The sequence below is a fragment of the Macrotis lagotis genome, chromosome 2 (assembly GCF_037893015.1).
Source record: "Macrotis lagotis isolate mMagLag1 chromosome 2, bilby.v1.9.chrom.fasta, whole genome shotgun sequence".
In the NCBI taxonomy this organism is placed as follows: Eukaryota; Metazoa; Chordata; class Mammalia; order Peramelemorphia; family Peramelidae; genus Macrotis; species Macrotis lagotis.
Window position 1 is genome coordinate 242164020 of NC_133659.1, and position 120940 is coordinate 242284959.

At 39.8% G+C, this 120940-nt stretch overlaps 4 protein-coding genes and 2 pseudogenes across 8 annotated transcripts; 3 read left to right on the forward strand and 3 right to left on the reverse strand.

The window, feature by feature from the left end:
* The first annotated feature begins 1557 nt into the window (after positions 1-1557).
* On the forward strand, positions 1558-7636 carry CHRNB1 (cholinergic receptor nicotinic beta 1 subunit). 2 transcript variants are annotated; one of them, XM_074225489.1, is made up of 11 exons: positions 1558-1637; positions 1757-1896; positions 2253-2297; positions 2989-3098; positions 3288-3396; positions 3739-3886; positions 4089-4298; positions 4793-5016; positions 5842-6017; positions 6323-6473; positions 6850-7636. In XM_074225489.1, the coding sequence occupies exons 1-11, from the start codon at positions 1583-1585 to the stop codon at positions 6988-6990; spliced, it is 1509 nt and encodes a 502-aa protein (XP_074081590.1). In that variant the 5' UTR covers positions 1558-1582; the 3' UTR covers positions 6991-7636. The 2 variants fall into 2 exon arrangements, with proteins under 2 accessions (XP_074081590.1, XP_074081591.1); XM_074225490.1 differs by having other exon boundaries at positions 6285-6473; positions 6850-6940.
* On the reverse strand, positions 7510-30776 carry ZBTB4 (zinc finger and BTB domain containing 4). Of its 4 annotated transcripts, none has more exons than XM_074225487.1 (4): positions 30652-30776; positions 15071-15129; positions 13037-14154; positions 7510-12589 (listed from the first exon to the last, which is right to left on the reverse strand). In XM_074225487.1, the coding sequence occupies exons 3-4, from the start codon at positions 14143-14145 to the stop codon at positions 10627-10629; spliced, it is 3072 nt and encodes a 1023-aa protein (XP_074081588.1). In that variant the 5' UTR covers positions 14146-14154; positions 15071-15129; positions 30652-30776; the 3' UTR covers positions 7510-10626. The 4 variants fall into 4 exon arrangements, with proteins under 4 accessions (XP_074081588.1, XP_074081589.1, XP_074081587.1 ...); XM_074225488.1 differs by lacking the exon at positions 30652-30776 and adding an exon at positions 29857-30009; XM_074225486.1 differs by lacking the exon at positions 30652-30776 and adding an exon at positions 28658-28827.
* On the forward strand, positions 29912-33133 carry SLC35G6 (solute carrier family 35 member G6). The gene is made up of 2 exons (XM_074225495.1): positions 29912-30156; positions 30809-33133. Exons 1-2 carry the CDS (start codon positions 30154-30156, stop codon positions 31844-31846), a joined length of 1041 nt encoding a protein of 346 aa, XP_074081596.1. The 5' UTR covers positions 29912-30153; the 3' UTR covers positions 31847-33133.
* A 121-nt stretch (positions 33134-33254) lies between these two features.
* POLR2A (RNA polymerase II subunit A) lies at positions 33255-68490 on the forward strand. The gene is made up of 29 exons (XM_074225484.1): positions 33255-33770; positions 49590-49722; positions 49882-50018; positions 50106-50279; positions 50521-50802; positions 50907-51068; positions 51304-51524; positions 51826-51958; positions 52192-52316; positions 52429-52639; positions 52895-53104; positions 53190-53358; positions 53596-53690; positions 53860-54063; positions 54239-54461; positions 54925-55108; positions 55982-56153; positions 56281-56386; positions 56496-56701; positions 63139-63363; positions 63611-63857; positions 64435-64535; positions 64696-64800; positions 64881-65063; positions 65557-65760; positions 65942-66128; positions 66240-66353; positions 66642-66791; positions 66888-68490. The coding sequence occupies exons 1-29, from the start codon at positions 33678-33680 to the stop codon at positions 68042-68044; spliced, it is 5913 nt and encodes a 1970-aa protein (XP_074081585.1). The 5' UTR covers positions 33255-33677; the 3' UTR covers positions 68045-68490.
* A 21170-nt stretch (positions 68491-89660) lies between these two features.
* LOC141511525 (10 kDa heat shock protein, mitochondrial pseudogene) lies at positions 89661-90295 on the reverse strand (annotated as a pseudogene).
* A 790-nt stretch (positions 90296-91085) lies between these two features.
* On the reverse strand, positions 91086-92022 carry LOC141511526 (peroxiredoxin-2-like; annotated as a pseudogene).
* Between the last annotated feature and the right edge of the window lie 28918 nt (positions 92023-120940).

Here is a 120940-nt window from a genome sequence, read left to right on the forward strand (position 1 = left end):
CTGAATAACCACACGCTTGCTCTAGGAGATGTTTTAAATAATGGATCACCCTTCTTCCATTAATGCTACTTGGGGTCCAGAGAGAATTACATTATATATGGACCAATCATTTTTTGTCTGTAGAAAGTTTTCTAAAAATCTTATTCTTCCATGTAGGAAAACAAAACAAAACAAATTCATCTTTTTAAATGCACTTTCTAAAGCTTAGGATTCTATCTTTCCCTAAACATAGATACTTGCAGGGCAATAGGCTGGGGAGTTTAGGGGTAGAGGGAAGGAAAGAAAAGCCATGTTTAGTGAATTTCTTGTTGGAGGAAGGAGGAAAACATTTGAGGGTGTGGTGGAAAGGTGAGGGCTATGGGAACTGTTTCTGAATTCAATAAAATATGAATACTTAGCTACCTCACTAGGGACTCCTTAGGGTCCTCCATAGATATTATGGAAATAGTAAGCCATGGGTAGAAGCTTTCCATAGGAGACCAAATAAGAAACCCTCTGAATCAGGAATAATATTCTCATATTGGTAATGAAGGGGAAATTCAGTGAAAATTTTGGTTCTAGATCTCATTATCCCCAGATTTTTAACCAGAATAGAATAACTGGTTTTTCTAAGAATTTTGCCAGAGAATCAAAATCTTTGGAAGGTCTTACCAACCTAGAAAGACTTCAAGTAACCCCCAGAGACAGCTGTCCAAAGATTTTTCTAGCTGAACTCAGAAAAGTTCATCATCAGTTTGTTTCAAGATATGAACTTTTAGGCTAAGACAAGTTTAAAAGACTATTTACTAAATTTCAGGGTAGTTTACAATCATGTTTGTGGAGGGAGTGCTCAGACTGATATCACAAATCCTTGAAGTTTTGAAAAGAGAATATGGTTTTAAGGCACAATTCAACTAGGTTGAAAGAAAGAAAGGGATACTTGGAAGATGGAATAAATAGGAGGAAGATGAGACTAGAACTAAACAGTAGTGAGTTGAAAAGTATTTGAGGGGTGGGGTGGAGGGTTGTACTGGGACTCCCTGGGAAACTAGGGAAAAACTAAGGTGATAGAAGATTCAGGAATAACCCAGGAGGAATTGGGAGAGAACTGGAATCCACTGGAAAAGAATTTAAAACACTGGGGTCAGGATAAGGGATTATCTCTCAAAAACTATTTCAACCTCCCCATATTGTTGCATGATTGATAGAACCCCAATCCTACCCCAATTCCTACCAAGAAAGACTCTACTGCCTGTGGATCCTCCCTCTCCAGAGAACAAAGGCCCTTCCTCTGCTTATTTCCTCAATTAAAGGCAATTTGTACAATCTCTATGTTTTTTCTGGGATTGGGAAGATTGAGTACCTGAAGTTTGAATAGGAGAGGTAGCTGAGCAGGAGATAAAATTAAGTTTTTAGAAAAGGAGGCAGAAGATAGACCAGAAAATGGAAGCCAGACATTTAGATTTGGGGTTAGGGTCCCAGCAGCTGCAGGCAGACAAACAGGTGCACATTCCTCAACGCCTAGTCATTTCCTCTGTCACCGGATCCCAACTCACTTGGGCTGTGGAGCAAACCAAGGGAGAGCAGAAAGGCGCTGGCAAGCATGACCCTAGGAGTGTTGCTGCTGGGGACCCTAGGGGTCCTATTTTCCATGGACGGTAGATAATGGGTTTTTGGGTGGTGGAATGAGTTCCTTGGGTCACTGAGAGGTGAGATTGGCAGTCGTTTTGGGGTAGGTTTTGATATGACTGGGGGGGTCTTCACGGTCCATTCTTAGGAGCAAGTGGCACTTTAGCTGAGGGTCAGCTTCTGGAAAAGCTTTTCTCGGGTTATGATAGCTCCGTGAGGCCCGCCCGGGACCCTGGGGACCGCGTACCCGTCAGCATCGGTCTAACACTAGCACAGATCATCAGCTTGGTGAGCTAGTGGTCCGGGGCTAGGGTTGGAGGTCGGGGTAAGGAAGAAGAAGGTGAAGGGCCTAAGGAGTGACAGATTAGGACCCAGGAACAAAGCCCCCGAGTTCTTGGGGGAAGGATCCTTAGGACCGGCTTAAACTAAATAAACATAGTAGGGTGGAGCCTAAAATCAGCGATTTTCAGAGACAAGGGATGGAGTTAGCTAGCTAGGAAATGAGAGGGGCAAGCGAGGCTTTTGGGGTGTGGAAAAGCTGAATGCGCGAGCAGAAAGTAAGGAAGGGGATTCTAAGAGGTGGTAAATTCACCTTAATTGGTCCTCTCCTTTAGCCCCTTTAATGCCTGATCCTTCCTTTACAGAACGAGAAGGACGAGGAGCTAATCACCAAAGTGTATGTGGACCTGGTACGAAGGAGACCGTAGGGCAAGTCTGTGGGGGTGGGGATGATTTTACACTGGAGGTGGGACTCTTAATCTGGGGTCTAGACTTGGAGGTCCGCGGGGAGATCTCAAGGGATTCCATAAGGGAAAAAAAATCACATCTTTATTTTCACTAACCTTTAACTGAAATTAAGCATTTCCTTTCATTGCTAATGTAGGCAACAGCTGTTAATTTGCGAAGGGGTCCATAAGCTTTACCATACTGCCAAAGGAGTCCATGAGACAAAAAAATGATTAAGAACTTCTGCACTAGAAGGACCCAACCAACCAACAGCCCCCTTCCCCTTTCTTCCCCCCAGATCATTTATCCAACAAACATTTATTGAGTTTTCTAGTGAGCACTGAATTTGGGGGTCAGGATACCTGCAATCAAATACTGATTCCAACACACAAGCTTCATTTCTCTGGATTTTTTCCTTTTTTTTTAAAAAGGGAATAATAATTGTACTTTGTATCTCTGAGGATTGTTGTGAGAACAGGTTCCCTGTACTTTAAAATTCGCTCTAAATGTGAGTTAAAAATTACTATGTGCAGAGTACCATAAACTGAAAATCAGAGAAGATACAAAATGTAGGTCCCTGTCTCCAAGAACCTTATAATCTGGGACAAATTGGATGCCCAGCGCACACTAAGACATCATCCTCCATGGCCCTAGGTATGGACAGATTACAGGCTAAGCTGGAACCCTGCGGAACACGAAGGGATAGACTCATTGAGGATTGCATCGGATTCCGTGTGGCTCCCGGATATAGTGCTCATGAACAAGTAGAGGATGGGAATGGAAAGAGGGGGCACATAGTTGGGGGGGGACCCAGAGGGTAGGGTAGTTGGGAGGATTCCAGGGCAATATTTGTAAATATATATATATATATATATATATATATATATATATACATATATATATATGTATATATGTATATACACACTCCGTTGATCTCACTCCCCCACCTCCAGCAATGATGGAAACTTCGATGTGGCTCTAAATATTCACGTGTTGGTGACTTCGGATGGCTTCGTGCACTGGCTCCCCCCTGCCATTTACCGCAGCAGCTGTAGTATCCAGGTCCCTGACCTCTGGCTCATTTTTTCACAGGGATGAGCAGTGATTCAAGAGTTAATCTTCTAGTGACCCTCCCCAGCACCTAATTTAGTCTCCCCCAACTAAGTTCAAGTCCTTCCCAAGAACCAGCTCCAGTGATTCTCAGTCCTTCAATAACTTCCCCTCCAAGCTACCAGGCCCTCTCAATAATTTTTCCTTTATTCCTCTCCTTCCAAGTGACCCTTCCCAGTGACCCAGTGACCCTTCCCTAGTCCCAGTGACCCAACCATCTCTTTCAGTACTTCCTACCATTCAACCTGACTAGCAGCTGGGGAATATCTCTCTGATGTTTCTCTCACCCTTCAGGTCACCTATTTCCCCTTTGACTGGCAGAATTGCACTATGGTCTTCAGTTCTTATAGTTATGACAGCTCTCAGGTCAGCTTGAGCCCAGGTCTTGGTCTGGATGGACAACAGAAGAGTGAGATCTACATCCATGAGGGAAACTTCATTGGTTTGTGTTTGGCACAGATATTAGGGAGGAATACAGTGGTACATATATCACATATGCATGTGCATGACCCATGTGATAGTGCAGATATGATTTTCCTAAATGAAATAGCTCACACAAATGTTAGTGGGAGAGATCTAGCACATGTTATATAGTTATCCACAACTGCTATTGCCTATTCATCTTTTCCCATGTTCTCCTCCAGAGAATGGCCAGTGGGAAATAATCCATAAATCCTCAAGATTGAATAGTCCCTCAGGAGAGGGACAAGGAGGGAAGGAAGGAGAGCGAGAGGATGTGACCTTCTATCTCATCATCCGTCGGAAGCCACTCTTCTACCTAGTCAATGTCATAATTCCCTGTGTACTCATCACCCTCCTTGCCATTTTTGTCTTCTACCTACCCCCAGATGCTGGTAAGGGGATTCTGACAGTTGGGGGGGGCAGAGTGAGAAGAGAATATTTATGATCATCTTTTCATCTCTAGATTCTCCCCTTTCTCCAATTCAAACTTTCTCTCTCTGGACTATTCAAGGATTCTTCTACTATAATCCAAACAACTAAATCCAGCCCACAGACAACTGAGATTTCCTTCCCATTGTGCCAGCTCTCCTCCCCCACCCTTTTGAATGTCCCAATGCTCTTCCATCACACAATACAACTATCTGGGCTTCACAACAGGACTCTACAGCTCTCTTACTCCCTGTGAGACCAATGTCTCTTGCCTTCTCCCTCATAGCTCTCTCAAAATTGAGCTTCTTTAGCATCTTCCACCTAAGAAAGAGGAGAGCTGAAATTCTGAATTCTTTTACATGGAAAACTGCTCTCCCCCTAGAACTAGCCACATAACTTCCTTGGAATGGGGTGGCCTAAACCAATTTGTTCATTCCATCTTCCACTCACAAACAAGGGGAGAAGATGACACTCTCAATCTTTGCTCTGCTGACCCTGACGGTATTCCTGCTGCTGCTGGCCAGTAAGGTTCCTGAGACATCTCTGGCTGTCCCCATCATTGTCAAGTACCTCATGTTCACCATGATTCTGGTCACCTTCTCGGTCATACTCAGTGTCATTGTCCTCAACCTGCATCACCGCTCCCCTCATACCCACCAAATGCCACTCTGGGTTCATCAGGTAAAAAGATTTCTTCCTCATTAATTCCTATCCTTGGGATTTGCCATTCTGCTCTTCAACTTGTGTGAAACTGTGCAAAAGGGTAAGGGGTGGTGGGAGGAGAATAGAGTTTAAGACCTGAGTCTAGCATCTAATTAATTTCAATAAATAATCATTTCAAATGCCTTCTGTTAAGCAACAGAGGACCTAAAAGTTTAAAAATGACACAGTCCCTGCTCCCAAGGAATTTGTAATCATCAATCAATATTCCATTTATTAAGCTACTCTTGTGCCAGGCACTATGCTAGGTGATGAGAGTGCAAAACCAAAAAATGAATCAACTCCTATTTTTGAGTAGCTTTACATTCTAGAACATGCTAGAAAATAATTAAGTGGGGGGGGGTGTTAAATTATGTGACATAAAAGACTGAAGGAAGTATTGCTGGCTATAAAGCTGAACCCGGGTTCAGATTCCACTTCTGCCACTTATTATCCATGTAACCATTATATAAACTCCATTTCCTCATTTGTAAAGTGAGGGGCTGAATTAAGTCATTTTTTGAGGCTCTCAGTTCAGGGTTTTATAAGTGAAGAAGTGAAACTGGGCCTTAGAAGAGTAAATTTTGAAAATCAAGAGATGGAAAGAGGGAATTCTTTCAGGAATGAAGTTGGAGGTAGGATGAGATTGAAGAGCAATTGGGTTAGAACATGGAGGGACCTGTCAGTGTGGTCAGGAGCCTCCTCCTCTCCGCTACCTCTCTTCCAATTCATCCTCATTTTCAAAGTACAGAAACAGCTCGGAACGGGCTGCACAGGGGCTGATGCTCGGACTCCATCCCTCTCTAGATCTTCATCCACAAACTCCCCCGGTACTTGGGTCTGAAGAGGCCCAAGGTAGAACGAACCATGAAACCTGAACCTCCAGTGCAGGCTCTCAGGGACTCTCCGGGAAGTGTGTGGGGTCGAGCCAACGACGAATATTTCATCCGGAAGCCTCCAGGGGATTTCTCTAAAACCAACAGGTGAGATCTGAGTCCACCTCGTCCACGGCCTTAGAAGCCGCCGACGCACGGAATCATGGGTGTTGTAGTTTTGGGGGTAGGAGGATGGGCCTAAGCCTGGACCCTTTTGTTTCCTTCCATCCTCTTCGGGCTTTTGGGACGGTCCAGAGTTTCTCCGGGGTGGAGGCGGGGGCAGGGGAAGGTCTTTTGAGAGAGCGCGTGTCACGGCGGAACAGATGCCCAAAGAAGCCGGACTGACAGACCTCTGAGGCGCCGAACTTTGGGCAGCTGTTCAAGTCGGACCAGCCTGCCCCCTGCCCGCCCAGGTTTCACCCGGAGCATTCCCCTTCCGACCTCCGGCGTCTTACCAGCGGGGGTCCGAGCGGGAGCAGGAGGCTGCCCCCCGAGCTACGCGAAGCGGTGGCCTCTATAGCCTACATCGCTCGTCAGCTGCAGGAGCAGGAGGACTACGAAGACGTAGGTCTGAAAAGGGGGCGGGTGGGGGGCGTATGGGTCCCAGGCACAGGCGGTCCGGAGCCAGAAAGACCTGGGTGCAAATCTTGTGCTGAGATGGTTACCATGTAACGTTAGTTCCTTGTGTCCTCCTCAACAAGAGGTTTGTCCTTGCTGGCCTCGATGCCCGCGAGCTCTCGGTCTCGGATGCCGGAATGTCCTTTTCCGTGCCCTCTCTCCTAACTTGGCAGCCTAGTTGGCTTCTGATGGGTCCTCCGCGTGACCCGAGGCCCCGCCCCCCGGGGGCTGGGTTGTAGTTGCCCACCTGGGGGGAAGTGCAGACCCTCGGTGCCCGAGCTTGGGGGGGAGCTTGACTCTTCTCCTTACCCGCTTGGTCCAGCTGAAGGAGGATTGGCAATACGTGGCTATGGTGGTGGATCGACTCTTCTTGTGGACTTTCATCATTTTCACCAGCGTGGGGACACTCATTATCTTTCTGGATGCCTCTTATCATCTGCCCCCTTCCGACCCCTTCCCCTAAGAGCCCAAAGAATAATTGCTGTGGGATGTTCCCTGGGAGCCCCGTGTGGTTTTCTTCCCCTTCAGTTTTCTGTTGCGAGCCAGAGCCCCAAATTAAAACTCCTTACTGGGAAATGCCCCAACATATTTTTTTTTTCTTTTTAGTTTTTGCAAGGCAATGGGGTTAAGTGGCTTGGCCAAGGCCACACAGCTAGGTAATTATTAAGTGTCTGAGGCCGAATTTGAACCCAGGGACTCCTGACTCCAGGGCCAGTGTTCTATCCACTGTGCCACCTAGCCACCCCCCAACATGTTTTCTCTCCAGCTCTGCATAGAGCATGTGCTTAATAAATGTTTGTGGCATGACAAATCTTTTTTATTTTCTTTAATTTTCGATTTACGAATGGGAGGCGGGTACCTACTTGTTGGCTTTGTTTTGGGGGTAAGATACAAACATAAGTATATTTGAAAATGCCTTTTTCTTGAAAGCTTTAAGTTAGTTGACACTAGAACATATAAAAGAGCTGGTCAGAGGAAAAGGTAATAGGAAGTCCTAGGACTTCTCAGTTTTATTTCTGAAGCAATGAGGGATATTCATGGAGTAAGGAGAGGAAACTGAAAGGAAGAGGGCAAAATCTGGTACAATCTAGGGAGAAAATAGCCCCTCAGGCCACAGAAGTTGAACCTGAACTATTTCTGATGTGATCCAAATACCAAGGTTAGCTAAGGAAAGTCAGTAGAATAGTTAAAGGAGTTTACCTTTTTCCAGAGCCACTTTTCAGACTCAACTAGGATTTCTTAGTTGCTAGAAGTTCTAGAAACTAAAAACTGAGCAGTATTTTGTCAAGTGTTGCTGGGATTTGGCTGCAAACAATTCACTCTGGGTCAGAGATTGCAAGGACCTGCATTGGGATAGGCCCCTTCGCCCCTCAGGAAGGGAATGAGGAAGAGAGGCATCTTCACAGAACAATCAGTTTTCAGTTTCCAAGTAACTCAAGGGTTTACTGGGGGAGTTGTAGCATCTTCCTTTTTTCCCTGTGAACCTCCTGAAATACCCTAGGACCCAATTCCCCTTACCCCTTCCTATGGAAATAAGTGCAGGAGGCATTCCCAATGCAGAGCACAGTCCATTTATCTCAGTTTATTGACCTAGAAGGTAGAGAGTTGGACACACACAGATGTGGAAAGATAAATATAATCAGTTTTTCTAAGTCTGTTTCCTTAAAAATATAAAGCTAGAAAGTTTGTATTATCTTAAATCTTTCTTTTATGAAGCACTGATCCAGAAGCCTTGCCCCTCTTCACTACAATGGCTTCCCTCTCAGGGAGGGAGTGAAAGGGCTTGGCAAAAGGATCATAATCATTTTCAATCTAATATTTCCAATATCTGATATTTCCACAATTGCAAGATGCCCCATTCTAAAGAGAGCCCTTCAATTTCCTACAATCTTAATTTAGTCAAAGCTTTCATATCCTGGAATCTCAATTTTCCCAGAAATCAACATTGCCAAACCTTCAAATTCTAGACTCTTAATGCTTCCAGAATCTGTGTTTGGAATGTCAATCTATTTTGAAATAAAAATTATGTAATTTCTCAAGAGCTCCTAACTCTCCTTTTCTTTCTCCCTACTCTCTCCAGAGAAGGGTAAAGGTAAAGGGTTAAGAGGGGAGAGAAGCTCTTAGTGCATCTACTCCCTGCCTCCAGGTATTTTTCAGTCTCTTGTGGTCAGCTATATATACACACATATGTATAAGTACATACACATATATGTAATATATGTGTGTAAATATATATTATGTATTTTCCCACAGCTTTTCTCTAAAGTGCCAAAAACAAGATTTTTTTGGGGGGGGGTAATGTTTTCCTGTATTTTTAGTTTTTTTCCTTAAACATTGGGACTTGATACATTCAGTAGGAAACTCTTTACTTGGGTTTTGGCCAAGACTAAAAAAGTGCAAAGAGAGGGAGGACAGAGAGAAAGGAATGATAATCCTTAATGTACAGGGAATGAGGCAGACTTTTCACCCCAATGCCCCTGACTGTTTTGCTCATGGGGGAATAACAAGCAATTTGGGAACTGGGAGAAAAATCCATTTTCATCAAATCTACCTGCCTCCTTAGAGTCATTGCCTTGACTTCAGCATTAGAGCATGCTGAGGGCTATTATCTTGACCCCTGATTTTTGGTGACTGGGAGAAAGTCTGCCATTTTAAGAAGCAGCTTTTGCTCTTTTCAAATTACTTCCCATCCATCAAATTTACTCCCCTACCTGATTCTTCCTATTTTGTGTTTTCATTTTGACATGGATAGAAGTTATCTTTCAGCTAATCTGGGGGGGGGAGCTAAATTTGAGAGAAAAATAGGGTTTTAGCTCCAATTCCTCAGTAAGGAGCTGAGATTAGGGGCAAATTATTTTTATGGATTCAAGGGATTGGGAAATAGTACCCATTTTCCCTTCGGGGATGGGATACCCCTTAATGGGGTATCACTAGTGCAAATTAGAGGTTTTGGGGGGCTATTTAGGGATCCCTTATTCCTCATCCTTTATGTAGGCTTTTTGGGTATGGGGAATTGGATAAGGTGCTCTTTTGGATGGAAAGGGACCTCCTGAATAGGAAGGGTACTCTAATACTCATCCTGGGGAATAAGAGTTCCACTTGATCCATACCAAGAGTGTTTGTGGATAGGACATTGGGAAAAATGGAATTGTTGAAAGGGTGGGAGGGTGTGTGCAAATTATAGTACCTCCCATACCCAGACACTACTCCAGTAGTTTTCCTGCCAATTTGATCTGGTCTGAGTGAAACCATCACCAAAAAAAAAAAAAATGGAGGTTATTTTTATTATCCCCCACATCTGGCTGAGTAGTGAAAGAACCTTCTATATGGCCCAACCAGCAACCAATTCTTTTTACTTGAGTCTAGGAATGACCATCATTGAATTTAGGGGACAGAAGAACTATTGCTCTGGACAGGGAGAGAATATTCCCCAGCAGCACAGGAGTTGTTTCAGAAAGTCCCTGGGTGTGCAGGTGGTGGGTATTAACAATGGTTCTGGCACTAGGCCATACTACCCTGTCAACTGTACTGGGAATGAGGAGAGAAGTGCTATGGAATGTGCTGGGACAAGGTATTTTTGGAGTGATAGGAAGAAAACAGTAGAGGGAAAGTAGGTTACAGGGTGAGAGGTGGTATCCCCCTAGAGCTAGAAACCACAAGTGGCATTTCTAAAGGGGAATATACACACACATACATACACATATGGATATGCACATCTGTGTGCATATCCACATGTATCTATGTTGCTCCAGGAGCTAGGGATCTTGGTAACTACATTGATAAAGCAAGATACCTTTCCCATAGGGACCACCCTGGGCTGATCATGGTAAAGCAAGGGAAGGCATCTGAGTAAGGGGAAAAGAGATGGAGGGACCCACCAACTATCACTTCCCATGAAATGGGAAAATTACTATAAACCCCAAATCATCCTCAACCAAAAAGACCTCAGGAATCTTCTCTCACATTAGCACAGAGGCTACTTGAGATCTCCAGGGGAGTTAGGAGACAAGCTAGGGACAGTGGGGCAGGAGCAGGAGGAAAGAGGGTGGATAGAAAGCAAGGGTGGCTTCTGGTGAAAGGGGCTAACCAAGTAATGAGTTCATCCCACATCTCCCTTCTGGGCCCTCTCAATTCCTTCACCACTCCCATCTCCCTTGGGGGGCACTGGTGAAGGCATCGACTGAGGGAGAGGAGGTGTGGGGGGTGCTGTCCGAGGGTTCACAGCATAGCTGAAAACCCCAGGCAGGAAGGGTAGGGCACCACCACCCTTCTCATCAGGCAAGACCATATTGAGGGCAACTGGGAGTGCAGTTAGGTTACTAAAGTTGTAAGGGTAGGCAGCAAGGAGCTGAGGACCATATACTAGAGGGTAGGGCTCAGGATAGAAAGTGACTTTGGCAGGTGTGGTCCCTTCTACACCTCCCCCAATCAATCCCTCAGCTCCAGCCTTTTCTCCACCACCTGAAACCTCCTGCTTATCTTCAACCAGGGCCAAGGGGAACTCTTGCACTGGAGGATAGCTTCCACTTCTCACTGCTGAGGGTTCCTCCCCTCCTGAGATAACAGGATCCTGGAGAGAGGCAGCCTCAGGATCCCCACCACCAACTCCCCCTCCCCCACCAGCCTCACCACTGGATGATGACACCTGCATTTCCTGGGGGGCCTCTTCCTTCACTCCACTGTCACCTAATCCTAGTCCCGACCCAGCCCCAGTTCCTCCACTGCTCTTGGAATAAGCAATAACAGGTGTGGGGGTACCTCCTGGCTGCTCCCCAGTGTGCCTTTGCCCATGGCGGCTTAGGGCAGCTGCTGTCTTACACACCTTTGAACAGTGAGAACAGGCAAAGCGGGTCAAAGGCTTCCTGCCAGCCCGGGGTCCCTGAGTCCCCCCACCACCATGGGCTTCCTGGTGTTTGTGCAGCTTCCTCAGGGCTGAAAAAGCTTTGCCACAGTCTCCACACTGATGTTTCCATTCACTGCTGGCCTGTCCAGAGGGGCTCTCAGTAGATCTGGATTCCTCCCAGGCTCTTCTTTCAAACTTCCTTCTCCAGCGAGGGCGGCGGCACTTGGGAGTCCCACCACCACTGCTGGCCCCACTACTCCCCCCACCAGTGCCAACCAATTTTCGTTTAGGTTTATACGAATAGTATGGCCGCCAGAGTTGGTCCTCACTCCCAGCCTCAGTCTCCTCTTCCTCCTCTTCTTCTTCTTCCTCTTCTTCTTCCTCCTCTTCACTGTCCTCTCCTTCTTCCAGGCCACTAGCCTCTCCAGGGTGGAGGTCAGTCTCAGAAATTCTTCGAGTGACAATAGCCTCCTCACCTATACGAACTGTGATCTGGCATAGTGGTGGGGGAGGCTGAGGTTGGGAAGAGTCTCCACCCCAGCTGAGCCCCCCAGAAGGACCCATTCCCCCCCCACCAGCTGGTTTAGCTGTGTATGTCAGAGTTTTTCCTGCCCGGAGATTCCTACCCTTGGTCTCTTCTGCAGTGGCCCCTGTTGTAGTTGTGGCTGGGGTGGAAGGTGTTGCTGTGACCACTGCTACAGCTGGCTGAGGAGGAGGGGGTGGGTATTCACGTTTCTTGGGAGGCCTTGGTGGAGCTGTGTAGGCAATTACTGAGGCAGCCTGAGCTCCAGCAGTGCCAGTCATGCTACTACTTCCTGTGCTGCTGCTCCCATGTACAATAACTGACGGGGCTGGGTGGGCAAAGGTAATGACAGAGGGTGGGGGGGCAGGGGTGGGGGGTGGAGGAGGGACAGGTGGTGGGGGTGGGGTTGTGGGAAGGAGTGGAGGAGCAGTCGAAGCAGATGGAGTGGGTTCTGGTGACAAAGGGGCAGAAGCAGGGGCAGAGGGCGCCCCTTGGCTATAAGTCTTATAGGGTCGCTTGGCAGACCGCATAGGGAGAAGGCGGTATAGCTTGAGGGTATTCAGCTTGGGTTTGTAGCCACCATTGGGGGTCTTCTCACTGGCTAAGAGGCCTGGACTGATACCATGGAAGGCTCGTTGGTGAGTCTTCAAGTTGTAGTAGGTGACAAATGTTTCCCAGCAGAAGATGCACTGGTACCTGGACAGAGACAAACAGGTCAATAGGAAATAGTGTTACATGGGAAAAAAGTCCAGGTCGTTTAAGGCAATTTCCCCAGAGGTCAGATTTCAGATTTCTTATTCGTTTTTGTCTGAGCAAAGTTAGCAAAGTTAGAAGCAATCTTGGAAATTCTTTATGTCCAACCCTTTCATTTTGTAAATCAAACACACACACACACCCTCCCCCAAGCTTTGAATCTAGGTCCTTTAACTCCAAACAGGGCTATCTTTGAAATATAAAATCTTTAAAAAGTAAAACCCCAAGATCTCAGAATTCATGATATATAGAACCATAACCTCTGAGCTGGAAAGAAACCTCAGGATTATGGAGACCAAGTCTCTGTCCTAGATGTGGAAGAGTAGACCCAGCTTTGAGATTTCCTTCCCCACCCCTCACTCCCCAATGTCTGAAGTCCCTGGTACTCACCTTCGTTCCCCTGTGTGCCACACCTCATGCTTGGTCCGATATTCAGCCAGGGCAAACACCTTTTCACAGTAGCGGCAGGGATATTTCCTCCGCCATGAGTGCACATTACTATGCCGCTTCAGACTTGAGAGTGTCACATAGGAGCGTTCACAAGCCCCACACACATAAAGCACATGACCCCCCACTACCTTCACCACATGCTCTGGACCCCCTCGGAAACTTGTGCTGGGGGAAGCAGATGAATTTTGGATCCCTTCTGGACTCTCTTCCTGGGAGCCTCCATCCCCTTGCCCACCTGCTGTTCCCCGGGCCCCTGTCCCTCGCCTACACTGTGCCTCATGTGTCTGCAGTCGTTTAGCATGTATAAAACTTTTCCCACAGCGAGGACAGGGAAGAGACCTCCGGGGAAGGGAAGTCTGAGATGTAGGGACTTCATTTCCACTCCCCTGCCATTCCTTAGAAGGCCCAGTGGTAAAGCTATCAACCTCAGGTGGGACTGAGGGTGGTGGAGCAGGAGGAACCCATGCATCCCCACTTTCACTGAGATCCTGAAGTCGTGGGATACCCAGACGACGTCCCAAAGCCCCAATTTCTGCCATAGCTGCCCCGTCCCCACCACCTCCAGGCAGCGCCAGTCGGGCACTGTAGATGAAATTCAGAACGTCAGAAAAGGCAGCTGCTGGGACTCCTGGCAATTCTAGAACCCGGGGTGGATGTGAAGCTGTAGGAGAAGAGGAAGGTGGAGGTGGAGAAGAGGATGAGGAAGAAGAAGAGGAAAAGGAAGAAGAGGAAGATGAAGAAGAGGAAGAGGAAGAAGAGGAGGAGGAGGAGGAAGAGGAGGAAGAGGAGGAAGAGGAAGAAGTAGAAGAAGCAGAAGGGTTTGGGGCAGGGTCCCTTGTCACAGGTGGCAATGGTGATGGAGCTTGGGCCAGTAAGGCCTCTCTGAAGAAAGGACTGGAGGCAGCCAGGACACTTCGATGAGCAGGGAATTTGGTGTCTCCAGCAATGAGAGTGACGTCACAGAAGAGGCCACGAAGACGCTGTTCATTGAGTTGGTGCAGCACTGCTGGGGCATGAGACGGGTCTGTCACCTCTGCAGGGGGGGGCATGGCGACAGCCTGTAGAAGGAAGAGGGAAGGACAAAGAAGATTTAATCAAGGGCTGAATAGGTAAGGAGGATAAGTTAAATCAGAGGGGGAAGGGATACCAGGAGATCAGGGATGGAGTATAGGGATAAAAAAGGGAAGGAGATCATAGGAAGCAAAAGGTATACAATTGTCAAGAGACTGAGAACAAATATTAATAAGGAAAAAGGTAAAGGGAGTCAAAATTAATGAAGAGATAAATTGTGGATCCAAGGACAAATAAGGGGGAAAAATTCCCTGAAGCATTTGGTCAAAGGTGAATAAGAGGTCCAAATTTGGGGGGTTCTAAGAAACCAAAGAAAGGCTGGTCAGATGAAAGTCAAAGGTCAAAAAGTAGGAGAAATCTAGATTTTTAGAATTTGGACCTGGAATGGGTCTTTGAGATCTAGTCCAACCCCCTTTATCTTATAGAAGTGACTCAGAGAGGTTAAATAGTTTGCCCATGATCTCACAGGTGGCAAGTAGTAAAATCAAGATTTGAACTTAGGACTTCTGACTACAAATCCAATGTTCTTTAAATTGGACCACAATCTGATCTACTCAGAGACCAGTTACTAGGATGGTGCTAGGTCAGAAAGACAGGGGTTGGAGAGGCTGAGTAGTTGTCATCCGAGTTCACAAGGTCACAAGGGATGAGGATCACAGGCAATGACAATCAAAAGTCAGGGAAGTCAAAGGGCAAGGGAAAATAAGAATACCTGAGAAGCCCAATTATTTGGAAGTAGGAAGAAGTTTTACTGATTCCATCATTTTGTATATATCTCTAATTCCTAGATAAATTGCCCATTTGACAAACTGTTCCTTGCCTACCCCACTTTCCTATCCAAATTCTAGATTTTATACCAGGATTATCTGCCTTCTCTTGAAATTCCCCTAACATAACCTTTACCTGAGGGAGAGGTCAACATGGAGTGAAGGGGGTAGTTTCTTCAGCCTGGTCTCAATTTTCTGTGGAGAAATAAATAGATGAGAAATCAGTGGAATCTGATGAGCAGAGGAACAGAGAAGGGCAGAAATGCAAAACTACAGAAAGAGTTAGGGGTGGGAGTAGGGGGACAAAGTAGCCAGGCACAAGTTCATCTCTACAAAGGTAGCTCCAGTCAGATCATTTGCATAGCACAGTTTTATTGGCTCAAAGAAATAAGACAATTCATTTGCAGAGTTCCATTATTGGTCCAAAGAAAACAATTTATTTGCATTGTGCAAAATTATTGGCCTAAAGAAGTCTAGTCACTTAATTTGAAATATTATATCATGTCCCATATTGATTCACCTACACAGACCAAATTTGTTAATAAGCCTTTAGACAGCCTCACTGGATTGATTGATTATTTGATTTCATAGTGCTAGCCAAGTATTAAAGAAAACTTGAGATTTGTATTGTTGCCTTTCATATAACAGGTTTCTTTATATGCTGAAGATGATCTGCAAAATCTTTTTCATAGGTCCCTTCCAGTTCTAGAATTCAATGATTCCAGCCTTTAATTGGCTTAAAATAACCCTGAGAGGTGGGTAGTGAAAAACATATCATTCCTATTTTACAGCTGATAACCCTGGGACCCAAAGTGGTCAAGTGACTTCCCCAAGTTCACACTTAAGATTGAAGAAATTCTTTTGATACCAATTTCAGCTTTCTTTTTGAGAACTAGCTAGGTGACTTTGACTATACAAAAGACTACCTGCCCTTACTATATCAAAATTCCATGAAATAATATAAGTCAAAAGATTCTGAAAAACTTATGGCACTATATAAACTTGGAAGTATAATGATCCCTTATATACTACAGCACTACAGTACATTATGAAATGTGCTTTCAGACAAATGATCTCATTTCATCCTCAAAAGGCCCTTTCGAGATAGGTTGTACCAAAGTTATTATCTCCATTTTATAGATAATCAAACTGAAACCCATTCACTTACTAAGAAAGAATTCAGGGCTAGAACTCAGTCCAGAGTTTTATCTCTCTCACTTATACACACTTCCTTTATAAAAATATCTTTTGGGAGGCACTTTACACATCTCTACATACAGCTTCCTACCATCTGCTCATATGTACATATTATCTTACACACTTAAACACTTTCTGCACATAGTGGCTTATAGTTTTTTGCATACTTGTTGAATTAAATATTAAAAAATCAGAAACTCCTTACAAACTATATCTACGTATATATACATAGACAATCTCTTCTCATAGTTAGCCCAGCCTTCCTTACAAAAAGATACAACTTTCCAAAGAGATATATCACCCTTAGATGGAAAGGGAGAGAGACAGATGCAATGAAAGAACAATAGTCATATAGCCATATATTAGTAGAGAAGCAGCTAGGGACAGAGGCACTTAAACGTATACCAATTTAGGGTCTATAAGATCCTTGCAAGCAAAGATGGCATGTTATCTATCTTTATATCTCCCTTAGTGTCTAGGACAGTTTAGACTATCCACATTATGTTTAAAAAATTTTACTGAATAAATGCTATATCGATGTAGAGATTTTGTAATAAGTGCTTTTCTATGGTTATAAAATATTCCATTTGACCTTCACAGACAACTCTGGGCCAGGGAATACATTATTTTCTCCATTTTACAGATTAGGAAACTAAGGGCCAGATAAAAGACTTGGCCAAGGTCAAAGATTTGGTATGTGGCAGAGCCATGACTAAAACCCAAGTCTAAATCTAAATCCAGTGTTTTTTTATTCCTTTCACTCACACACAAAGAGAATGTGATACTTATTCGAGTATACTTTTTTTTGGCAAGGCAATGGGGTTAAGTGACTTGTCCAAGACCTCACTTCTTGATAATTATTAAGTGTCTGAGGTCACATTTGAACTCAGTGTGCCACTTAGCTGCTCCTAAGTGTACTTTCTCTTGTATTCCTTGAAAGTGGAGGTATTACCCAAATATAGGGCAGCTAGGTGGCACAATGGAAAGAGCACTGGCCTTGGAGTCTAGAGGACAGGAGTTCGAATCTGACCTCAGACACTTGACACAAACTAGCTGTGTGGGCAAGTCACTTAATGCTGACTGCCTTGCATCCAGTATCATCTCCAGTCATCCTGATTCATATCTGGCCACTGGACCCAGGCGATTCTGGAGGAGCAAGTGAGGCTGGTGACTTAGTACAGCACCCCCCCCACTAAAATCCAATTTACTTGCTTGTCATGGCATCACCTTCCTGTCACAGTCTTCTTTGAAAATGAATATTATTATTGTTGTTGTTGTTACCCAAATGTTCACAATAATTATAGAAAGCCATCATTATAAAAGCCTTGTGATAAATGATAGGTATGCAATATGTTAAGGGGATAGCTGTTAGGCTTCTTCTATCTTTGGGCAAACTGAGTTTTTGTGGACTACTAAACTTAATTTTCTCAACCTGTAAAAAATTTGGACTACCTTTAAGGCAAAAGGTGGAAATCAATTCGTAAGTCTCAAATTCTTCAGTAGATCTGGGAACTCATTCATGCCTTCTCACTCTGTTTAATTCTTGTCCATGTAATTCATGTAAAATCTACCATAAAAAGACTTTTGATGTTCTATTAAGTACCAGTACAGCATTAGGTTGCCTATTGTACCTCAATCATCATATGATTGTCCCACTGCTTTTTTCACATCACACATTTCTTTAATATTTTTATACCATTTCTGGTGCATATGTCTTTGTTGATAACATGCTGTGAGTCTATGTTTGACATGTATCTCTTCATTCACCTTCATTGACTTTAAGGTCACTCAAATTTTGATTCTTTATTTATACCCATATATTATCACTGGAAAAAACTGCTGTTAATAAAGATGTGATTGTTGTGCTAATGAGCAATTCAAAAGGATTAAAAAATTACAGCACTTTCTAGCTTATTCTCATATTTCAGTTCCCCCATTAGAATGTGAGCTCCCTAAGAGCAGGAACAGTTTTTTGCTTTCCTTTGTATCCCCCAGTACTCAGCATGGTGCCTGGCAAATTGTGGCTGCTCAATAAAGACAGGTTTACTAATTCAGTGGTAGGATATGTTGCCCTGTTTTTCTGAGATATTTGAACTGATTAACTAATTCAGTGTAATTCAATTACATATCATAAATAGATATTCTTCATTCCCTTGGCTTTTCCTATGTAGATTGTTAGGCAAAACTCTTTTAAATCTTTGAATCTCAAAGGAAAAGTCTCTACTTTATTAGAAAATAATGCAGTCAGTGCAATGTCATTTATAAACAAGAACATCTGGAGGAACTTACCATGTATAAGGAATCCTTCTTCTTCCAATTAAACTCTTTCCAGGACATCCTCTATAATTGACAAACAACTTTGGCAAGCATACATATTCCTGTTTTATCCCCTGATTGATTGTATGATCAATATAATCAAAGGTACATTTATCTCTGTTTCATCTATTTTGTGATTTTTGTATCATCTTAACATATATGAAAAAACAAGTTGTTGAAGTAAACCTCAAGCATGCAATTTGCTTTGACATGTAAAATATGTCCTCATAATAAAAAAATAAAAGCAAAACTTTAAAGCTTAAAGCTCTGCATATTTTTCACTTGTTTTAAAGATGTTTTATTATTTTTTCAATAACTAATAATTTTATAACTTTGATTTGTCCCTCCTTCCCAGACTGAACAAATTTTCTTAAAAACACCCCCAGTGTTTTTAACCTAATAAAAAAATTAACCCAATTAAAAAAAGAACCTAAGGGGCGGCTAGGTGGCGCAATGGATAGAGCACCAGTCCTGGAGTTAGGAGTCCCTGAGTTCAAATTCGACCTCAAAGACTTAATTACCTAGCTGTGTGGCCTTGGACAAGCCACTTAACCCCCCATTTGCCTTGCAAAAACCTTAAAAAAAATGAGAGAACCTAATAAAAAATTAAAGAGTAATAAATAAGTTGTATAGTTGGCAAAACAAAATCTTATATTAGCCATGTCTGAAAATGTATGTCTCTTTCTACATTTAAACTTACCACCTCTCTGTCAGGTGAGTATCCTGTTTCATCTTTATTCTTGTAGCCTCATTGACCAGAGTTCTAAATTCTTTCAAAGTTGTTTACTACAGTGTTATCATGATAAATTTGTCCTCCTAGCTCTCCCCACTTCACTCTGTATCAGTTCAAAAAGAGTTTTTCCCACTTGCCTCTGAAATTGTCCATTTCATCATTTCTTATGGGTAATGTTTTATTTTATTAATATTCAATTCAATACAGTTGTTTAGGAATTCCCCAAAAGGAGGACACTCTTAATTTCCAAATTTTGGCAACCATGAAAAGAGCTGCTACAAATGCTATTGCACATTTATTTTTCTCCTTTTATTTCTTTGTGGTATAAATGGTTCAAAATATATGCACAGTGTGGTAATTTGGAGAGCTTCCAAACTACCGCTGTATTTGCATTAGTCCCTGCTCTGCCACTTACTTGCTGTGTGATTTTGGGCAATTCACCTCCCCTCTCTGGGGCTGAACTTCTTCATTTGGTTGACAGAGAGAGTGAGAGTGAGAGTGAGTGAGAGAGAGAGAGAGAGAGAGAGAGAGAGACAGAGAGAGAGGAGAGAAAGAGATTAGACTCTCTAATGATCTCTAAATTTTTTTCCTGCTCTGAATCTATGATACTACAAATCTGAGTTTCTTCAAACTCATTTTAATATGGATCTGTAATTAATCATATCCTACTTGGGTTTTCCCTGTCTGTCTTTGGGTTTTCATGCTTACTAGACTATTTCTTGATTCTCTACCAACAGAAGCTACATGAGGAAGACAAATTTTAGCTCATCAGCTCTAGGTAAAAAGCTGGGGAAGCAAGGGGAGGTGGGAGAGGGTGAGAGGGTAGAACTGGTAATGGAATGGCTTTGTATTATCTTTAACTTTCAATATTTCAAGTTCTTCTAGACCTCTCCCTCTATTTTCATCTCCACTTTTCCCAAGTAAGGTATATGAAAGAAGAAATTGTTACAAAGTGAGAAATTAAAATAATTGCTCTAATTGGGGGGAGGGGAAAACCAAAATTGAAACACCTAGGTTCAAAGTCTGACCCATGCAACCCTGAGTTAAGTCACTGTATCACTCTGGGCCTTAGTTTCCTCATCTGTAAAATGAGATAGACTGGATACATACATACATATATATATATATATATATATATATATATATATATATATGTATATATGCATTTTAGATTTTTTTTCTCAAGGCAATGAGGTTCAGTGGCTTGCCCAAGGCCACACAGCTAGGTAATTATTAAGTGTTTGAGGCCGCATTTGAACTCAGGTACTCCTGACTCCAAGGCCAGTGCTCTATCCACTGCGCCACCTAGCTGCCCTTCACGATATATATTACTTTAAAAATAACTTTCTCTTGAAATAGGCAGTTTAAATATTATATCCATTTTGTAAAGGAGAAAACAAGCTCAGAGAGGTTTTCATTTCTTGATTTTAGTCTGATAAACATTAACTGTTTAATAGGCATTGTGCTAATGTTTGTCCTTAATTTTTTTTTTAGGTTTTTGCAAGGCAAATGGGGTTAAGTGGCTTGCCCAAGGCCACACAGCTAGGTAATTATTAAGTGTACTCCAAGACCAGTGGTCTATCCACTGTGCCACCTAGCTGCCCTGTCCTTCATTTTCAAAGGAGACCATGACATCAGGGAGATAATAGCATGGCAAGCAGATGAATGGATTTTAGTAAGGGAGTACTTTAACAAGTTACCAGCCTCACTTTCTCCTCCAGGGCCATCTTAATCTAGTGGCCAGATATGAATCAGGACAACTGGAGACAGCCCTGGATGGGGGGGGGGGGTAATGGGGATAAGTGACTTGCCCAAGTATGAGGCTGGATTTGAACTACCGGCCTTCTGAATCCAAGGCCAGTGCTCTATCTGCTGTACCACCTAGCATTGTGCTAAGCACTAGGGACAAGAAGGAAATAGTTCCTGCCTTAAAAGAGCCTACATTAAGGTAAAAATATCACTTGGATAAAAATATTCATAGCGGTTCTTTTTGCAGTGGAAAAGAATTAGAAATTGAGTGAATGTCCATCAGTTGGGGAATGGTTGAACAAACTGTGGTATATGTATGTTATGGAACGCTATTGTTCTATTAGAAACCAGGAGGGATGGGAATTCAGAGAAGCCTGGAAGGATTTGCATGAATTGATGCTGAACAAGATGATCAGAACCAGAAGAACATTGTACACCCTAACAGCAAACATAGAGGTGATGATCAACCTTAATGGACTTGCTGATTTCATCAGTGCAACAATCAGGGACAATTTTAGGGTATCTGTGATGGAGAATACATCTGTATCCAAAGAAGGAATTGTGGAGTTTAAACAAAGACTATTACCTTTAATTAAAAAAAAAAGATATCTTATTGTATGATGTTGCTATCTCTTATATTTTATTTTTTCCTTAATGATATGATTTCTCTTAACACATTCAATTTTGATCAGTGTATAACATGGAAACAACATAAAGACTATCAGACTGTTTTCTGTAGGGGGGTAGGAGAAGGGAGGTGAGTTTGGGGGAAAAATTGTAAAATTCAAAAAACAATAAAAAAAAGCTTACTTTACCTTGGACTCTTGTCCAAGTGAGAACTCAAAATTAAGTCTCCTTGTGTCCTTTTCACAATATGATGCCATTTTGCTAATTTCACCAGAATTTTAAATGTGACCTTATAAGTGCCCTGAAGGGACAACCAAGACTAGTAAATGTCTAAGGAAGCAGGGGTGGAAACTGGAAAGCTAGAAGGGTATTTTTCATGGAGCATTAGGGAAGAAACAGTGAATGGAGGGATAGGGTAAAGTCCCAATTTTAAGCCAGTTCAACTTGGGTTCTATTTACCCCTTTCCCTCATGATGGCAGCATGATCTCTACTTATTTTCCGATCAACAAATATACACTGAGCAACTACTGTGCTCAGGGTACCATATATAACATTCTGAAAATACAAGTATGAGGGCTGAAAGTAGTCAAGAGTTTTGTGGAAGAGATGGTACTAAAACTGGATCTTTAAGTAAGGATAAGGCTCAGACTATGAGAAAAGGGGAGAGTGGATAATACTGCAGGCAGAGGCTCCAAAGTTCTTCTAAACTTGGCCCTGTCCTACTTTTCAAGTAAACCTCATTACTTCCCTCTATTCATTTCACAACCCAGCTAAACCGGCTCTCACACTTGAGTCATCATCTCCCATCTCTATGCCTTTCCATTGGCTGTCCCCCATGCCTGAGATGCATTCTTCTTCCACCTCTGTGTTAGAATCCCTAGATTCTTTCAAAGTTCAGCTCAAAAACTACTTCCTTCGAGTCCCTTCTTGGTTTTTTCAGCTAAATTTTCCATTAATTTGCCTTTCCACCAAATTATCTTTGCAACTGGTTTAAGTTTAAGATACTTAGATTATTGTTACTATATGGAAAAGAATCTTGGTGAGGAGTTACAGGTTACATATCTTAAGAGTTAACTTTCAGGCAGCTAGGTGGCATAGTGGATAAAGCACTGGCCCTGGAGTCAGGAGTACCTGGGTTCAAATCCGGTCTCAGACACTTAATTACCTAGCTGTGTGGCCCTGGGCAAGCCACTTAACCCCATTTGCCTTGCAAAAAAAAAAAAACCCTAAAAAAAGACCAAAAAAAAAGAGTTAACTTTCATGTCTGAAATACAACTGTGTGAGTTACTGAGAGAACAATGAGAACATCTTTCCTAAGATTGAATTAAATGATATCTTTGAGGAAGATTGAAGAGTTATTTTGAGAGAACTTCATTTAAATCATCCTATGAAGAAGACATCCTGTGAAGAGACTACTGCCCATCTGGGAGAGCTGTATGGTGGGTGTAGCCAGTATCAATGGAGAAGCCAGCAATTGATGACTAGAAGTGACTCTTTATCTCAGAGCAGATACATTGTTGAAAACTCTAAATATGTTATTTCATTGTTTTATTTCTTTTTTTTAGGTTGTTGGGTTTTTTTTGCAAGGCAAAAGGGTTAAGTGGCTTGCCCAAGGCCAGCACACCTAGGTAATTATTAAGTGTCTGTGGCCAGGTTTTTTTTTTTTGTTTGTTTGTTTTTTGGTTTCTCGTTATTTCTGAGGCCAGATTTGAACTCAGCTACTCCTGACTCCAAGGCCGGTGCTCTATTCACTGTGGCACCTAGCTGCCTCATTGTTTTATTTCTTACTAAATTGTATTGGCAGTAGCGCTGATGTTTAAGCAAGCCTATGAGAGGAGAGTAAAGGAAGCAGGAAAAGGGGGAGACAACTTATTTGATTTATAAACTGAGGTAGGGAAAGGGAAGGGAAGGAAAGGAAAAGAGGTTTATCCATTTTATAACCTGTGGTAGAGATTCAGACAGAATGAGATCATGCATTTCTATTGGATTTTTTTTGAGTAAATATCAGAAAATTTTTACTTAAATTGCCTTAGAATCTCAGTAGAAAATAAGGAAATGATCCAGTAGCAACTAGTGAAGGGTGATGACTAGTATGGTAGTTGACAGCCACACCATAATATATCACACAGCCAATCTGACTCCACAGGCCACACAAGGATTGCTACACCTAAACTTGTTACATCTTTTATTTTACATATATTGTTTAAACTTTTTTGTATTTATTTTGACCTTTGTAAACCCAGTGTCTAGCACTTACTGTGTTGATTTACTGATGGAAAGTATGCTTTGTGGAAGAGGTAGGGCAAAACTGGTCCTTAAAGGACAAATAGTGCTTAAACCGAGAGAGGGTAATGGTAGTAAAAAAAAGCATTGAAGATAAGAAAAATGGTTAAGAAAGCAAAGCTTTATTATAAACAAAGTCTATGAGGGAATCCTGCCATTTTTCTTCCTGGGGTAGGGATACCTGAATGGTGATGGAGCTCAGAGCTGGGAGTTCAAGGAGAGGGCTGATCCAGAATAAGGCAAATACATTCATGTGCAGGTTAGTAAAACCTTAGATTTATGTAACATTTCAAACTTTACAAAACCTTTTCACCCTCACAACTTTGCTGCATTTGGCAAGCAAGGTATTATATCCTTTGTTACAAATGGAGAAATTGAAACATATAAGTGGCTTATTCACACAGTTAAGATAGCAATCTAGTATGAATGAGCTTGGTCTCCTGAGTCAGTCCAAGTCCTGTGTTTATTCCCTTTTACTCTATACTGGCTCACATTGCTTTTCACATTCAAGATACTCCTCTCCTACATAAATAGGCATACCAAGTATATATTCAAATTCACATCACAGGATTGCCGCAACACATCCTCCTCAACACCCATCCAGTAATGTATGTACACTATTACCCAGAGACTTATTAAGTGTGTCTACCATCAGATATTATTATTGCATACATATGCACTCATGCCCCTCATATGAGTCTTCATTCACACACACGTTCTCACATACTCATGCATATAAACCTCTCCCACACTATATATATACCTAAATAAGGAAGACCAATCCAAAGATCTAAATACAGACTGTAATCAGGAAGTGAATTCCTCTTCATGTCCCTAAAGGCTCAAGATTCTGGTTGGTTATTATTCAGAAGAGACTATATAGACACAAGGAGAGACAATTACAGGGCTTTCCACTTTGATGACAAACCACATTAAGCATATAAACCCAGAGATCTACAAATGCTAACTTATACCCACCCCCCCACCCCACGGCCACACACATCCCTACCGTAACCCCAAACTTCCTGTCCAACTTTCGCCAGAGTTCATTGCTTTTTACCAGTTGAAAGGCCAAACATAGGCAAGTTCATAAAACACCGTATACAAAGGTGATAATAGTCACATAAATAACACTTAGCTCTGTTTTACTGTTTCTCTTAAACACATATCTATATCTGGACAGCATTCCTTTTTTTTTTTTGCAAGACAATGGGGTTAAATGATTTGTCCAAGGTCACACAGCTAGTAAGTATCAAGTGTCTAATCCTGGATTTGAACCCAGGTCCTCCTGACTCTAGAGCTGGTGCTCTATCCACTGGGCCACCTAGCTGCTCCTATAGCATTCTTTAAAAAATACCCACCATCCCCACCCCAAGAGTAAAGAATAACACAACAAATATAAATATATACAAAACAACAAAAAAATTACTTCCATCTCAGAAGCATACACCCAAACCAACCTAATCATTTTCCTTCTCTAAATGAATATCCATCAACCAACAAGCATTTATTAAGTTCCTATCCCGTATCAAAAACTGTTCTAGCACTAACTCAGCACTGGGGTTATAAAGACAAAAATGAAATTGTCCTAGCCCTCAAATTTATTTTCATAGGGAAAAACAACATGCACTCATAAAAATATAGAAAACATAGAAAAATGCAAGTTGTTTCTTTTATGGCAAGAAGATGATATTTATAGCCCTGGGAAATCAGACTAGGCTTTATGTAGAAGATGGCACTAGCTGAGTTTTGAAACAAACTAAGGAATTGAAGAGACAGAAGTGAGGAAGGAGTGAATTACAGGAATATGAGGGATTAAAATAGCATCTCTTTTGTAGAAAACTTCCAGATCTATATTTCTTGCCCAATTCTCTTTCCTGAACTCTAATTTCACACCAATAACTTCCTCTGAACATTTTAAACTGAGTGTTCTATAGCCATCTTAAACTCAGCACAGCTTCTCTAAGAGCTGCTCTTTGAGAATGAGAGCAGGTAGCAATAGAGTACTAGACATGAAGTCAGGAATACTTGGGTTCAAATCTTACTTCAACTATTTATAAGTTGTGTAACCCTGGATGAGCTCTTCACCTCAATTTCTCATCTATAAAATGAGGGGGCTTGGCCTCAGAATCCCTTATAGCTCTAAATTTATGAACCTATGTCCAAAACTGAACTCATAATCTTGTAGGCCCCACCTCCAGTCAAAATCTACCCCTATACTGATCTTTGCTATTCTTAAATAAGACACTATTATTCTTCCAGTCACCCAGGTTTACAACCTCATCATCATCCAAATTCTCACTCTCACTCACCCCACATATCCAAAGAGTTGCCAAAGAATACTTCTATTGCCACAAAATCTATTATAATCTTTTCTCTCTACTCACAAAGCCACTACCTAATTCAGGTCCTCATTCCAACTCCTGAATTACTATAATAGCTCTCTCCTATTCACCTCCTACTTTTCCAGTCTTATTATTCCCCTTCACAAATTCTATTTAAAGCTAAAATGACCTTCCTGCTGTCCCATACCCACAAGGAACTATTTCCCTTCTCTGTACCTTTTTACTATTTCATATGACTCCAAAGCACTCCCTTCACATTTCCTTCACTTCATGTAACTCTGATGTCTTTTAAGACTCATCTCAGTGTCATTTCTGCTCAATGAATCATCTCCTGGCCCCCAATTGCTACTTATCTTGTACATATGTTTTGTATATACTTATATAAACATACATGATTATCTCCTCTCTTAGAATGTAAGTCCTTGAGGGCAGGGACTGTTTTGCTTTTTTTCTTTGTATCCAGGGGCTAGCAAAGTGCCTAGCACATAGAGACACTTCAGTGCTTGTTCACTGAGTTGCTAAAAAAGGAATCAAGTCACTAGGGCAAATCACCTCTCTGTGCTTCGGTCTCCACATGTTAAATGTGAATACTTTTATATAGGGCTATATTGAGAGGCTCAAATGAGATAATATATATGGGAAACCATAAAGTTCTGTGTACATATCAATTATTCATGATATTCATTACATCAGTGATATTACAACAATCACAACAATGATATTTGTTATACCACGAGGGGACTTAGGAACATACAAACACTAAAAGCAATACATACATACATACTTGAAAGGTGCACAGAATCACAACAGATCTCATCACAGACACAATGCAGTATTACAAACTGGTTCAAATATGTCCTTGCTCAATTTCTTTTCTGCACTATGTAGGATTTATATTTGTATATAAATAACACAGGAGGCAATGAGCAAGGTGCTTTGGTGGAATTAAACGAAGTTGAGTTTGAATACTGGCTGCTTGATTTATTTCCTAACCTAGTGCAATTAACTTCAATAAATCAATAAACAATATTAAGCTCATATACCAGGCACTGTGCCAAGCACTACTTAACCTCTCTAGGCCTAGGTACCTTCACTTGTAAAATTAGAAGGTTGGACTAGATGACCTCAAAGGTCACTTCCAACTCTAGATGCTAGATCTTATGTACAATTCACAGAGACAAATCACATAAGGCATCCATCCTTGGTCGAAGTCAAACGTGAAGTTTTGAGACACACACATATACGGTAATAGCCTAGAAACACACATTCTACTTGTATGACAAAGTATGTTGGGTAATGTCACATACTCTGGCACACTGTAATATAGCCACGCAGCACTCTATATCACTCCACCCTCCCCACTCGTGGGGGGGGGGAGAAAAGGAAGGAGGGGGAATAGCAAAGACCCCCCATCCCTCCACCCCACCCCCAGGCTATTCCTCCTCCTCACCCAACAAATCCTAGGGCTCTCAGTGGCACAGCAGAGCAGCCACTGCACACACTGGGCAGCCCGGCCTAGCAGACCCCACCTCTGGCTGGGGCAGGCCGGCCCCCCACTTCCCAACGCGCCCGCAGGCTCCGGACTCTGCGCCCCCTCCCTCCCTCGGTTACTACGCCATCGCTCTCCCAGCCCCGCCCCGCCCCCACCCTACCCCCTTCGGAGGAGGGGGACCAAAGGGGGAGGAGAAACGCTAGGTTGCATAATTAACCCTTCCTCAACCAAGTCCCCCTTTTAATGGGGGGAGGGTCGGAAGCCCCCCACGACTTCCATACAAAGACGCGCCAGGGGCTCTCTCCCGGCGGAGGGGCTGCCCACCAGCTGCCGCTAACTCGGGGTCCGCCTTTGCGGTGCCCCGGAAGGGAGGTGGGCGCTCCCGGCGGATTCGGATCAAGAGTTGCGCGCCGCCCTGGGCGGAGCCTGGAGGGGGTCCCGGGGTCTTCCCCGCCAGGACCCCCCTCATCTGGGGCCCACGGTCCTCCAGCGCCCCGCGGCCCGGGGGCTGGGGAGGGCCGGCCGTGCGCATCCGCGTCCGGGGGCCGAGGCCCGGGCCGGCCGGGGTGAGGTGAAGCGGGCGCGGGAAAGGGGCCCAGGCGTCCCTGGCTCCGGCCCACCTGACTGTGATGGCGCCTCGTCCGCCAGGCCCAGTTCATCGCCGTGGCCGCCCTCGGCCACTCCGGCTAAGGCCACTTCTCGCTCCTGCTCCGGCTCCTGCTCTGACTTCGGTTCCGGCCCAACCCCCCCCACCCCCCCACCCCCAGTGCCCGGCCCGGCCCCGGCCCTGCCGCCGCTGCCGCCACCGCCGCCGCTGACATCATCGGTCCCCCTCCCCCTCCCCGGTCCCCCTCCCCCCGGAAGCACCCCCCGACCCCCCCCCCAGACACACCGTCCCCCACCGCCGCCGCCGCCTGGCCTGGCCTGGAGAGAGGGAGCGCATGTGGGGGGCGCTCGGCGCACGCAACCTACACACTCACCCCGGCGCGCTGGGTCAGCAACAACCACAGGGACACAGAGCTACGACTGGGAGGAAAATGTAACATGTTACTCGTGGTGACAGGCAGCTGTGCCCCTAACAACATTACACAGCAGCACCCACGGTGGAGCCGCTCTGCGCTGGGCTAGGCCCGGGCCAAAAGACGCAAATGAGGGGCAGCACCGCGGGGATGCCAAGCAGAGTATGGGGAGGGGTGCGGCCCGCATGCATGCATACAGAGCACCAGGGTCACCGGAGGCCCCACCAGCAGGAAAAGAAATCAGGGAACCATCAAATGCACCAAACAGGACAAAGATGTACAGTGTATCGCTGCAGTCACAAAAACACAATATAATGGGATACAAAAACCAGGGCTAAGACTATATATCACCACTGAAGAACACTAGTATTGAGTTCTACAGTAAAAACACAATCAACAAATGAAGACCCTAAGAATGCCTTATAGGCTGGGGCACAAGGACACAACAGGAATGGAAAAAATAACACTTCTCACATTGAGGAAGGGTAAGAGGACTGAGTCAATACACTTTTATATTCCAATATGAGCCAGACACTCCTAACACCAGTGAGACCCTCAACAACTTGCCATCAGCCAAAATACAAAATAAACAGACTCATGTGTGTCTCTATACACAAACATATACCAGGATAAGTATTCATACATATGGACAAAATACTCCATGACTGAGAAACTCAAAATACTGTAAACACAAATTCCCAAGCCAAAAAAAAAAAACAACAAACATACAAATTCAGACATTATGGCACAGAGAATAAGGGTCAGAAGTTGAGAAACTTAAAGGCTAAAGTACACTTGTAAAAAATTTATAGAATTAAGAAAGACACCTTATAGTGGAAAAAGGTGGCCCAACAGTACACTCATTTTTCCAGAAACCTGGGAACAGCAATAAATGACTTAGAGATAAGATGCAGCACTCTGAAGATGGATGAAGACTCAAGGAGAGACAACAAATAGAGATGTATACTTATTTAGACATTTAGAGGTCAGGAATGACAATAATACTTAGAGATGAGAAGGCAGTCTTAGAAATTGAGACAGTTACAATTAGAAACAAACCTCATAAAACATAGAAAATATTAGGAAATAGATAAGAGTCAGGTTTAGGGGGTGGCTAGGTGGCGCAGTTGATAAAGCAGGGGCCCTGGAGTCAGGAGTACCTGGGTTCAAATCCAGTTTCAAACACTTAATAATTGTCTAGCTGTGTGGCCTTGGGCAAGCCACTTAACTCCATTTGCCTTGCAAAAACCTAAAAAAAAAAAGAGTCAGATTTAGTCACAGAGGGACAAAGATATCTCGTCTTTCAGGAATGAATGCCTCCCCTCCCAACCCCCACTCTAAGGAGATTCCATAGAACTTGATCCCCAGCCTGAGGTCATAATGGCCAATGACCTGACCTCTGAGAAGCCAGGAAGAGCAGCAGAAGGCAGAGAGCAAACTATGGTGTCTAGAGAGCCATGGTGAGTCTGAGGGCCCAGTAGAGTGCATATTAACACCCATTCCCCTTTGGGGCTGCTTCCCATCTTCCCCCAGTCCTAAACTCCTTTACCACGCAGCACTCTGATATATTACACATATCCCTGAATCAGATTGTACACACAGACACAAGATGTCCCTGGAACACATATGACATCACAGATACACATGACATCCAGGGTCCTCCTATAATCAAGAAAGCACAATATTGAATACCCCACTCATCTAAGGAACCAAAAGGCACTACCGACTTTTTGACTGACTTTTTCACCTTCCTCAGTCATGATTATAATCAGCACAATAAAACATCACGACATGCTCTATCCTCTAGGTTCTTCCTACTCTGAGTCCCCCAGTGTCCCAAACCCCATTTCCCTGCCCCCACAGCTCTTAAGCCTTCCAAAATCATACATCAGTTACAGGGTTATTGTCACAGAAGACCTTGGAGATTGGGGATGGGGGGGAAGGGAAGAACTCACCTATAAGGGCCACCTATTGCCTTCTTTGGCTTCTCCATGTCCAAAAAAGGTTTCCACCCAAAATATTTCCAAGTACCCCAAGGGACCCTCCTATTGCCTCTCTTCCTCTATCCTTCCTGCTCTCTCCTGTCCCCCCTCCATTTCCCCTCTCCCACAGGTTGCCATGTGCCCCTCCTCTTTGACCCTGGATGACTTCACCCAGCCATCACCATCCCCCTCTCCACCAGGGGAGGCAAGGGAGGAGAGCCCACCCTGGCACCAACGATGCCGCCCCACAGATGCCACCAAGGGGCTGCTTGTGGCACTGCTGGGTGGAGGCCTTCCTGCAGGCTTTGTGGGGCCCTTCTCTCGAATGGCCTATCAAGCCTCCCATCTACCCTCCCTTGAGCTTCTCCTTTGCCGGTGCCTTTTCCACCTTCCCGTCGCCTTGCTCCTCAAACTACGAGGCCGTCCACTGCTGGGGCCTGCAGGTAATCGACAAAGAGCCTGGCTCCATGCCCTCCTCAACGTCCTCAGCATTGGTTGTGCCTACAGCGCTGTCCTGGTTGTACCCGCTGGCAATGCTGCCACTGTCCGCAAAGGGTCCTCCACCGTCTGTTCTACACTCCTTGCCCTGTGTTTGGAGAGCCAGCAACTCAGTAGCTATGACTGGTGTGGCCTGATTGGCAGCACCCTGGGCTTACTTATCATTGTGGGCCCAGGGTTGGGCACTCTACAGGAGGGATCAGAAGGGGTCTACACAGTCCTTGGCTATGTGTTGGCTGTCTTGGGTGGCCTGGCCCTTGCCCTAGGGCTGATGGTTTACAGATCCCTGGACTTCCCTTCCCGTCTATTGACTGTGGCATTCCTCTTTGGTGTAGTAGGGGTGATGGGGGCCTTGCCAGGGCTCTTCCTTTTGCAGACACCTGTGATACCCCATGACCCACTGAGCTGGAGCTGTGTCTGGGCTGTTGGGGTCCTGGCCCTGGTTTCATTTGTATGTGCCAGTTATGCTGTCACCATGGCCCACCCAGCACTGGTGTGTGCTGTGCTACATTCTGAGGTGGTGGTGGCACTGTTGTTGCAGTACTATGTGCTCTGTGAGACTGTGACTCCATCTGACATCATGGGGGCTGGAGTTGTATTGGGTAGCATTGCCATTATCACTGCTCAGAATCTCAGTTGTGATGGGGAAAGAGAGGATCTGAAGGAATGAGGCCGAGTGTATATGTGTAAATGTGAGTGTGTAGGGGGGTAGCAAGTTGGGGCTTGGGAGATTTAAGACTCAGAAGTTAGTGGAGGGAGGAACTCAGGTGCATATAATAAAGGGCTGTTAACTAGTGTAATTGGGAGACAAAGTTGTGACCTTGTTACTGAAAAACAAAGAATAGTTCTGGAGGACCTGGGGAAGAAAGACTTAAAGGAATGTAAAGGGAAGCAGTCGATCTGCAACAGTAGCATGGTGGGGCCAAGGGGAGGGTCTTAAAAGGCAAGTGGGCAAGGCACCAGAAGCAAGCGCTTAGAAGCCAAAGAGCAAGAGAAATGAGAAATATCCAGGTGGGATAAGGGATGAAGGGCACACCTTCTGTATGGAACAAGGCAGGTGATCTTCGATGAGATTGGAGAAGGTGACAGGTCATGGCGGGTTACGCGGGATAGGGGTTGGTAAGGATTGACCTGGAAAACTGAATCACGGGAAAGACACGATGTTGACCCCGACCAAGTGGGGGTGGGGGAAAGCCATCAATCCTTTTCCGAGTGATCCTGAGTGTTTGTGGATCGCAGGTCCTTCGCTATCTCTAACAATAAAATTTCTTAGTGACAGATGGGAACCTCTCTGGGGTATCTCCATCCCTTTTCTTAGGGATATCTCCAGCATCTAATAATAGACCCTGAGGAATCCTGGCCTGATCTGCTACTGGAAGGCGCCTTTGGATAGCCTAGGCCTAGGCCCCTCGCTGAGGGGCAGGCCCCGGAGCCCCGGGCCTTTCCTGGTGTGGGACGGGCTCGGGAGGCTCGGGCTCGGCGCGAGCGGCCCCAGGCGAAGCCCGGGCAGGAAGGCTGGCTCGTGCTCCGAGGCCCCTGCGCCACGGCCGCCCACTTCCGGATTTGCTGAATCAACCCCGCCATCTCGCTCGGGCAAAACAGCTACGGCGTTGTTGAATATTCATGAGCGTGCGGTGGGCGGGGGGAGAGGCGACCCCGCCCCCCCGGGCCATTTTTTTTCCTCTGGGCGGAGTTTGGGCCGGGACGCGCCTACTTTAGCCTTCCCGGAATGGACCAATTTCGGTCCCGCCGGTGGGCGGTGGTAGGTGAGGGGGAGTGAAGGTGAAGCAGCGCTGCAGAGGAAGGAAAAAAAGCGCTAACTACTTCAGATCTCGAGGACTTAATGTTTGGGGGAGCACGAAGGAGGGGAGAGGGCGAAGGGAGCCCCAAGGAGACTGCACGCCGTTCTCCTCCCCCCCTCCGCTTTACTCCCATCCAGCAGGAAGGCGAGTGGCCCGGAAGAGAGCCTCAACGTCCAAAGCCCGCGCCCTCTACGTCGCGGAGCTGCCGCCTCGGCGCAAAGGAGGGCGGGAAGGGAAGGGGCGGGGGGAGTGAGGGGGCGAGTCTATAAAGGATGGTGCTCCGGGACGCTCTCCTCAGAAGCGCCGAGAGCGCGGCTGGGACGGTTGGCGAGGAAGGGGTTCCCGGAAGGCGAAGAGACAAACTGCTGTCGCTTCGGCCATTAAGGAGCCCGGTTACCTTATTTATTTATTAATATTTCCTTTTTCTGTCCCCAGGATTTTCCTTTAGCCCCTTAAAAGCATTTTTTTTTTGGAGGGAGGTTAAAAAACTCTGGAAAAGGGAAGGAGAGAAGGTTCCTTTTGCTTTTTTTTTCGTACTTCCCCAGGTCCTTTTCGTTCTTCCCTCGCCTGCTGGCATTTCCTCTTGACCCCGGGAGGTCTTACCCGGTGGCCGCCCCGGCGGGGACTGGGCACCGAGGCAGAGGCAGCGCCGGGTTTTTGTAGGGAGGTTTGCGCCTGCGCGGCGGGCCTGCCTCAGCCATGCACGGTGGGGGACCTCCCTCTGGGGATAGCGCATGCCCACTACGAACTATCAAGCGCGTGCAATTCGGAGTCCTCAGTCCAGATGAACTGGTAAGCAACATCCCTTTCTCGGCACTTAGCCTCGGGTTGTGGCGGGACGTGTGTTGAAACATGTTATATTATATTGCCCTTTATCGAAACCCTCATACATCGATTCCAGAGTACGAGAGTTGCCTTGAAGGTAGTGCTGTATCAAAACTTACTGAGCATTGATTTTGCTACCCTTTGTGAAGCTGGGTGGTGGTTTGCAGTGAGTGCACTGTCAAAATTCAGCGTTGCTTGGGATGGGATACACAGCCTCAGAACTGTGAATGTGGGTTGTGGCAGTGCATCTCACGTCGAATCCATTAGAATTACTGATTAAAATTTGGGGAATAGGGTTTTGTTATGACCTAGATTGTAAAATTAGGCATTGTAAAAACAGTGGAGATTCGAATCCACATGGTTATCAAAAAGTGTTAGCTAAGTTCAGGGTTGAAGTTTGTACTTGTAACAGAGCCTCAAAAATAAGGCAAGGAGGCAGTATGACAGTAGATAAAGTGCAACTTAGAAACTCATTTAAAGGAAGTAAACATGATTTATTGGCCCTTTTTAAGAGGCTGGGATAGAGAACGCCTTTGATTGGTGGTAGAGAATTTTTTGTTGTTTTTGACATGGTTGAGAGTTTAAAAGGGCTTCCTTTAAACTCCCAACCATCTCAACATCAAAAAGAAAAACAAAATTCTTCCTGGGTAGGTGGCAAGAGATTATTAAAATACATGGACAGCCATATACAGGTCGATACTGAGGAGAAGAATGAAAAAAGTGAGCAGAGGAACTGCTGAGGATTTTATATTGATTTGAAGGTGGGGTGTGGGGAAGACTTTTTTAAGAGCCTGTGAATTTATATCTATTTGTGCTAATAATACTAATAAAGTCATTTTTCTCCAAGAATACACAATGCTTAGACTTACAGGTCTTGGATAATTTCTCCAAAATGGGAATAATATCAGTAATTTTTATCTTAAGGCAGTATGGTTTAAGAAGGCTGGCATTGTAGTCAGTAATCAATCAATAGACATTCCTTGAGTCCCAGATATGTGCTTAGCACTGTGCCAAACCTTTGAGTATGCAAATACAGGAATCAGTTCCTGGACTATCTTAGAATGTAACACGGGAAGATCTCACAAGCCCTGCCTCATAACACTGTGATCACTGACTAGTCAGGCAAATCTTAAGATTTAAGTTGCAGTGGAGTTGATCTTAATGGGTAGAGGGACTCTACACAAAGAGTTCTCTATTTTTAGGGTTGTTGCAAGAATGAGATAAGAATGAACACAAAGCATTTTGTGAAGATTAAAACACTAGAAATACCTGATTTGTCTAGTTTTCATAAGAAACAATTTTGTCGAGGTCATGGGAAATTTCTAGTTGTCAGAAAACAGGGAAGACCATATATTGCTTATTACCTTCCTCCATGAAGATAATAATAATAATAATTTTTATTTTTAACTAGTGTTACTCTTATGTCTCAGCATAGCAAGAAAATGTTTGATGTCTGAGGCAGTTTCTAGGCTCTTTTTTTGCTAATTGATTTACATTGGTTAAACTTAGCAACATTCTCATATTTCCCATTTTTCTTAGTTAAGCATTTAACTCTCACTTAAGCTTTAACTCTCACTTAAATCTCACTTAAGCATTTAACACCTGCTATGTGCTAAGAAGCTCTCAAGGAGCTTGCATTCTAAAGAAGGAGAGAAGTACATATATAAGAATATGCCAAATAAACATTAAAATGATTTTAAAAAGAGGAGAAGGGAAGGCATTGAGGGATCAGGAAAGGCTTCATGCTGTCTGCTTAGACTGGGTCTTGGAGAGTAGAAGTTTTCTGGAGTGAATCAGAGGACAGATTACATACTAGGTTTACATTTCATCCTTGAAGTAATGGAGAACTACCTTAGCTTATCAAGTATGGGGGAAATGATATGATCAGATCCACCATTAAGAAAACTTTTGCAGTCAAGTGAAGGATGAACTGGAGTGGGGAGACAAGTGCTATTGTAAAAATCAAAGTGTAGGGGCGGCACAGTGGATAAAGCACTGGCCCTGGAGTCAGGAGTACCTGGGTTCAAATCCAGTCTCAGACACTTAATAATGACCTAGCTGTGTGGCCTTGGGCAAGCCACTTAACCCCATTTGCTTGCTAAAACCTAAAAAAAAAAAATCGAAGTGTTGAGGCCTTAAACTAAGGTAGTAGCTGTGTATGTAGAGAGGTCAGATGAGAGACACTTTGTGGAGAAACTAGATTTTGCAACTGATCAGATAATTGAGGATGACACAGACTTGAGAAATGGGTGGTATCTCTGACAAAATTAGGAAGATTTGGAAGAAAGGGGAAGGTTCTGGAGAGGAGAGAGAATTTTATTGTGGATGTAGTGGGTTTGAGATGTTAGTACATCCAGCTTGAAATGTTCATTAGGCAATTGATAACATGAGGCCATGTTATCCTAACAGGCCCAAGGATTTGTGGATTGATACCATTTGTCAGTAATCCTTGGTATCCAGTCTCTGGGAACAAAGAATTAATAATCATTAATTACTAGTTCTTTCTATGTGCTAGGTTCTAGGAATATAAAGACAAAAAAGAATCTTCAAGGGTTTAAATAGTACCTTCAAGGGGTCGGGGAGACATGCAACATTGTATGTATATATTTCAGGTTTTGTTTATTAATTTAGTAAGCTAAATATTTTATAAGAGTAGTGGGTAGAATAGAGTGATTGGGATAGAGATTTAAAATTTAGGTAAGGCAAGGTCTAGAAAAATACACAGAAAAATCTGGATTCAAGTTCTGCTTCTGACTAGAGGCTTTATGACTGTGGGCTGGTCACTTAATGTCTCTGGGTCCCAAGGAAACTATTTAGTTATAGAGCAACTACTGATGTACCTAGGTAAAGAGACTTTTGTTTACCAGGAGTTCCTCACACTAAATGAAGAGTTTATACTCTTGTGAGGAAATACAATAGGAATTTCTAGATTACAAAATAATAAAGCCCTTGTGAGAGATTTGAACACAGTGCCTTTTATAGTGGGGAAATTTGGTTTGGAATTGAGGGGATCAGGGAAGGCTTCATAAACTGGTAGAATTTTAATCAAGGAGGAAGGGGGAAATAAAGACATTTTGATTCTAGAGAATATAGTGAATATGAAGGCAGGCTAGCCAAGCATAATATATAATCTTAAAATTTTATCAAAAGTAGACAACCTAAAAGGATTTTACTTACCTGTTTAAGGATTTTATTTACCTGCTTAACCTATCTATGTGAATATTTTTTGAGTGAATCAGATTAGAACCTATCCATTTCTTCTCTTCCCTCCCACTCCCCATTCTATTTGATTCTTGTTTATTTTCACCAGGGGCTCTTACGCTACCTGACAGGGACCTTCTAGATCTCTTGATATTGCATGTATGCCAAAAGGTGTACCTTGTGCTTTCCAGTGGTTATTCTTTGCCCTGCATGAATTGGTTTATTTTCGATTTTGGTCTTAAATCCTCATAATAGTATCATTATTACACTTCTGTTGCTTAATTATTTATTGTAGCCTCTTCATTTCCGTCATTTGATGTCATGGTCATCTTTGAGGTCGAGGACAGACAACTTACTTAACTTTTAATTCTTTGAAGCCTATTCCGATCATACATAATCATATATAAAAGGTGGACATTGATTTCAGGGAGAGAGACTTGGGGTTATTAAATGCATACATTTTTCCCAAAGGTAATTTCATCTCTCTTCTCTGGTAATTCCTAACCAGTTTTTTGAATTTCACACTGTGTTTATTACTTGTTTTTTTTCCTGTATGAATAGGTGGGCTGAACTTTTTAAGTTATGAATTTCATTTAGGAAATTTTTCAACTTTCTGCAAAATTGGCACAATGACTTTTAGTTGTGTTTTTTTTTTTTTTGCGCAAGGCAAATGGGGTTAAGTGGCTTGCCCAAGGCCACACAGCTAGGTAATTATTAAGTGTCTGAGGCTAGATTTGAACTTAGGTACTCCTGACTCCAGGGCTGGTGCTCTTATCCACTGCCTCACCTAACCGCCCCTCACAATGACTTTTTTATTGAAATTTTACTTTTCCTATTACATGGTTTTTCAACAATCATCCATTTGCAAATTTATGAGTTACACTTTTTTCTACCACCTTTCCTTCTCTTTCCCCCCTCTCCATCTTGGCAGTCTTGTAATTGCACATGTACATTTGTAGCACAGTGTCAAACAGGATCATCTGTATGACCTTAAAATTTATAGACTCTTCCTCATGAATTTTAAGGTCAAGGGTAATTAATCTCTCTGTCATCTTCTTTTAGTAACAACATCTCAAATCATTTTCTATGTCTTTTGGTATTTGTTTTTTGTTTGACATTAATGTCCAACTCAGAATTGTATGCTTCCTGTTCTGGGTGGGTATACTCAATCTCCAGTCCATATGTTCTTCCAAACTTTGTTTTTATTAGTACCCTTCCTACTTCCTCATGTAAAAGTGATGTGATGTTAAAAATCCAAATATAATGATTTCATTAAATCTTGGACTCAAGTCCTTTGATTAGAAAAAATATATATTATTATTATTGATCTTATTTTAAAATTTTTTTTCTTTCCAGTTTTCATTTTTCATTGCCTTTAGGATAATTTAGCTAAGTTGGTTCTCCAAAATTTCTGTGAACACTTTTCCCTCCACTGATTCTTTTTTAAGTTTTTTTTTCTTTGCAAGGCAATGGGGCTAAGTGACTTGCCCATGGTCACACAGTTAGGTAATTATTAAGTGTATAAGACCAGATTTGAATTCAGGTCTTCCTGACTCCAGGACTGGTGCTCTATCCAATGCACCACCTAGCTGCCTCCCCCCACTGATTCTTGTAGTTTTATGAAATTATATTGCTTATTACCTTCCTCCATGAAGGTAATAATAATAATAATAATTTTTATTTTTTAACTAGTGTTACTCTTATGTCTCAGCATAGCAAGAAAATGTTTGATGTCTGAGGCAGTTTCTAGGCTCTTTTTTTGCTAATTGATTTACATTGGTTAAACTTAGCAACATTCTCATATTTCCCATTTTTCTTAGTTAACAACCAAAATGTCAGATTAGAGTTGTCTCAAAAGATACCCATATCTTATCATTTCTATTCTTGAACTTTAGAATTAATTTTGTTCTTCGGTCTAAAAATTTTCAACTCGATTATACAAAGCTATCTAATTTGGAAATAATTCCCATCTGTCATCTGTCAAGATAGAATTGATTCAACTATCTTCTCAGAGATACTCATTATATAGGCATGAAACTTTCTTCTGTGTAGTCTAGAAACTTTTGATTTCTTATCCCATAACTATATTTTTCCACTTAATTTTGGTGGTTGCTCCTTTGAATGGAAGTCACTTGTATATTGGAATAATTTGAGTAATTCAAAGAATTTTACCATCTCCCTATTTCTGATGAGTCATCATCTTTAGTTTTCTTCAATGGTATTTCTGCAAATGATCCTCACAAGAACAATTCAAGACGTTTTATGGAATGTTTTCTAGGAGGGAGAAAAAATTATACAAATGTGTATTTTTATTCTACCTTCATTTGTAATAGTGAAAATCTATAAACAACATACACACTTAAGTGATTGTAGAGTGGCTAAATAAATTGCAGCAGATCAAGGTAATGGGAGACCATTGTGCCATTTTAAAAAGTGTCCAGTATGAAGAATGCAAAGAAATATGGAAGAACTCTAGAAAGTGATTTGTAGCAAAATAACAGAATTATCAAACAATATACAGATTGATTATATAAAATGAACAAAGTCAATAAAACTTATACACAGAATAAATTATTTTGTTAAAATTGTTTTCTAACCAAAATGTAAATAATTTGGATAATATGGTTCTATTTGTTTTATTTGCTTCATTTCTTTATTCAATTTATTCACATTTATTGAGTGTTATATATTTTATAATGAGAAACTTTAAGTTAGGAATTATGGGAAGATGGCAGGGTATTAGGATCTAGAGGAGCGCTGATTTCCTATAAACAACTCAGTAAAATAAAAAATGTACCAGAAAGAACAATGATAAAGCCAGGGGAGGGCAGTAATTGTTCAAAGATAGCAGAGGAACCAAGACCACCACCACACCTTACCATGCACACATATATACTCACAATATCTTAAAGGTATTCCAATTCGAATAAGAATTACCTGTAGACTCCACTTAGCACATGGACACATGAAAGGAAAGCAGAGATCAACCTGGGATGACTGAGAGGCAGGAACCAGAATAAAGGTTGGGGCAGGCCCAGAAACCAGGGAGAAATGCTGCAGAGAGGAGCTTTTGGGTCCTGGGGCAAGAACAGAGTCCTAAGCAGAGCCCTTGAGTGCCTTGGAAAGAGCCTAACAATGACAAAGGGGAAGCCCCAGGGCTCCATGGCAGGAGTCAAGTTTCTCAGAAAAAAGAGCTGAGCCTTGTTTGATCTCAGTGAGGGAGGCAACCATAAGTTCTATAGTAACAGGTGAGAGATCTCTGTGAAGGCAGGTGTGGGGGTAACCTGGGAATTCTCACGTCCCAGGGGAGAAAATGGCAGTGCTGCCAGGAAACCTCTCCAAATAGCATCCAGGGAGACTGGCCCTGCACAGCAAGAGACAAGGCCAAACCATTCCTACAGAAGGGGAGGCCTGGCATGGCCCCCACATTCAGGAACAACCAGGACTTGTCTATGCCACTCAGTGGAACAAAAGCACATACCCTCTCTCCCACTCCCACCCTAGACACTAAGACTGTTGAGATTAGTGCTCCAAGTAAAATTATTGTGCTATCTCCAGTCCTGATTGTTATCTAGCCATTGGATTCAGATAGGTCCAAGAGTCTGGAGGAGAAAGTGATGCTGGTGACTTAGCACAGTACTCCCTCACTCAAATCTGGTTCATCTGCTTGCCATGGCATCATCTCCCAGATATCAGGGTCTTCTTTGAGAGTGAGGACAAACATCATCATCATTAGGCTGCTGTTAGGAAATACTTGGACTAAGAAGTGCCCTGGGAGAAACAACCCCACAAAATTAAAGCCTGGGGAAGAAAAAGCTACAAAAACAGGTCCTTGAGAATTATAAGAGTGCCAGGAAGAAGTGAAACAAGAGGCAGGCATTTGGAATACTAGGATTATCTTAACTATAAGATAAATAAGTTAAACATCTGGCTAGAATACTAGAAAAATTAGAAGTCAGTCTCTGGTGATTATGAAGGGAAATTGAAAAGAATTTATTTCTCAGCTGGTATATATTGTGCCTTAAAAAAATGATAGTTTTTGGACATCACCAAGTATGTATAGAAATAAAAATCCTAAATAATTTATTGATCATGATTCAATAACTGAAAATATTAAATATTCTAAAGAACTGGGGTATCAAAAACTTAATGAAAGAAACTAGAAAATTTCATGAAGAAAATGACAACAGACGTCATACCAAAACATAAAGGATTCAGCTAAAACAATTCTTAGAGCAAATCTTATATATCTAAATATTTCATGAAGAAAATAAAGATTAAATCAGTGACATGGACATAAAACATCTGAACAATAAATTAACCCCTTCTACTCCCCAATTTGAACAAAGTGGAAATTCTGCAAATTAAAGATAATAAAATAGCCAAAAAACCCCACTGAATTGATTTTTTTTTTTTAAGGAGCTTTTAGGAATGGGGAATGGAACCTAATAAAGTTGATTAAATCTGATTATTTAAAGGGGGAGCAGTTGTAACATGACTGAAAAAGGACAGCTGTCAGAAACAAATGTTTTACTCAATTACATAGTAACAAAACTGATAACATAGGGAAAATAAATATGCATGCTTACAAAAATTAAAAAAATACTCAGATTAACAAAAGAAAAAAAAACTTTATAAACTATGTCACCAAAGGGAAAAGAACAAACAACTCCAAGTCTATGTGAATTTTTAAAAAAAATTTATTTGGGGGGGGGTGGCTAGGTGGCGCAGTGGATAGAACACCTCCACTGGCCCTGGAGTCAGCAGTACCTGAGTTCAAATCCAGCCTCAGGAACTTAATAATTACCTAGCTGTGTGGCCTTGGGCAAGCCACTTAACCCCATTTGCCATGCAAAAAAACCTAAAAAATTTTTTTTCTTTTGATTTTTTTAAAGCAATGGGATTAAGTGATTTGCCCAGGGTCACACAACTAGGCAATTAAGTGTCTGAGGTGGGATTTGAACTCAGGTCCTCCTGACTCTAGGGCTAGTGCTCTGTCTGCTGTGCTCCCTAGCTGCCCTGGCCTATGTGAATTTACATATGTATTCTATCAGAAACTCTAAGAAGAATTCCATTATTAACATAAACTCTTTTCTGTAATAGTCTCTTTCTGTGTGCTAAATGTAGTTTTTATACCTCAACTAGTGAGAGTTGTAACATAACAAAATCCTAACAATCTTCATGAATATTAGCACAAACATTTTATTTATTTTTTAACAAAGATTTTATTTTGAATTTTACAATTTTTCCCCTATTCTTGCTTCCTACCCCCCACTCCCCACAGAAGGCAATCTGTTAGTCTTTACATTGTTTCCATGGTATACATTGTTTTTTTTTAAGGTTTTTGCAAGGCAAATTGGATTAAGTGGCTTGCCCAAGGCCACACAGCTAGGTAATTATTGAACCCAGGTACTCCTGACTCCAAGGCCAGTGCTTTATCCACTATGCCACCTAGCCGCCCCTCCATGGTATACATTGATCTCAGTTGAATGTGATGAGAGAGAAATCAAATCTTTAAGGATGAAAAATAAAGTATAAATTACATAATAGCAGGTTTTTTTTCCCCCAAAATGGAAGGAAATAGTCTTTGGTCTTTGTTCAAACTCCACAATTCTTTCTCTAGATAAAGATGGTATTCTCTATTGCAGATAGCCCAAAATTGTCCCTGATAGTTGCACTGATAGAATGAGCAAGTCCATCAAGGTTGATCATCACCTCTATGTTTTTGTTAGGGTGTATAATGTTCTTCTGGTCTGCTCATCTCTCAGTATCAGTTCATACAAATCTTTCCAGGCTTCCCTGAATTCCCATCCCTACTGGTTTCTAATAGAACAATAGTGTTCCATGACATACATATACCACAATTTGTTAAGCCATTCCCCAACTGAAGGACATTTACTTAATTTCCAATTCTTTGCGACCACAAACAGTGCTGCTATGAATATTTTGGTACAAGTGATGTTTTTGCCCTTTTTCATAATCTCTTCAGGGAATAGACCCAGTAGTCGTATTGCTGGATCAAAGGGTATGCATGTTTTTGTTGCCCTTTGGGCATAATTCCAAATTGCTCTCCAAAAAGGTTGGGTGAGTTCACACTCCACCCACAATGTATTAGTGTCCCAGATTTCCCACATCCCTTCCAACATTGATCATCGTCCTTTCTGGTTGGCCAGTCTGAGAGATAACACAAACATTTTAAATAAGTTTTGGCAAATAGGTTAAACCTAACTATATTTATTATACAATACAATCAGGTTGATTATATATCTGGAATTCAGAGTTGATTCAACATAAGGAAGACAAAAAATTTTAGTAAATAATCAAAACTACATGGTTATATTAGTATAAGGCATTTAGCAAACTCCAACACCTATTTTTATTTAAATACATTAGGATCATAGAAATCCAAGTTTCTTTAATATAGTAAATATTTAAAACCAAGGGTAAGCATTATATATCATGGGGGGAAAAGGTCTTTAAGATTATAGGTGAAGGAATTATCTAATAAAGAGTATTAAGTATTAAGAAAAACGATCAACCAAGCTCTGCCCCTGAAACAGGATTCTGGGGTTCTGACCACATTCAGATCCTGATTGCAGTCTAGCTCCCCCCCATAGAACAGCAGCCCCCCCCCACCTCAGCCCCGTGGCAGAGGGGGGCGCATATGGTCATTCACAGACCAGGAGAGAGGACAGAGCCTCATACACTGAGATCCTTGTGGGAGTGTCCCAAAAGCTCAGGAAGCACCTCAAAAACAGGCGAAGGCTGGGAAAATGAGCAAGCAGAGAAACAAGAGAAAAACCATTGAGAAATATTTTGCCTGTGAGCCCAGGAAGGATCAAAACACTCAGTCTGAAGATGAGGAAGCACAAGCTCCTGCATCTAAAGACTCTAAGAAAAAGAGAAATTAGGTTCAGGCTATGACAGAGCTCAAAAAAGACTTTGAAAATCAATTGAGGGACTTAGAAGAAAAACTGGGAAAAGAAATGAGAGAGATGAAGAAAAACATGAAAATGAAGTCAGCAGCTTAGTCAAGGAAATCCAAAAAAATGCTGAAGAAAATAGCATGCTAAAAACCAGCTTAGGTCAAATGGATAAAATAGTTCAAAAAGTTATTGAGAAGAATGCTTTAAAAAGCAAAATTGGCCAGATGGAAAAAGAGATAAGAAAGTTCTCTGAGGAAAACAAACCCTTCAGACAAAGAATAGAACTCAGGGAGATTGATGAATTTATAAGAAATCAGGACTCAATACTTCAAAACTAAAAGAATAAAAAATTACAAGAAAGTGTGAAAACATCACATTGAAAAAACAACTGTTATGGAAAAACAGATTTAGGAAAGATAATCTAAAAATTATTGGAATACCTGGAAGTCATGATGAGGAAAAGAGCCTTGGCATCATTTTCAAAGAATTACTACAGGAAAATTGCCCTGATATCCTAGAAGCAGAGGGCAAAATAGAAATGGAAAGAATCCACCAATCCCCCTGAGAAAGAGATTCCAAAAAACCAACCCCTAGGAATATTATAGCCAAGTTCCAGAACTCCCAAGTCAAAGAGAAAATATTACAAGCAGCCAGAAGGACACAATTCAAATAGTGTGGAGCTGCAGTCAGGAACACACAGGACTTAGCAGCAACTACATTAAAAGCTCATAGGGTTTGGAATATAATATTCCAGAAGGCAAAGGAACTCAGAATGCAACTGAGAATCAACTACCCAGCAAAACTGAAGTCCTCTTCTAGGGAAGAAGATGGACTTTCAATGAACCAGGAGGATTTCAAATGTTCCTCTTGGAATGGCCAGAGCTGAACAGAAGGTTTGATCTTGAAATACAGGACTCAGGTGAAGCATAGAGATGGGAGGAGAAGGAGAAAATATGAGGGACTTAATGAGGATGAACTGCATGTATTCCTGCATAGAAAAATGACACTGATAATACTCATATGAACCCTCTCAGTTAATAGAGCATGTAGAAGGAGCTTTTATAGATGAAGTACAGGAGAAAGCTGAATTTGAAGATAAAATATGGTGTAAAAATGGAGTCAATAGGAAAAAGGGAAATGGTAATGGGAGAAAGAAAAAGGAGAGGGGGAATAGGTCAAGATATTTCATAGAATTAAGATTTTTCCTTTATTACAATGAGCTATTGCAGTGATATGGAAGGGGGAAAGCAAGGGGGAATGAGGGAGTCTTCATTCTTATCGGAGGTGGCTAGGAAAGGAAACAGCATATATACTCGATGGGGTATAGACATCTGGAGTAAAAAAGAGAGAGGGGTAACAGGGGGAAGGGGATGTGAGTGATGGAGGAGAGGATGGACCATGGGGGGAGAGTGGTCAGATATAACACATTTTCTTTTTTACTTCTTGCAAGGGGCTGGGATTGGATGGCCTGTTTGGGACCATAGGGCCAAGTGGAAGCTGGGCTACCAGCTACGCTACAGCAGAATCAGTGAAAGGAGAGAGAAAATATAGTACATGGTAGTGGAGAAATACGAAAGGAGGGAGTTGCGATCAGCAATGGAAACGGTGGAAAAATATGGAAGTAACTTTTGTGATGGACTTATCATAAAGAATGTGATCCATCCGCCACAGATTTGGTGGTGTTGGAACACAGACTGAAGCACATTTTTTATTATTATTATTTGGGGGGGGGTACAGGGCAAATGGGGCTGTGTGGGCCTGCCTGGGGACGTATAGTAGGTGATCCTTGGGTGTTTGAGGCCGGATTTGGACCTGGGTGCTCCTGGCTCAAGGTCCAGTGCTCTGCCCGCCACCCAGCCGCCCCTACTATTATTGCTATTTTATTTTATTTTAGGTCTTTTATTTTTATGGTTTTTGCAGGGCAGTGGGGTTGGGGTGGCTTGCATGTCACACAGCTGGGTGATTGTTGGGTGTACAGGGCCGAATATGGGTTTGGGTGCTCCTGGCTCCTGGGCTGGTGCCCTATCCACTGTGCCACCTGGCCATACCTATTACTATTTTTTTTAATTTTAATTTTAGTTTTTTTTCTCTCCCCTTTACTTTATTGCTCAAGTGAGTCTTTTTTGGGGGAGGGAGTATTTTGTTTACTCTTAAACAAGAATATTTTATTAATGTATAAAAAACATTATTTGTACAAAATAAGAATAAATAAATGTTAAATTAAAAAAAAGAATCTAAGTCTGCATGGACTGCAGCAGAAATGTAATAAATGTATGTGAATTGAAGATCTCTGGGGAAACAGTAATTTGGAGAGCATTTTGAATTGTGCATAACATTTTAAACTTTCCAGTGTTTAATTATATTGTCTTGTGCTATTTAGTGATGTTTCACAGATGTTCATTTCTGCCCTCAGGGAGCTAACAATCTAATGGGGGAGATAAAAGACTTATCTTTGTATTTTCCTAAGTGTTAAGTTTATATCTTTAATTGAATGAGGGGGAAGGAAATACAACTTTAAGGAGAGATTAGGGTAACTATCCTTTTCATCAACAAAACACTTGGAAAGATCAAAAAAAAAGATCAAAGGAAGAAGGAAGGAAAATGGTCACCTTTTGCAGATGATATGACAGTTGACTTAGAACTAAAATGAAACAAATTCAGCAAAGTTGATGTGAAAATCCACATAAATCTTCAGCATTCCTCTAAAACCCAGCAAGAAGAGATAGAAAAATACTTATAATTGGGAGGATATCTACTAAGACATTCCTGAATCCAAGTATAAAATTGTTCAGAGTGGGCAGCTAGGTGGCACTGTGGATAGCTCACTGGCCCTGGAGTCAAGGAGAACCTGAGTTCAAATCTAGCCTCAAACACTTAATAATTACCTAGCTATGTCACCTTGGGCAAGTCACTTAACGCCTTTGCCTTGCAAAATCAAACAAAAACAAAGAAAATTTCAGAAATAAAGATAGACTCAATTAATTAAAAAAATAGTAGTTGATTTTGTGTAGGTCAAGTTAACACAACAATTGACACTGCTATTTATACTAATTTGCTTATATCAAACTACCAATATTTTATAGAGCTCAAAGAAATAATGCAATTTATATGAAGGCAGAAAAAATCTCAAGAGTAATAATGAAAAAATTAGGAAGGAAGGAATTTATATAGGCTAAGAAATAGATAAATCAGCAGAACATAATTACCTAACATGGAAACAAATGAGTACAGTGGCATGTTTGATAAGCCCAAGGACCCCAATTACTGGAATGAAGACTTTACTTTTTGACAAAAGTTCTAAGAAAATTGGAAAGCAGTTTAGAAGAAAAGTTAATAAATGAGGGGTAAAAGGAAGAAGCTACCTTTCAGACTTACAGGTAGAAGAAGGGTTAATGACCAATAAATGATAGGGGTCACAGAAGATAAAACAGATAGTTTTGATTATATAAAATTTAAAGAGTTTTTTCTATTTATTTTTCCAACTACATTCAAAGATAGTTTTCAACAATTTATTTTTTGTGGTAAAGTTTTGAGTTTCACATTTTTCTCCTTCCTTTCCCTCCTTTTCTCTGTGTTGGAAAACAAATGTCATACAAATTATACATGTATAATTGTGTTAAACATATATCCATATTAATCACCTTGTGAAAGAAGATTTAAATCAAAACAGGAAAAAAACATGTGTAAAACAACTTTTAAAAATTGAAAATAGTAAACTTTGGTCTAATGCAGTTAAAATTAAAAGGGAAACCCCATAACTGGAAAAACATCTTGGCAATCTCTGATAATGGTATCTTATCCAAGATAGTTGCCCCTCTAGCCCCCCAAAAGTGAGTGTTGCTCCCAAAATGTACACATACTTTACTGGGTTAGCTGCTTCATTTATTTTTTTTTTTGTAAAAAGTGAAAACCAAAATCATATTTGCAGAAGACAAACTCGGAACAAGAGACAGCCAGGATGCCCAAGGCCCATTACATTTGTGTTTAGGCCATTGAAGACCTGTGATAGATTTTAAAATTTCAGAAGTGTTAATATAACAGCTTACTTTATATTTATTTTGTATTCTGTACATGTATGTGTTGTCTCTCCTACTAGAATGTAAATAAATTCCTTGTCTTTATGTACTCATCACTTAGCACACTTGTTTTTGTTTTTTTAAATTTTAGAAAGGTTTTATTTATTTTGAGTTTCACAGTTTTTTCCCCCAATCTCACTTCCCTCCCCCTCCCCCTCACAGAAGGCAGTTTGCTAGTCTTTACATCATTCCCATAGTGTGGATTGATCTAAGTTGAATGTGATGAGAGAGAAATCATATCCTTTAAGGAAGAAACTGAGATATAGCAGAATTACATAATAAGACAACTTTTTTTTTTTTAATTAAAGGTAATAGTCCTTGGTCTTTGTTCAAACTCCACAATTCTTTCTCAGGTTCCAGATGGCATTCTCCATCACAGACACTCCAAAATGTGTCTGCTTGCTGCCCTGCTGCTATGAGCAAGTCCATTAAGGTTGATCATCACCCCCATGTTGTGGTTAGGGTGTATAATGTTCTTCTGGTTCTGCTCATCTCTCTCAGCATCAGTTCATTCAAATCTTTCCAGGCTTCCCTGAATTTCCATTACATACATATACCACAGTTTGTTAAGCCATTCCCCAATTGATGGGCTTTCCCTCAGTTTCCATTTCTTTGTTAGCATAACTCTTCACATACTCTTAATAAGATGCTATGGGTTGATTATCTCATTTCATTCTCACAACAACCCTATGAGATAAATAACAGGCTTTCTTGTTTTATGAGTGTGGTAATTGAGGCTTAGTAAAGGTAAAGGCCATAGAACTACTAAGTGTAAGCTACAGAATTTCATCTAAGTTTCCTATTTGAATTCTAAGTTTTTGCCACTCCATCATGTTTCATATTCAATATTTACCTTGTGGACTTGAATATGTGCCCTACTCTGTGAAAGGGGGGAAAGAGATGGGATGGTAAAGTGGGGTTGGGGGGGAAGGTTAAAGGTATAAGGGGAAGAAACATCCTCTAATAGAAAAATAACCAAAGGATATGAAAAGGCATTTTTTTTCAAAAGAAGAAATAAATCTGAAACTATCAACAGTCATGAAAAAAGACTCTAGCTTAATAATTAAGGAAGTGACAATTAAACCTTCATTGAGGTTCCACCTTCACTCATAAGATGAGCAAGAATACAAGTATTGGGGAAGATTTTCAGGGAAGATTTTTTTTTAAGATTGAAATGAAGGGGGCAGCTAGGTGGTGCGGTGGATAGAGCACCGCCCTGGAGTGAGGAGGATCTGAGTTCAGATTTGGCCTCAGACACTTAATAATTACTTAGCTGTGTGGCCTTGGGCAAGCCGCTTAACCTCATTGCCTTGCGCAAAAAAAAAAAAACAAATGGCACAGCTAGGTGGTATGGATAAAGAGAGAGAGAGTGTGTTAGACTAAGGACTACTAAGGCACTTTAAAAATTTCCTATTCATTTTTTGTGCTTTGTATATAATAAATGATATACATTCTTCTCAGGTCCCATTATCCTAAAGAACCTAATATAGAATTTTGTGCACTGATATATCCACCCACTCCTCTTTAGAAACTCCAGAAACCCAGACATCCTAATTATTATTATTCTCTCTTTCTTCCCCCAGAAACGTATGTCTGTGACAGAAGGTGGCATCAAGTACCCTGAAACAACAGAAGGGGGGCGCCCCAAGCTTGGGGGACTGATGGATCCCAGGCAAGGAGTGATTGAGCGGACAGGACGTTGTCAGACATGTGCAGGCAAGTGCTGGGAAATCAGAAACTGGGTGTGTAAATAAAAAGGAACCTTGTAGACTAAATGCATGCATGGGTTGTTGGGGGGAAGTTAAGGCTGAAGATCAGAGAACCTCTGAAAAGAGTGAAGTGAATTTAAAAGCTCAGTTTTATCTGGTCCTACAGGGAACATGACAGAATGTCCTGGCCACTTTGGGCACATTGAACTGGCTAAGCCTGTGTTCCATGTGGGTTTCTTGGTGAAAACAATGAAAGTTCTACGCTGTGTCTGCTTCTTCTGTTCCAAGTTGCTTGTGGACTCTGTGAGTAGGGGAGTGGGCTCAAGGGCAAGGGTGAAAAGGGATGATGGCAGTGCAGGCCCCTTGATCACACTGCTCTTTCATCCTCAGAATAATCCAAAAATCAAAGATATACTGGGTAAGTCAAAAGGACAACCAAAGAAACGACTCACCCATGTCTATGACCTCTGCAAAGGCAAGAATATCTGCGAGGGAGGTGAGGAAATGGACAACAAGTTTGGAGTAGAGCAGCCTGAAGGTGATGAAGATCTAACCAAAGAAAAGGTAACAGCTGCTTTCTGGAGATTCTGAGAGGGGCTTTGGGGGAGAAGAGACAGGATCTAACTAGCTACATGTGTAGAAGAAAGATGGGGATGAAGAATAGGAGTTGGGCAAATCCAGGGAGAAAGGGTAAAGATAGTGATGTAAATGAATTACAAAATGGGATAACCATAGACCCAGAGGAAAAGCCAGGATAGTTCATGTCACTTGATTCTGACCAATTTTCTTGTTACTTCTCCTGTAGGGTCATGGTGGATGTGGGAGATACCAACCTCGGATTCGGCGCACAGGATTGGAGCTGTATGCGGAATGGAAGCATGTTAATGAGGACTCGCAGGAAAAGAAAATCCTGCTAAGTCCTGAGCGTGTACATGAGATTTTCAAGCGCATCTCAGATGAGGAGTGTTTTGTGTTGGGTATGGAGCCACGCTATGCTCGACCTGAGTGGATGATTGTTACCGTTCTCCCTGTTCCCCCTCTCTCTGTGCGGCCTGCTGTTGTTATGCAGGGCTCTGCTCGGAACCAGGTCAGAATGTTACAGGGAAGGAGGGGTGGTGAGAGAAAATAGTGGGAGAATTCATTGATGTCTGAGTCCTCTTAAGCCTTAAACTTGTAGCCTCTTTTCTCCAGGATGATCTGACACACAAGTTGGCTGACATTGTGAAGATCAACAATCAGTTGCGGCGAAATGAGCAGAATGGAGCAGCTGCTCATGTGATTGCTGAGGATGTGAAATTACTGCAGTTCCATGTAGCCACCATGGTGGACAATGAGCTGCCTGGCCTGCCTAGGGTGAGTAAAACACATCATTTTAAGAGACTGTAGAAAAGGAGACTACAGATAACTACCTGGTAAGAGTTAGTAAAAGCTATTAGAAGATAATGTGGGCAAAGTGTAGACTCCTAGAGTTTGATAATTGAGGTGGGAGGGGAGAAGAAGCACAGAACAGTGATTTCTAGGAAGTATGAGTTGAGATAAAATATGAATTGCTTGATTCATTCTCCCCACTTTGATATCTTCCTCTCAGGCAATGCAGAAGTCAGGTAGACCCCTCAAGTCCCTGAAGCAGCGGTTGAAGGGCAAAGAAGGGCGAGTCCGTGGTAATCTCATGGGCAAGCGAGTGGACTTCTCAGCCCGCACAGTCATCACACCTGATCCTAACCTTTCTATTGACCAAGTAGGCGTGCCTCGTTCTATTGCTGCCAACATGACCTTTGCAGAAATCGTCACCCCCTTCAACATTGACAGGTGTGCCCATAGGAGCCATGGAAGATTAGGATCATGAATACTTTAAGAGAAGTACTTAAGAACATGTTAGGAAACTTGCAAAGTGTCCAAAGTGACTAACATAGAGTGTTTTTATAGAGGAGAGGACAAGGATGGAGCTGGGACTAGGACAGAGTCAGAGGGAAAGGCATGCAGAATTAGGGAGGAGTTAGTTAGTGTTACTCTCAGACAATGAAGATATCTTAGGAAAGGGAAACCTTATTTGGTAGAAAGAGAATAGAGAAGGCATTTAGACTGAGCCCTATCTTCCCTTGTTTCTTAGGCTTCAGGAGCTGGTACGGAGGGGGAACAGTCAGTATCCTGGAGCTAAGTATATAATTCGAGATAATGGTGATCGAATTGATCTACGCTTCCACCCCAAACCTAGTGATCTCCACCTGCAAACTGGCTACAAGGTACTTAACATACCACTGTCATTTTTCTCTATGTTTGAGATTATTTAGAAATTTGTGTCACCAAAATTACTTTGTGTCCTAGTATTTGGAAATAGCAATAGACAGTATTATGGGTGAATGTGAAGGAAGATCTGAACTGAAGGAAGCAGTACAGAGGAAAAAGTATTAGTCAATAGGAATTACAGATGGAAACAATGCTTTTTTATTGACACATATCCTACCTTCTTCCTTAGGTAGAGCGTCATATGTGCGATGGGGACATTGTCATCTTCAACCGGCAGCCAACACTGCACAAAATGTCTATGATGGGTCATAGGGTCCGCATCTTGCCTTGGTCCACATTCCGCTTGAATCTCAGGTCAGTCCAAGGATCAAACACTTGGGTCTCTTAAAGAAATTAGGCCTGGTGGTAAGAATTAGGATTAGAGTACTTTACTAATCCAAATTTTGAATCCATATGTGTTTCCCAGTGTAACAACACCCTACAATGCAGACTTTGATGGGGATGAGATGAACTTGCACTTACCACAGTCTCTAGAGACTAGAGCAGAGATCCAGGAACTGGCCATGGTGCCCCGAATGATTGTTACACCTCAGAGCAACCGACCGGTCATGGGTATTGTGCAAGATACACTAACAGCAGTGCGAAAATTCACCAAGAGAGATGTCTTCCTAGAGAGGGTGAGCTGACTTAGAAATATAAAACCTGGAGTTTCAAGAGTTGAATTGATGTTTGGCTCAAAACTACCTTCTCATCTTCTTACTTCTTCCCCTCTTTTTTTTTAATCAGACAGATTAATTCTAATTCCTACCTTAATCAGGTTGCCTATCTTTGATGTAGATTGAAAAGCCCAGGAATTTGGGGCAAAGCTTGTGGGTTCTAGACCTGTGGATTATGACTTTGGATTGTGCTTGAATCTTCCTTTTTTCTCACAGGGTGAAGTGATGAACCTATTGATGTTCCTTTCTACATGGGATGGGAAGGTACCTCAACCAGCCATACTGAAACCCCGACCCTTGTGGACAGGAAAACAGATCTTCTCCCTTATTGTGCCTGGACACATCAATTGTATCCGAACCCACAGCACTCACCCTGATGATGAAGACAGTGGCCCTTACAAGCACATCTCTCCTGGGGACACTAAGGTGGGGCCAAATGCCAGGATTCATGAAGGGTGTAGGACTTAAAAATATAAGGGACCAAATTGCTAAATACCTGGTTTGTTCCTAGGTGGTAGTGGAGAATGGAGAGCTGATCATGGGTATTCTGTGCAAGAAATCTCTGGGCACATCAGCTGGCTCACTTGTCCACATCTCATACTTAGAGATGGGCCATGACACTACCCGTCTCTTTTACTCCAACATTCAGACAGTCATCAATAACTGGCTTCTCATAGAAGGTGAGAATGGGGGGGGGGGCAGGACACAGTGCCCCAGAAACTGCTTTTTTATCTAATGCTGTCTCTCCTAATCTTTGTTGCTAGGTCTTTTTACACAACCTTTTTCTTCTTAGCTTCTTCCTGAGTTCCTTATATATCCAGGGTCTTAAAGGGTCTTCCATACTGATTCCTCAGACTGTATATAGCTCCTTTACCCCATGTGGGGAGACTGTCTCTGATACTACTCATGAATCTTAGGTCACACCATTGGCATTGGGGACTCCATCGCTGATGCCAAGACCTACCAGGACATTCAGAACACCATCAAGAAAGCTAAGCAAGATGTAATAGAGGTGAGATGAGGGGGAGGTTGAAGGAAGAAGTCTCTTTATGGAAATAAGGATTAGAGTCAGAGATTAAAGGAGAAAAATGAAGAAGGAAGTAGGGTCTGTTTCTTGTATGCCAGGGCACCTCTTTATTCCATGTCCTTTTCATCTCCTACCTCCAAAAAAATTTTCTTAGGTCATTGAAAAGGCCCATAACAATGAACTGGAACCAACACCAGGAAACACTCTTAGGCAGACATTTGAAAATCAGGTGAACCGAATTCTTAATGATGCAAGAGACAAGACTGGCTCCTCCGCCCAGAAGTCCCTGTCTGAGTACAACAATTTCAAGTCCATGGTTGTTTCAGGAGCAAAGGGGTCTAAAATCAATATCTCTCAGGTGAGAAAACTTTTTTTCTTCATATATAATGAACTACATTGATATTGGGGAGAAGGGGGAGGAAAGAGAGAACATAGACAGTTGAAGATAAGAGAGAAATAGAGTTGAAGATGAAAGTCCTTTTACAAAAAGGCCAAAAGACCTAATCTTACTTTTTTTTCCCCTCAACCCTCAGGTTATTGCAGTAGTGGGACAACAGAATGTTGAAGGCAAGCGGATTCCATTTGGCTTCAAACACCGGACCCTTCCCCACTTCATCAAAGATGATTATGGTCCTGAGAGCCGAGGCTTTGTGGAAAACTCTTATTTGGCTGGTCTCACACCCACAGAGTTCTTCTTCCATGCCATGGGTGGGCGTGAAGGTCTTATTGACACTGCTGTCAAGACAGCTGAAACTGGTGAGGCCTTCACCTAATCCAGAAATCTTGAGGAGGACTGAAAATTGTAACAACCCCCCCATGAAAAAATTTAATTTTTTTCACCCAGGGACTTTTTCCCAGCAACCCTGAAAAAAAATTTCAGAGGTTGTTTGAAGTTATTGCTGTGCTATCAATCTCATAGAAGAACATAAAACAAAGCAAAGGGAACCACTAGTCGTGCCGTGAATACAGTACAAAAAACATAAATATACTTTGGGAAACATTGAGGATGTATTCTAGGCAGTTTTGTACCAGAGATATTTGGAATACTCATTCTTGTTATACATCTATCTTCTAGAGTTTTCTTCTCAGCATACTAGAAAGATGTAATGGAGAAACTCTTTAATACACTAAGATTGTTGATGTTTGGGTCCCTAAACACATGATAGGAGTTGTATTTCTAGCTCAAACTTACCTTATGGAGTCCAATCTATATTCACAGGCTATATCCAGAGACGTCTGATCAAATCAATGGAATCTGTAATGGTGAAATATGATGCAACAGTACGCAACTCTATCAACCAGGTGGTACAGTTGCGTTATGGTGAAGATGGACTAGCTGGTGAAAGTGTTGAGTTTCAGAACTTGGCAACTCTCAAACCTTCCAATAAGGCCTTTGAAAAAAAGTGAGTAAGAAAAGGTCTTAGGCAGAATCCTAATTTTTCTGAATATTGAAAACTAGATATGGAATGAAATATTACTTGCTCTTTTAGAATGCTTTTGTTTCCAAATTTTTGTTTTTATTTTTAATTTAAGCAAACCTGAACATTTAATATACAAAGACAGAAAAGAGGATTGTGTATGAAACAATTTGTAATAACAGTCCTTTTCTTAAGGTATTTTAACACTATTAACAAAACTGCTCTGCTTGTTTATTTCTCTTTATGAATAAATTTTCAGTTCTCTGAAGTTTTTTTAACTTATCACTTAGAGTCTTCTTTATGTCACTATCATCAGAGTTAGTGTGACATAGTATAGCTATACCTCAAAGTCAGAGACTTGGATTAAAGTCTCTTTATATCATATAGAAACTAAACCAGAGGGGCAGCTAGGTGGCACAGTGGATAGAGCACCAGCCCTGGAGTCAGGAGTACCTGAGTTCATATCCAGCCTCAGACACTTAATAATTACCTAGCTGTGTAGCCTTGGGCAAGTCACTTAACCCCATTATCTTGCAAAAAATGTACTTCTCTAAATATTTTTGTTTCTGTCCATTCTTTCCCTCTGTCTTTATCCTCTTTGGAGGGTATGCTTCCTTTATGGCATCCTAAATCAGTCAATCCTTATTCTTTACAGCACATTTGCATTTCATTAAACCATAACTGTGTAGTAAGAAAATGTTGAGTGAATGAACCTTCATTCATGAGGCAGATAATTTACTCAGTGACCCGCAGAGGGCATTGATAATGCCAGTTTTCCCATTTCTTAGGATTGTTTGTCCTGAACCTCCTTGAGCTTTAGGGTGCATCAATCTCTTTGTCTTTGGTTCTGCTACACAGGTTCCGTTTTGACTATACCAATGAACGAGCACTGAGGCGTACTCTACAAGAGGAATTAGTGAAGGATGTGTTGAGTAATGCCCACATCCAGAATGAGCTGGAGCGTGAATTTGAGCGAATGCGTGAGGACAGGGAGGTGCTTAGAGTCATCTTCCCAACTGGAGACAGCAAGGTAAGATATGGCTTTGTGACTTGCTTGGTGAGGGCAGAGTTTGGAATAGGGAAATCTGGCTTGGGGCTAGCAACTAGTCTCTCAGCTTAGCTCATTGGCACTCTTGCCACCACCCTTTTCTCCATAGGTGGTTCTTCCCTGTAACTTATTGCGGATGATTTGGAATGCCCAGAAAATCTTCCACATCAACCCCCGCCTCCCCTCAGACCTGCACCCTATCAAGGTTGTAGATGGTGAGTGGTGAGTCCAGACAACTGAACTCATGAGAAAATGGGGTCTGAGAGCAGAGGGTTGAAAGACAGTTGTCTCAATTCTGATCATCTCCCTTGTCATTCACCTCAGGTGTAAAGGAGTTAAGTAAGAAATTGGTAATTGTCAATGGAGAAGACCCTCTGAGCCGTCAGGCACAGGAAAATGCCACGCTGCTCTTCAATATTCACTTGCGCTCCACCCTGTGTTCCAGACGCATGGCAGAGGAGTTCAGACTAAGTGGGGAAGCATTTGACTGGTTATTAGGGGAGATCGAGTCTAAATTCAACCAGGCTATTGTGAGTATTGCTACTGCACCTCTTCCCACAGTCTGCCTCTTTGGGATCTCTAGGACAAAGTTGTCCTTTAACTATATTTTGAGAGGTTTTTTTAAAAATTGAGATCCTTTGTCTTTATTTCACTTTCATTTCTCAATCTATTCCTCTGCCCTCCCCCAACTAGAGAGTAGGAATGAATAGATAGATACAGATTCAAACACACTTACTTATTCTGGTATAATATCTTTGACCACCCAAGAATATAAAAGAAAAGCAGTTCAGCAAAACTAACTCATATCATCCAAGTCCAATAATTATACCTTGTTCCACATACATAGTCTTTTCAACTCTGCAAAGAGAGAGAAGTATTCTCACATCACTTCTGATTATGACTAAATTATACAGCATTCCATTTCACTTTTTAAAATTTCTGTTTACACTATTTTCATTGTATATTAGCTTTTTCTATTTTATTTCACTTACCATCAGCCCATATAAGGCATATATCTCAGTAATGTTCTTTTTCAGTGAGCTTCAATTTTGTTCCCAAACTTCTGTTTTGTTCCCGTTCTCCTCCAGGTGATTTCACTTTTCAAAAGGTAATAAAACCAGCAAAAAGAAATTCTATTCTGGATCTGATTGTCATTAACAGAAAGGATCTGGTTGCTGAAGTGGGAATGAAGGAAATCCTGGGAGGAAATAACCGCTCCCTTCTAGAATTTGTGATAGAGGAAAGGATATTTGGGAATAGTTTTAGATGTACCTAAGATTTGAGGAAAGCAGATTTTAGAGAAGTCAGAAGATGGATGATGGACTAAAATTCTCCAATGAATTGAGTCCAGGGGAGATGGGATTGCTCAATAATTAAATTCTGAAAATGCAAAAAAAAAATTAGGAAGAGAAAATGGAGTTTGTCTAAAGAGACTTCTGTAGATGCAGATAACAGATGCAGTAACCAATGCAGATTTTTAAAAATGATACTTTATCTTATTTTCCAATTATATTTTATGAAAGTATGCATATGCATATTTTTAAGTTACATTATTTTCTTCCAACCTCCCTTTCCACCCCCCTCCCCTCATCAGTGAACAGTCATGTGAATATTGTATAGATACATATGTTTAACATTACATGTTAATAGTAGTAAATAGTAGTCATTTTCTGAATGAGGAATTAGGATTAAGGGAAAAGAGAATTCCATGAGATGATAGGAAAGAAATTCATAAGTGAAATTTTTTAAAAACTGAATGTAGTGTACATTCAGATTCTATAGGGTTTTGTTTTGTGGATAGCATTGTCTGTAGCAGGTCTACTAGGGTTGTCCTAGCTCTGAACTGCTGAGAGGAGCTGCATCCATCCATTGTGATCATCTCACAATATGTTTAATGTTCTCTTGGTTCTGCTCCCTGCACTCAGCATTAGTTCCTGTAATTCATTCCATGCTTTTTTAGAGTTTTGACCATTCAGGGTTTCTTATAGAACAATAGTATTCCATAACATTCATATACCATAACTTGTACAGCCATTCCCCAGTTGATGGGCATTCCAATTCTTTGCCACTACCAAAGGAGCTACTCTGAATATTTTGGAACATGTGGGACTTTTCCCATTTTTTTATAATTTCTTCTGGAGATAGGCCTAATATTGGAATTACTGGGTCAAAGGGTATGATCAGTTTTATTGCTCTTCAGAATGATAGAATCAGTTCACAATTCCACTAACAATGGATTAATGTTCCAATCCTCCCACAATCTGTCCAACATTGATTGTTTTTCCCTTTTGGTCATCTTAGCCAATCTGATAGGTATGAGGTGATAACTCAGTTGTTTTGATTAGAATTTCTTTAATCCACAATGATTTGGAGCTTATTTATATATCAATATATATGACTGATTTCTTCATTTGAAAACTGTCTGTTCATATCCTTTGACCATTTAGCAATTGGGGAATTACTTGTAACCTTAATTGGTTGAAATTCTCTATTTTAGAAATGAGACATTTATCAGAATTCTTAAACTGAAAATTTTTTCCCAGCTTTCATTTTCCTTCTAATTTTTACTGGCTTCATTAGTGCAAAAACTTTTTAATTTAAAATAGTCAAAATCATCCAGTGTGCAATTTATAATGTACTCTAATTCTTGGTTAGACATAAATTGTTCCCCTTTCCATAGATCTGACAGAGTATTTTTTGGTCTGTTAATTGGTCTGCAGTGAGGCACTTTATGTCTAAATCCCATACTCATTTTTGACCTTATTTTGGTGTAGGGTGTGAGCATTGTAGTTTTTTTTTGACAAGCCATTCAAAAGATGGAAGCCAGGGCAAGTAACAAAGGATGAACATAGGCACACTGGCCATAAACAGGATCTGGAGTATGTAAAAAGCAAGAGGAATGAAAAGACAGGACAGGTTGTAGGGTTGAAAGTTGCATTAAGAAAGATTATATGGCCCAAAAGGATACCAGTATAGTTTGTTTTAGGTGGATGAGATAATAATGACAGACAACAAAGGTGATTCCATTTTTATTTTGTTTGTTTCCTCTGTTAAGGAAAATGACCATTTACAAGGGAAATGACAGAACAAAAATGAACTGGCAAAGAGAATTGCTTAATTATTTGTAATATTTAGATAAAGACTATGGAATATTGGGAAATTGTGCTACAGGATTGGAAAAGGACAAGTTGCTCTACTTTTCAAAAAAGGGAAGAGAACACACAGTGAATTAAGAATCCAGGGAACTAGGTTTCAATTACTGAGTAAGTTCTAGAACAGATACAAATTAACAAGATGGTTACTAACCATCTAGAAAAGCCAGCATAGCTTCATCAGTAATAGGTCATACCAACCTGAAATTATTTCTTTTTGACAGCTTTTTTACTAACTTAGGCAGATAAGGGGAAATGTTGTATGGTCCATGATACAACTTTTTGTTTTAAAATGGAAAATCATTTAAAACCAGATTGAGGACTGTACAAAAATAGGTAGTCAAGATTGGGCTATGATTTGCTGACCCTTGTTGTAAGTCATATTCAGACAGGAAAAAGAGTTTAGTAATCCATAAAGTTCCCCTGCAGGTCATATTTTGACTTAGTTTTAAAATGTAATATTTTCTGTGATTTACTGTATTTTTATTTTTGTTATATATTTTACAGTTACATTTGTTTTTGTTTTTGCAAGGCAGTGGGGTTAAGTGACTTGCCTAAGGTCACACAGCTAGGTAATTATTGTCTGAAGTCGAATTTGAACTCATGTCCTCTTGATTCCAGGACCAGTGCTTTATCCATTGCATCACCTACCTGCCCTTCCCAGTTACATCTTTTTTTTTTTTTTTTTTTTTTTTTTTTTAGGTTTTTGGCAAGGCAAATGGGGTTAAGTGGCTTGCCCAAGGCCACACAGCTAGGTAATTATTAAGTGTCTGAGACCGGACTTGAACCCAGGTACTCTGCTTTATCCACTACGCCACCTAGCTGCCCCTCCCAGTTACATCTTAATCTGGTTCAGGTCATCAAAACTAGCTGTGGAAAAGAATGATGTCAACTACATACTATTTTATTTGAATGACTTCACAATTGATCAACGACGCACATTTCATACTAAGCTGGGAGAGATAGCTAACATCCTCAATATTAGGAGCCAAAAAGATAAGCCAAAGTATTGGGTTGAATTTATTTTACATGATATTAAGAAGGGATTATTTTTACAAGTGAAGGTATTTGTCTGGAAAAGATCTAAGAGTTTTAGTTGGCTGTTTAGGCTCAATAAGTCATATGTGGGGGCAACTAGGTGGCGCAGTGGATAGAGCACCGGCCCTGGAGTCAGGAGGACCTGAATTCAAATCCAGCCTCAGACACTTAATAATTGCCTAGCTGTGTGGTCTTGGGCAAGTCACTTAACCCCATTGCCTTGGAAAAAAAAGTCATATGTGGTATGATTTATTAGTGAGAAAAGTTAAAAGATCTTGGGCTGAATTCAGAAAAGGCATACCTTTCAGCAATAAGGAGATGATAGTTCCTTTGTGATCCCTGTTTAGATTTCATCCTAAAATTTTGTGTTCTGGGCACCAGTTGAAGAAGGACATTAAAAATCTAGAATGAGGAAAGGCCTTGGGTCCATATCATGTAATTGGTTAAAAGAACTGGGAATATTCTGGAAAAGAAGGTTTCAGGGAACATGATTGCTATGTTCAAGTATTTGGAGGGCTATCACATGGAAGGAAGGAATAGACTGTTCATTTTGAGTTAAGAGGGCAAAAATAGAAACAAAAGTGGAAGTTATAAAAGAGCAGATTTAGGCTTGATATCAGGAAAAAACTTCCTAACAATTCAAACCCTCCAGATTGGGGTGTACTGCCTCAAAAGATAGTGGTTGTCTGTCTTTAGATGTTTTTAGGTAGAGGCTGGATAACTATTTGTTAGGTATGTTATAATGGAGATTTTTTTCCTTTCTATTAGACTACATGACCACTGAAGTCCTTTTCTATTCTTAAATAATGTGATTATGTAGAATAGTACTCACCTAAATATTTTGGTATAGATGCCCTTTTTTTTTTTTATCTTTGACCACTTTGGATGTATATACTAGCAATGGGATTCATAAATCAAAAGTTATGGACTTTAGGGGCGGCTAGGTGGCGCAGTGGATAGAGCACTAGCCCTGGAGTCAGGAGTACCTGAGTTCAAATCCAAACTCAGACACTTAATAATTACCTAGCTGTGTGGCCTTGGGCAAGCCACTTAATCCCATTTGCCTTGCAAAAACCTAAACAAAAAGTTATGGACTTTTTGGTCTGGCTCCAAATTGTTTTCCAAAGCTTTTGGACCAATTTACAACTCCACCAGCAGTGTATTAGTGTGTCAGCCTTTTTATATAATCTCTCCCTCACTGAGGATCTCAAAAAATGAAAATAATAGAAATATGATCTTTAAACCAGGAAAGGATCTTTTTACCAAAGAGAAAACTGAGGCCCAAAGAGGTTTAAGTGTTTTTTAATTTAATTTAATTTTTTTATGTTAAATATCCATATTAATCATGTTGTGAAAGAAGAATCAAATCAAAAAGGATTGGGGGAATCATGAGAAGGGGAATAAACCCATAATACCCAAAGCAAATTTTTAAAATTTAAAATAGTAAATTCTACTTCAAACACTTGTCTTAACTTCTAGTTTGGGAGAAGGTGCTTATTGTCCTCTTTCATTTTGCAAGTCCTGCTTATGGAATAGAAATGTTAATTTCATTCCCTTCCTTATATCTCTTTTCCAAAATGACACTCCATAGTTCAAGTACACCGTAGTTGATCATCACACAGTGTTGCTGTTAATGTGTACAATGTTCTTCTGGTTCTGCTCACTTCACTCAACATCAGTTCATGTAAATCCATTCCAGGCTTTTCTGAAGTCCCATCCCTCGTGATTTCTTTTTCTTTTTTAATTTAATTTAAAATTTTCCAAATACATACAAAGGTAGCTAGGTGAATAGAGCAGTAGCCCTGAAAACAGGAGGACCTGAATTCAAATTTTGCCTCAAACACTTGCTACTTAACAGCCTTGTGATCTCATTGACCCCATTCCCTTGCCAAAAACAAAAAAAGGGACAAACATTCAACCATTTGCAAGTTTATTGAGTTCCTCATTTTTCTGTCACCCTCCCTGAGGTAAAGCAATTTGCCCAAGGTCACATAGGTTATGCAAGAAGAGATGGTATTCAAATTCAGGTCCCATGATTCTAAGTCCATTGGTCTTTATAATATACCATGTTTCCCCCCTTTGAGAGTTCACTTGTTGCAGAGTAGTATTTTAGATGCTAGTTGGAAATAGGGAATTGGAATCAGAAAATACTTTTCCTGCACTAGGCAAAACTTAATAATGACTTATGTATTCATAATATTTTGTTCTTCACTGTTTGATCTTTATTAAGAAATTTTATATTAAAACTCCATTTTATAGATGGGGAAACTGAGTTAAGTGACTTGTCCAGAGAAAACTTCTAATAAACTTTATCATTATCAATGTTATAAACTGTGACTTCACACTTCCTAGAACAATACCTTTGCTCATGGACATTTAATGTTTAAATGAAGCAAGCAAAAAAAATATGTCAGGTGCTAAAAATCTGCCGACAGTGTTTGGGGGGGCAATCCTTTTTTTTTTTTGTAAGGCAATGGGGTTAAGTGGCTTGCCCAAGGCCACACAGCTAGGTAATTATTAAGTGTCTGAAGCCAGATTTGAACTCAGGTACTCCTGACTCCAGGGCCATTACTCTATCTACTGTGACCCCCTTGGGGGACAATCCTTGAAGGCTTTATTTTATTAAACCCTTCATTCCTTCTAAACTCCAATTCCTGTTTGTTGGAGAATTTGAAGAAGAGGGAATGGAGAGCTACATCTGCTTCTCTCACTTGACAGTGAGATGAAGGATTAGTTTCCTGTTTCATCCTATTGACACTGATTTTCTCACCCACCAGGCCCATCCTGGGGAGATGGTGGGGGCTCTAGCAGCTCAGTCCCTGGGGGAGCCGGCCACCCAGATGACCTTGAATACTTTCCACTATGCTGGTGTATCTGCCAAGAATGTGACATTGGGTGTGCCTCGACTCAAGGAACTTATCAACATTTCTAAGAAGCCCAAGACACCTTCTCTTACTGTGTTCTTGTTGGGCCAATCTGCCCGTGATGCTGAGAGAGCTAAGGTAAGACTAGGAAACCAAGGAAATCACTGATTACAGCTCAGGTAGGGTAGCAAAATCCAACTGCAATGGAAGGCATTTGGAATTTTTTCCCAAGGATGGTGACTGTTGTAGACTTTTTGTTTGATGCTTATTCTGCCTCGGGGTTCTGTGTAATATCATTTTTAAGCTATTTTCCCATATTGGTGGTAGATAACTGGATTCCATGACTCTGTTATGGTAGTCATTCATGTGCCTATACTTTGTGCAGGATATCTTATGCCGGCTAGAACACACAACTCTAAGGAAGGTGACAGCTAACACAGCCATCTACTACGATCCTAATCCCCAAAGCACAGTAGTAGCAGAGGATCAGGAGTGGGTCAATGTCTACTATGAGATGCCTGACTTTGATGTTGCCCGAATTTCACCCTGGCTGCTGCGAGTAGAACTGGACCGTAAGCACATGACTGATAGAAAGCTGACTATGGAGCAGATTGCTGAGAAAATAAATGCAGGTGAGCATGGAAAGCAAAAGTCAAAATCCTTGCCACCTTCCATAAGTAGGGCTTGTGATAATCTCTGGTTAGAACCATCCAAGTGGGTGTCATCCAGGTACCATCATTATCCTTGAGATTTTGGAGTCTTCTTTGTATTAATTTCTAGTTTGAGAGAAGGTATTCAAGTCCTCTTTCATTTTGCAAGTCCTACTTATGAAATAGAAATGTTAATTTTATTTCCTTCCTCCATCTCTTTTCCATATAGTTTCTTCTACTCTTTAGGTTAGATCTTCCCCTTTATTTTAGTTTTCTATCCCATTCCAGTTTTCTTCCCAATTAATTGTTCACTTAATGTGGGGTTCTAGAAAGTATAAAAGACCTAGTTTTAAACATGCCACATGAAATATAAGGTTCAGGAAGAAGATTGAAAGTTACTGTTAAAAGAAGAAGCTCTGAGATGGAGATGGGGGGGCAGAACTGAGATGGCCAAGTAGGGGCAGGAGACATAGAGATCTATTAATAAAAGCGGAAAGAAGAGCAGATAGGAAAGGCAAATTGTAGATGAGAGAAGTCTTAAAGAGCTTTACATTAACAGGTTTCGGTGATGACTTAAACTGCATCTTCAATGATGACAATGCAGAGAAGCTGGTACTCAGAATTCGAATCATGAACAGTGATGAGAACAAGATGCAAGAGGTAACAGGGATTGAGGAAATGGCTATCTTGATTCCTGAGTAGGGCAAGGGTTCTGTGGGCTGCCAGAAATTTTAAGAGTATAGGGTAAGAGGGTTTTTGAGAAGATTGATAAGATAATAACAAAATACATAATGGATATTTTCCTTTATATTTCTCATAGGAAGAGGAGGTTGTGGATAAGATGGATGATGACGTCTTTCTGCGTTGCATTGAGTCCAACATGTTGACAGATATGACATTACAGGGCATCGAGCAAATCAGCAAGGTTCTACCCTAGGCACCCACCCCTTGTTGTTAATTTTCCCTTGGCCTGTCAAATTCTGATTTCACTCTCTCTTCCCCTAGGTGTACATGCACTTACCTCAGACAGATAATAAGAAGAAGATCATCATCACAGAAGATGGAGAATTCAAGGCATTGCAGGAATGGATTCTAGAAACAGATGGAGTGAGTCTGATGCGTGTATTGAGTGAAAAGGATGTGGATCCTGTACGCACAACATCTAATGATATTGTGGAGATCTTCACGGTAAGAACCTTCCTATCGGGGTTAACTCTTGACTGTGTTATAGAATTTTCAGTAAAAAAGATGATCTCCTATTACATTAGAAATCTATCCAGTTCTCCTGATTGACACTTCCCCCCCTATTACTAATGGCTTTCTTGCCCTTGTTTCTTTTCCTCCTTCACTTGCATTATTTCCCCAATGCCCCTGCCTCAGGAAAACTTTGTGACCTGATAGAGAAAGGGGTGCTAAAAGAAACCAGTGTTGTCCATCCTTCACTCCTATGACTAACTCGATATTCCAGTTGTCATTTAATAATACCTACTTAGGAATCTCTTAGTTTTGAATCTTGCTTGGTCTGAGAGGAGGGCAGGGCAGAACCAGATAGCTGATCAGTCCACATGGATTTATTAAATGATCTACTATATGCCAGGCACTGTATTAGATAATTGGGGACATAAAGACACAAGTGAAATGCTAGATGTCGAATTTTAATCCTGATTGTCTCTCCAACCAGGTACTGGGCATTGAGGCTGTGAGGAAGGCATTAGAGCGGGAACTGTATCATGTGATCTCCTTTGATGGGTCATATGTCAACTACCGCCATTTGGCCCTACTTTGTGACACCATGACCTGCCGTGGGCATTTGATGGCAATTACCAGGCATGGTGTCAACCGACAAGACACAGGACCCCTCATGAAGTGTTCCTTTGAAGAGACGGTAATGACTGATGTTGATGGGAAAAGGTGGAAGAATGGGTAGGCAGGAAGCCTTGCAGGTAGAATGCCTTGAAGAGAAGAGAGAACCCAGGGGTGGATGATTGGTCTTAGAAGTTATTAAGCTGATTTTTGACAGTGCTGTCAGTCCTGTGCTCTTAACCCACTCTTTGTTCATCTGTCAGGTGGATGTGCTGATGGAGGCTGCAGCTCATGGAGAGAGTGACCCTATGAAAGGTGTGTCTGAGAACATCATGCTTGGCCAGCTGGCTCCTGCTGGTACAGGCTGCTTTGATCTCTTACTGGATGCTGAGAAATGCAAGTATGGCATGGAGATCCCCACTAACATTCCTGGCCTGGGAGCAGCTGGACGTGAGTATTAGGGCCACCCCTGTTGGAGAGTGCCATAACACACTTGGATTTGGGTCAGAAGACCCAAGTTCTGGGGAGGACTTGAACCTAACATTTTTTATTTCTTGACAGCTACTGGAATGTTCTTTGGCTCAGCCCCCAGCCCCATGGGGGGCATGTCTCCTGCCATGACTCCCTGGAACCAGGGGGCCACCCCTGCTTATGGAGCCTGGTCCCCTAGTGTTGGTGAGTAACCCCAGTCCAGGGAAAGGGTTGAATGAATCTCTCTAGGTGGTGCACATCCCAATGCAACAGATTCCTTATTAATATCATCTGTGTTGTTTCCCAAAGGCTGATTTTAAATAGTTTAGGGAGAATGATAATAGTGGGGAGAGAGCTAAGGAGAGGTAATTGTGAAAGGAAAGAGGCCTAGAAGGTAGTGGTTGATAGATAAAGGTGGTGTGAAATTTGCTTTCTATCTGTCCCTAAACTCAGTTTTGTTTGGGAATGGGGAATGTTATTTTCTGAATGCAGGAAGTGGAATGACACCTGGAGCAGCTGGCTTCTCCCCTAGTGCTGCCTCAGATGCTAGTGGCTTTAGCCCTGGCTATTCTCCAGCCTGGTCCCCTACACCTGGCTCCCCAGGATCTCCAGGCCCTTCAAGCCCTTACATCCCTTCACCAGGTGAGTATGTATACCAGGATCCAAGTTCATATTTTTTATGCCCATTTTGGATCAGAATTTTCTTTGTACTTATCCATCTTGTCTCTTTTCCCACAGGTGGAGCCATGTCTCCCAGCTATTCACCAACGTCTCCAGCCTATGAACCCCGGTCTCCAGGGGGTTATACCCCTCAGAGTCCTTCCTACTCTCCTACGTCTCCTTCCTACTCACCGACATCTCCCAGCTACTCTCCAACCAGCCCCAACTACAGCCCCACATCTCCTAGCTACTCTCCCACATCTCCCAGCTACTCTCCCACATCTCCCAGCTACTCTCCCACGTCTCCCAGCTACTCCCCTACCTCTCCCAGCTATTCCCCCACTTCTCCCAGCTATTCTCCGACCTCTCCCAGCTATTCTCCCACATCTCCCAGCTACTCTCCCACATCTCCCAGCTACTCCCCCACCTCACCCAGTTACTCGCCCACCTCTCCCAGTTATTCGCCGACTTCTCCTAGCTATTCACCCACTTCTCCCAGCTATTCACCCACTTCTCCCAGCTACTCCCCAACATCTCCAAGCTATTCGCCTACCTCCCCTAACTACTCACCTACCAGCCCCAACTATACTCCAACATCACCTAGCTATAGTCCAACTTCCCCTAGCTACTCGCCCACCAGTCCCAATTATACCCCTACAAGCCCCAACTACAGCCCTACCTCTCCCAGCTACTCTCCAACCTCTCCCAGCTACTCCCCAACCTCCCCTAGTTATTCTCCCTCAAGCCCACGCTACACACCACAGTCTCCAACCTATACTCCAAGCTCCCCTAGTTACAGCCCCAGCTCCCCCAGCTATAGCCCCACTTCACCTAAATATACACCAACTAGTCCTTCCTATAGTCCCAGCTCACCTGAGTATACACCAACCTCCCCCAAGTATTCTCCTACCAGCCCCAAGTATTCACCTACCAGCCCCAAATACTCACCCACCAGCCCTACTTACTCACCTACAACCCCAAAATATTCACCTACATCTCCTACCTATTCACCAACCTCACCAGTCTATACTCCAACTTCACCCAAGTACTCCCCTACCTCCCCCACCTATTCACCCACCTCCCCCAAGTACTCACCAACCAGCCCAACTTATTCACCCACCTCTCCCAAGGGTTCTACCTACTCTCCCACCTCACCTGGCTACTCCCCAACCAGTCCCACCTATAGTCTTACAAGCCCAGCCATCAGCCCAGATGACAGCGATGAAGAAAACTGAGGGGTTGCTAGAGATATGGGAAGTCAGAGAGAGGGAGAGTTCAAGGCCAGGTCATCTCTTTTCTCTTTCTGCTACTTCGAAGATGACCCCCAGTAACCTCCCAGTTCCTACTCTGATTTTTAATCTCATTTTAGATGGGTATTTTTTCATTGGTTTTTTTGATTGTGCTTTCTTGATATCATCTATTTGCCCCAATCTTCCCCATATCCAGCTCTCTAGAGACTGAGGAAGAGTGACCATGGACACACCCCTGTGCTGTCCCCAATAAGAGCCCTAACTTAGTTTGATTGAAATGGGGAAAGAAAAGATAGGTTTTAAAACCTGAAGAGGAGGGGTAGTCCTTGTCCATGGGATCATATACTCTTCTCAGGTAGCATGAAGCTGCTGCCTCTTGTCTGTTTTATTTTATTGAAGTTTAAATAAAGTTATACTAATTTTGACCAAAAGTGTGTGGAACCATTTGATGTTTTTTCTTTCTTCAGTGACAGGAAGGAATTTTTAAAAATGAGGATATCATCTCTGATGCCTAAAAATAAATTGGACTCCCTGAACTTGTACTGACATCTAGTGGATAGGTTGTAATAGCCTAGAAGGGGTAGAATTAATTTGTACTAGATAAATGTAAAAAGTAACATTAAAATTTCATTGGACATGGAGTAATTTAATTCATGAATCTTGGAACTAGAACAGACTTCAGAGATGATCTCATCCAAATTTTTTATTTTACACATAAAACAACAGAGCCAGAAAAGGCTAATGAGTTGTTTTGGTTTTTGCAAGGCATTGGGGTTAAATGACTTGCCCAAAGTCACATAGCTAGGTAATTATCAAGTGTCTGAGGTCATATTTGAACTTCGCTCCTCTGGACTCCAGGGCCAGTCCTCTATCTACTGTACCACCTAGCTACTCCAAGTCCTTTAGCTTTTAAGGGCTTCCTTTCCCTTTTGAATTTTCTTGCATCTTATTCCCACAGTAGTCATTTAATAAACATTAAATATAAGTGGCAGCAAAGTGGCACACTGATAATCACAGACCAGGGTTAGGAATCTATATATAAGCTATAGATGATGAAGACTTTTCATTACAATTGTGGTTAGGCTGTACTACTAGATTACCAGTCTTAATCTACTTCTGAGACAGAAAATAGGTTACTGTCGGAAAGCATCAAAGAACCAGTTTTAAAATTTAAATGGTTAGAAGGTTGCCAATTCTGAGATCACATAGAATGCCTCTAAAGACTAGAGACATTTTAATGCATCTGACATTGCAAGAAGGTATGCAAGATGTCAAGTAGATACATTTGATGAAAAGTAGAAAGACCCATTGACCTTGGTGTATGGATAGTCTACCTACTACTGTTGCTGATAAAAAGAAGTGAGAAATGGACAAAGTCAGGAAGGAATGAGTGGGGAAAAAGACTTCAATATTAAAAAGCCATAAAAACAAATGTTCAATCACATCCAATTCTTTGTGACCCTATTCTGGAGTTGGCAAAGACACTGGAGTGTTTGACATTACCTTCTCCAGATCATTTTACAGGCAAACCAGGTTAAGATTTGCCGATGGTCACACAGCTAGTAAATGCTTTGAGGCCAGGAATATAAGTCTTCCTGACTCCAAACCTCAGATGGGCCACAAAGCAAGAAACTGACTTGCAATGATAACATAAATTTAAGACTAGGAGTTCAAGAAAGCCTGGTCAGAAATGGAATTGTAGAGAAAATTTCCATCTGGAAAAACACAGAATTAGGAGAACAACAAAGAAGTTAGCATATATCATGAGACAACATCACCAGCAGAATACTGCAATAAAGGAATTGTCTCGAGGCCTGAATAGTAGATCCATGAAGTCACTGACAATGATAAAGGGTTGATGTACCAGAAATTGATAAAGTGGTTTTAATTGTTAATTGAAGTTTTTTAATCTGTGAATATATGCCCATTGCATTTTTAGGCCTTTGAATCACATTACATTTGACCTGCAAGTAAGGTAGACCTGCCTCATAGAACATGCCTCAGGACAGCTATTAGCATTCTCAAATACAATGTACTTTGTCTTTGTACTCTAGAGGCCCTCCACTGAAGCATCACACAGGAAAGGAGGCATTTCTGGTGTCAACTCTTCCCTCCCTGTATAAACTTGAGTTCCCTTTCAATTTGAGATAGTAGGTTAGCACATGATCCTTTTATTTTATTTTTTTTGTAAGGCAAATAGGGTTAAATGGCTTGCCCAAGGCCACACAGCTAGGTAATTATTAAGTGTCTTGAGACCGGATTTGAACCCAGGTACTCCTGACTCCAGGGCCGGTGCTTTATCCACTATCCACTACACCTAGCCGCCCCTATCCCTTTTTTTTTTTTAAAGATTTTATTGACATCTTTTATTTTCACAGTTTATTTTATTGGGGGGATGCAACAACTTTATTGAAAAAAGTGCAGTGAAATTACTCCAAAACTTGAAAGTGCAGGGTGGATTCTTTCTGGATGTCACATAGGGTACTGTACATCTTCCAGCGGCTTTCCAGCAAAGATCAACCTCTGCTGGTCTGGGGGAATGCCTTCCTTGTTCTGAATTTTGGCCTTGACATTCTTCAAGGGTGATGATCTTGCTAGTCAACGTCCTCAAAGATTTACATTGTCAAGTGGTGGTGATGGCAACACCCACACTGAGCAACAGTCATCTCCTGTTCTTGGCAGATCTCCACATTTTATTTTTTTTAAATATTGATATCTTCTGTTTATCATCATAGTTTTCTGAAGTTTCCCTTCCCCATCCCTGGCAGCCAGTCCATAAAACAATATTTCTTAGAGAAGAAAAAATTAGCACTACTAATCAATCAAGTCTGAAAATATGTCTAATGTGTAACCTTTGTATTCCTTCTATCTGCACAAAATGGTGGGCTTGGGTCTCCTCTCACATATCTTCATTTATATGATATCTTTTTTTTTTTTAGGTTTTTGCAAGGCTAAGGGTTAAGTGGCTTGCCCAAGGCCACACAGCTAGCTAATTATTAAGTATCTGAGGCCAGATTTGAATTCAGGCACTCCTGACTCCATGGCCGGTGCTTTATCCCCTGTGCCACCTAGCTGCCCCTTCTCCTGATTCTAAGTCAAAATTTCTCTTTAGTATCCTGTCTTTCTTCAAGAATATACAAAAGTCGGCTGGCTCCTGCTGCTGGGCCTCGGCCTGGGCGGGTTCCTCCCGGGGCCAGCGGAGGCCCCGAGCCCTGCCAAGACACCTACAGAGTGGAGCTGGCCGTAGGCCGTGCTGTGCAGGCAGAACCTAGTGCTCATGGGAAGCATCTTCAGTATCCTGTTGGTCACTATGATCCTTATGGCCATTTGTGTCTACAAGCCCCTTCACCGTCGCTAACTGGAAAACAGCTGAACTCTACAGACTCCTGTCTCAATGAGAACACGACAAGCAGTGGCACGTGGGGACCACTGAGGCAGCTGGGATCAAAACCCAAGTACTTGAAACCCACACATTCTCTGAAGGAGACAAAAGGAAGATAGAGAAGAGCTTCTGCTTACAATCAAATAGACCAACCACTAACAAGTATTTTTTCCTCTCGTTCTGTAGTATGTAAATAATCAGATACTTGAGAGATTTTTGCTTTGGTGTAACTAACAGAAGACAGACTTGAATTATTCAGGTATGTACTGTGAAGACAGCAAGTTTACTTTTGGCATAGTGTATGTACAAGCCCTCTTGGAAGGTATTAATCCTTAATTTTTACAGATGTTAATAAGAATTCAAACATAACTTTGTTAGGTTTCATGTTCTGTCAGATGGAAATGAAAAATGAGAAGAGAAAATTTCTTTTCAATGGCAAAGTTCATGGTTGACCTGAGAAAACCTAAGAGTGCAAAGCCTTTTTCAGGGAGCTGGTACAACTGTGCACGCTTAACTATTGCTTCAGCTTTTCATTCTCAACATAGCTCTGCCCCTTAAAACCAGTATCTTAGCAAGGCATGTCCCATATGCCTAAAAACACTGTTGTTTAACTGGAAATGTGTATTTTTGTGTATGTTTGATTCGGCTTAAAGCACTGAGCTATATTTAATAACTATCTGAAAAAGCCAAAGGTCCCACTTAGAAAAAGGTGCTCAGGTAGGCACTCTGGTGATGCCCCAAAACCAAGGGCAACACTTTGCATATGGAAAGTTTTATCTTAAAATCTATCTAGCTTTAAAATGTAAATGTAAAAGCTAAAGCCCAGAGACTCATTACAAACTGTGCCCAAACAAATCCTATAGATCTTTTAAAAAAAAAACTGGAGCTCCAGCCATGACCAGTCCTGAGTAGAAAGGGTAAATCAAGGCTTCTCAAGGGCAGCTTTGCATATCCACTGTGTATGGTGGACCTGAGTGTTTACACAAACTAAATCTTGACTAGTAAATGCTGCTATTATTTTGCACTGTTGGAATAAACTGGAAGGTTTTTTGTTTTCTGTTTTTCAAATATGACAATTTAAGTACAGAAGTATACCTAGTATTTATTTTAGAAGTGCTAGATTTAATTGTTTGGTTTGTCCAAATGTTTCCTTTATGTCCCATTCAAATATAATACTGGTTTTGTGTAACCAGGGTCTGGTGAAGTAAGTGCTTTTTCTGTGTGTGTGTGTGTGTGTGTGTGTGTGTGTGTGTGTGTGTGTGTGGTGTGCCCACACATACATTTGTGCATTAAGCCTTGGTAATGTATCACTTGATACATTGTTATCCATAATAACAATTAATTTAGGTGGCCAATTTTATGTTTTCAAGCAAAATTTGAATTAAACTGAAATCCTACATTAAAAAAAATATACAAAAGTCTTTTAGTTCATTAAATATCCATTTTTTTCCTTGCAGGATTATTTAACTTGACTGGGTAGATTATTCTTGGTTGCAAACCCAGTTCCTTTTGCTCTTCAGAATATTATATTCTTTTAGTCCTTTAATGTAGAAGCTACTAAATCTTGTGTTATCCTAATTGTAGCACCTCGATAATCAAATTGTTTCTCTCTACTTTCTTGCAGTATCTTCTCCTTGATCTGGGAGTTTTGAAACTTAGCCATAATGTTCCTATGAGTTTTCATTTTGAGATCTCTTCCCCTCTTGTTCTAATACTTCAAGACAATTTTCCTTTTTTTTTTTTTGGTTTCTGCAAGGCAATGGGGTTAAGTGATTTGCCCAAGGTCACACAGCTAGGTAATAAGTATCTGAAGTCAAATCTGAACTCAGTTTCTCCTGACTCCAGGGCCGGTGCTCTATCCACTGTGCTGCCTAGCTGCCCCCCAATTTTCTTTAATTATTTCTTTATTATTGGATCAAGATTATTTTTTTTTTGATTGTAGCTTTCATATAGTCTGAGTATTCTCAACTTTTTTCTTCTTGATCTGTTTTCTAAATCTATTGTTTTTTCTTATGAGGTATTTGACCTTGTCTTCTATTTTTTCAATCTTTATATTTTATTGTATTTTTGATTCATAATGTCACTGGCTTCCCCTTGCTCAATTCTAATTTTCAAAGAGTCATTTTCTTAAGATTCTGGATCTACTTTTCCAGTTGTTTTACTTTCTTTTCATAATTTTCTTGGATTGTTATTATTTTCTTTTTTACTTTTTTTTGAGTTCTATGAATTATTTTTGAGCAGGTAGTCACTTGATGTTACTCTTTGGGGTAGAATAGACTTTTGTTGCTTCAGCATCTTCCTTTGAAGATGAATTTTGGTCTTCTCTATTTCCAGGTAACTGTCTTTAGGGTTCTTTCTACTTTGCCTGCTCAGTTAAAAAAAAAAAAAGTAGCAGCTTTTTCTTTTTTCTTTTTTTTTTTGTAATCAGCTTTTTCTTAAATTCACTTCTGGTCCTGCAGTGTTGGGGATGGCTCTGATTTAAGGAACTTTGTTCTGGACCCATAGACACTGCATTCCCCATCTGTTAAGTGTTGACAGCCAGTAGCATCCCCGGACTTCACACATTGTTTCTGCCCTCATTGGGCATGTGCTGACCCAGGCTCTCATCTCACATGCACAGCCTGGGTCTGGTGTTTCTTATCAGCAGAGGTTTCCTCTCTTCCTCAACTCATCCTCCAGACTCTGTACACTGTCCTTGAATTGAAAATTCCTGTGACTGAGATAGAGGCTACCTCCCAACCCAGCTGCCCCTAGGGCTCATTTCTTGCTGTTTCAGGGAACTAGCCTGGGGTCAGTTAACCAAGGTTTAAGGATCCCAGAAGGAATACAGTTCTGTAACTTTTGTTTGGTTTTGCCCCTCTACTTTCACCCTAAGGTGTTTCTTTTGAATTGTTAGTGGAGGAAATCTGGAGAGCTTGGAATTTTCTGACTGACTTCACCATTTTCTTTTCTTTCTTCTTTCCTTCTTTCTTTCTTTTTTTTTTTAGGATTTTGCAAGGCAAATGGAGTTAAGTGGCTTGCCCAAGGCCACACAGCTAGGTAATTATTAAGTGTCTGAGGCCACATTTGAACTCAGGTACTCCTGCTTCCAGAGCCAGTGCTCTATCCACTGCACCACCTAGCCACCCCTATATGATATCTTCTTTTTTTTAATTTATTTTTTTATTCTCATTTTGTACAAATGGTTTTTTTACATTAATAAATATTCTTGTTTACAAGTAAACAAAATACCCCTCCTCCCCCATGAATATAGATAGACTTTCTTGGGCGAAAAAAGTAAAGGGGAGAGAAAAAAATTAAAATAAAAAAATAGTAATAATTGTAGGTATGGCCAGGTGACGAAATGGACAAAGCACCAGCCCTGGAGCCACGAGCATCTGAGCCCACATCCAGCCTCGTAAACCCAACAATCACCCAGCCCTGTGACATGCAAGCCACCCGATCCCCACTGCCCTGCAAGATCCAAAAAGAAAAAAAGACCCAAAATAAAATAAAATAGTAATAATAGTAGGGGTGGCTGGGTGGCAGACAGAGCATTGGCCCTTGAGCCATGAGCACCTGGGTCCAAATCTGGCCCCAGACACCCAAAGATCACCCGCTATGTGGCCCCAGGCAGGCCATCCAGCCCCACTTGCCCTGCACCCTCTCCCAAATAATAATAATAACAAAAAATGTGCTTGAGTCTTTTTTCCAACACCAACAACTCTGTCATGGGTGGATCTCATTCTTTATGATAAGTCCATCACAAAAGTTACTTCCATATTTTTCCACCTTTGCCATTGCTGATCACAACTCCCTCCTTTCTTATTTCTCCACTATCATGTACTCTATTTTCTCTCTCCTTTCACTCTGACTCTGCTGTAGGGTCGTTGACTGGCTCAGCATACAGATCCCTGGTCCTGGGGCCAAGAAGCCCTGAGCCCTCATACCACCCCTTAAGCCCAGCATCCACCTGGCCTCATGGTCCTGGGCAGGCCTTCCAATCCCAGCCCCTTGCAAGAAGTAAGAAAGAAAATGTGTTATATCTGACCAGTCTCCCCCCATGGTCCATCCTCTCCTCCTTTATTCACATCCCCACCCCTTCCCCCTGCTCCCCCCTCCTTCTTACTCCAGATGTCTATACCCCATTGAGTAGATATGCTGTTTCCTCTCCTAGCCATCTCTGATGAGAGCAAAGGTTCCCTCATTCCCCCTTGCCTCCCCCCTTCCATATCATTGCAATAGCTCATTGTAATAAAAAAAGTCTTATGTGAAATATCTTGGCCTATTCCCCCTCTCCTTTTTCTTTCTCCCATTACATTTCCCTTTTTTTTCTATTGACTCCATTTTTACACTTTATTTTTATCTTTGAATTCAGCTTTCTCCTGTGCTTCAACTATAAAAGCTCTCTCTACCTGCTCTATTAACTGAGAAGGTCCATATGAGTATTATCAGTGCCATTTTTCTGTGTAGGTATACATGTAGTTCATCATCATTAAGTCCCTCATATTTTCCCCCTCTCCTCCAATCTCCATGCTTCACCTGAGTCCTGTATCTGAAGATCAAACCTTCTATTGAGCTCTAGCCATTCCAAAAGGAACCTTTGAAATTCCCCTGGTTCATTGAAAGTCCATCTTTTTCCCTGGAAGAGGACATTCAGCCTTGCTGGGTAGTTCATTCTTGGCTGCATTCTAAGCTCTTTTGCCTTCCAGTATATTGTATTCCAAGCCCTACGAGCTTCCAGTGTAGTTACTGCTAAGTCCTGTGTGATCCTGACTGCAGCTCCACGATATTTGAACTGTGTCCTTCTGGCTGCTTGAAATATTTTCTCTTTGACTTGGGATTTCTGGAACTTGGCTATAATATTCCTAGGGGTGGTTTTTTGGGATCTCTTTCTCTGGGGGATCGGTGGATTCTCTCCATTTCTATTTTGCCCTCTGCTTCTAGAATATCAGGGCAATTTTCCTGTAGTAATTCTTTGAAAATGATGTCAAGGCTCTTTTCCTGATTATGACTTTCAGGTATTCCAATAATTTTTAAATTATCTTTCCTAAGTCTGTTTTCCATATCAGTTGTTTTTTCAATGAGATATTTCACATTTTCTTCTAATTTTTCATTTTTTTTTTGTTTTGAAGTATTGATTCCTGATTTCTGGTAAATTCATCAATCTCCCTGAATTCTATTCTTTGTCTGAAGGATTTGTTCTCCTCAGAGAGTTTTCTTATCTCTTTTTCCATCAGGCCAATTTTGCTTTTTAAAGCATTCTTCTCCTCAGTAACTTTTTGAACTGTTTTGTCCATTTGACCTAAGCTGATTTTTAGCATGCTATTTTCTTTAACATTTTTATGGATTTCCTTGACTAAGCTGCTGACTTCATTTTCATGTTTTTCCTGCATCTCTCTCCTTTCTTTTCCCAGTTTTTCTTCCAACTCCCTCATCTGATTTTCAAAGTCTTTTTTGAGCTCTATCATAACCTGAGCCCAATTTCTGTTTTTCTTGGAGTCTTTAGATGCAGGAGCTTGTGCTTCAGACTGAGTATTTTGATCCTTCTTGGGCTCATTTGCAAAATATTTCTCAATAGTCTTCCTTTTGTTTCTCTGCTTGCTAATTTTCCCAGCCTGGGCCTGGTTTGGGGGTGCTTCCTGAGCTTTTGAGGCACTCCCACAAGGGTGTCAGTGTGTGAGGCTCTGTCCTCCCTCCTGGTCTGTGAATGACCATAAGTGCCCCCCTCTGCCACGGGGCTGAGGTGGGGGGGCCCTGCTGTTCTATGAGGGGGCCTAGACTGCTATCAGGATCTGAATGTGGGCAGAGCCCCAGAGTCCTGTTCCAGGGACAGAGGACCCACCTGCTTCTGTTTCCAGCTCTGGGCTGCAGAAAGACCAAGCTGCTCCCTGTGTGCCCCAAGGGCTGGGCTCCACGTGCTCGCTCTGGCAGAGGTCCCCCACTGTTCCCCCACTTTGTGCCCGGTGCTCCTTGGGGCACAGCTCAGGAGACTCCCCCACTGCTGTGAGCTGAGACTCCCAGTGCCCTGGGGCTGCTTCCGGGAGGCTGAAGTTCTTTGGCTCTGGCGGGCCACCCCTCTGGTGGGCCACCCCTCCAACCTCGGGGAGCAGAGCCTTTCTGCTCTTTTCCAGGTTACCTTGAGTAGGAGAACTGCCTTACTGGGTCCCTTTGTGGGTTCTGTCTCTGGAAAGTTTAGTTAGAGTCCTTAGCTGATGAGTTTTATCAGAGAGCTCTGAAGACTTGATCTCTTCTTGTCACCATCTTGGCTCCGCCCCGCTATGATATCTTCTTAATGTAAAATAATCTTTTGAGCTATTGCTTGGCTTTTATGATGTCTATATAAATGGCCTTTTCTCAGAAAGTTTAATTAACAGTCCAGGTTTTTGTTTTTTGGTTTTGGTTTTTTGCAAGGCAAATGGGGTTAAGTGGCTTGCCCAAGGTCACACAGCTAGGCAATTATTAAGTGTCTGAGACCGGATTTGAACCCAGGTACTCCTGACTCCAGGGCCGGTGCTTTATCCACTGTGCCACCTAGCTGCCCCTCTGCCCCCCCACCAGCACTTCTTTCTTACAGACTAACTTGCTTCTAAGATGCAATATAAAATCTGGCTGCAGTCTACCTTTCCCACCTTATTACACATTTGCCTTTCATGCACCCTAGAGTCCAAACTGGTGACTCATATGAACATATACACATCAATCCCATCTCTTGTCTCTGTACAGGTTCCTTACCTCCACCTTTTTTTTTCAAAACTTTATTCAAAGGGGCAGCTAGGTGGCACAGTAGATAAAGCACCGACCCTGGAGTCAGGAGTACCAGGGTTCAAATCCGGGTCTCAGATACTTAATAATTACCTAGCTGTGTGGCCTTGGGCAAGCCACTTTAACCCCGTTTGCCTTGCAAAAATCTAAAAGAAACCCAACTTTATTCAAGTACCACCTTGTTCTCCTATCAGTCTGACCTCTCAGTCTTTGCTGGATCTGAATATCCGTGAGTCCTCTTCTCTTCTCCCTCTAAACTATTATAGTTAGTGATTTCATCAGTTCCCATGAATTCATTTTGTTTCTCTATGAGATGATTCTCAGATTTACTTATCCAATCATAGACTCTCTCCTATGATTTACTTCATCAGCTCTCATTAGGTCAGTTATTTCTAGGCAAATGAATCCCAGATCTTATAGCTCCAGGTCAAGTCTCTCTAAAGAGCATTAATCCTGCATCAAGCACTTTCTCTTGAACTGAGAATTGGATATCTTTTCGCCAAAATCTTCTCTTCCAGATTTCACTATTTCTGTCAAAGACATCCCCATTCTTCCAGCTTATTCTCAGTTCTGCATTCTCACTTGCCCCACAAATCCAATCTACTGGCAAATCTTTTCACAACTACCGCCTATCACCACAACTTCTCTTTTATACCTCTCTCCACCATCCTATTTTGTCAACTTTGACAGTCTAATAGTGGTGAGGTGGCACTGCTAATTTGCTTTAATTTGCATTTCGCATTATTATTTAGAGCATTTTTCCCATATGTTTGTTGATAATTTAGATTTCTTCTTTGAAAGTTTTTTTTTTTTAGGTTTTTGCAAGGCAAATGGGGTTAAGTGGCTTGCCCAAGGCCACACAGCTAGGTAATTATTAAGTGTCTGAGACCACATTTGAACCCAGGTACTCCTGACTCCAGGGCCAGTGCTTTATCCACTACACACCTAGCCACCCCCTTTGAAAGCTTTTGACCATTTGTCTACTGAGGAATGACTCCTTAAAAATTTGAATTAATTCCTTATATTTCTTTGAAATAAAATCTATCAGAGAAACTTGTTTCAAATTGTTTCCCTTCTCATTTTTATTACATTAGATTTGTTTACACAAAAACTTTTAAATTTTAAATAATAAAAATTGTCCATTTTCCCTTGTTATCTACATTATCACTTTTTTAGTCATGAATTCTTCCTTTTCCACAGATTAGAAGGTAATTTCTTCCTTGTTCCTTTAATTTGTTTATGAAGTGTCATTTTTATATCTAGAGTTGTTATACTTCTCTAAACCAACTACATCGTGTAAAGTTGTTGATCTAAATGCAATTTCTGCTAAGACTGCTATCCAGTTTTCTTAGCGGCTTTTGTCAAGTAATTCTACAAGTAATTGAGGTTTATCAAATGCTATATTACTGTATTGATTTGCTTCTGCATGTTGTGCATCTAATTTATTCCACTGATCTACCTCTTTTAAAAAAAACTGGTACAAAATCATTTTAGCAATTATTGCTTTGTAGTATCTTATATGTTCTTCCTATTTTTTTATTATTAACCTTGATATTCTTGACCTTTTGTCTTCCATATGAATTTTGCTATTTTGCTAATTTGCTAGCTCTTCTTTTGGGAGTTTGGCACAGAATTGAATAATTAAGTTCATTAATTTAGATAGTATTAGCATTTTTATTGTATTGGTTCAATGTAATGTTTCTATAAATATTTGATTTTCTTAATTTCTGCAAAGAATATCCTATAGTTTAGATTGGCTATTTATAGGAATGTTGATGATTTACATGGATTTATCTCATCCTGCAATGTTGCTGAAGTTATTTCAATTAATTTTACATGACTTTGGAGTTTTCAAATGTACCATCATATCATCAGAAAATCATGATAATTTTTTCTATTCTTATTCTTTTGTTTTATTTTTCTTATATTATTTCTATACTTATATTCCTAGCCCTCTTTAATAGAAGTTGGTGATAATAGGGTTCATCCCTGATTTTATTAAAAAGGTCTCTAACTCTTCTTCAACATATATATATATATATATATATATATATATATATATATATACATAGATAGATTTTCAATATCCTTGCTCTTAAATTTAAATATTATTTAGCATATTATAAAAAGATTCATTTTTCCCTATGATTCTAGAGTTTTTTTTTTAATAGAAATGAGTGTTGCATGTTTAAACTATGCCAAATTGTTTGCCTTCTCCTTGAGGAGGGAAGGGGAAAGAGTAAGGGAGAAAGAATTTGGAATTCAAAATTTAAAAAAAGAATGTTAAAATTGTTTTTACATGTAATTGGGAAAATAAAATATTAAATTAAAAAATAGAATGAGTGTTGGAAGTCATATGCTTTTTAGTCTAATTATTGACATAGTTTTTTTGTATCTATAATTTCCTTATATTTAATCAATCCTGAATCCCCAGTAAAACTCCAGCAGGTCATTGTACGTATAATCTTTCTAATTTGTTCCTGTAGCCTACTTCATTAGGCTTATTTGTCTATAGTTTTCCTTCTCTGCTTTATCTTTCTTTGGTTTCTATATCAAGACCATATTTGCAATATCAAGATTAGATGGGTGAATTCTTATTTTTATATTACATAATAACATTACTTTTGAAAATAAACTAAGAGAGGAGATTTGGAATTTGATCAATTTGTTAGATAGGCTACTAGTAACCAATAAATTGGATCAATGGTCCATCTTAGTGACCAAAGATCCTGACAGGATTTTATAAACCTAGGAGTATCTTCCTTCTGATTGGTCTTATAAGCACATCATTTAGACCTCCCCTTGCAAAGATAAAATAATATGGGTGTAATCCTCAGGTGATAGGATTAGTCTGCCAGTATAATCTCTGAAATCAACGTGAATTTGAGTTAATAGCTGGTGGATAAGATTGCAAAGATGGATGATATGGGGGGGGAGATTTTTGTTCATTCTTTTCTTGGGGGTGGGGGGTGGGGATTCAGTTCTGTTCTGCAGCTTTTCATGATTGTGTTTGGGATTTTCTTAGCAAAGATGCAGAAATGTTCAGCCATTTCCTTTTCCAGTTCATTTCCAAACAAGGAAATATAGACAAACAGGATTAAATGACTTGACCAGGAATCTGATTTTATAGCTAGTGATGATTGTATTTGTCCTTGATTTTCTTTCAGGGAGGTGATGCCATAATATGCATATGAATTGGATTTGAGTGATGGGATTCTGGGCTACTTTCCTGACTCATTTTCCTAACTCAGGCCTAATACTGTATCCACTGGAACATCTAGTTGCCCCTAGGGTAGAGACCCAAATTAAAATAATAGAATTAAGACTCAAAAAGTCTAGCTAAGTAGAGACTACTTAAGTAAAGGGTGGAACAATTACTAGGCAATACTTGAGCTTTAGGCTAGTTTCTCCAAAATGTAAGAGAAGGAAGAAGTTACAAAAGTAAGGATTTAGTCTTATAGGTGAGAGAATATTAATTTAACTCTAGGTCTTAGAAAAAGAATTTAAATTAATTTTCAACTTTACAATAATTTTATTCAGTATCATTATAACCATTTATATAGCTTTGGAATTAACTGTTATATGAATACTTGGTAGAATTAACTTGTGAATCTAACTCTTACAGAGTTTGTTCTTTGAGATTTCAATTTCTTATTTTGTTAATCTAGATATTTTATACTTTTAAACATTTTCAATTATTATTATTATTATTTAGGCGGGGCTTTAAACATTTATAATTGTTCAAATTTTTTAAATTGTGTCCTGAATTTATTGATTTGTTCTGTAAAGCTTAAAAATGTAGGGTTAATATAAAATGCCAGAAAATATAGGTTAGACATGAAATTTTATTGTTTAGGATTTACCAGACACTATAATTGGAGTCCACTATTGTAAAGACCACCCAGAACTGAGAAAGAGGGGACTATTTATCTAAAAATAACAGATAAAGGATTAACCTGGTAGCCTGATTATGAAGGTTGAACTGTATTAAGTTGCCCAGTCATTCCTCAAAGACTAACATCCTTATACAATACTAGCTATAGAATTGTTATCTCTTCCTGGACTATAAGCATCATTAGGGCAATAAACTTTTCTGCTTCCTTTTTTGTTTGTTTAGAGTTTTTTGACTTTTGGAAGGTAATGGGGTTAAGTGATTTTCCCAAGGTCACACAGCTAGGTAATTATTAAGTGTCTGAAGTCAAATTTTAACTCAGGGCCTCCTGATTCCAGGACTAGTGCTCTATCCACTACACCAAGTCTCCAAGCTTTTCCTTTTTCTAATCATTTGTCTTCTTTGACTTCTCATCTAGTGACAAGGGTGACAGAAATATAGACTGAGTACTCCCAAAAGAAATCAGTCTCCTTTTTTTAAAACCAGGAATATGTCTGAAAAATTTTTATACTTTAACATTCTCCCATTTTGATCAAAGATGACATCATTAAGTCAAGCTATAAATCAGCTAAAGAGAGGTAGAAAAAAAGAGGGGCATATTGCGGGGGGAGAGAGAGAGAAAGAGAGAGAGAGAGAGATGGCAGCATCTCTTGGAGATCCAGGTTTGCTAGAAGAATGAGCAGACCACAAACATAAGATCTGTCTGGGGATGGGGAGTTGGCATAAGGGCAGACAAGGTATTTACAGAATCAAAGGAGAAAGTTACAGAGATCAAAAGGGGGTAGTTCCCTTTGATTAAATAACTTATTCTATCAAGAAGCTTGAAAGGGAGAAAGTAAACAATAACATAAAACTCTGGTCCATTTCTTTTTTCTTCTGGAGACATCTAATGTCCTTCTGTATCTCTGGATGCTTTTCCAAGTATATTAAAGTTACTTTTATGTATCTTCCTTTCTGATAAAAAAAAATATCCCAACACAAATTTTATCAGGTCAAAACTTGCAATTTTGACTTACCATTTGTCATACAGAAACCTTAGTTACAAATAGAAAGTTGAAGAAGAACCAAATCAGTTTCAGACGATCCAGTTTTTTTTTAACCAGGTTTTTGCAAGGCAATGGTGTCTGAGGCTGAATTTGAACTCGGGTCCTCCTGACTCCAGGGCTGGTGCTCTATTCACTGTGCCACCTAGCTGCCCTCAAACAACACCAGTTTTAAAAGACTCAGTTTAACTGTACACCCTAACAGCAACATGGGGGTGATATTCAACCTTGATGGACTCACTAATTCCATCAGTGGAATCGGTGGAATTGGGGACAATTTTGGGCTGTCTGCAATGGAGAGTGCCATCTGTATCCAGATAAAGAGTTTGAACAAAGTTCAAGGGCTATTCCCTTTAATTTAGGGGGGAAAAAAAAACCAGATATCTTATTGTCTGATGTTGTTATCTCTAATACTTTTTGTTTCTTCCTTAAGGATATGATTTCTCTCTCATTACACTCAATTTGGATCAATGTACAACATGGAAGCAAAGTAAAGACTGACAGATTGCTTTCCTTGGGGGGGGTAGGGGTAGGGAAGTAAGATTAGGGGGGGAATTGTAAAACTCAAAAACTCAAATAAAATCTTTAATAAAAAAAAAAATAATAAAAGACTCAGTTTATGGGGTGGCTAGGTGGTGCAGTGGATAGAGCACTAGCCCTGGAGTCAGGAGTACCTGAGCTCAAATCTGGTCTCAGACACTTAATAATTACCTAGCTGTGTGGCCTTGGGCAAGCCACTGAATCCCCTAGCCTTGCAAAAAAAAAAAAGACTCAGTTTAATACTTGGTATTATTATTTTATTTCCCCCATTTGGAAACTACTGTTCCACTAATAAAAATCACTTCCATCATAATAAGGATTCTACAACAAAAATTAAAAATTAAAATTATTTTCCTACTCAATTTAAGTTTGAATCATACACATTTGACAATCATTTGAGAACAGTGTGCATCTATTAGGTGATTTAAATATTAGTTTTAACTTCTGGTTGAATTAAATTAAATTTAAATTTAAATTAAATTTAAATTAACTGAATTTAATCCTAGTTGAAAATTCCTCTTTTAAAAATTACCAAGAATGAAAAAAGAAAAAAATTTAAAATAGCCCTCAGGTCATCCTTCTGTGGCTATATTTAGTTGACTAGCATACCTTAAAACAGAATTTGAGATAGTTATGATGAGAATCATATCCTAATGTTAGAAAAACTATATCATCTTTACTTTAGTATCTCCTTAGCATTTCGAAAAGCTAAAGCATTTTAATTCTCACAGGAACATGTAATTGACAACAGATGCCAAGTCTATATATTAGTTTAGCTGACTAATAGAATTAAATAGTTATGAGAAAAAATGGCACAAATTAATATTTTTTGCATGGATCACCTGAAATAATTATAGGCATTTACCACAAGGACCAAGGACATAAGAAAGGAAAACTTTCCTTTTTTATTTATATGTCAGTTTCCACATAGTGGATGACCAAATGACCAAACGAGCCAGATTTTAAATTTGCCAGATGAAACATTTCCAAATTTGGGAAACTGAGTTAGGAAGATTCAGACTTAGAGCTAGCTATAAAAAGCTGGTTACCAAACCTTTCACCCCTAGTATGTTCAATCTCCTGGGTTGCCAGCCTCTTAGGACATTTAATCCAGCATAAATTTCTTTTATAGCCAGACTCAGACTCAGAAGGTCAATCTTCAGCTTTATGAAATCCATAATGGCAAATTCCTATGATCAAAGATTGATTATGCTTTCAAAAAAAAGAAGAAAAAAGAGAAAAAAATAATAAAAAAAGTTCAAAAATTAACTGATAAATTATATTGTCAATAGAAGGGTGCATAGAAACCAAAAGAAGAGGGGAGAAAAAAAGGAGATATATAACAACCTTCTTCCTCAAAGGGCAGGAAGGGAAGTTCCTTCAAACCTGTTTCATTTGACCAATGTTATCTCCAATTTTGCTCTCTGAGGAGAGAAAACCACACAGACATCATTACTTTATTCACCAGGTCAATGTAAAATTTTGGAGCAAATACCAGCTCTACTCCAATTCAGATAAGAGCAATCCCAATAATGAGAAAACTAGGAGATAATCACACCCCCGTGCCTGAGGGAAGGGCATTAAAAATATGAGGGAAAATAAAATAGTACCTGGGGTGTTTTAGTATTCTGGTATCCTCCCTCATTGGGTAAGGGGAATCATTCATTGAGACCTTAAAGGTATCATTATATAGAAGTCAGCTTTGAGAGAGAGAATCATTCCCATGGAAGGATTTAGGCAAGGTTTATTGATCTTGTCATTGAAAACAAGTCAATATCATTTTAAACAATAAGAACATCTTATGTGGCTTTAAAATAATTTCAACAGGTGTTTCTAATTCCAAATGAACTAAAACTGTCATAAGAAAAATCAGATAGAGATTCAAACAGGGTGACATGTGAATTATTATATTTCACTAAACAATGTTTTCATATTCAAATCTTATTTCTTAGAACAATAAAAAAAGATTTTCTTAACTTTAACCTTATAAACAAGATATTTTACATATTCTTTTTCATAAGTTAACTTACTTCTACCCAAATATACTCCTTTTCTGAAAAAGAAAATGAAGGGGCGGCTAGGTGGCGCAGTGGATAAAGCACTGGCCCTGGAGTCAGGAATACCTCCGTTCAAGTCCGGTCTCAGACACTTAATAATTACCTAGTTGTGTGGCCTTGGGCAAGCCACTTAACCCCATTTGCCTTGCAAAAAGCCAAAAAAAAACCAAAAAAAAAAAAAAAAAGAAAATGAGATTCTTCAGGAATTTGAATTACATATTTTTTCTAAATTCAACACAGCATAATTCTTACCTATGTCGTGGAAATGGCAACAAATTCAACTCAAAAAACAGCAAAATTCTTTCTTCTGACAGTAATTTAGATGCCTTTATCTAATGACAAAATGTTTCACAAGTAGTAAATTTCCACTTTTACTACCTTGAAAAATAGAAGCTTTTCTATGAGAGCTATAAGCAAGAACATAGTTAATCAGGGAGACAAGACTTAGGAAAACTACAACAGAAATATTTAAAGTCTCACTTCATTTCAGTAGTTTGGATCAAAAGTGAATTCTAAGTTGTTTTGAGTCACCTTTCACTTAGAGCAGAAGAGCATTATGAACAATTAATTTCAGCTGAGTTCCTCTTCCATACTGATTTAGGGTTGGTAGTTTTGCTACAAGGTAATAAAGGTCTTATTCCTTGGTCTCTAAAAATATATCTCCAGAACAAAAATCTCCATCAAAATTGCAGAATCTAACAGTGTGATTTCAAATATTCAGAGTCCTCAAGAACTCATTAATTGAAGTTGGATAAAATAGCTGTTAAGCTAGCATAACCTTATTAAATGGGCTTTGGATACTGTTATCTCCATCCCAAGGAAGAAAAACAAAACAAAACAAAACAAAACAAAAACAAAAACAAAAAACCCAGCCCTTCAGAATCTGATAAACACTTTATAAAAATTATCTCTTATGTAGCTTTCCCTTAATCCTAATTTCTCATACTGAAAATGACTAATCTGTAAACATATTTATCAAAAATATATATATATACAGGGGCGGCTAGGTGGCATAGTGGACAAAGCACTGGCCCTGGAGTCAGGAGTACCTGAGTTCAAATCTGGTCTCAGACACTTAATAATTACCTAGCTGTGTGGCCCTGGGCAAGTCATTTAACTCCATTTGCCTTGCAAAAAAAAATGTGCATATATATATATATATATATATATATATATATACACAGTGCTAACCTGAATTTTCCTTGGGGACAGGGGTAGGGAGGGTGGAAAGAAATTTTGTAACCTAAAAACATGTGCATATGGCTAAAAAAATTTAATTAATTAAAATAAAAAAATACTTGTTAATGTCAGATTATTGCACTAACTAGCTTGAATCTTTAACATTTACATATATCAATACAAATTGATGTGTGTTTTTTTAATTATAATACATAAACTCAAAAGGTCCTTAGAAACACAAATTTTTTTCTTTAATTGATATTTTTATATTATTTTTCCAATTATGTGTCATGAAAGTTTTTCAAGCAATCATCCACTTGTATATTTAAAAGTTACACATTTTTCTACCACCCTTCCTCTTGGTGACAAATTCTGGTAAAAATCTACATGTACTTTTGTGTTTATTAACTATCTTTCCCAAGATTTTACTCACATATGAATATATTTTTTAGCCTTATAAATACAAATATACCTTTTGGTAAGAACAAACTTATGGGGATAGCTAGGTGGCATAGTGTCCTGGAGCACCCGTCCTGGAGTCAGGAGGATTTGAGATCAAATTTTACCTCAGACACTTAACAAGGGCCTGGCTGTGTGACCCTGGGCAAGTCACTTAACCCCATTGCCATAAATAAAAAAATTTTTTGAAAAAGAACAAACTTATGAAGCAGAGCTTAATTTTGTACAAAGATTCAATACAGAAAATTCTTTTTTTTTTTACAAGGAATATCAATTATATTGAGAACAGAAATATAAAACAAAACAAGACCAAGTTTACAGAACTCTTTACTTTAGAGATGATGAAACTGAGGCTAAGAGAGTTTAAGTGACCTTTCTAAAGTCACTTAGAACTACTAAATTTCAGAGACAGAATTTGAACTCAGTTTTTCTTGGTTGCAAGGACATTCTATATTTTTATGTTCCTTTTTATAACAAACATTTTGCATATTACTTTCTTTCCACAGTTCAAATCTGACCTCAGACATTTCCTAGCTCTATAACCTAGCTCTAAGCCACTTAACCTCTGTTTGCCTCAGTTTGCTGAACTATAAAATGGGGATAATAAAGGTTGTTGTGAAGTCAAATGAGATGATATTGTTTAATCACAACAAATGCTTAGCATATAGTAGGTACTACATAAATTCTTATTCCCTTCCTCCCCTCTAACATTATCTGAGTTAAGGATCTTCTAAACTCTACCATTCAATATTCTATCAACACAGAAAATACTTTTTTTTAAAATAAGATGAATTTCATTTACTTTTAACTTTGTAGATCTTGCATATACAAATGTAAGTGAAAATCTGATTTTTATTCAAACTAGACTCCAACGACCTTTAAATTTTTATTTTTTTCCTTTTCTTTTCTAGAATTGAGTTACCTTTTTATTAGTTATAAAATGAGCCCCTTTTAGCTGAAAACATTTTAGGATTCACATGAACCTTAGAAAGAAGAGTTGAGGGGTGGCCAGGTGGCACAGTAGATAAAACACTGGCTTTGGAGTCAGGAGTACCTGGGTTCAAATCCAGTCTCAGACACTTAATAATTACCTAGCTGTGTGGCCTTGGGCAAGCCACTTAATCCTGTTTGCCTTGGAAAAAGCCTAAAAAAAAAAGGAGTTGACATATTACTATGGAAATATTAGCTTATTTCAAATAAATCTTTTTAACTGACACTAAGGAAATAAATTCTCTAAACTATCATCCTTTTTACTTGAGTGTGGTTATAAGGTCAAGGATGGCATCCCAATCCTAGTTAGCCATATCACAGACAGTTGGCATTAGTTAGAAAATGTAATTCTCATATACATTATTTTACCACTACTAAAAGCAAACACCTCATAAAGTCAACTTCCAAGAAAAGGGTAGGGGTGGCTAGGTGGTACAGTGGACAAGCACTGGCCTTGGAGTCAGGAGCACCTGGGTTCAAATGTGGTCTCAGACACTCAACAACCACCTAGCTGTGTGGCCTTGGGCAAGCCACCCAACCCCATTTGCCTTGCAAAAACCTTAAAAAAAAAAAAGGTAGGGTATCTAGTAAGCTAATCCAATTGTCAAGTTAAAAGCACAGCCTAGTGCACACAGATGCTAGCAAAACAGTGCTTAATATGGCCAGTTCTCATCTTAGCTGCAATAATACATTTTCCCAAGAAATAATTTTTCTGTTAGTTAATATTGCTGTCCTGTCATACAAATTATTCCTTAATTAGTGGTTAAGCCTACAGGGTAAAGGCAACTACATTTATATGGTGCTTGAAGGTTTGCAAAGCACTTTATATGTTCTATGAAGTAGGTTTATTATTCTCATTTTAGATGTGAAGAGACTGAGGCTGAGGTTAAATGACTTACCAAGGGTCACAGAGCTAGTATCTGAGCAAAGATTTTGATGCCAGTCCCAGTGTTTTATCCACTGTATCACGTACCTGCCCTCTTACATTTATGGAACAATCTGATGATAATTTCAGTATGTTGGAACTATAGAATTACTCCTAAGGGCCTGATGTATTTGTACCCAATACACCAAAAGTTATCCCATCTCAATAATGTAAACTTGCTATTTTTGTAAAGTTAAAATGTTACTATTTGAGATTTGGTTTCCATAATCACACTAAGAGGAATGTTACTGTTTATTCTTGTTATTAATCAGATACAATTATAACAAAGCTAAAGCTCCAGTCTTTTAAACTCTTAATATCTATAGATGTAGGAGATTAAAAATAACATTTCAGGGAAATCTTAACACCTGAAATAGTTAACCATCCATTTATACATTTTATATTTGGAAATGTTCATATTGATGCAGAGAAATTGGATTTTAGAGACACAAGATATCCATTTATTATAAAACAAGAGACCTGGAAATTATTTACATGATGAAACAAAGATTTCAGAACTTCAGTGGAATGGGCAACTTTCAGATGCCACTTCATTAGTGATTCCAGTCCACATATTTCCCCAGAATGTCACTATCTCTAAATAAGAACTAGTCCTTGTCCTCTATAACTACTTTGGTGCCACCATATTCTGGAAGAACTTTGTCTCCAACTTTCACACTAACTGGCTGAATCTCTCCACTCTTTCCTTTGGATCCTGATCCAACAGCCACTACTGTGGCTTGTAATACTTTTCCTTGAGACTTCTCTGGAAGCATGATACCTTCCTTGGTAACAGTCTGAGCAGCACTCCTTTCCACCAAAACTGGGTCAAGGAGAGGAAGAAACTTTCTAAAAGTCTGCCCTGCCATGACTCCTACTGTGGCCCGAAGCTTGCTGTCCAGCTCAGTCCAGAAAATTCTAGATTTTTTTTTAAATTCCTTTATAGGATTACAAGATTTTCTTTATACTTCAGTTAGTAACCTTAAGAATTTTATAAACCACTATGTGGCCTTGGGCAAGCCACTTAACCCCATTGCCTTGCAAAAACTAAAATGATGATGATGATGATGATGATGATAATAATAATAATAATAATTTTATAAACCATAACTAAAATAATTTTAACTTTCTTTTGCATAGAAATATAGATAATAGAATAGTTTCCAAGTAATGATTGTTCCTTTTAGAAGGGGAAATTGGTACACATTTCTGCAACCGAAAAGAAAACTATGACATGATTATTACACAAATAGTAAGAAAAAGTCAGTTATGACCCCGCATGTAAAGTGTGCATATAGTTATTTTAGTTATAATTTCTTAATTTAGGTTGTCTTTTTCCTTTTCCCTTCAGGATTAAATTAAAGCAAATCTGGACTTAATGTATGTATATATATATATATAGTGAACTATAGCTCACACTGTCTTTTTGGTCTAGGAAAATTGCTTTCCTGCTAACTTCCTACATATTTTTATCCTGAATTTTTTCTGCTAGATTAAAGCTAAATCACTACAGCTTTCATTAAAAATCTCTAGCATGGAGCTAGGTCCTGAAATTGTGAAAATCATAATCTGCTAATTGCTTATTAATTTTAAATCAGTCTTTTTAAATAATTAAATCCCAAACCCAAACAAATAAAAGGAATAATTCATTATTTTAGAACTTTCATTTCATTTAGATTGGGTCTAGAAATGAATTTAGTTGCCCTTGGATCTTATTTTCCCTGAATGTTATGAAATAGAACCTTAAGTTAATAATTTGACATTTTAAGTTATATATGTATATATTTTTTTATTTTTCTCAAAGGTTTTATTAGACATAGGCCCCTTCTTGTTTCCAATACCTGGCCCCTACATAAGGGGGGAAAAGAGATTAAGAGGGGACATGAGGCAAGGGCCACTACCCAGAAAGGGCAGAAGCCTCCTTCACCATATTAATGTTTGCCACCAGAGTAAAGGTAACAGCAATATTGCTTGTCTAGTTGTTCTTAGAGAAATATTCCTTGCTGTCTTCCATATTGGGCTTGATAGTATCTTCTCCAGGCTTCCAGCCTGCTGGGCATACTTCTCCATGCTCATCTGTGAACTGGAAAGCTTGTACTAGTCGCAAAGCCTCATCCACTGAGCATCCCACAGGCAGGTCATTGACAGGGATTTGGCGGACAAAGCCCTTAGCATCAATGATAAAGAGGCCCCTGCAGGCAATGCCTTCATCCTTCTTCAACACCCCATAATCTCAAGCAAGGTTTCTGGTTACATCTGCCAGCAGAAGGATTTTCATAACTCTTTTTTTTTCCCAGGTTTTTGCAAGGCAAACGGGGTTAAGTGGCTTGCCCAAGGACACACAGCTAGGTAATTATTAAGTGTCTGAGACCAGATTTGAACGCAGGTACTCCTGACTCCAGGGCCAGTGCTTTATCCACTGCACCACCTAGCCGCCCCTTAGCAGAGGGATTTTCAAAGGACCCAGGCCACCCTCTTTTCAAGGGATATTGATCCAGGCCAGATGAGAGAACTGGGAATCCACAGACACACCAAGGACTTTACAGCCAAGCTGATGGAAATCAGAGACCCTATCACTGAAGACAATGATCTCTGTAGGGCATACAAAGGTGAAGTCCAGTGGGTAGAAAAATATGACCAGATACTTTCCTTTATAATGCGACAGCTTCACCTCCTTGAAAGCCCCATCAACCACAGCAGTGGCATGGAAGTCAGGGGCCAGTTTCCCAATGTGAGCATTTCCAGAGGACATGACTGCAGGAGGGCAGGCTCCAAGCCTAGGGACAGGCCGTATGTGCTCCCAGCCCGCAACAGCAGCAGTTGGAAGCTTTTCAGGATGTATATGTATATTTTTAAAACACTTACTATCAGAATAGGATTTTCAACTTCCTTTATTCTGAAACCAAAAGTTTGATAAATTCCCTGAGAGCTCCCCAAACCAGCTCACCTTTATGATGCTAGGATTCAATCTGCTCCAAACATGAGCACAATCCTAAACCATTTCAAATCTTGGTTCCACACTCCAGAAAGATTTGATTACTTATATTTGATTTACAGTTCTAATATATATACTTATATACAGACACACACACACATACACACACACACATATATATGTATGTTCTATGTTACCTTAAAAATAAAATTGTAGTCAAATTCTGATAAATAATACACAAAAGTAGCAACATAATGTTTTCAAGTTATTTCCTATATTGTATGGTGATGACCAAGATATTTTCCAAGATACAATTTTAAAGTGAATATAAGATTCATATATAATTTCACATTTCTAGAATATGTCTTTCAATTCAACAGGACATTTTACATTAATTTAACCTGTATAATATTTAAAATATCCAATTAAAGGGGGCAGCTAGGTGGCGCAGTGGATAAAGCACCGGCCCTGGAGTCAGGAATACCTGGGTTCAAATCCGGACTCAGACACTTAATAATTACCTAGCCGTGTGGCCTTGGGCAAGCCACTTAACCCCATTTGCCTTGCAAAAAAAAAAACCTAAAAAAAATAAAATAAAAAAATCCAATTAAAAATCCAAATACCTTTAATATTTTTTGTCTCAATTTCTTGAAACAAATAGTAGCTGGTCTGAGATATCTTTTTTTTAACTTTACAGAGATAGAGGTGAGGTATCTAGGAGAAAAATCTCCAATATGAATGAGATAGGATAAAGAGAGACAGAGAGACCAGATAGATAGAAAGATAGACAGATTCATCTAACCTTTCTGGAGAGCAATTTGAAATTATGCCCAAAAGGCAACAAAAATGTACATACCATTTGATCTAGTGATACCACTACTGGGTCTGTACCCTGAAGAGATTATGAAAAAGGGTAAAAAAAAATCACCTATACAAAAATGTTCATAGCAGCTCTATTTGTGGTGGCAAAGAAATGGAAACTGAGGGAATGTCCATCAATTGGGGAATGGCTAAACAAACTGTGATATATGTATATGTTGTTCTAGTAGAAACCAGGAGGTATGGGAATTCAGAAAAACCTGGAAGGATTTGCATGAACTGATGCTGAGCGAGATGAGCAGAACCAGAAGAACATTGTACACTCTAACAGCAACATGGGAGTGATGATCAGCCTTATTGGACTTGCTCATAACCAACAGGGCAACAATCAGGCACAATTTTAGGTTATCTGCAATGGAGAATACCATCTATATCCTGAGAAAGAATTGCAGAGTTTGAACAAAGACCAAAGACTACCTTTAATTTAAAAAAAAAATGCTATCTTACTATATAATTCTGCTATATCTCATACTTTGTTTCTTCCTTAAGGATATGATTTCTTTCTCATCACATTCAACTTAGCTCAATGCATGCTATGGGAAGGAAGTAAAGACTAACAGTCTTCTCTCACAGAAGCAAGATTGGGTGGGGAATTGTAAAATTCAAAATAAATAAAACCTTTCTAAAATTAAAAAAAAAAGAAAGACAGACAAGAGACAGATATAGAGAGAAGAGAGACAGAGACAGAGACAAGAGAGAGCAGCACAGATGGACTTCTAGAGTAAGGTGTAAGAAATTAATGGACCATGAGCATTTGACCCAAACTCAGAGCTTAGAAATAGGAAAAACAGACTTTCTCACCTGAAACTACAATTTCTAGTTTAAAAATTTTCCAAATGGGGTAGCTAGGTGGCACAGTGGATAGAGCACCAGCTGTAGAGTCAGGAGAAACAAAGTTCAAATCTGGCAGCAGACACTTAATAATTGCCTAGCTGTGTGACTTTGGTCAAGTCACTTAACCCCATTGCCTAAAATAAATAAAATTAAAAAAAAATTTTTCCGGGGCATGCCAAAATTTCAATTTTGAGAAAAGAATTCTCTTGCAGGGGAGGTAATAGATTTAGCCAATCAGGACAGAGAAAATGCAATAGCCAACTAATAGAATCAATCAAACACAGAGGAAACAAACAAAAACCAATAAACAGGTAGAAACAGATTTTTAAGGGAGCAAAGAGAAAAAAAATCATTTAAAAATATTTCACCCTTAGGGGTGGCTAGGTGACACAGTGGATAGAGCACCAATCCTGGAGTCAGGAGTACCTGAGTTCAAATCTGACCTCAGACACTTAATAATTACCTAGCTATGTGGCCTTGGGCAAGCCACTTAACCCCATTGCCTTGCAAAAACCTAAAAAAAAAATCACCCTTTACCAGCCACCAGTATCTCCAAGGGAAAAAAATGCAGGGTTTCTTGGAGCCTCCCTGTGGGGGCTCCACCCCTCTTTTTTATACAAATTAAAGACATTGTTGAATGCCCTCATTCTAAACTCTAGTACCAGTTAATAGCAAAAATTCCAATATTTTGAAGAACAACAAAGAAACACGGCTACCTGAATCCACATACACATGCAGAGCAAGGTTAGCAGTAACCAAAAAGACACAGACCACAAAACGGGAACTACTGCTTTGCTCTCACCTGAGAGGGCCCCCAAAGATACACAATTGGAGTGTACCCAAATAAATTCTTACTCTAGAGAAGCACCTGAGACCATATTGGTATCCAGAAGCCAAAACAAAAAATTCATATCACAAAAAGAAGCAAGAATTCCCATTAAACTCAGAGATAAATTCCAGAGAATATTTCAACTTCAACCAAAAAGAAAGGTTCAAAAAATGGAGCAATGGAGCTGAAAAAGTGCTAGACTCATCTTATTGCAAGGCCAGCTTTGACTATGTACAAAATTTGTCTTAGCTTTTTTAGGGAATCCCATTTATGCAAATCTCTTTTTAAAAGGGAGTCCACCCCCTTTCCAAATCAAAATTGTCTAATTCCACATCTATCAATTCAAATTAGAGCAAGGAATCTCTTTCCTTCTGAGGAGGAATTTTCTGTCCTCAAATTTCCATCCATATTCTAATGTCATGGCACAAAAACTGTAATTCTTAAAAATATAGGGTTAGAATAAAATGACAGAAAATATAGGTTAGACATGAAGTTTTATTCTCTTGGATATACTGAAAAACTATAGATGGAGGCCATTATGGCATTGACTACTCCTAACTAAGAGGTGAATATTTATCCAAAAAAACAAAAGATTGGGGAAATCATTAACTTCCTTGATGGCCTGTCCATGAAGGTTCTACATTATTAAGTTGTCCAATTGTTCCTCAGAGACTATCAACTTTCTACAATACGATTGTTATTTTTTTTTTAAGATTTTTCAAGGCAATAGGGTTAAGTGGCTTGCCCAAGGCCACACGGCTAGGTAATTATCAAGTGTCTGAGGTCGGATTTGAACCCAGGTACTCTTGACTCCAAGGTCGGTGCTCTATTCACTGTGCCACCTAGCCACCCCTTGTTATTTCTTCTTGAACTTTAAAAATCATGATGGCAATGATCTCAGAGGTGAGTTTTTTAAATATGGCAGATTGAAGCATTGGGAAGCTCAATGCCCAAATCCCAGACCCCCCTCCAAGCCTTACCCACAGTGTGGCCAAAAAGGACACTGTAAAATGGACTTCATCTCTCTTCCTCGAAAGAGGAAGGTCAAGGTTTGGCCATGGATGCCTGACGGTGCCCAGGATCTACATCCACCCTTAAACTCATCATACAAACAGAACCTCAGGTAACTACAAGTGGCAGGTAAGGCAACATCTTTTCTCCAAGACAAAAGGGCCACTTTCTCTGTCCTGCCAGAATATAAAGGACCCACAAAATATTCATTTATTTCAGTTATTGAAATTGAGGGATTCACTTCTAAATCTCTAATTACTCCTCCATCACCCTGTTCTGTTGGGGCTTCCACTTTTACTCATTCCTTACTCATTCCTTCCCTTCAGCAACCATAGGAGGATCCTATTTTCCTTCTTTCACTTTCTGACTTTCTCACGCATGATACTTCCATTCTACCTCATCTCTCTATAAACCCTGTCATTTGTGATACCTCTGTCCCTGTAATAGCTTCCTCATTAAACTGAAGGACCTTACCTGCTTCCCTAGCAGATCTCAATATCCTGTTTTTCTTGCTGGTCACAGGGGACTCAAGCCCATGATTGTTAGACTTCTTAAGGCGGGGCTCCTATGACCAACATCCTCTCCTTATAATAGCCCTCTTCCTCCACAGACTTCCTCTGAGAGCAGAATTCATTGCCTTAATTCAAGTCCTTACTCTAGCAAAAGGGAAATATATTAACATATACACAAATTCCTGAAATGCTTTCCATATTTTACATTCTCATACCATCATGTCCTCCTCCTCTCCTTTGGAGGTGATGCATTGTAAGGGCCATCAGAGCATGTCACCTCTGAGGCAACTGAGAATGAGAAGGTCAACCAGGTGGCCAGAAAGGCTGCACATCAATCCTATGTATACCTTTAATTAATTATTTTATCTTCCCTGAATCCAGAATATGCACAAGAGGAAAAAAGAAGCCCCACCTCTCTAAAGGGGCCATATGGCAGGGGCCCTGGCTAATTCAGAATGAACCCTGCAAACAGGCACCTTTCTTTCTCATTTTCATGATTCTTTCCACATAGGACATAAACCCACCTTACAGTTTCCATCCCCACTGATTAGAAATTCTATTCTCTTTGACAGCCCCCTGAGACTTACCAAAGACTGTCATATCTGTAACTGTACCTCACCTCAAGAGGGCCTTCAAATCCCCTCTTCTTTCCCAACCCACCAAATCCATGGGCACCTCCCTAGCCAAGACCCTTGACAAGCCTAGCCCTCACGAATTCCCCCTCACTTTGACCCTGGAAGAAGAATGAGTTTGCTCACCTCTGGTGTATGTTTGAAAGGAGATGGAATCTTCTTCCTCTGGGGGAATATAGCATACATATGTCTCTCCATCAACTGGACAGGTATTTGTTCCCTGGTCCACCTCTCACTTCATTTTGAGGTACTCCCTAACAACCAGTCCCTTCCTGTCATCCTCAAGGTACCACAGAACTCCTGCTCTCATTCCTTTCTTAGTGGCTATAGGCATCCTTTCTGGAGTGGGCATGGTGATAGGAGGCATCACAACTTCTCAGTATTACTTTCAGCAGCTATCAAAAGACCTTCAGGAAAGTCTTGATGACATAGTCAAAAGTCTCCTACAAATTCAAGATCAACAGGATTCCCTAACTGCTGTACCCTCACAAAACAGACAGGGCCTTGACCTACTGACCCACTGAGAAGGGAGGCCTCTGTTCCTGGATGAAGAATGATGTTTCTATATTAATCAGTTTGGATTAGTTCTGGATGCTCTTAAAAAACTGACTGACAGAACCTCATGTATTAGGGAAAAATCAGCTGACACTACCCTTTGATCCAGCAGTACCATACTGGGCCCTTGAAGAGATTATTGAAAAGGGTAAAAACACCACTTGTACAAAAATATTCATAGCAGCCCTGTTTGTGGTGGCAAAGAATTGGAAATCAAGTAAATGGGGGCAGTTAGGTGGCATAGTGGATAAAGCACCAGTCCTGGAGTCAGGAGTACCTGGGTTCAAATCTGATCTCAGACACTTAATAATTACCTAGCTGTGTGGCCTTCGGCAAGCCACTTAACTCCATTTGCCTTGCAAAAACCTAAAAAAAAAAAATCCCTTTGGAAATCAAGTAAATGTCCTTTAGTTGGGGAAATGGCTTAACAATATGTATGTGGTGGAACACTATTGTTCTATTAGAAACCAGGAGGGCTGGGAATTCAGGGAAGCCTGGAAGGATTTGCATAAACTGATGTTGAGTGAGATGAGCAGTACCAGAAAAACATTGTACACCCTAACAGCAACATGGGAGTGATGATCAACCTTGATGGACTTGCTCATTCCATCAAGTGCAACAATCAGGGACAATTTTGGGCTGTCTGCAATGGAGAATACCATCTGTATCCAGAGAAAGAATTGTAGAGTTTGAGAAAAGACCAAAGACTATTTCCTTCAATTTAGAAAAAAAAACTGTCATCTTATTATATAATTTTGCTATCTCTTATACTTTATTTTTCTTCCTTAAGGATATGATTTCTCTCTCATCACATTCAACTGAGATCAATGTATATCATGGAAACAATGTAAAGACTTACAGAATGCTTTCTGTGGGGGGTGGGGGAGGGAAGCAAGAATGGGGGGGAAAATTGTAAAAGTCAAAATAAATTTTAAAAAAATCTCTCCTGGGGCGGCTAGGTGGCATAGTGGATAAAGAACTGGCCTTAGAGTCAGGAGTACCTGGGTTCAAATCCAGTCTTAGACACTTATTAATTACCTAGCTGTGTGGCCTTGGGCAAGCCACTTAACCCCATTTGCCTTGCAAAAAAAAAAACAACCTAAAAAAAATCTCTCCTAAAAAAAATCAGTTGACACCTGGTCCAGTTGATTTCAGTCTTCCTATATACTCCCTTGGCTCCTTCGCATATTAGCAGCACTAATCATGGTCTTTTTGGCACTTTTCTTAGGTCCTCCTTTGTTTCAGATGCTTACATCCTTCATCCACAAGATAGTGAACACTGCAAGATCTCAATTGGCCAAATCCATGATGCTACTACAGGCACAGGGATACTAACAGTTTCATCATTTACCCTTTGTTGTACATGATGACATCATTGCCCCCATTCAGTTAGAAGTAGCTCTAGAAGGACTGACCTCTTCCCCCAATCCCCCCCCCCTTAGTAAAATTAAAATAAAATGGCTGAAATGTTGGATACAGACCTGAGTTTCATTGTTGCCCAGTAGAGTCCCATTGATTATTCTTTCCTAAGGACATGAACCCCAATCTCCAAAGAAACACCAAACAATGCACAATCTCACCTTGGTGAACCACCAAACAAATGCATCCTCCATGGAGACCCCAATGGCTCCCAATTCCTATAGAAATTATACTACCCTGCTCTCCCCACTACCTACTGCTGGAGTCTGTCCACTCTATTTTTCTTCAATAAACAACTTTGCATTCACTTCCATTTATAATGCCATCTTCCTTTTTTACCAAGGGTTCACCTTTTGACCTTTCATTATATGCTCCAATTACTAAACAATTATATTCATTTCACATAGCAGCAAGGTTAAGATTCTGCTATCTAGGGCTTCAGCAAATGTAAAAAATGACTTTTGTTCTTTAAAAATATATATGGGGGGGGGGGGCAGCTAGGTGGTGCAGTGGATAGAGCACTGGCCCTGGAATACCTGAGTTCAAATTCAGCCTAAGATGTTTAATAATTACCTGTGTGGCCTTGGGCAAGCCACTTAACCCCATTTGCCTTGCAAAAACCTAAATATACATATATATGTGTGTATATATATATATATATATATGTATATATATATATACATATATATATATATATATATATGTATCCCCTTGGGGGCAGCTAAGTGGTACAGTGAATAGAGCACTGACCCTGGAGTCAGGAGGACCTGAGTTCAAATGTGACCTCAGACACTTAATAATTGCCTAGATGTGTGACCTTAGGAAAGTCACTTAACCCCCCATTGCCTTGCAAAAAATCTAAAATATATATCCCCTAAGAACAGAAATATCACATATTTACTAAAGAAGTCTTCTGGTAATCAGATCAAGTTAGCATTTGTAAAAGATAGAATCTTGTCTTTAAGAAAACTTCCTTTCTCCCTAGATTCTATCAAGAAAAGACTTCCCCCTTACATTAACCCCCCCCCCCACACACACACACACACACTATGCTTTGAGAAGGTTGGGTTTTTTTTAATGTATTTAAGACAATGGGGTTAAGTGAAGTCACAAGGTCACACAGCTAGGCAATTATTAAGTGTCTGAGGTCAGATTTAAACTCAGGTCCTCCTGACTCCAGGGTCAGTATTCTATCCACTATACCACTTAGTTGTCCCTTTGTGATGGGTTTTTTTTTAGCACAACTGATAAACTACAAAATTGGTAAAGAAGACCCTTTCTTGAAGTTAATAAAATCAGATGGAGAAGTACTGAAAATTCTATCTATTGAAGACCCTGCCTTCTGATTGTGCCAATTTATAAATATGCCCCCCCCAAAAGCCTTTCTGAGTTTAGAATGAACTCCCTGCAGGGCTAGTAAACAAATAAACATGTGTCCTTAACCTGTTTGTTTTTTATTAAAACCAAACTCCAGGGAACCTTTTCTTCATTGGGTACCAAAAAATACCAGAAGAGCTGGCTAGTTTTCAAAGAGGCATAGGAACAAGAGACTAAACTGCTAACATTCTCTGGACCATGGAAAAAAGCAAGAGAATTCAAGAAAAATATGTATTCTGCTTCATTAACTACACTATGACTTTTAACTGTGTGAATCCTACCAAAATGTAACAAATCCTCAAAGAGATAGAAGTACCAGATCATCTTACTTGTTTCCTGAGGAACCTGTATGTGGGCCAAAAAGCAACATTTAGAACCAAAAATGGAGATTGGAAGAGGAAAGGGAGTATTACAAGACTGTATAGTCACCTTACTTAATTTATATGTAGAATATAATCATGTTAAATACTAGATTGGATGAATCAAAATCCATAATTAAGGTTGCTAAGAGAAATATCAACAATCTCAGATATGCAGAGGATGGCAGAAAGTGAAGAAGTCTTTTGATGAAGGTGAAAGAGGTGTGTGTATCAAAGTTGACTTAAAGCTTGAATTAAAAAGAAAAAACTAAGATTTTGGCAACTGGTCCCATTATTTCCTGGCAAATAGAGGGAGAAGGGAAGCAGAGTCAGATTTTATATTCTTGGACTCAAAGATCATTGTGCCTGCAGTCATGAAACTAAAAGATACTTGCTCCTTGGAAGGAAAGTTATTGCAAATCTGAATAGAGATATCACTTTGCCAGCAAAGGTCCATATAGTCAAAATTATGTGCCCCCCCCCCCACATAGCTAAGTGGCACAATGGATAGAGCATTGGGCTTAAAATCAGGAGAATTTGGTTTTTTTGGTTTAAATTTGGTCTCAGTCATTTACTTGCTGTGTGACCTTCAGCAAGTCACTTAACCCTCTGTTTGCTTCAATTCCCTATCTGTAAAATTACTCTAATAACTTTGTCAAGAAACCTAAAAATAGGTCATAGAGAATTGAACACGACTGAAAATGACTGATCAACAATAGGTGAACAACAATAGTTAAAAAAATAATTCAGACTATTTCCTGGGAGGTCAAATATTGAAGCTGAAGCTTTAGCCCTGAGTGGAATATTTCCTCTTAAGAGTTAACATTCCTAGTGAAGTCCTCTCAGGGTTAAAAATTATTAAACAAAGACAGACTATTACCCTTAGACTATTCTTAGAAGAGGGAGAGAGGCCTTGCATTCCCAGTCAGACACACTCCCAATTCTGCTAGGGAGTGAAACAGCATACTATTTCCAGAAAGACCTTGCATTGATTCTGTTAGGGAGGGAAATAGTGGAAAGCTTCCAGAGAAGAGACCTTGTAGTCTTAGTTAGCCACCTATTTGATAATGGATTGTGAGAACAGTAGCCTGCCTTCTCCTGTATGATAAGTGCTAAACTAATAAGACCTTGCATACTCAGACATTAATTCATTTAATAAAAGGTCATTAGAAATCTTCTGATACCCTTGCCATCTGGATGGTGAGGTGATATTTTATGAAAACCTTTTTCCTTCTCTTTGTTGTTGGGTAGATTTTTTCATGTAAAGATTGTAACTCTGAAAAACCTTAACCAATCAGGTTGGAAGAGGGGCTAGGGAGGGGGGAATCGTTCTAGGACATATAATCTTGCTTAATTGTCACCTCGGGGCAGCTCCTTGATCTTCACTACCTTTGTGAGACTTGAGTATGCCTTTTTCTTGAGAAAAGCCAAAATAAACTTTCTTTTTTGCTTAGAGGAGTCTATAGTTTTTTTTTGCAAGGCAAATGAGGTTAAGTGACTTGTTCAAGGCCACACAACTAGGTAATTATTAAGAGATCAAATTTGAACCCAGGTACTCCTGACTCCAGGGCTGGTGCTTTATCCACTGCGCCACCTAGCTGCCCCTTCTCTATAGTTTTTTTAAGTGGATTCTTATCCCCCACAGCCCCATATGGACCTTACTGGAAAAGAACCTAATGTTGAGAACGATTGAAGGCAAAAGGAAAAGAAGACATCAGAGAATGAGATGGATAGTGTCATGGAAAAATAAAAAAACATGAACTCTCAGCTTTGAGGGATAATGGAGTATGGAAGGGCATAGTGTCCATGGGGTCACAGAGTCAGATATGACAACAACTGAAGAACAACAGTATCTTAATTTTTGTAAAAGCATCATATTTTCAAACATCACAGAACTTATCTCTAACCTGGGAATGACCAGAGCCAAAAAAAAAAGAGCAGGAGAGGAAAATATTTGCAAAAGGAAGCCCATCCACTCACCTAAGAAAGAGGGCTTAGGGCTTGGACAAAGTAGTGCTTTATATACATAAGAAATCACAAGTTGGCTAGACTATGACATAATCATTCTCAGATTCTGACACACTTCTCATGGTTGGCATTTCTTACAACAATACAGGAATTTTGGGGTCCTGTAGGAACAGTTGTCTCAAGCATTAACAGTCACGATTATTCTGAGGAATACAGAATCAGAGTTCTGTGATGGAAAAAGTAATGTCCTACCTAGTAGTCATAAGGAACAACAGGAATTCTAAACATGAGATAAATAGCCCTGGAAAATAGGAAGAGCTAAATCCTTCAGTGGACACCTAGTGCTGATCCAAAAGGGTGAGAGCATACAGAGTGTAAACCATTATTGTTATGCCAAGCCCAGGGTACAGTCTGTTTGTTGGGCCTTGGCTCTGGGAAATAGAGTATCTCGAAAATATTTTGACAACATGCATCCGAGAAATAAGTAAATTTCTTTCTATTACCTTTCATTAATCACCAGAGATCTCTCATCTAATCAGGTATCTAACTTTTTTATTATTTATCTCATTAAAAAAAAATTTTATTTTTGCAAGGCAATGGAGTTGAGTAACTTGCCCAAGGTCACACAGTTAAGTAAATATTAAGTGTCTGAGGTTGAATTTGAACTCAGGTCCTCCTCACTCCAGGACTCATACTCTATCTAGTGTGTCACTTAGCTGTCCCTATTATTTATCTTATTGTTAGATTTGTTTAGGTGTGAAAAGAGTAAACAAGGTTCCCATTACCATAGTTTATTTTTCTCTCCAATAATCGTTATTTTTCTTTTAGATGTTACGTATTAGGTATTGATATTGATTCATTATCTGTCTTTGGTGATATCTTTGAATATAACACAATATAGTACAATAAGATTAAAAAATCTTAATCTATATTTACTATAGCCTTATCTGAAATTGTGATTGGTATCCCTGCTTTTCTTTTTTTCTAACTTTCTTGTTCTTTTTAATAGAATTTTATTTTTTCCAATTTTACATTTTATAATTTATATTAATTACATTAATTTTAACATTATTAGTAAAAAATTGAGTTCCAAATTTTCTCCTTTTCTTCCTTGACCTCCTTTCTCCCTAAAACAATAATAATTTGATGTGGGTTGTTAGAGACCCTTGAGGACCACAGTTGTGAAGTGACAAAGATAATGGTTTAAAGACCCTCTTGGCCTCTTGTTGTTTTGCAAACACACTGGCTTGGTTTCTCAGGAGACCAGCACAACCCAAACCCCTTTGTTTTTCATAAGATCAGCAAGACCCAGCTCCTTTGTATCTCCTGACATTGATCAAGAATCGCATTATAGCAAGAGCAATGAAGTGTGCATGAGAATGTGTAACTGTTTAACCAATGTGTAATGATCTAACCAGTGTGTAATCTTTAATATGATTGGTGCTTAAGCTGGTAGTATGAATTGTCCACAAGTACAGAAGTAGACTAGGATATAAGCTGCTGTGTGACCCTAATAAAATTTGGAGTGCTTTGCCATCTCTGCCTCCTGTCTCATTCACTGTAAGCTGAGAACAGTCCTCTGCTGGCCAGAGAACTCAAGTAGTGGGTGCACCGTACAAGTGGCGCCCATAACATGGAGCCCCCTAGGGGATTAGGGGAAGATTACTTCAACCACAGGGTGGATCATCCTCTAAAGAAGTGGTGCCCAAAGCAGAAGAGGTCCAGTTGCAGCCCCAGTATATACAGACTGGTGAGGTAAGAGAAATCTTATCATGGGACAAGTACTAGGAGTTTCAGATAAAGTAATTCATACAAAGTTATTATATAAGGCTTTGAAGAAGCAGGCATGTACAGTAGAAATTAGAGACACAAAGAAATATTTGGAAGTTGTTTATAAAGCATCTCCCTGGGTCTTAAGTAGGATGTCAGACTTTACAGAAGGTTGCAGAACTGTGGCAGCCTCATTAAACCCAGGAATGCAGGATGCAGTACCTAAAAGCATGAGGGATCTCCCTGGCATAGATTCAATGTTAAAAAATTTGATAAGAACTAATTGTAATCCCGATTATAAAAAAGCCTTAATAAGGAGTAGGTGGGATGCTTCACTGGCCAGCATAGGTTCTGCCATCTATTCTGCACAAATCATGGCACAAACCATGGCTTGGGGCTTCCAAAAAAAATAGTATTAAGTGTTTTAAATATCGAAAGATTGAACATATGAAAAAGGACTGTAGAAATAAAGGGGGAGGTCCTCGGCCAATAACTCCTTGTCCAAAGTGCAAAAAAACCAGGACATTGGGCAAGTGAATGCTGTTTAAGCCCGATGTTGGGCCGAGCCCCACCTGCCCAGGAAAGCAAATGGGGAAAGCTAGGAATGGAGGAAGAGGTTAGCTCAGTGATGAATTAAGAAAGAAATATCAGGAGTTATCCTCTCACAGGGAGCATTCTTAATCAGTCTCTGTTCCCAAGGAAATTATTTAATTAGAGCTGGTTCCACAATCACTCTTCCTATATAGGAACCAAAAATAGATAGTAACAAATGTTTAGTGGGGACCACACCAAGTACAGACTATAGGGCTTACATATCCAGGTTGCTGCATTAGAAGGGAATGAAATCTCAGTTTTTAATCCCCTACAAAATCATATAGAGATTGAAGTCAACCAAATAGTAGCACAAGGAATATTATTAGAAAATTCAGGTTCCGCACCAGTAATAGGAATGTTTACGGAAAAATAACAGTTCTCTAGACTTATGATAACCATAAAGGCAGTTCAAAGGAGTGTGTGTGTGTGTTTATATGGTATCTTGTGGTTTTTTGACTTTAGGTAATGTTTAAAGGGACTCTTTAGTGTGAGAGCAGAGTGGATTTCCCTGGATTTTGGGGTCTTCTCTGGTTCTAAATGCTCTGACTCTGTTTATGTGTCTATATATGTTTGCTTTAAAATACAGGCAGAGAAAAACGCTGAGCTGTCTCTCAGGCCTGCTGTTCTCGATGTCCTGATTGGCCAATCTTCTTTCCATTCAAAATTAGATCTTTTTTCCAAAACTCATGATTGGCGCCAAAAAAGGAGATTTTCCTGAGAATCATGTTGTTTTTGGAGGAGAAGGGGTTTCTATTATTTTCCTCTTATTTTCAATTGTCTCTTTTCTGGTCTGATAGACTAATAGAATTTTATTTACTGATATGGCAAATTATACTTATAAGGGACCTAGAAGAAATTGAAATTGTCCCTAAAATTATTTTTTGGACTGGCCTTAATTAGCATGTTTAAATAATTAGTGCATATTACCTTGATATCTTAAAATATGAGGAATCTCCAATTCCCAGAACATCATTTGTCAGTGAGGATAGAAAGCTCTTTTAAGTTAGATCACTGAGAAGTTAGAATAACACTGATACAGATAAGAAGGATTTGCAAACTTTTATATTTTGAAAAGGAAAATAATTTAAGGTAATTTTGAATATGAGTTTGGAATTTATAAGATTATTAAGAGAACTATAAAGAAAATCTTGTAATCATAAAAAGGGATTTTAGAAACATCTGGTCTCAAGAAATTTTTCTGTATTACAGAGTTTTAGGGAGTAAAGGGAATATACATTAAATTGAAATGTGTTATATATATAATTAGTAAACTTTGCATAAGAACAGATTCAGACAATATTGAAACTTTAAGATTGTGTTACAATAACAATGAATGATTTGAACTATCAACCATCACCTTTGTAGAGATTTGTTATAAGAAAACTGTAGAATACCTTGCCAACAAGGTTATATCTCTCAAGGTTTTTTGGCTCAGAGAGATTGTGAAAAGCTGTGTTTTTCCACCTAGTATTTCTTAAAGGGAATATTTCTTACTTAATATCTATTATTTAAGAAGAAGAAATTATATGTATCCTGTAACCCTGGCATTGGTAAAAGTTTTACATTGGATTTTTTGAAATTTTATATATATATATATATATATATATATATATATATATATATATATACACATATGCATATATAACTAAATTCATAGACAGATATTTAGTTATTAGGTTAACTTTAAGAGAACGAGATGTCAGTATGGAATCACTATGTTTTATGCAGGTAAAGAATTTAATGTTTAATTTTAAAGAAGCAAAAATGGTAAACTTAGAAGAAGGTAGTATAAGAGATCGGGAATTTTAAAATAAACAGGGGAAAATTAGACCATATGTGGCACAAGGACTTCCCATGATCTTATGGGGAAGAAACTTGCTCATGCAAGCAGGACTCACTGTCTCTATGGATTATTCATAGGGGTCACTGAAAGAAAAGAAAAATTAATGCCCCCTAGAATAAAATGGAAATCATTGTCATTTGATCTCCTGTTTCTTCCAGTTTCCATTAAAACAGATAATGGTCTGGCATATGTTTTTAGGTCTTTTGGAACTTTTTGTAAGGAATTTAACATTATACATATAACAGGAATACCTTATAACCCCCTTGGTCAGGCTATTGTAGAACATGCGAACAGGACATTGAAAAACCTTTCTCCAAAAATAAAAGAAGGGGAATTTGGGGAATAAACTTAAAGTTAGGATACACATGGCATGCTATACATACAATTATTTAACATTTAATGAACAACATATAACTCCAGCCATGAAATACTACTGCCATCTTCCAGTAAAAGGCAATAGCAATTCTAAACTAAGAAAACAACTTGTATAAAGTGTACATACTGAACAGGTTATGTGGAAAGATCAGGATGGAATATGGAAAGGACCTAACAAAGTATTAACAAAAGGGCCAAGTTTTCATTGTATCTCTACAGATGGAGGTGAATGCTGGATTGCTCAAAGAAATGCAAGATCTATCATTGAAGAAGATTGCATAAAGGGGTAAAAAACAAAAACAAGCAGAGTATACAAAAGCTATGGACTGTTGTGATGCTATTATCTCAAATGCAGACTAGTGTGGTGGAATGCCCAGAGGAAGAAAAGAGATGTTTTTTTTTTTATCCTCAACCACCTTGGGTCCAAATTGTGAAAGAAGGAGAAAAGACCCCTATATCTTTCACAAATAGTTCAACCACAATTTGAACATGATCCATTTTACAATCACACTAATCCTCCTGTTCAATTTAATTTTGCCAGTTATCAGCGAAATCTCTCTGTTTCTCCAAAATAACTGCATGTGTATTCCAGTAGTTTCGGTAACTTATCATCTAACAGAGATACCCAATGACATTATTCCTTTCCTGCAGACAAGCCACCTGCTATAATACAGATTATCATGGATTCCCTGCTCCATTATATATGGATAGGTGGGGAAAAACTTTAGGAGAAGGCTGGAAAGTAGCCATGATTATGGGACTAAGCAACATTACACGAAGAGATACTTCCAACAGAATCCAACATGAGACATTGATGGGGAGGGCTTGTCTGGGGAACAATTATGCCTTTATGTATGGATCTACTGTAGATATATCAGTAATGGATGGTTATTACAACATATCCTGTCTAAATTGTACTGTAACAGAATGTATTGGTAGTAAAACACTAAGAACAATATTTATCATTACTAGGCCTTTGGTATCAAAGTAGGGCTGATCATGTTTTTTGAAATAGAAAAAAGGATTTCTCAATATCCTATAGAAATAAGAGAAAAAAAGATGCATTTCATGTGTTATTTTGGAAATATCTTTATTAATATCTATTATTACTTCATCAATGTAAGGACTGTAAAGAATGAAATAGTACAGGCTCAATTTCTAGAAGAGTTAGCTAGGAACATCTCTTTGGGATTTAAGAAACAGCGAATTTTAGATGAGGAATTTTATAAAGCCATCAAAGAATTAAGGGATACTATTGAGAATGTTGGGGATAAAGTAGATATGATAGAATATAAGGCTAGTTTGGCATGTGATTATCTATATTCATCTTTTTGCTTGACAAAATTACAATATAATGAGTCTCATCACTCATGGGAAAGAATCAAGAATCATCTTAATGGAATTATAGATAATGGTAATATTTCTATGCAAATTGAAGATTTGTATTATTTAGCATAACAAGTTAATGATGCTTCTAAACAAGATCTTTTACCAGATAAGACAGCTCAAAAATCATTGATTATTTTAGTCATCCATTTTTTCCTTCTTGGGGACAGCACACCTTATATACCATTGATACCACTATAAAAATAACCCTTCTGGTTTTAATCATACTATCATTTCTTACTCAATTTGCCTGGTCTGTTTTGCAGAACAATCTTGATCAAACAAAGGCCCAATTATGGAAAAATAAAAAGCGGGGAATTGTTAGGGATCCTTGAGGACCACAGTTGTGAAATGACAAAGGTAATGGTTTAAAGATCCTCTTGGCCTCTTGTTTTTTTGCAAACACACTGGCTTGGTTTCTCAGGAGACCAGCACCACCCAGACCCCTTTGTTTTTCCATAAGATCAGCACAACAATCCAGCTCCTTTGTATCTCCTAACATTGATCAAGAATCACATTATAAGAAAAGCAATGAAGTGTGCATAAGAATGTGTAACTGTTTAACCAATGTGTAATGATCTAACCAGTGTGTAATCTTTAATATGATTGGTGCTTAAGCTGGTAGCATGAGTTGTCCACAATGACCAACTATGATTCCTAAGGATCAGTGCTTAAGTATGTTACCTTACCTCCTGACAGAAAAGTTACAGACTCTAATTGTAAAATATTGTGCTTTATAGTTTTGTACATTGTGAACAGGAATTTAGTTTTCTTGTACTTATATTTGTCACAAGGCTTTTCTTTTTTTTTCAATGGGGGGATAGGAAAGAGAGAAAATAGATTTGTGCTAGTAGAAAAAAAATTTAATTAAAAATAACTATCCTACAGTTGTTTTTTTTACTCCTTTTTTTTTTGCCCCTCTCTAAAAAATACTGTCATATAGTATTGAAGCAGGGCATAGGGAAATGGTCATTTTGGGCCGGGAAAGACTAATACATAGAACACCAACCCCAACCTTGCACAATGAGTACTGTCTTAGCCACTCCTTGGAGGGTTGCCCCTGTGGCATATGTATTGGAGAATACCTGGAACCAGGTGCTAAACCTTTCTAAGCACCACCCTTATCCAACCCACTATAGAAATGTATTTAAGCAAGGTGCTCTGTATGAAGTTCTCTTTTCTTTCTTTAAGCTGAAACCATATGCTACAAGCCTATGATGCTGGAGTAATATGGCCCCATGTCTATGTGGCTGGAGTTATATTGATCTAAGCATTTCTCCTGAGCTCCCTGTCATATCTTTCTCTCTTCTTCCAAGTTCTTTCCTATATTGTTTCCAGGCTTGTAACTAAATTCTTATTTAGGTCTACATTGTTTCTTTGAACTCTTTAGACTTGTGAAATAAAAATCCTGAGCTTGCCCATCTCCAGGGCTAGACTTCAAGAACCCACTCATTTCCCCATCATAAATATGATAGAGAGAGGACATACTGTGAAGATGCAGCGTATAGAATGCTGGGCCTGGAGTGAAGAAAATTCATCATTTTGAGTTCAAATCTGGTCTCAGTCACTTACTACATATGTGACCCTGGGTTAAGTCACTGTTTGTCTCAATTTCTAATCTGTAAAATAAGCAGGAGAAGGAAATGGCAAACCACTCCAGTATCTCTGTCAAGAAAACCCAAACAGGATCATGAACAGTCAGACACAACTGAATAATAAAGGATGATACAAGAAAAAGAAATTGTCAATAAGAAACTTATTTAAAAGCCCTGTTTGACTATCCTTATCTTTGAACTTACTTCTGTGAAATTTAAAAAAAAATGCTTCAATGGTACTCTTTTGGGGTTTAGCACTATTGTTAAACCTCCTTCACTTCAATCCCTCATTCCAATTAAAAAGAGAGAGGGAAAAACCCTAAATAAGCAAGATCAAGTTCAACAAATCTAAATAGTGGCCATGTCTAAAAACATATCTCTTTTTATTTTTTGCATTTTCATTTTATCACATTTTTATCAAGAGGAAGTTAATATGCTTTATTCTGGATTTTCTGGAAATGTTGCTAGTCCTTGCTTTGATCACAATTCTCAAGCCTTTTAAAGCTGCTTTTCTTTAAAATGCTGTCATTGTATAAAGTCTTTTCTAGATTTTGTTCACTTTACTCTCTATTACTTCATCACTTTCCAGGATTCTAGTAAATCTCTTTTTTTACATCACAATAATATTCCTTTACCATATCCATTCCATTTATCAGTTTGTTTAGACACTCTCCAACTGATTGCTCCCTCCCTTAGATTCTAGTTATTTTCTTTTTTTTTCTTTTAATTCTTCTTTAAGGGTTAAATTTGTGTGTGTGTGTGTCTGTGTGTGCAAAAAATCTTTGTCTTAAGGGCAGCTAAGTGGATAGAGCACTGGCTCTAGAGTAAAGAGGACCTAAGTTCAAATCCGGACTCCATTGCCTTTAAATAAAATTTTAAAAAATAAAAACCTTTGTCTGGTTCAGATATAAGTATGGTTCATTTGATGCCTGCTCCCCTCTCTATTTCCTTCATGTTTGTGAAATCTCTTCAAACACATCAATTATAAGAAATAAGTTCAACCCCCTTTCTTCCTCCTTTCTATTTAGTATATTTCTTTTACTTTCCCTTTTTTTTTTCGTCTTAAAATTTTCAGAACAGAACAAATATATGCTCTGGATCTTCTATTTTTCTTATTTAACTTCTTGAAATTTCCCTTTAAAGACATGAGGTTCTAAAAGGATCCTTGTTTCTTCTCTGTCATTAAAATGCTAGCATGACAGCATCATATATAATCTATATTATAGACCTTTTCAGTTGCTTAAATAAATTTGCCGTTCTAGTTTTCTCTCAATCCTTATTTTTCTCTTTTGAAGTTCCTATTGATCTCTGGTCTTTTTATCAGAAATGTTTGAAAGTGCTCTATTCTGTTAAAGATGCATTTTCCCCCTATAAGTTTATTCTCATCTTTGTGGGGCAAGTTATTCTTGGTTACAACCATGTACTTGTTACAAATATATACTTGATTACAAGTCATGAGTTTTATCTTTTGGAATATTGTATTAAAAGCTCTCTTTCTTCTATTAGAAGCTTTCAGGTCTTGTGTAATACAAGCTAAAGTTCCTTGGTACTTAAATTCTTCCTTCTGGGGTGTTCGCAATATTTTTTCTTTGATGTATAAACTCTGGATTTAGGCTATAATATTTTGGGGACTTTTTTTTGAGGTTTCTTTCAGGAAGTGATTGGTGGGTTTGTCTATTTTTATTTTGCCTTCTGGTTTTAATATACTTGGGGAATTTTCATTTATGATTTCTTGAAATATAGGGCCAAAGTTTTCTTTTTGTTTTTATTTTTTAATCTCATAGTTTTTATAAAAACTGATGATTCTTTTTTCAAGCTAGATGCTATTTATTTATTGATTTTTAATTTACTTTTAAAATTTATTTATACATTACTAAAATAGTCTTGTTGTAAGAGTAAACATAATCCCCACTCCCACCCACAAAAATAAAAAACTCACGAGAAATAAAGTGAAAGAGAAAAAGAAAAAACATGTGCTTCAGTCTGTGTTCTGATACCATCAGCTCTGTCTCATGATAGATTGCATTCTTTAATGGACTTAAGTCCATTAGAGAAGTTACTTCCACACTTACTGTTGCTGCTTGTAATTGCCTCCATCCATTTCTCCCCACTACCAATTATTGTAGTTTCTCTCTCCTTTCATTCTGTCCCTCTTCAAAGCTGTTCTGTGGGACAGCTGAGTGGCACAACAGACAGAGCACCAGCCTGGGGCCAAGAGGTTCCAAGCCAACATTCCACCTCAGAGACCCAGCACTTCTCATCCCCGTGGTCCGGGACAGGCCATCCAATCCCAGTAAAAGTAGAAATGAAAAAAAAAATATATATATATATATATTTTTGCAAGGCAAATGGGGTTAAATGGTTTGCCCAAGGCCACACACCTAGGTAATTATTAAGTGTCTGAGACTGGATTTGAACCCAGGTACTCCTGACTCCAGGGCTGGTGCTTTATCCACTACATCACCTAGCCACCCCAAAATGAAAATATATTATATCTGACTGTCCTCTTCCATGATTTATCCTCTCCTCTATCCCCCCTCCCCCTCCCTCCCTCCCCTCGTCCTCTTTCTCCCATTCTTTTTCCTCTCCTAGATTTCTATGCCCTATTCCTAGATTTCTATGCCCTATTAAGTATATAACGTTTCCTTTCTGAGCCATTTCCAATGAGAATGAAGTTCCCTCATCCCCCCTCACCTTTCCCTCTTCTATACTATTGCAAAAGCTATTTCTTGACTCTTTTACATGAAATATCTTGGTCTATTCTACCTCTCCTTTCCTTTCTCCCAGTACATTCCCTTTTCACCCATTGACTCCATTTTAAAATTATGTTATACATTCAAATTCAGCTCTCTCCTGTGCCTTGTCTATAAAAGTTCCTTCTAACTGCTCTAATAAATGAAAAGGTTCATATGAGGATTATTATCATCTTCCCATGTAGGGATACACACATTTCATCATCATTAAATCCCTCATAATTTACCCTTCCCCTCCACTCTCTCTATGCTTCACCTGAGTACTGCTTGAAGATCAAACTTTCTGTTCAGTTCAGCTCTGGATGTTTCAAAAGGAACATTTGAAATTCCCCTGTTTCATTGAAAGTTCATCTTTGCCCTTGCAAGAGGATGTTCAGTTTTGCTGGGTAGTTGATTCTTGGTTCCATTCCAAACTCTTTTGTCTTCTGGAATATTATATTCCCATCCCTACAAGCCTACAATGTGGATGCTACTAAGTCCTGGGTAATCCTGACTGCAGCTCCACGATACTTGAATTTTTTTTTCTGGCTGCTTGTAGTATTTTCTCGTTGACAAGTGGAACTTGGCTACATGTCTGGGAGTTATTTTCTTTGGATCTCTTTCAGGGGGAGATTGGTGGATTCTCTCAATTTCTATTTTGCCCTCTGCTTTTAGGATATCAGGACAATGTTCCTGTAGAAATTTTTTTTTAGGTTTTTGCAAGGCAAACGGGGTTAAGTGGCTTGCCCAAGGCCACACAGCTAGGTAATTATTAAGTGTCTGAGACCAGATTTGAACCCAGGTACTCCTGACTCCAGGGCCGGTGCTTTATCCACTATGCCACCTAGCTGCCCCCCTATAGAAATTATTTAAAAATAAAGTCAAGACTCTTTTCCTGATTATGACTTTCAGGGAGCCCAATAATTTTTAAATTACCTCTTCTGGATGTGTTTTCCAGATTCATTGTTTTTTCAGTAAGGTATTTTACATTTTCTTCTAGTTTTTCATTCTTTTGATATTGTTTTATTGTGTCTTGATTTCTCACAAAGTCATCAGCTTCCTTTAACTCCATTCTACATTTGAAGGACTTGTTTTTTCTCAGAGAGCTTTCTTATCTCCTTTTCCATCTGGACAATTCTGCTTTTTAAGGTATTTTTCTCCTCATTAACTTTTTGAACTGCTTTTTCCATTTGACCTAAACTAGTTTTTTAGCATGTTATTTTCTTCAGTATTTTTTTTTTTTTGGATTTCCTTGACTAAGCCGTTGACCTGGTTTTCATGTTTTTCTTGTATCTCCCTCATTTCTCTTCCCAATTTTTCCGCTACCTCCCTTACTTGATTTTCAAAATCTTTTTTTGAGCTCTGAAATAGCCTGAGACCAACTTCTATATTTCTTGGAGGATTTAGATGCAGAAGCTGGAGCTTTCTCATCTTCTGATTGTGTGTTTTGGTCCTCCATGGGACCAAAGTAATCATCTATGATCAGGTTACTTTTTTTTTTCTGGTTTACTCATTTCCCCAGCCTGTGACTGGTTTGGGGTGCTTCCCAAGTTTTTGAGTATTATTGGGACACCCCCAGCAAGAACCTCAGTATGTGAGGCTCTGACTGCTCTTCTGCCTGTGCTCTGGTCTGTGGATGGCAGACTGCAACCAGGTCTAAATGTGGACAAAGCACAAGAGTCCTGTCCCAGGAGACCACCTCAACAGTCTCCCCCCACCCCCTTACCTTCCTGGGCTGAGTACTGTGGTCACAGTTGCGGGGTGACTCTGCGCACCTACTTCCGTTTCCTGGGATCTGGGCTGCGCTGAGGGCCTCAGCTATGTTGATAGGTACAGCTGTGCTGAGGGCCACACTGGCTCCTGCTCACTTTGGCAGAGTTTTCCCTGCTGATCTTCCAGGGAGTACTTGGTGTTACCTGGGTTGCCAGGTCAGGAAACTGCTTTTGCTGCTGGTTTCCTGGGACCCAGGTGCCTAGTCTTCTGGGACTGGAGCTCCTTTGCTCCAGTGCAATAATCCTGGTTGTCCTGTGGCCCCTTCCACCCCTGTGGAACAGAGTTTTTCCTGATTTTCCAGGCTACCTTGGGCTGGAGAATTGCCTCACTGGATCTTTTTGAGAGAGCTCCTAGGAAAGGCTGTTCTCATGCTGCCATCTTGGCTTCACTCACCTGCTATTTATTTTTTAATAATTGATTTTTCCAACTACAAAGCAGGGTAGTTTTCACCAATCTTTTAACAAGGTTTTTAGTTTCAGACTAGTTATTCTTAATTTGTCTCTCTTTAGTTTTCTGTGTCAATTTTTAAAATAGCATATATTTAACATTTTCTTCTATTTTTTCCCACCCTTTTAATTTTGTTCTAATGTTGTTGTTGTTCTTGCTGTTTCATGAAGTCATTGGTTTGTTTGGTTTATCTAGTTTTCAGAGAATGCCTGAGGGGCAGCTAGGTGTCTCAGTGGATAGAGCACCTGTCCTAGAGTTAGGAGGACCTCTGAGTTCAAATCCATCCTCAGACTAGTTGTGTAACCCTGGGCAAGTCACTGAACCTTGACCGCTTTAAAAAAAATCACAAATTAATATTTGAGTAAATATATTTACTACTCCTTATTCTAAACTATTTATTTTCCTTCTAATTCTTTCCTTAGAGCTTTCATTTTATTTATCTTTTGCTTCATATTTTCTAGGGATTCCTGTAATTCTTAAAGAATTTCCAACTTTTCTTTTAAGTCTCTGCTTGTAGTTACAAATTATTTTCCCCTTGGCTGTAATTTGGGGATCTCTAGATCTATAATAACTTCTATTACTGGTTGGTGTCTTCTTTGGCTTAGATCCTGAATTGGGGTTTTGTGCCAGATCCAGGCTCTGTCTACCACTATGCTTTTGGGCTCTGCTTTGTCTCATCTTGTGTCCAGTGGGTTCTTGTGCTGACCTCCACCTCCTGGGTTTAAAACTTTGACACCAATGATCATGGCATCTCAGAACAATGTACTAGGAAACTTGGAGTCCCTCAGATATTGAGGTACTTATGCTTTCCTAGACAAGAGTCTGTGATATTGCACTAATCGCTGCCATCCCCTGAGACTCCAGGAAATGTACTCACTATGGGTTTCTGATGCTCCCAGAAGCATCACAAAGTTCTGAGACTTTCAGAACAAGTCCTCTGCTTTCTATTCTCTGGAAACTCAGCCTTGCAGGGTAAGTGGCCTTTCTTGCTTTGTTTGCTTGATCTGCCATTGTCTTTGCTTGTGGTCCCCTTTTCTTTTAATTGTTGGCTTTTGGCTGACTTTTCATATAGGTCTAGGGAATAAGAAGTCACTACAGTATATTCTTAAAAAAATTTTTAAATGTCTTTGTTAACATCTTTTTAAAATATCATATAGTTATCACCAGTATCCCTCCCAGAAAGTCATCCCATATAACAAATAATTTTTTTATTAAAGATTTTATTTATTTTGAGTTTTACAATTTTCCCCTAATCTTACTTCCCTCCCCCACCCAAATAGTATTTTTTACAGATCAAAAAAGAAAAAGAAGATGCCACATTCTCTAATTTTATAATACATATCAAAGCCCAGATTTCCACTTCTTTTCTATCATGAACTCAAAGATGTAATTTCTTCTCATTTCTACTTCAATAATCAGTTGGGGGGGGGTAGGTGGTGCAGTGGATAGAGCACCAGCCCTGGAGTCAGGAGTACCTGAGTTCAAATCTGACCTCAGACACTTAATAATTACCTAGCTGTGTGGCCTTGGGCAAGCCACTTAACTCCATTTGCCTTGCAAAAACCTAAAAAAAAAAAATTTAGTTCTCATTAAACTAGATTATCCTAAAGTATGAATTCAATAGGTAAAAACAAGAAGGGAAGGTCATTTCAATTACATCAAGGGACAGATAATAGTCTAGTTCGGATGGAGAATAGAATTTGAAAAGGAAAATAATATCTTAAAACTGGAAAGCTAAGATGGCACTAGATCATAGAAAGTCCTGAATGCCAAGAAAATAATGTGAATTTAACTCAGTAAGAATTAGGAAATTTTAGCAATTTCCTAAAGATATCTGGGCAGAGAAACTCAACTGAATCTATATATAAAGTTTTTTATGGTTGCTATATGATGGATAGATTGGAGGCTGAAAAGAATACAGGTAAGAAAAACTTTTAGGAGGCTATTGTAAGTAAGTATACAGACAAGTGATTAAGTGGAATGGATGCTATATTAAGGCAATGGCAGTAGAAATGGAGAGGAGATGGATTCAAGAGATTTCAGAAGTAGAATCAATCAAGTTTGGCCATTGTTTGGATGTGAATGGTTAAAGAGAAGGAGGAATCAAAGATAGCTTTATAGTCACCTTAAGGCAGTGGTTTCTAAACTTTATATAGCAATATCCCTTTTTTATATAAAAATGCCATGCTACCCCTAATTTTCATAAAATAATTTGCACAAATAATTTTAGCAATTCATTTTTTTTATAACATGGTTGACTTTGGCCTTCTCTCATCTTTCCACTTCCTCATTATTCTCAAGTACTCTCATGCATTGAGAGTCTTCACTCTGCTATATTCTTGAGCCTTCATTGGCTGTGTTCTCCCTATTTTTAAGGGACCAGTTGACTAGCAACCAGCTCCATTTATCCACAACATCAGATAGCTTTTACAAAGCAATATCTGCTTCAAAGATAATAATAAGAACAAATGCATAAACATTTCCTAATCCCACTATATTCAAAACTAGCACTTTTAGATAGGAGTCTTCCCCACCACCACCACCACCACCCCTTTCTCCTCAGGTTGTCATTGCAAGGCTGACTGAAACATTTAGCCTGGATTCCTGGATTCCCAAATGCTTGTAATTTTGCTTCTAGCCCAAACTGGAGCTATATCTATATCTATAACAGAAAAGAATAAATGAGTTTTCTGGTCAATAAGGCCTTGGGTAGGAGGTGTTGGAAGATGAGAGATGTTGGAAGATGAGAGAAGGCCCTTTCAACTTGGTTCTGACATTAGGAAGCCATTGCTTAAAGAAGTCACCTTGCTTCAGGGCTATGCTGGAGGTACCTCTAAACTTAGTTGTAAGAGCTATTTGTTAAATTTTCTGAGTGAGTATACACACTTCAGGAATCTGGGTTTGAGTTTTTGTTTTAAGGATTTTCTAGTCTTAAAAAAAAGTGTTAATGCAGAATAAATTTAAAATTATGTGGGCATACATCCTCCAGATCTTTGTTAAATATTTCCCAGAATACTCTTGTATTGCTCTATAAACTTTGCTTGAACTCAATAGGAAGGCAATTGTTGTATATTCTTCATTCTTGAAAACGATGAGGACATCAGAAAGGTGATCATTGAAGCAGGGAAAAAATATTAGACAGAAAAATATGTTTTATAATTAATCTATTTCTTCTGCACTGACCAAGTACATTGAATTCCCCCTTGAATCCCCCCCCCCCCAAGAAGCTTCTATCAATACTATGGATCCCTATTTTAGCCTGAAGGGATTAAGCCTTTGAATTACCACCCCTCCTCTACATATGATTAATTACCTCATCTCTGTTCTTTGCTCTACCTGCCCCCAACTACGTCTCCCTATGTCCTCTTTAAAGGCTTGTTCATCGGGGCAGCTAGGTGGCACAGTGGATAAAGCACCAGCCCTTGAGTCAGGAGTTAAGTGGGTTCAAATCTGGTCTCAGACACTTAATAATTACTTAGCTGTGTGGCCTTGGGCAAGCCACTTAACCCCATTTATTTTGCAAAAAATCTTGTTCACTCCTCAGTTGAGATGCTTGTCTTCCTGTTGGAAGCTAGCCTGCTCTGGAAGAACATGATTCCCTTGCCCCTATAATCTTTACTATTCATTTCCTGCTACTCTCCTTCCTTTGGAGGGTATCCTATTTGGGGAGTGTGTTATACCCCAAACTCTCCTATTCTTATATCTTTTCTTACTGCTCAACCTTTCATGGTGACTTTGAATGTTTAGGTTGTTTAGGAATCAGCGTTTTCTTGCCCTTTACTCTCTTGCTTTTCCTTTAGCTCTTCTTTATTTAAATAACATTTTTGTCCCTAATAAAAAAAATAACTTGTAAACTTCTCGTAATAACTTGTGAACCTTTGCAACAACCTGTGAATTAAAGTCTACGTGCCTTTTCTTACACGCCTGAGTCAGAGAATCTGATGATTTCTTCACCCGAAATGAACCCACATAGATCCTTAATTCCCCTCTCTGAAACCCATTCTCCTAATTTCATCATGCCATGCAAGTGAATTGGATTTTAAATGGGGAAGAGCTATGCAAAGTAACCAGCCTTACTCTCTTCTAGAGCCATCTGGGTCCAGTGGGCAAATCTGGATCAGGATGGCCCTGAATCAAGTGGGAGACCTGAGCCTTTTTAAACTAAGAACTTTAACAGATCTCAGTTTGACTAAGGCAATGCCTGTGAATTAAAATGCCATAGATTGGGGGTAGCTAGGTGGTGCAGTGGATGGAGCACCAGCCTTGGAGTCAGGGGTACCTGAGTTCAAATCCAGCCTCAGACAATAATTACCAAACCCTGTGGCCTTGGGCAAACCATTTAACCCCACTGCCTTGAAAAAAATCTAAAAAAAAATGCCCTAGATTTAGAGCTGAAAGGAACTTTAAGATCATCTTTTTCAATCGTAGTATCTTTACAGTTGAGAAAACCAAAGCCCAAAGAGATTGATTTACTAGCCTAAGATCACACAGGTAGGAAGGGATGATCCTGACCTGGCCCCAGGATGTACCTTTATCTCAGCATGAATGATAAGGAAATAGCTTTCCTTTTGAGTTCCCCAATCCCATACACACACACACACACACACACTCAAAAATTTCTGGTATTCCATAAACTATCTCTATTCTCTTTTTCTGGGAATGATGCTTCATTCTCAACCAATCAGGCTTGGCAAGTGGACCTCTATACACAGTTCTATCTTTAACATTGTCCTATAGCCATTCCTAGACACTGTTAAGGAGTGCTCTCTCTCTCTCTCCCTCTTCCATCTCAGGTGAGCCTCCTACTTCTTTCCATTCTTAAAGCACTGATCTGATTATGCCACCACTTTGCTCAAAACTTTCAGTGGTTGCCTATTACCCTATCAGGATAAAATACACACTTTTCAATCAGATACTTGAAAACCTTCTATAATATGGCTCCAATCTATCTTAGTTTATTTCTTTTTTAAAATTTTTATTTATTTAAGGCAATGGGGTTAAATGACTTGCCCAAGGTCACACAGTGTCTGAGGTCACATTTGACCTCAGGTCCTCCTGACTCCAGACACCTAACTGCCCCCTCTTAGCTTAATTTCATACTATTCCTTTTAATCCTATCCATTTTCTAACCATAATGGTTTATTAGCTATTCCTCAATTTCACCTTGCCCTTTTCAACTCTAAGTACATTCAAATACACAGCCTTTCCCCTTGCTTGGCATTCTTCTGGGAACACAGGACAAGTCCTGAAGAACTATTTTCTCATCTGTAAAATGGAAAGAAAAATAGCAGCTACCTTGCAGAATTGTTTTAAGGATTAAATCAGTTAACATATGTAAAGTTCTTAGGCAGATTATAAAAAACTTCCAGAATGTAGGCTAATATTATGATGATCACCTGAAAGTGATCAATCCTTTCTCCTTAAGCACTTTGGGCACATTTCTTCCTTTCCCCCTTAGACAATCTAATTTGTACTGAACTTATTTTTGTTTAAGTGAATCTCTTCCTATATTTGACTAAGGGTAGGGATTGTGTAGTTATTTTTTTTCTTTTATATCTCCAGCACCTAATTCAGTGCCTAAAGAAGCTTAATAATGCTAGCTGAATTGAATTGTCAATTTCAAACTTCATTTGCTGAGCCCTAAGTTGGCATGTAATATGTGTGTGTGTGTATGTATGTATGTATAAACTCAAACACAAATCTAAGTAATCATGGAGGTATTCTAGGCAAAATAATTAGTTCTGGGAAAAGATAAAAATAAGAGGAAATAAAGTTGCATAAGTTAGTTCTATTGCCTTAAATCAATAATTGCTCAGAAGGAATGAGTTCTAATCACTCTCTTTCC

Excerpts from the sequence above, each read along its gene's own strand:
- CHRNB1 (XM_074225489.1), top strand. The coding sequence starts at position 1,583 with ATGACCCTAGGAGTGTTGCTGCTGGGGACCCTAGGGGTCCTATTTTCC. Across the intron at positions 1,638-1,756 it reads GGTCCTATTTTCCATGGACG|GAGCAAGTGGCACTTTAGCT; the intron begins GTAGATAATGGG and ends GTCCATTCTTAG. Across the intron at positions 5,017-5,841 it reads TGCCACTCTGGGTTCATCAG|ATCTTCATCCACAAACTCCC; the intron begins GTAAAAAGATTT and ends ATCCCTCTCTAG.
- ZBTB4 (XM_074225487.1), bottom strand. The coding sequence starts at position 14,145 with ATGCCCCCCCCTGCAGAGGTGACAGACCCGTCTCATGCCCCAGCAGTG. Across the intron at positions 12,590-13,036 it reads TGGCACACAGGGGAACGAAG|GTACCAGTGCATCTTCTGCT; the intron begins GTGAGTACCAGG and ends GTCTCTGTCCAG.
- POLR2A (XM_074225484.1), top strand. The coding sequence starts at position 33,678 with ATGCACGGTGGGGGACCTCCCTCTGGGGATAGCGCATGCCCACTACGA. Across the intron at positions 50,803-50,906 it reads AGGGCTCTGCTCGGAACCAG|GATGATCTGACACACAAGTT; the intron begins GTCAGAATGTTA and ends TCTTTTCTCCAG. Across the intron at positions 55,109-55,981 it reads AATAAGGCCTTTGAAAAAAA|GTTCCGTTTTGACTATACCA; the intron begins GTGAGTAAGAAA and ends TCTGCTACACAG.